This window comes from Corapipo altera, unplaced genomic scaffold (genome assembly GCF_003945725.1).
Source record: "Corapipo altera isolate COAL_440 unplaced genomic scaffold, ASM394572v1 0, whole genome shotgun sequence".
NCBI lineage: Eukaryota > Metazoa > Chordata > Aves > Passeriformes > Pipridae > Corapipo > Corapipo altera.
In genome coordinates, this window is record NW_020884872.1 from 80,696,487 (window position 1) to 80,805,893 (window position 109,407).

The window sequence follows — 109,407 nt, forward strand, 5'->3', positions numbered from 1 at the left end:
CTTTCAAAGCCTCCCTAAATTTCATACCACTAAAAATGCTCGGCTTTGTGTGAAGAGAGGAAAATGGCAAATACACAATTACTGTAGCTCTCCTGAATGTTTACCATTTTCCATCCTTTTATGACTCCCTCCTCAGAACATCCTCCATCAAGCTTAAAAAGAAAACATTAATCAAGGTCAGACAAAGTTTTGAAAGCAATTAGCTGCAAGTAAAATAAATATAAAAGTAATTCTAGCCTATACTTAATGACCAAATGCCTAGTTGTTCCAGTCCAGCACACCCAAAGTCCTTGAGGTGTTGGATGGGGGAAAACAGCCCAGCTCCCAGGAAAGTCTTCTTCTCATAGGAACTGCCTCCAGTTCAGTATTCCTTTATTTTTCTTTCTCCCTCTTTATAAAAAATTCATTTGGTCACTGGAGGGCCTCAGTTTACTTTTCCACATATGGATTTATCTCCTTTGACCCTTAGATGTGTCCATGCCAATGACTCTGTTCAGTTTCAGTTTTCATAAACTTTCCTCAGCCTAGACAGCTGCTACCTGGTTTTGGCATTTTTGATGTTTTCTGACTTTAATAATACCCTATCTGTCATGTTTAACTAAAAAAAAAAACCAAACCAAAACAAACAAAAAAACCCCAACAACCAAAAACCAACCAAACAAACCCAACCAAACCAAACCAAAAACCAACCCAAAACCAAAAAACCAACCCAGCCTGCAATTTGGGAAGCATTTGGTTTACTATGAGTTCCTGGTATCTCATCAGATCCTCACCAGGCATCTTCAGATGTCTCATTTATGTAGACAAGAAAATCAGGAAGACAACGCTACTGAAGGGAAATCTGCATCTCTTTCCTTTTTCACTTATTAATTTTTAGGATTTCCTAAATGTGTCCTCAATGGAATAACAATTGCATTCAGCAAGAAAGCAAACGAACACACGCAGGTTTGCCAGACATTTCTAGCACTGCCAGGAAGATACTTCCAGGTGAACTATGAGCTGCATGGGGCCAGGATGAACCTCTCATTGTTTCCAAATTCTGTGCTCTCTGGCTTTTCCCCACATGCCACACACCAGTCTCGCCTTGCAGTTCTTAGACTTTGCTACAACCTCTGCTGCAGAAAACATCACCTCAGTTATCAAAGCTTTTTAGTCTTCTAATAACTTTTCCTGCTCTAGACTACCACTGAGTTTTGTGCTCTTCTAAGAAAAGAAGAATTGAAAGGCATTAATCTCCCACAGCAAAGCAATTGTAAATATGTTTAAAAAACAGATTTCTTTGCTGATCCTTAAAACGTCAAGATGATTCATCATCCCCAGGGATGGGAATGCTGTTGCATGGCTTTCTCTGCCTCCAAGTAGGGACAGGATCACCTTTGTGTCTAGAATTTGGGCTGTCCGGAATAACCAAAAGAAGTAGAATAACATGAACTAGAGTAAGGTTTATACTATCAGACACAAAAGCACGAACATCCCAAAAGATGTACAGATAAATTTTTTTCAAATTCTGCTGGGAAATGTCTTTCTTCAACATTAAACAACCTCAGAAACAAACAGTCTCGATTCTTCGGCCAAAAGGGCAAATGGTTGTGTTTTTTTAAAAAATCTTTTGGCAGGTCTCTTGCAGTACCTGTCTTGGCAGAGGTGTCCATTTTCCTCCTTCCCTCCTCAGTTTTCCTCCACCAGCTGTCTTACCTGACCCTGAGGTACTGTTGCACGAGTTTGACTTCGCAGATCTCCTTTAAGCAACACACTTGACTGACTCGTGCTTTGCTTACCCAGTCCCTTGAAGAGGGACAGCATTTTAATTCATTCTGAGAAGGATTTTGAGATCTTTGGAAGAATGCTCTGCTACATACAGTGAACAGTCTTTTTGCATCATGTGAGAATTTCTGCCCACAGCTGGAGGGCAGTTTTCCCCGTCAGTTTAATTCCCATGCTGGACTAGTAGAAGTTATTTATCTTTACTTTAGCAAGACTTTTAACACTGTCTCTAACAAAATCTTCAAAGGTAAGCTGATAAATTACAGGTTAGATAAGTGGACAGTAAGATGGACTGAAAAGTGGCTGAACTGCCAGGCTCTGTGATCTACAGCAATGGTTTTGGATGCCAAAACCTAGTGTGACCCAGGGTTTAATGCTGGGCCCACTGCTGTTTAGCATCCTCACCAACGGCCTCAGTGTTGGGGCACAGCAGATTCAGTGAGTTTGCAGACCATACAAAACAAGGATGAGTGGCTGATACAAGAGATGGATGTGCTGCCATCCACAGGAACCTGGACAGGCTGGAGAAACTGATTGACAGGAACCTCATGAATTGCAGCAAAGTTAAGTGCCAAGTTCTGCAACTGGGGAGGAACCAACCAGGCACTAAGGCTGGGAGCCAATGTGTTCTAGTGAGATAAAACACCAACAGCCTCCTGGGCTACACAAGGCAGAGCACGGCCAGCAGGAGATGACTCTTCCCCTCTGCTCAGCCCTGGTGAGAGAGTTGAGTGAAGGACTACAGAGGTCATCAAGGATTTGGACCATATGTCACACAATGAGAGGCTGAGAGAGCTGGGACTGCTCAGCCTGGAGAAGAAAAGGCTCAGGCAGATCTTACCAATGCATTTAAATTTTGGGGGGGTGGAGGGAGGCAGGGCTGGGGGAAGAAAAGCCAGACTGTTCTCTTTGGTGCCCAGTGAGAGGACAAGAGGCAATGGGCACAAACTGAAAACCAGGATAATCCATAAGAAATGCCTTTTTCACTCTAAGTGTGGTCAGGCACTGGAAGAGGTCACTCAGAGAGGCTGAGCTGTCTCCACCCTTGGAGATATCCAAAGTCAACTGGACACAGGTCTGAGCAACCTACTTTCACTGACCCTGCTCTGAACAGAAGGTTGGACTAAAGAATCTCCACAGATGCTGTCTCACCTCAGTCTTTGTGTGATTTTGTGACCCTGGAAGAATACAATGATAGTCTCATGGCACAATGTAAATGCCTTCAGTGGCAGCATCGCTTTGGTGGGCTGGGACTCCTTTTAGACATGTTCTCACTTTAGCCACTGGCAATAACAAACAGTTCCATCTTTGAAAGGTTTTATTTAAAGTTATCATAAAGCTTTTTTTTTATTTTTATTGTCATACAGTGGTCTGGACCTAAAATTGTCCACAATAACACAAGTCTAGCTTAGCTGGATGTAGGAAAAACTAACAAAAGCTGGGATAAAAAGGCCAGAAAGGTCTGGATCATTTCTGTGGATATGGGTGTGATAAGAACTCTTCAATGCTTCTAGTGCCATTGTAGTTTATGCATGACAATGAGGAGAAAGATTCCAAAAATGTGGAAAAAGTGCTTCCAGACTAAAAGAGTGTTTGGACTGGATTTTACTCTGCTACCTCAAACAAGATGAAAAGCCTCTTGAACACTGCTCGGACAGGGTCACTCCATGAAGCAGGGAGAGGACCCAGTGGACTCAAAGGTTATGTCTACATGACTAAATGCTTCTGCATAGAGCAGCCCTGGTCCTAAGCCAAACTGTAGAGTTAATGTAATCAGGTGGGGATGCAAAGTCTGGTGGAATAGAAGTGGAAGATTGTAGAAGCTGGAGGAGCCAAATCTTGTCCAATCTCTGTTCTCTGGAGTCATATAAGGTGAACTGTCTCCAGAATAGCAGTTGAGTTTTCATTTCAAGTAAACCAGTTGGTTCACTCAAAAAAGGTCCAGAGAAGGCACTAATATTCACACAAAATGGACAGTGAATGGTCTGGGACCTGGGACTGAACTGAAAGGATGAAATATTTGCAGTAGACAGACTTAAAGCAGCAAACACCAGCATCTGTGCAGCATTCTGTTGTTGCCTGGGCTGGCAGGAGCCACCGAGTTACCCTGAGGCTTCCATTGTCTTGGTTTTCCTTGACATTTTTATAGTTCATCTGCGGAGCATCTGAGATGGTATCAGACAGAAATTTGATTATGAAAGAAAAACAATACCAAATCAATGCCATGTACATTAGGTAGATTAACAACTGGCTGACAGATTTGAAATGTAATTACAAGTAGGAAATCATCATCCAGTATCTGAACCTCTAGCGAGGTTGGTTCTTGGCATCGTGTAATTTTACTGCACTAACCAGTGACTGGGTAAGCAATGAGGACCAGTCCACACCATGTGCTCAGCTGGTCAAATGAGCTGCAGGTCAGTATGGGCTCACGGACAATCTAATGCAGGTGTCTATAGACAGATCAGGTGTATCACAGTCTAAACCCAGCTATTGGCTGTGTTGTTCTAAAAAGAAGGTTCAAGTGACTCTGTGTACTGTAATGTGAAGATTCAAAGGAGATCAATCTTACACAGAGCATGCTTCTGCTATTCTATCTTTTTTTTTTTTTTTTCTCACAGGCAGGGCTTATGACAACATCCAGTGCCTGGATGTTAAAACTAGACAAATTCAGACTACAAACAAGGCTCAGCATCCTAAATGTAAGATCCATTAAATGTTAGAACAATTTGCCAAGGACTGAGCTAGATTCTTCATCACTGAAAACCCCTGGCACAACTTACTGGGCAATGCAAAAACCTGGGCAATGCAAAACCCTGATTTACATGACAAGAAAGGAGAAAGAAGTTTCTTGGGAAGTTGGAAGAAATAGGACTAGCGGGAGACATACGGGAAATAGGACAGAGGCTGAGCTCACTGCTCCCCCAGTTACGTTTTATAGGCAAGAGAATGCATAAGCCACTGTTCGGTTTGTGCATTTTTATTTGGATTGTATCATTCTAAATATCGCTGTGGTGAAAACATATCCAGAATTATAGTGGATAAAACCTGAGGGTCTACTGTCCTTCAAATTGAGTTTTGAGAAAGTACTAAACTGCTAAGAGAATTTAAATTGGTTTTTCCTTAATCACTGCTCCCTGGCACATACCATGAGACGTGCCTTGTTGGGACGTATTGAGTCCGCCTGATCACCATTCTTCACACGATTTTCTAGGGACAAATGTTGCTGAACTCGCCACCCAGATACCCAAATTGCAGAGATGTTTTAAATATTTACACTCTAGCACTGCATAAGCTCAGTCCCCAGTAACACAAACCAGCACTTCCCTTGCAGAGCATGCCCTTCCCCACACCCTGAGTGGGGCCCTCCCAGTATCACCAGAAATGTCCGTACCAGGAGACACAGATTACCACCAAGCACCATTGCCTGCCACTTCCCAGTCAGATACACACTTCCCCAAGTGGCCAGTGGCCTTTGGGCCCTGGAAAGACACCTGCAGCCCGTCACAGCTCACTACCCGCAGCGTGACACTGTTGAAATTGTTGGGAGGTCTTCTGGTGTCAGCGATGGTGCTGTGTGACCTCCTCCAGAAGCCACCTTCCCACATTGTACTCCGGCAAGTTAGAGGTGAAATATCAATGAAGTTTCCATCTCTGATATGTTTGGAGTAGTTCCTAAATCCTCCACACACACAGGCTGAGGTGGGGCATAAGGCCAAGGCTGTAATTGACGTTGTGACGTCTGTGGTGCTCCAGGAGGAAACCAACCATGATGTGCGTGCAAAGGTCTGAGCTGTGACTGCCTTGAGTTACCCATACTTGTTTCCATGGGAGGCACCATAATTATACCGCCATTGCTGTGGTGGTTTGGGCTAGGCCTTCCTTGGTGACCAGTTTGTAACCAAGGAAGGGTCCAGATTTACCCAGTATTCCCTACGATTTTTACGTAAGCCAGATTATAAGAAGAAAGGAGGAGAGGCCTTCGTTCTCTTTCCTTCCGGCGGCTTGGAGGTGCAGGTTCCCTGCTGTTGAGTCTGCCGTGTTGGGGAGCGAGGCCTGGTAAGGCCTTGTCGACCTTGGGAGGCGGAGGTTGCCGGCGATTGTCCCGGAGCAACTCTCGGTTGTCCCAAGGAGAGTGGTGGGATATTTTCTTTACTAACCCTTTAGTTGCTAGATCTCGGGCTACTGATTGGGATATATATATATATATATATATATATAATTTTGGTTTTGTTCCCTTTCCCTTCCCCCTTCCCCTTCCCTTGTGAAATTGTATATATTTTAAATTGTATATATATATTTCAATTGTAACATAAGTGTAAATATATTTTTATATATCACTTTAGCTGTCTCTCTCGTTTCGGGTTTTCTTAGTTGGTTGTTTTTCTCCCTCTTCTCCCTGAGGTCTGGGGCGGGGGGGACGACTTCTGGTGGTAAGGTTTGGAGACTTGGCAGGGAGCCAGCTTCAAACCATATCAATTGCTCAATCATAGTTATTATTTGAAAGGCCACATGCCTAACATGCTTCACCAGTCATTCTGCAGGGCCAGACGAGCTGAGCTTGACTCAATTTGCTTCAGTGCTCCATATTCCCAGCTGCCTTGCAGGCATTGTTCAGACACAGGAACCAACAGAGACAATAAGCCAAAACAGCCTGTAGTGAGGAGCATCAAGCCCTGCTCTCTAGAGAGACCCTGTGGCAGCCTCAGCTCAGTGCTTCAGCAAAACCAGAGTGAGCCTAATCAGTGGTACAAAAAGAGAGTTTTGGTTTTGGCAGCTCAGTTAGACCCTGTGAGGACACTGTTGTGCTGACAGGGTAGGTCAAAGTAAATTCTTTGCACCAAATTTATGTCAAATGAATTGGAGAGGTGTTCATGTGATCCATATAAAAGTGCGGTTGAGACTAAAGTGTGAATATTTAAATTATAGTTGATTTCAACTATACCAGTTTAATCATGTCTAATCATTGCTTTGCTTAATTATTACTCATGCTTAATTTTATTTAATTTCTCACTCCATCTGTACACATCACTACTCCTGCATCTTAGGAAGTGACCAAATTGGACATAGAAGACAGGCTTGAGCACCTGGGGCATCCCAAGATTTGAGATGATGGAAGCTTGTGCTATTCTGGTCATGGAGAGGACATCATTGAAACTCACAGGAAAAAAGGGAAAACACAAGAGACCCTTTTTCATTTGCCCCTTTTTGAGATTGTTTTCATTCTGCACATAGTGGATAGACATGTCATTCGCTTTGCTGAATTCTGCAATTGAAAATATTCATGCCACTAATGATCAACAATGAAAATTACCATGGGCCAGCAAAGTAGAACTAGAGTACCTTGGAAAATGGTCAGATGAATCTTATATGTGATAAAGGCTCCTCTTATATATTCTTTGTACAGTGTAACACTAACCAAGCCCTTTTCTAGGCAATAGACAATAACTTCAGACATTGATGTGAGGTGAAGGGTTATATGAATGTGCCAAACTAGAACATAATTATTTTTATTTAATTGGAAGGGCATTACTTTTACCACAATGTGAGTTGAGTTAATCAGTGACATCAAGACTGGAGGCAGCTTGGGCTGCAGTGATAATGTGCTGGTGGAGTTTACAGTCCTGAGGAATACAGATCAGGCGAAGAGTAAAATCAGAACCCTGAATTTTAGGAAAGAAAAATTCCAGCCATTCAAGGAGTTAGTCAACAGGACTAAATGCCCTCAGGGACAAGGGAGTGGAAGAGAGTTGGGAGATCTTTAAGGGCATTTTCCATAGAGCAAAAGAGCTCTTGATCCCCAGTTGTAAGAAATCAAAAAAGGAAGGCAAGAGAGCAGCATGGCTGAGTTGAGACCTACTGGCCAAACTAAAGAGCAAGAAGGAAACACACAGGCAGTGGAAGCACGGATAGGTATCCCCAGAAGAGTACAGGGACACTGCCCAGGTGTGTAACTATGGGGTGAGGAAGGCCAAGGCACTGCTAGAACTGTAGTGATAGGAAAAGGGGTAATGGTTTTAATCTGAAAGAGAGATTAGATTTAGATTAGATATAAGGAAGAAATTTTTATAGTGAGGGTGATGAAACATTGGAACAGGTTGCCCAGAGAGGTGGGATAAAGACCTCCTCAGAGACTCAGGACAGTGAGGATTTATTTTCTCTGTTTTGGCACAAACTTCCTAGAAAAAAAAAGTAATTTTGTGCTTTAGTTTCCCATTGAAGGAACACGGGAAACCTATTACACTCCCTATAAAAACAGAAGGAGGATGATCTTGGAAGAGTTTTAATGCTGCAGCAGTACCTCACGGACGAATGCAATCACCCAGCTCAAAGGTGTGCTTTAAGTACCTCCAATTTGATAACAGCTGTTTCCAAATGTCTCCCTTCTACTAAGTATCTGTGCATTCTCAGATACACATTTCTGCACTATCATTTGATTTTTTTCCCCTGTTTTCCTAACCTGTAAACCCACAGACCAAATTCAAAAGGAGACTCAGGTAGTCCAGATAGCTTAAAAAGTGGAGGAATGCTGACAGACCAGAATAGCCCATGGCCTCTCCTCTTACAGCTACTGATTGATTAGGGGTAAGAGAAGGGCTTTTCATACTGTGCCTCTGCCAAAAAAATAAAAGGTAAAAAGAAACCACTGACACGCAAAGTGCAGATTTGGCCAGGTTCTACTTCAGATGATGAAAAAGCCTTTTTTTCATCTTATACAAGTGGAATTAATGTTTTTTATACACCAAGACCTCACGATGAATGTTCTTTTCCCTTAGAGAAGACCAGAATAAGTTAAGCCTGGACCACCAACTCCATGTGAAAGAGGAGGGGCCAGCAGGATGTTACTCATTTTTTGACTACTCCTGTGCCTGGTGTACATTTCTGTTGCTGATTCAGAAACCTGTAGCTCTTTCCTGCTCTCTGTCAGCTGTTTGCCAGCTCACTGCATCAATCAAAAGCATCTCAAGGCAATGGTGAGCAGCCTCTGGAGCCCTCTGACCCTGCAGATGCAATGACCTGCAGCCCCTGCTAACATTTCTTTGCTCAGTTTTTTCCCATGGTTTCCTGCAGGATGAAATTACCTCTAAAGGGCTATTTCCTGGCTGTAATCTCTTTGATTTTTTAACTCTGGTGTTTTTTATATTTTCTTCAGACATAGGTCAAGCAGACAAAGACAAGGTCAAGCATTTTGTCAAGTAGAAAAAAGATATCAATGCAAAAGGGTGAGGGGAAAAAAAAGCAAGCCCTCTGTATAAAGCACTTCAGACTACTTATGCAGCATATTAGAGAGCAAAAGGAGCTTTCTGGCTCCTATCTGGCTGTTGTTGCAATTGTTAATGTGGTTTTGTTCCATTATTAATGACACCAGAAAAAGAAATCAGGCTTTCCACACAAAGTTGAGAGACTGTCATCTGACATCTTCCAGCAAGAAGGAAGGAAAAAATGCTTAAAATAATGGAAATAAGCAAAGGGAAGGGGAAAGGAAACTTAAAATACTGAGCATATAGCAATAAAATCTGCAGATATCTATAGCAGCACAGGGATTGTGAGCCAAATCTCTTACAAGCCTTGTAAATCATTGCCAGAGCCTGCTAGTTTAAGGCCACTTGGTAATAAACAAATTAAAACTCATCTGTTACAGTCTATATTGTATTGCATGATATGTCCTTGTTTCCTAGAACTGCTGTTTGACAAGCAGAGAAAAGTAAAACCAGTAGAGCAGCACTAATGGATGAAACATCTATAACCTGGAGTGGCATATCATTAGCCTCATCTGGGTGTGGTTGGACAGGACTTTAATAAAAAGCTTCGTTAGGAAAATACATCATGAATATGCTAAGGTAAGTAAAATCAGGAATAACACTCCAATCTGGCCTTCCTGTAAAGTTACCCTGAGTTAGATACCAAATTAGCAATCCCGCAGAAGAGTCAGATGGGATGCATACCTTTGCTCTCACCTGGCAGAAACAGCTCCATTGCTGAAGCCTTGCACTGATGCCCAAGCACCAAAGCCCACGACCTACACACCAGCTTATCCACAGCACATCCTCTTCATATTCCATCCCAACAGCAGGAGATACTTGCTGAGGCTCATCACCCATTGCATTGGGGGTGCTGAGAGGCAGGCAGAGGCTGAGGGAACTCAGAGGGGTCAAGCATCAAACTCAGATTTGGCTGCTAATCAATTATACAGCTATCATCAGCACAAGACAAAATGACCTCAGGTTGTGCCAGGGGAAGCCTAAGATAGATATTAGTAAAAATTGCTTCACTGAAAGGGTTGTCAAGCTTTGGAACAGGCTGCCCAGGAAAATGGTGGAGTCACCATCTCTGCAGGTATTTAAAAGACTGTAGATGTGGTGTTTAGGGACATGTTTGGTTTAGTGGTGGACTTGGCAGTGCTGGGATAACAATCAAGCTCAATGAACTCAGAGATTTCTTCCAACCTAAATGATTCTGATTCCTTGAAGCCAAGTGGTTCTCTCTGTAGTCACTTGTTGATGGGGTTGCACCTCATGGTCCCCAGCACCAGCCCCCACAGTGCAGCTTGCTATGGCCACACTCCTCCACAGGCTGCTAGCAAGAAGCCTGCCCTGAAAATCCCCCTGCCCTCCACTGCTCCGCTTCCCCGCCACCGGGCTCACACCCTGCCCAAAGCACTCACCCATTGCCACCATTTCACAGGGTGAAACGGTGTATTTCTGTTTAAGAGAAGCCTTCTCTCTTTCAGAGGGAATGTTTGCACCACAGAGGGAAGGAGCACTGTTTCCAATGGACTGTCAAGGAGAAAGGAACCAGCTAGCTTTCAAATAAATATGGTTTATCATAGCTTGATTAAATGCTTTCTTAATGCTGGGCATTTTGTAATGTCACTGTATTTCCTGATGTGCAGTTTATATTGGAAAAAACCAACCTCTAGATATTTTATAGTTTTCCCTTTAAAAAGAAGGAATCTAAAAGCTCTTTGCTGTTAATTATTGATGCCAAACACAAACACTCATTTCTTATCCCAGGACTGAACATTTGACCTATACTGCAGAGCCAAAATTCAATATTTGAGAAGAACTCCAGATGCAGATTTCAATTTCATGACTCACATCTGTCTTTCCAATAGGGTGGATTAAATCCATGCAACCAGTGTGATACATTTCAAATAGGTGAAGTTCAATTCGTTTTATATGAGCAGATGCCTCATATGTTGTGCTGCCAAAATAGGTCACTGGGCCAAAAGCTCAAAAATAATTTAACTAGAATTTGAAAGAAATGAAAAAGGAAAATCACATTAAGTCACATCACCATGAGACCTTATTTAATGCTTTGAAGCACTTCCATAAAGTGATGGGATCAGGAAGAAGCTTTGCCAGTGGGAATCTCTTCCAGGGGAAAGGCTACACACTTTCTAATGTAATTTCATTTTCAGCAGTGACACCTGGGCACAGTGTTGGCCTGATGAAGCAAAGGGGATTTGGCAGAGCACAGGAGCAGCTCAGACAGATCACAGAAGCTTCTTCAAACGCTTCTTGGGCTCTGGCGGGCTTGGTGCTGTGACCACTTCCTCAGGGAGCCTATTCCAGCACCCAAACACTCTCTGGGTGAAGAACCTTTCTTTAATATCCAAACTAAACCTCTCCTGACAGAACTTCAAGCCATTCCCTCAGGTCTTGCTATTGGTCACCACAGAGAAGAGATCAGTGTCTGCCCTTCTTCACCCCCTCACAAGTCGTAGACTGCAATGAGGTCTCCCTTCACTCTCCTCCAGGCTGAACAGAGCAAGCGCCCTCAGGTGCTCCCCACACAGCTTCCCCTCAAGGCCCTTCACCATCTTCGCTGCCCTCCTTTGGACACTCTCCAATAGCTTGATGTCTTTCTTATATTGCAGTGACTAAAACTGCACACCATATTCAAGGCAAGGCCACACCAGTGTAGAGCAGAGCGGGACAATCACCTCCTTCAACTGGCTGGCGATGCTTTGCTTGATGCCAGATGGGGTGGAACGTAAGCAATTCATAGCCTGCCTCCGAAGATTAAGTGCAAATGCACTTTCGTGCAACCCCAGCACCATGGCAGGCTGAAAAACCTATGTGAGATTATATACTTGAGCAGTACATCCTCACTGGCCTCTCTCCCCCCGTCCCTTTATCTGACTCGCATTGCTGAAGCTCCAAGGGAGACACCAAAATTTGGGGAAGCTGGAGATTTTATTGCACCTGATTAAACTCTGGGCCCTGGAGGCCATGCAGATTGCACCCTCTCTTATCAAAGCCTGACACTTAAGTCCTAGAAGTCCCCTCTAAGGTGTGCAAGAAGGAAGCTGTAATGCCATAGGGAGGTTTTCACCTGGCTGCACATGACAGCATCACACTTGGAAAGCCCCCGTGGGAGCAGGTCCCCCACAGCTGATCCCTGTGCAAGCCCAGCCCTACTCCTGCTCAGCCCCCTGCCGAGAGCTGTGCTTCAGCCACCCAGACCCCCATGGGATTCACCTGTCATCCTCATAGACAACCAGTACCAGGGAAACCTAAACTAGTCCATACAGTGCAGTGGGAGATGTGACTGCCCAGCACAGAGGGCTCTGGCAGATCCTAGCTGTAACTCTTCACCTGGGGGATTGATCTTTTGTCCCACCCACCCTGAGGAGCCATTGCTGACCAGCACACTGAAGTGTGTCTCTTTTACCCACAATCTAAGAAAGAGAACTTGAGGAAAAGGAAATGTGAGGAAGAGGAGGATGGAAGACCTGCAAAAGGGCCGTTCTGGTGTGTAACTCTTTCCCTGGTCAGAGGAGCGGCTCTCCTGGGGATGTATATGGCTTCTGGCAGCCATATATAAGGCTGCCTCTGAGCAAGGATGAATTTCAGGATTGGGACACTCACGTTTTCTAATCACGCTTCCCACTAACTCACACTGTCTTGTGCTTTTCTGAAAGAAGGACAAGGGTGTCTGGGAACCTTCGCCTGAGGACAGAGAGAGAGAGAGCACCCTGCGCATGTGCTGGGTACGATGGGATGGGAACGAGTCTTATTTTCCAGCGTGGTCATCAAAGATGACTCCTGGAGGCAGAGATGCTGATGCCCAGTCCCACCGTCTTCCCTGCAAGATCACCAGGCTCTTCAGGGCAATAAAGTTAGTTTTAACACCTCGAAGAGAAATTTCCCGCGCAGATGCACAGTCATACCTAAAAGCAGCCTCCTCGGCCGGGTGTCCCGACCGCGGGTTCGGCTCTCGGCTCCCAGCTCCGGCGGGTAGCGTCAGGGCCGGGCAGGGCTGCGCGGCTCCGCGGCCGCCCATCTCATTTCCCGGCTGGGCGACGGCCGGCGGCCGGGCAGCGCCTTCCCTTCCTCAACCAATTGCATCTCCAGCGCGATTCGGAGGATCGCGGGGCGTGAGGCGGGGGAGCGCCCTGGGGCCGGTGCGGGGGGGAGCTGGGAGCAGCCCCGGCGCCGCGGCGGGAGGGGGAGGAAGAAGTGGAAGGGAAGCGAGGGAGAGGCCTGGGGCAGGCAACCCCCGGGGGCGGGCCGCGCCGGCCGGCCCAGACACTTAAATGCCACCCCTGGGGCATCGGCTTCTCGCTGATGAGACCGCTGCAGGGCTGCCGCGGACGGGGCGTCGTCGTGGGGACCGTCACCCTCTGCCTGGCCGCCGGGTGGGCTCTGCAGAGTAAGTGTCCGACTCCGTCTCTGTCTCCCCCCGCTTCCTCCCCCACTCCTTTCCTCCTCCTCCTCGCCGCGATACCCTAGCTCAGCCCCAGCGCCCGGCACCTGCTCGGGGCGGTGCAGAGCGCCCGCCGCCCCCCGCCCGCGGCCAGCGCTGTTCCCAACCCGGCCGTGCTCCCGGGAGCTGCTGGGGACGGGACATACCGGGACTCAGGCAGGCATCGCTACTCTCTGCGGGCTGTACAAGGTCTGGGGAGGCTCGTCCCCGCTCCTGCTGCCCGGAGGGAGCTGGGGAGCCGAGCGGGGCCGGCCCGGAGGTGCAGGCCGGCCGCCCGGGCGGGAGCCGCGGCCGCGGGGGGGACGCGCCCCCCGCTCGCTCCCGGCGGGGGCGGCCCCGGCAGCCGCTCTTCGCCCCCTGCTTTTCCAGCAACCGAGGGGACAAGGCACGGAGGGGGAATCAAGCCCGGTTAACCAGTCCGAAGGGCGTCGGGTCACGCTGGGAAACGCGGCGGTGAAGAGAGAAGGTGGGTTCCAACCCAGCACCCCAGGATGGTTGAGTGGGGATGGGACAACTTGCAGAGAACCATCCTCGCTCTTCCAGCTAGGGCTGGAGGAGACTGCTGCCAACCCCACCCACCCCTGGGGACTGGGATGTCCGTGCCACCAGAGTTTGGTTTGGACATGGCCACAACACTCCATCATCAGATGTGATGCACAAACAAGACACCAAAGGGTGGAGGAACTGTCCCAAGGGTTTCAGAGCTTTGTTTTAGAGCTGTCCCCCCAGTTTAGAGCTCCTGCATGGAGGCCCCTCACTGCCAGCCCTTTCCCACCCACTCCCCAGCTATGGCCAGTCTGGTACACAGAGCCACACTTGCCACTTTGACACTCGGCCAGGCGAATAATTCGGAGCAGAGCAGCATGCCAGGACAGCAAACTCACTGTGCTCTGAGCAGCACCGGTGCCCTCTTCTCCTGGGTGCGTGTTTTACTGGGCGTGAAGGGTCTGGTTTTGCAAGCAGCAGAGCAGAGTGGCATGCAAAGGGCCCTGCAGGTGGGTGTGATGTTTGCTCTCCAGCCTGGTGCAGCTGTGCTGGGATTAGACCGGTTCAGGTGATCTAGGCACAATGCCTGTTAAAAATATTTTTGAATGCTTAAATATTGCACTGCCTTTTGGAGCTTTGCATGCTGGATACGGACAGAATACGTTTGCAAATAATTCAATGGAAAGATGCCTCTATCAAAACAAAAGAGTCACTGAGGGCAGACACGCAGCTCCTGTCTGGTCAGAAACAGTGGGAAAGGCCTTTAAATAAACACATGGAGCAGAAAACAATTGGAACAATTTGCAGCGATTACCAGAGGTTCCTGGCTGTTCTGTGTCTGTAGCTGGCACAAACCCCATTTTCACAGCTCTGGTTAGTCTCTCCTGCACACAGGCTGAACGGCAGACTGCAGCTCCACTGAGGATGCACTGGGCTGCCCAGAAAGTGTGATGATGTTCCTGCAGAGCGACTGGGCAGCATGATCATGACAAAGCCCAGGAAGGGAGAATCCCAAAAGTGTTATCTTGGGAAAAGCCTAGATCTTATCTGGTCCCATAGGTGAGGGCCTGGGAATCGAACTGGCTTCTCAAGCTTCCTTGCCTTACCTTGACCAGAAGAGTTAGTGAATTTTGCTACATATCCCAAATACAGTGAAGCCAGCTTGTAATTAATTTACCCATGTCTTCCATTTCTGGTTGCTCATGGAGGGTTCTTAATTTAAGATTTTAAAATATATTTCTTTCCCTTGGAGATTTTTTTTCTTTGCTTTTTTAAATCATTCTTATCTCTGAGGACTCTGCAGAACCTCCAGGATCATCCCCAGGGGTCCTGCTTTGCACTCCTGCAGTGTAGCTAAGGGTCTCATTCTCACTCCTCACTGGTTTACAGACATTTGCAGGTCAGCATTACTTTTTCATTCTGCTCTTGCAGTCAGGCTGTTCCCACAGCAAGAGAGGAGAGTAGGTGAGCTGCTCCAAGCCAAATCAGGAAAAGGCTTTCAGCCTTACTCTGTGCTTTATCTGCCTTTTGTCTGCTTTGATTTTTGTGGAGAGATAACAGGATTTCAGCCTCTAGCCAAATGTCTCAAACGTGCCACTAATAAAAAGAAAAAATGTGTGCCAGTTGAAACTCAGATGTTGGTGTTCATCCAAATCTTCATGCAGAAACACCCACATGCAAGCAGAAATTATTGCTGTTACACATTAAACTAAGTGGTCAGTTCAGTTTCACAGATATGAACAGCTCTGTAATCACATCAGGAGGAACTAGATGAGAATTAAATATTCTTTAACGTGCATTTTTGCCCGGACATCATCAGGAACATGAAGTCCCTGGCTTCTCATGGAACTGCGTACCTTTGATTACATGCAATTTATCTGTGCTGGCATATAACTGGCTGCCTGTAAGAAGCTCATATCTCAAATGTTGATTACACATCCTGAAAAGAAGACCAAGTCCTTGCTGAGTCTTCACATACTTATGCCTACTACAGGTCTTGCTTTTGGGGGATGGTAATTAATTAAAAGGTTACCTTGGACATAACAATTAAACTTTCCATCTAAATGCAGGATTTTAAAAGAAAGCCAGTTACTGATGAATACAAAAGTGTTGCTCAGTTTTCAGAAAATGTTATGCTCCCTTATCCGAAAAGACCCTTCCAAAGTTTCTTTCAGTTTGGGTATGAAAACATTTAAACACACACAATTACTTATCCTCTATAGTAGAAACATTTTTGCTATCACCAATTGTGAATGTGTATATAGTGTTTAAGGATGTATGTTACTTTTACGGACAGCAGAAAGAGATACTACAAAGCATAATCCATCCTCTCTTAAAACAGACCTCTGAGACAGGTAGGATGAATCACACCCAGAGGTCCCAACCTGCCCTGGATGGTTGGTGCAGCATCACCTTCACACTCATCACCCTCCTTTGTCTTTCAGCTCCCGGAGGAGTATCGTTAGTTGTCCCACAACCCAACATCAATGCAACAGTGGCACAAAACATCCTCCTCTCAGTTGAATACTCTTGCAGAGGCATCGCCACCATAGAGTGGAAGCATGTGTCAAGCTGGGGCACCACCAGCATTGTTGAGTGGAAAATTGGGAATTATGTCAACATATCCACAGTCTACAAGGACAGAGTGACTACTTTTGAAAATGGCTCTATACAGCTTCACAACGTGGGCATGCGAGATGCCGGCTACTATTTTGTCACTGTAACAGAGGAGTATGGAAACAACGCCTACGGCACCATCATAGTCAATGTTTACGGTACAAACTAGATGGGACTTCTTGGCTTTACCCTGTGTTTAAATACCAATCTGTTTGTAATCAATTTTATAATACTATTTTTTTTCCATTCTCCCTACAGAAATTATCTATGAAGATTTACATTTTGTAGCAGTTCTCTTTGCCTTTCTCGCTGCAGTGTCTGCCATTCTGATCTGCTTCATGTGGCTGTGTAACAAATCTCTGCATCTGTTTCAGAAGACGACACACAAACTCACAGGTATCTCTCTAAGAATGCAGTCAAGGTATAGGGGTTTCAAGTCTGAAGTCTGAGCCTACAATTTGTGCCATAAGGGTGCTAAACAGGGACACTGAGAAACAAGACTGAAGGGCTCAAAATCAGTTATCCTGTTCTCTTTACTAGCTAAGGCAACTGAATAACAGGTGTTTAGTTGCAGAACAAGGCACAGGACATCTACCTCATACACTTCACATCAGAAATAATAAAACACCAATATTGCTGATTGCAAAACCTGGGGAGAAAAGGCAAGAGCTGCAATAACCCCCCATCAGAGGGCAGGAGACAAAGTCAAGAGCATCAGCAATTCTTTCAGAGTTCACACCAGAAACAGGGGAAAATAATCAAACAGCCCTTCAGTTCATGAAGGACTGCACCTCTCCCACTCCTCTCAACTCCCCCCCTTCATCTGTCCTCACCTTTGATCCAGTTGCAGACTGCAACAAACACTGACTAATATCAAAACCAGACTCCTGACACACACTGAAGACAACAGTCATGAAAAGCAGGTCAAGGGAACATGACGGAACATTCACATATTAGAGAAGAAATTTCCAAGCCAACGCCAGGGATATTTGGCCTAGGCAGCAAGACAAGGTGCCACTCTATGGACCTGGGATCAAGCTCTTTAGGTGCATCCTTGGAATGGGAGGTTTCTTTTACAACTTCAAAACATTCCAGATGTTTACCTCCATACTTTGTAAGTGCAGATCCACTAGTGGTTTCTTGCCCTGTAGGTAATAGGTCTGTATTTCTTCTATAATGAGTGCTGCTTAAGCTTTTACATTACAACAAGCAGCACAGCTATCAGGATTTTACTAGACCAACAGATACTCGAGCATCCTAAGCGTCATGACCCAGACTTTCTGTCAACTCTGCAAAACCTGATAAAAGAAGAAATTAATTTGGCTTGAGCTGCCTATTCCTTTCTGTCACTCACATACAGCTCTTAAGTGCTGTTGCTGTTTTCATGGTACACACACCATTCACAAGGTTCTGTAGCTACTGAAAATTTTCCTATCATGCCAGAAAATATAGGTTTTTGTTGGGATAAAGCCTCTTCCTCCAGTTAAAACTCATCTTTCTACAGAGCTGAATTGAATACAGTTATTCGGCAGAGTTCAGGAAAACCCCAGTTCCAAAAACTTGTCGTGTCATCTCCGAGAACATGATCCAAAGCAAGGACCTAACTTCTGCCCCAATTCCACCTTAGAAGAGCCCTCCTTTCAGAAGTTATGAAGAGAGGTATAAGGATGGGCCCTGTGGACTTAGGTTTTCATAGTGCCTTTAGCCTTGTACTGGAAGAAACCGGTGTCACTTTAAAGATTGTGAGGGCCCCTTTATGCAGTTAAATATTTTGAAAAGATGTATTTAAAACCTAACTGTAGATGAGCAGGCTTGAGCTAATATTAAAAATTTCAAAATATCTCAGCTATTAGCACAACACATGTAATTTTGGAACATTGGCCTTCCAATCCATTCGCCAATCAATAATAATATGCTTTTATTTACAGCAAGTACAACGGAAGAGATTGAATTGGAAACCATTGAGTGTTAGCCAAGGACTGTATCATAGCAAAAATAATGATTCTACCTCAGGAGAAAATATTGACCAAGAAAGCAAGAACAAACCTAGAAGGTAAAATGTTTGTGACTACTGCAGAAACATCCTGACTTGCAATTAAATCAGCAGTGTCTGATGGAGCTGTTTTGACCTGTTAAGTTTTCGGTTCTGCTAGTCAAGGTCACATTAAAAAAGAGAATGCTTTCATGCTAAGCATGAACACGTTTTTGTGGCTAACTAATAAAATCTACAGCCTCTACCACTCTTAAAAACAACCAGCCAACCAAGCAACCAAGCCTCTAAGACCAACCCATGAAGGAAATTATCATGGTCTTGAAGGACACCTGTATTTTGGATACAGCAAGTCTCCTATTAAGACAGAGTGGTCATTAGCATTCTTCAACATAATAAATTTAATATCTAATTACAGTATTACATTAAAAATTAATTGCAAGCATTGAATCCTGTTTATTGCAGCTATGCTGCTACTTTCAGGCATAAGGAACTTCCTGAAGCTCTGAAGACAAACTGTAGTTTTTCATGAGACAAAACTGACTTGGAAAGAATGCTGAGCTGGTCAAAGTTCTCCCGCTTATGTTTGCAATTGTTTACACTGCCCCAGAATGGATATTAACACACATTTTATGACATTACTAGAGCAGGTGGTTATACAAGGAAGCCTGTGCAGGCACTAAAGAGGATGCTGTCTACAAAGATATGAGGGGTCACAAAATACTGATACACCACACCAGTGAGGTGGCAAAGTACTAAACAGTTTTGTTGTGAAAGATGTCCAGTCCTTTAGAAACTTAGCCCAGTGACAAACAGTCTGAGAAGAAAAGTTAGAACAGCATTACTTTGAAATTTAGTATTTACAAATACAGTTCTGAAATTGCTCGTTTAGAAGCCACCTTTGCTTTCCTTACGTTCAAAGAAAACATGAAGTGATCCAACTAATGCTTTCTTGAATCTGCATATTGCACTGAATGCAATCTTCCACCTGCAGATCTGTTGCAGGTGGCATAACATTTATGTTTGTCAGTGAGAAAGCAGTAAACTGACCAAGCTTCAAGTTATTTTGTTTTGCTTTTGTAATGAGAATTTTGCAGTGTGAAATAAACTTTGAAAATGTAAGAGACCATGGACTAGTCTGTGCCTGTAGATTGCCACGCAGCTGTTTGAGTCAAACTGCTCCTACTACCTCTCTCACTCTTTGTCTGACTTGTTTGCAAAAACCTTTTACAGGACAGACTGACAGAGCTTCCCCTCTGGTCAGGGACTAGGATGACCAGGTGCAGAGGTACTATGGGTTCCATTTGGAAAAACTCTCAGAGAATTTCTCACCAAGTGAAAAATGATGCAGGTAGGTGTCAAACAAGCTTTTTTCCAAAGCACCCTGTACACAATACCTTTAAGTCATCCCCAGATTGAACTGGCCATTTGTGGTACAAGGGCCTCTCTCCCACTCATAAATTCAGGTGCTAGATTCAGCTGTTTGTTCCTTCCTGCATTTAGGAGAACAGGTCAGAAAAAGGAAGAAATTAAATTTTAAAGATCTCAGATACAGCACAGATGACTGACAGTTTGTTCTAATTTTCTGTTTTAAATGTGTATTACCAATCTAACGTATCTTTGAGTGCACTAAGCTTTGACAACAGAGAAACTCTTAAGTGCATCTGTTTCAATCACCAAGCTTGAAGTACTTGGTGAAGTATACTTATAGCATATGGAAAACATTATTGGGGTTTTTCTGTTTACCTATTCCATATTTTTTATTCCCTAAATCTTAGAATTTGAATGTGAAGTTATTAGGCTGAACTGAATATGTAGTAGGTGCTCTGCCAGACTTATTTAGTAAGTACAAAAAGTGCAGCGTGCACTTAACACCATTATTATCTGCTAACATTGCCCTGAACACTCCAATTGCCGAAGGAAGTCAGGAAACACATCCAGACATGAATGACCATTCAAGTGTATTGCTGTGATTGTAGAGATCACGCACACTTGTAAACTACAATATTTGAAAGCTAGGATGAAAGTAGGAAATGACCACTTAAAATTCTTCAGTTTAAGATGTACTACAACAGCAGTAACAAGTTTCCACCTGGCACAGTTGTTCTACCTCTCTTAGCTTGGCCAAAGTCACTGCAACTTCAGGCACCTATTTTTGGCTGTTGACCGTGGTGCCAACCTCACTTTTAGGCTGTAATATCCCAGATGAACAACAGGGACTCAACATTCACTGATGACATCCAGTACAGTTAACCTATGTACAGCTTTCCTTATAGACAATTCCTCACTCACAAATTTTACCCAGAATTTAACATGCTTACTTGTACACACGTAGGGTCTTTTATAAAATATTAACATTTTTCTGAAAATTATGTTTTTCAATATGCATTATTAATGCCAGTATTATTTTATGTACAGAAGGTGAGACTAAGCTGTCTATAGCAGTTTCTGTAACTGGGGCAGTTTCTGTTACAGTGGAAGTTCAGAAACTAATAGCTATTGTTACTCCTCTTGTAAACTCCCTGCAGAACACCAGTGAATTTAATATTTAGAGCATTCTAGATGATCAAACGGGTTAAGGCATTTTACTTTTAAACTAATTAGAGAGATGTTCAAGTTCACAAGATTGCTTTGGCAATCAGTAGTAAAGGTCCTAATCATTCTCTGTCTTCATCTCATATTCAAAGATGCACTACCAAGGACTGTCCCTCTGTTAGAGGCCTAATCAGTCTGTTTTCCATTAAAATTAGGAATCCCTGTATATTCAACACTAAAATACAGATGCTCCAGGTCTCTAAGAATTCTTTTGTTGTTGTTGTTATTATTTTTTCAGCTAGACGTGGAAGTCTTGACAAATGTTTTCACTGCTAACATGCAGTGCTTGCACTTCCACAACACATTAGATGTCCTCTTGCATCTGTTATTTCTTTTCAGGAGACAAGTCCTGCAACCATGAGATTCTAATAGCTCCATAGTGATCTGATTACATGGTAATGAAGAACTTACCTACTGAAAAGGCTATCACTACATGCAGACCTGTCAATTTAGGTTAACAACAGTGAAGTGTAAAGACATGTTCAAGTTTCATAGACTCATCTTCTAATTATTAGTAAGGAAAGATTTGTTCTGTTGTCAGGAGTCAAAACAGCCTCATACAGTTGGATGCATCAGGCTGTTGGCTGAACTGTTCACCAAGAAACAAAAGTCCTCCCTGTCTGTAGTGGTACAGTGTCTATTAGCCCAGCAATACAGGACATGACATGATGGGTGTTAAATAAGATTCACCCACTTTTCAAGAAGATCAGGAGACTATTTTCTACTAGTATTTTTCATTTTCATCAGTTGTCTTGGGCAACTCATCAGAACCTGAAAGGAAAACCCTTTCTCTCTCACAGATTAGTTACACAGAAGCCAGTACATTCAGGAACTGAAACAAGATGCTCCATGCTGGCAAACATCAAGAGAACTACAAGAGCTGCTTTGGATACACACTGAGCAGCAGCTTGCCACAAGCAGTTGCTTAATATGTATTTCCCAAAACTATTCTTTATTACTTGAGAGTACACCAAAATAATAAGTGTCATCATAGAAGTACGATGTTCAATTCAAACATGTTTACGTGCAAGAAGTTCTCATATATATATATACATATATACACACACCTCATAACACAACATGGACATGAATCTGAACCAGTTCATAAAGACAGGTTTCAAAAAGACTTTTAGCAATTAAGTACCAAAAAAAATAAAAGCTTTGTTAACACCTTACTAGAAGCTTCAAGGCTACAACTACCAAGCCAAACCCATCAAAACCATGACTTTTTTTATTTTGAAAGAACTCAAAAGAGCCAATATTCAGGAGGATATTATTGTTTCCCTGGACGATAATCATTGAGAGAGCAGGATAAAAACCCAGCAGCATGTGTGGAGATCCAAGGTTTACTGCACGAGAGTTACCACCTTCTATCCAGACATTAATTTATACAAATCACTCACAAACTCAAATTGTCAGAATTTTGCAAGCAGAGTAAGACCTTTCCTCTATATTCTTGCAAAAAAGAGAGACAGAAAACACAAGCTGTGACTCTGTAACACTCTCAACTTAAACAAACTGCCAAGTAAATATATTTCTCAAAAATAAATGGGTCACCCAGAATCCCCATCGATGTACAAACAATCCAACTGAAGAATGCCACACAGTGAAGACGTTACCTTGATCTTAAGTATTGTTTAGCTTCAATTCTTGACACAGGAGCTCTGCTTCTACTGTTGTCCCACTTCTCATCAAACAAGGCCATTAGCATCCACAGGGATAGCCAGATTCTGTGGTATAAACCACTAAAAGGCCCACTGAGAGCCCAATTCAGTTCTAATATTTTTAATCTTTCAGAAATACTTGCAAAATCTATTGAAAAAAATAAGGGCATGAGAGGAAAGGGAATGATTCCAAGCAGACACCTTTCATGTAGTAAAAAGAATACTGAATTTAATTTTATAAACAAAAAAATACGTTAGTTACTCAGTTATGTTACTCTGGACAGAGCAATCAGCAAAGATACAGCTGAGCGGAACTTTTTCAAAAAATTATATGTATTTTATATGCCATTGAAAAAAGTTTTATTACAAACTCCACAATGGACATATCCGTACAGGAAATAAATTTGGTTTTGCTTTCTTGTATTGGCCCATAGCTTCCATTTCCCTTTGCTGCAGGGGCAGTGATTGTTGCACAGAGACTATTCAAAGCCCCCACAGAGAGGCCGACGCATCATCAGCAGGGAGTTAGAGCAGCCATGAGCAGTTCCATTTTATACACAAAGTTACGCCCTTCCATTTTATTCCACTGAACCTCCTTGAATGGCCCTCGGAGATGATTCCACTTGCTGTCTTGCAGTACATCACCTTTTGGGAGATCCTTGCACTGACTCCGTGGGAACTGAACCATAACTTTGCTGCCACTTTCCGGACCGTTACGTACTGCAGTGAACAGAGATTTTAATGAGCATTTTTACACTGTATGAATTCCTCCTATGAAATATTCTTTCTTGTGTATACTATACATTACTCCTACTCAATTCCAAGCATGCTGAGAGCAAACAAGGGAAATTCTTTTTTTTTTTTTAAAAAGCTTTTTCTTTTAATTTTCTCTCTCTCATCTTCCAGTTCTCTACGATTTTGTTGCTTTAGCACTAACTGTTTAACTGGATCTAATTCTGGTTAGATTAAACCAGAGATACATTTGATAAAACCCCCACACATACACCTTATAAACACATTTCTTCTTTCCTAATGATGCCAGGAAGGGCAAAGGTTATTATGCTCATTCTTTCCTTGCATGTATTTCCAACTATTCTTTGAAAAATGTGAGCAAAAATGTATTGTTTCTAGTGCATTTATCTCAAATGGACAGGGACAAAGTCACTAGCATAGTTGTTGTTTTTAATCTCAAAATTCTGCAAGACTGGTGGAGGGGGGGTGGTGTTTTGTTGGTTGGATGCATTTCTGTGTTTTGATGCTAGGTAGTGGTGTGTGTTGGCTTTTTAAATAGCAGTTAGGGAGGCAACACTTAGCTTTCCCCTCATTTACCAAGCCAGCCTTCTACAGATGAGTGTAACGCTGATTGAACATAATTTCTCCTTCATAAATTGATGCCAATTACTCTCAGTCACCACCTTCTATGGAATATGTTTGGAAACTTCTTCTGGGCCCGGTTTTTCCCCCCTTATCTTCCCAGTAATGCAATGAAACTGATCAGACTGGAGTTCCCCCACATTCTCCTTCTTGAATACAGGATGCGACCATCTACGTTCTTCCAGTCCTCAGGAATCCTTCCTGATCGCCACGGCCTTTTAATGATCAAGAGTGGCCTTTCAAATGACATCAATCAGCTCCCTCAGCACTCATGGATATATCCCACCTGGTCTCGTGAATTTGTCAATGTCTAAGTTTGTTCAAAGGTTCTCTAGCTTGCTCCTCTGCTACTGAGGCTGTCTTTGCTCCAAAATTTCCCATGGGTCTCATGGACCCATTCCTAAAGGCCAGTCTTAAGATCAAAGTAAAGAAGGTACAGAGTACCTTGGCCTTCTTCATGTCCCGTGCCACCAGGTCCTCTGGCCATTTGAAAGGAGTCCCACGTTTTCCCTAATCTTCCCTTTGCTGCTGTCATACCTGCTCAAACTCTTCTTGTTGCCCTGCACACCCCTCAGGACCTTAGCTTTCCTATCCTTGTCAATGCCTGCTTGGACAGCCTCTCTCTCTCTCTCTCTCCCAGGTCAACTGGTCAGGCTTATAATCTCTTGCAGCTTCTTTTCTATTGTCATGAGTTCAGTCATGAGCTCCCTGTTCATACAAACAGATTTTCTGTCACCTTTGCAAAACTGCCAGAACATAGGTATGACCATTCTTGAGCTTGAAAGAAGTGATCCTTGAAAAAAATAAACAACTAGCTCTCTTGAACTCCTTTCCATCCCACAGGATCATATCCTGTAAGATTCTTTCACAAAGATCCCTGAAGAGACCAAACTCTCTTCTCCTTAAGTCCAGAGTTGTGATCTTGTTGTTTACCTTTTCCCCTTCCTTCAGGATCATGATGGTTTCTGTAATCTCCTGTTTTTATGCTGTCAGAAATATTTTCAAACTTGTGTAAATTAAATCAAGTTTATATTTAGTGGATTCCTGAAGAAAGTATTGATTCTATTCAGATGTCAATTCCATACACAAAAGAAATAGTCTCTACACTTGTATAGAATAGTATCAATTTATAGCAAAATGCTCCACAAAAAAAATCTCAGGAAGAGACTTGTAAAGCCTGTAGATCTCACTTAAGAATTGTATGACTTGGCATGCATTTACAATAGAAATACTACCTGAAATGGCATAGTCTCCATTTGGTGATGCTACAGTTATTGCTGATGCATTGCCAATACTCTCCACTGGCCCCAGACCAACATGATTACTGAAACTCAGCACGTGCCATCCCATAACTTTTGCAAGCTGCTGAACTGCATGTACTTGGTGCTGTGACATCTGAAAGATAACAAGAGGTTCACCTTCTGTTCAGTATTTGCACTCCACAGGAAGAATTGCTTACTGGGTTTACCAAGCCTTTTTTCTTCTATACAAGTTATTTATAAAAGTGACTTTGTATTTTAAGTTCTCTACTTTAGAGGAACTTTTTTATTTTTTATATGCATGCAGGTAGAGCTTTGTGTTATTTGAATTTAGACTACTTCCTCTGCAGACAGAGGAGACCACTGTATTATTCAATTAGATGAATTTTTCATAGGTATATGGGTTTATGCAATTTATTTAAATATTGCTTTCAATTTAAAAATACTCGAAAACTAATTCAAGGGATTCAAACGGGATTTTTAAACAATCCTGTCTGTGAATAAAAACAAGACTTCTGCTGTAAAATATATAAAAATCTTGAAAGTATCAAAAGAAACAATTCAAAAAAAAAGTTGAGGTTCTCATATCCATGATTATCTCCATTAATGCTCGAGTGTAATCACTGAGCTTTAACAGCTTAGGAGTTTAAATGCTACTGTTTTTCTGTATTATGACTTAACACTTGTAACAAGGAACTATCTAGCGCTGTTCAGCAGTTCTTTGTGAACAAGTCTGACAACACTTGACCAAAAAGACATGCCCTCAGCAGAATCTGTTTCAACCTGTTTTCTGTGTCGTGGAGTTTTATATAACTGCAACAGGCCAACCACTATTATTAAAGACCTGTATTTTGACTATTTATAATGCATAGTAGGGAGATTGTTGCTTCTGAATAAAACCAGCAGCTTGTTCTAAGCAATTAAGTAAATACAGTTCATTCAAATATCAGCTGATTTAGTAATGACTGATGCAAAGTGAGCACTAACAGACAATGTTGAAATGACAGTAATTGTGGGCTCATTAAGAACTTGGTTACAGTAAGTTTCACATATAGGATACTTTACTGTTTGTTATGAGTCTCACTGACTTGCTTCTACCATAATGAGCAGCATAAAGAAATGTATTTTAAATGGGAGGGAAAAATCATTATTACTACTGATCTTAGTAAAAACTAGCATTATATTTTAGTAACAGTTGCTGAAGTCACTATACAAACATAGTGAAAATTCAGTAATCCACCTTCCCATTTTCACTATCTTTATTTGAAGTTTTTAAATATTTTCTATACAGATAAAGGTGAGATTCTTCTGTTTTTCAAACAGTACAAGAAAGGGAAGAATAATGTGTATGAGTCTACCTGAGATAAAAGGAAATCCTGCAGTTCTTGCTCTTGATGGGACAATGTAATAACTCTTCCATCTCTATGCACAACTCTGATTTGTTCAACTCCAATGTTCAGCTGTAGTTGAATGGATCTTTGAAGATAAGAGGCATATTTATTCAAAATGCACTACAACACTAAAGAAAACAGGAAACTAAGAACACAGAATCCCCCCAGTCATTGACAAGAACTCTTAAGATGGATGGTGTAAAGCCTACAGAATGTGACAGCAACTCCAACCATTTCAGTTTCATCACTCACCACAACAACTCCCTCTATACTGCAGGGGACATATTCTGTGGTATGTTCCCAGACCTGGTTCACTGCTTGTTCAGGTCAAGGAAGCCTCACAGTTCCCTGTCTGCCACTGTTGCCCAAGTTTCCTTCCAGAGGTGCAGGGAAAATGGTGTGTTCTATACTACAGCCAAGATTTGGGCAGCATATGCATTCTGGAACCAAGACTGGCAATGACAATGGCACCAATGACAGCAGTTTGCCCCACACTGTGCACACAGAACACTGCTCCAAATGTAAAAAACCACTGTCAATGCATTAAATAATTTACTGCTGGTCAGCATCCAGACATTTGTTTCTGGAACATGACATTACTTATTTTGATACCAATGTGCATAACTAATTGCACGAATTACATGAATTCCACATTTCAGTACCTATACAACCAAGCTAGGACTGAGGACTGATTAGCTTTCCATAAGGAGCCTGGAAGTTTAGAATCCAACATATCAAATGATACTTTGTATTCAGTCATCTCTACCAAAAGTAAATCCCCCCCCTTAAATGGCCACTCTCATTTCTATTTTCTTCTTTGAAAGGAAACTGTGCTAATTAAAGATGTAATACATTTCTTCATTAAAGTGGGTGAAGTTTTCTTAGGGTGGCTGCTCACCCCCCAACTCAGACAAACACACACAAATAATGGACTCCTACTTGTCTGTCTGAGAAGAATCTAAACCTTTAAAGCACAACTTGGATACACATTCTCTGCTGCATGCTTCTACCAGTAAAAAGAGACATGCATTCTCATACTTACTTGCAAATCTGCTCGTATCCTTGAGAAGTTATTAGAACTTTAACACTGGATTCATAAACGTCATTTATATTGGACCAGTGAGCCTGAATCTGAGGATCCTCAATTCGACTCGCCAGACTGTCAATGGTTCGAGCAGTTCTAGAAGATAAAGCCATATCCCACACACAATGATCTAGGCAGTTTGTGCTGTTCTCTTGTTTAAAGGAACTGAGCAGGTTATTCCATTTAAGGGAACCATGTGGACCAAAGCTCTATTTCAGCACCATTCTGGTGCTAATGAAGGCCACTTGTTTATTATGTACATCTCTCAAGCATTCAGCAGCCATATTAAAGTGGTATTACTCAGTATCAGCTATTGCATTGCAAAGAATATGGAAAAAGATATTTTATGCAGTTTAAGATAAGTAGGGACAATTATCAGCAGCGTATGTCCTAACTATCACAGCAATCTCAAAAAAATCTGACTTTTTTTTTTTACTAGCTGAGTGTTGTTTGCTTGTATTTTATCACATATTATTGTTTCTTAGTACTTGCAAATAAACACTATTTTAACTGTGAAGGAAACAGTGCCTAATTTTAAGAACACTTAAAAAAGATCAATTGCATTCTACTTAATGGTACGTTTTATTGTAACTTTAAACAAGAAGAGCATATGACATACCTGCGTCTCAGAAAGATATGTTTTGCCTGTTTTATTATCTTTTCCAGAAGTCCTTCATTCGACTGTAGACAACTGATATCATTTTTATCAAAAGCCTGAGGTCCTGCAAGTCTCATTCTCTTGTGGCCAAAAGGTGCACTAGCTGGATGTGGCATTACTGTCGAGCTCAGGGTTTGCTTGTGACACTGAAACAAACAACAGATGTTATAAAATGAAGTGACCAAATAACATATCTGCAAGAAATACTACATATACAATATGCTGCTTCACATCAGGTTTTTTAAGTTTACATACTTTCAACAGTGCAACATTTTAACTTTAGAAACCTGACAGCATTTTAAAGCCAACTTTATGTGTGTCTTTCAAAACTTATGGAAAGTGATTTTTTTTTCTTTTTAAAAGTGCTAGCTAACCAAAATTTGGAACCATGCCTTTAATACATCTCTGGAGACAGAAAGAATGGTCAAATAAAAACAAAGGAAGCATTGTAGAGGAAAAAAACCTGAGGTACAAAAAGTTTTAGCAACCTGTCCAAAGTAAAGAAAGGAAATTCACAGCAGAGCTGGGCACTGAGCCAAAGCTCCATGAAACTTAAATCAGCATTTAAAACACTGGACTATTCCACATGGCTGTGTGACTTGCACAGCCATGCTCTAAGAGATGAACACTCACTGGAATATGGTTTCAACTCTGCTCAGACATGCAAAATTGCGTTCCTTTCCTGAACAGACGCAACCTCAACCTTCTACCCCAGGTCATTCTGCTAGATTATACAAGAATATTAAACACTGAAGCAGAGAAGTGGATCTGAAAAGAAGCAAAGCTATTACAATAATTGATTGTTCTTCCTTCATGGGGATACAGTCTGACTAGATGCTCCCTTACAGTGCTTGCCAAGCATTAATCAGACACAATGCAAAAAGGGAGACTGATGAGCTCTAGTGGAAAAGCTTTGCATGACTATTCTGAAGTGAGCAGCCAGGCCTGAGGTTAAGTAAAGAACTAGCATTCCATGAAAGCATGAAGTGGAACTCCTGAAACACCCATACCCATTGAAACCGAGCAATAGGCTGCCTTATACAAATGGATGGGAAGAGACTGGCCTCTAGCGGCACTCGGCTGTTACATCAGTGCCACACACCAGGCAAAAGACTGAACAAAAGCCCAAAAACTGTTCAGTGTTTGACCATAAATGCATTTATTACCTCTCTGATAAGTTGATGCAAATTATGTTCCAGAACATAGAGATGATCCTCTGGATTCTGTTTCTCAGAAGCAGCCTTTTGTGACTTTTTGTCATTGGAAGAGTGGCACAGAGAGATAGACAACTGCAAACCTGTACAAAACAGATGGGAAGAAAAAAACAAAAGAGAGCACTGACAATTGTCAAGGTTGCTACTGAGAACTACTTTTCTTCACGCTTTATAGGAGTAGTTTAACAACGAGAATTCACTGTATCAGAGAAAAAATCAAAGAATGATGGTGGAGAGCACAGCACCAAAGGCAAGTAAGACTTGCTACTTACTGAAGTGTTGACAGGCCAGCTATGAACTCACTAGCTGCATTTCTCACCAATTTCTATGACTCAATCCCACACAAAAAGAAAAGTCCTCAGGACCCCATTCCCTCCCCAAAGAAGGAATGATTTACCATCATGCACATTTTAAGCAATCCAGAAATATATTCTTCACATGATACAATCAGTTGTGTACCCCCTGTAAGAACAGAGGATTCAGCAGCTGACTCAGAGCCACCCTCATGCTGTTTAATTATCCTCATTGAAGAGCTTTAGCTTTTGTTCTTCTGAAGACCCATTAACTCAAGCCTTAAATTTCACTTGTGTGCAATCCAGGAGCAATGACCTATGCACAGCTCCAAACTGGCATGTGCACATGGCATTACAGTGGACAGTTTTAAGTGCTGCTGACAAAAAGCATAACCACAAAGGAAAACAGAGTAAATTAGAAACTAAAGCACATTAGTTGAATGTTTCTAGAATTAGTAAGCAAAATTCTAACTGTGAAATTCTCTTTTTCAAAACCTCTGAAAACCAAGGAGTCTGTTTTTTAAGAACAGAGCATTAAAAAAGGTCACATCAATCAGGAATTTCAATTCATGTTTAAGCAAATAATTGCTAAAAAGTCTTGGAAAGTTTCCTACCTGGGAAAGGCTGGGAGATTATCTGATTTTTCACAACAATGTGAGGAATCTGTGATTTAATTTGAACAGCTTCTCGCGACAGCTGGGCAAAAATTTCTTTACACAAAAGAACATTCTGCGCAGTCTCCAACTTTGTCTGCCAGTGTGGAGAACCTGAAAAATACAAATCAATGCTTCCAGAAGAAAAGAGTAAAGAGAAGCCACCTTTTTGTTCAGATACCAGACACTGTGCAGTAGGCTAGGCACAATTGCTAAGATAAAGCAGTCAGTACCTTATAACCAAACTGAGTATTATCAGAATTTTATCTCAATTAAGCAAGCACTTTAAGGTAACACTAATGCATTTTCATTCAGTTTAACATATGTGTATGTTTCAAAGTGAAAGGCCCTTCTGGAACCACGTATTACGCTCCCAAGCCTCTTGTGAACTCTGCTTAGGAACCTCTGCTTCCTAAGTTGCAATTTACTTTCAATGATACTTCCAGCTTTATTAAATTCACTCTACAATGAACTATCAAATAATATTCAGTTTGTGTATGTGCTTTCACAGGATTTATAGGCCCAAAATTCTAGGGAGATTCTGGTGTAAGTACACAAGCTCTATAATGTATCCTGAATACCAGATGAAACACTTCCATAGTACAGCACTCTGTCTATGTTCCGGACAGCATGAGCATCTGTGTCACAGACCACTGTGAAATGAAATCCTGCCAGTTTATTTTTAACCCTAAAGAGTAAAGGATGAATTTTTAATCCCAATAGTTTACAACTTCAAATACCAGCACATATCAAATGGATCAATCTACTCTCTGCCAGGTGGGTTGTCAGTAATTAACACACAGACTGCCATCACAGTTTCAGATCCAGATAAAACATATGAGCCATAGACACAATGCCTTTTGGGCAAAGTTAAGAGTGAACAGTCATACAGTTCAGCTGAACTATGGGATGTAACTGGCTGAAACACAATACCTTGGATTGATTTTGGTGATGTGCTCAAACTTTTAATGACTAAGAGAAGGTGCTACAGAATACTTGAAATACAACTCCCATACTTTTGTTTCAGAACTGAATAAACATCTGAAAAACTGAAGGAGCGTGCTCTGAAAGCATCACGTTTTCAAAGCCCAAGCAGCACCTAAACAGAAAATTTCAGTTTAAATAAGGATATTCTTGTTCACTCTTCTTCTAAGCTATATGCTATGATTTTCAAACAAGCATCAAACTCAAACCCAGTTCTTGAGAACATGCTCACAAAACAACATACCTGGTTTTGATTTTGGCAAGGGTCTTTTAAAGAGATTGACTGTCCCGAGGTCACCAATGTCTGGAGCTTGTTTCTGAATAGAAACCTAGGCAAGAAAGAACATTATTTGGTGTTTGTTCTGTTGCAAGCATACACATATCAAAACAAAACTCATGCTGCGTTATTACAGTTTCTCTGACAGACCTTGATATACGCTGATCCCTCTAAATCACTTGGAATTTGAACGTCCAAAGGACAGTAATCCTCAGGTATCTTTTTATCCAGGTCAATGTCAGTGTTCTTTATCACCTCAAATGTGCCATGATGAAGAAAAAGAGAGCCTGAGAAAAGAAGGGCAAAGACATACATACTAAACATAAAGCACCTTCTGCAAATAAAAAAAAGCTCATTCCTTTATTTTGGAAGAATATGTATTTCCAAGTCTCCAAACCTCCAGAGGTGCACTTGACTCATATTTCTCAATGACTTCTTAAAAAAACCCAGATAAATTAGAAAGCTAATTTCAGCACATCAGTATCTCAGTCCTCCAGTATGCGACATGTAATGTTTTACAGTAAATTAGCACGGAGTATTTAATAATTACGAGGGAAAACCAACTGTTTCAAAATGGTGTCAATAGATGCAAGGAAAGAGAAAAAAATAAAAGAAACATGAACCCCAAATTTGTCCTTCCCCTCCTTCACTGATGACAAGAAGAACCCAACACACCCAGTTCTGATGCCTGTTTTGTAGCTATGTCTTAAATTCCGTGGGATTCTGTGTTCACTTCGTCACTCCATCATGGCCTTTAAAACCCTAGTCTCTCTGGTCACCCTCTCTTACTGTCTTATCCATGAAATAAGGCATATTCTCAGTATCATGTCTCTCAAGTGTAGGAATAATAGATATAATAAATCTATCTTTGATGACAACCTTTAGTCACTTGGTTTAGTTTTATTTAGTCTGAATTCTGAGGAGCAGGGAGTTAAGACTTGATAATCCCTTCCAACTTGAGATATTCTATGATCTTCACTCAGAAGAAAATGTAACACACTTCTCATCTTTTTTTAAATGCTTTAGAGACCAAATGTAGATAAAAGCCAAAGACTTAACAAGGTCTCCTTGTCAACTGATCAACTACATTGTCAACGCCAAATTGTTTCCGTAAAGAAATCCTTACTAAAATCCTACACAGTTGTAGCACTAAACCTGCATTATATAGGGAAACTGTTGTTTAAACATGTCTCAAAATGGCTTTTGGTGGTCCTCTTTGCAAACACATGCTTCTTCCTCCCAGCACCCCCCAGTGTTATCCATGCAGGAAAGTCCTGGGAAGGTGTCCTGAGGTGTTTCCCCATTGGCCTTTGTTAACCCCTTCCTGTGATTGGGTGTTCCTGTAAGCCCCTTGAGACTTCTGATTGGTTACTCTGTGAATCCTCCTAAACCCTATAAATGTAACATCCCCCACAATAAACTCTCTCTTGCCTCCTCTCCACGCCCGGTGTCCTGTGACCTGTCTCTGTGCCGGCCATGGGGCCACGTGCGGGGGGGGAGGGGGGAGCACCTCTCCCCTCCAGGCTCAGGGCCTGAAAAAGCCCTGGGATACCCCTGGAGTTTCCCTTTCCCCATCCCTCAAAGCGTCGCAATGGTTCTTCAGATGGAAATGGAACTAGAACTGGGCCAGCCCCACACCGTGGATGGGGAAAGGGATCCAGACACAGTGAGCCTTTAAAAGTACTTTCTAGGTTGAGGATGGCAATATATTTTTCCTGATAATAAAACAGGAGCTTTATAATCCTGTCTCAAAATTAATAAACTTATATTGAAATAATCTGTTATTAGATATTCTGGTTTTTTCAGTTACAAAAAGCAAATTTCATAATATATACATTCTTGTGAAAAAGACCCTACTATTTACCTGCACTTCTGTAGCTCAGATCACCAAGAATTTTGTCTCCCACTTTTCTCAGCTTCCAGTGTTGTCTCAGTCTCAGCAGTTCAGAGTTGAAGTCTCTTTGTCGCTTGTTTTCCTGGTTTTCTGCAACCGATTTGGATAATCTTTCTGCACCTTTCAATAGGATTTGAGCTGCTCCAGCTAATGACTTCTTTTTTGAAATCAACTGTAGAAACTGAGGATTCTGGTAACAACACCAAAAAAAAAAAGATACAGAGATACTTGCACCTGAATTCTCAAAAAAATCATTCTTTATTATTATTAATGGAAACTAACTGACAGCAATTGATAAGTTGTTACTGCTGGATATCCACTAACTGATTTGGAATTACTTTCATATCAGCATTATACAGTCACAGGTAGCATTTTGATTTAGAACTTCAGCAAAGAGGCCTCTGAAATTGGCCTCACCTCCCATTCCCAGCCTTACCCTGACCCACAAAGCACTGTCCTAGCACAAGGAAAGTTTTACAAAGTCTTATACACATCACACGTGAAAGAATCCACCAAAATAAAATCTTTAGCATCAAGCTACACGAGGTGTATAACTTAGGTACAACATACCTGCTTTGGGGGAAGGGGATCCTGCACGACTGGATCTAGAGTCATGAACTTTTTATCCTTCACAATGCTAAGAACGTCATACAACACACACATCTCAGTCAGGGCACTTCTTAAGTTGTTCCTCACTGAATCCCAAGGCCAGAGGGATGGCTGAAACTTTACCAACCCTAAAAATAAGACAAAGAAAGGGAAAACAAAGGACTTTAAAAAGATATGGTTTAAGACTCATTCTTAAACCACGAAGAGACCATGAAATATAACATGACGTATCTGGAGCTATTCTTTCCCACTACAACTTGCAGGGACTCGGTCATGACTATCCTAACCTGATCCACAGCCAACCGTGGGAATCCCGGGGGAAGGCAGGCCAGGCCCAAGCACCGGCGGGGCTGCAGGCCGGGCACCGCCACACCTGGGCGGGCCTACACTAGCTCCATCCCGGTGGGAGAGCACGGGCCGTGGGCCCCGCCGCCCCTCCTCACCTTCTTCATCCTCCGCCTCGCCCGGTTCAGTCCAGGCGCGGCCCGCCGAGCCCGGCTCGTCCTCCTCGGAGCCAGAGCCCTGGCTGAAGTCGATGCGCTGCGCCAGGCGCGCCAGGTTCTGGGACATGGAAAGCGGCTGGAGGTAGGTTTCGCTGCCATCCAGCCCCACCTCCTGCACTTGCTTCTCGCACGCTGACTCGATGCTGATGCGCACGGCCGGCACTCCCGCCATCTTGGATCGACCCCCGCCCGCAGGGGCGGGGCCAGCGCCGCGAAGGAGCGGAGGGGTGGGGGCAGCGCCGGGAGGTCTCGGCCCTTTCCGGACATGCTCGGGAAGGGGCGGTGCCAGCGCCGTGAGGGGACGGTATTGGACACTGGTGCGCTGAGCTGCTGAAGCTTTTGTTTCGCAGCGTTATTTTTGACCAGAAGTTGGTTTAATGACCCGTTCTAAACATAATTTCACCTCTGGTTCCCCCTCGTTAGCTATGACCACGCAGGAAGCTCAACCAAACATCAGGAAAATATACAATAACGTTGCAATGAAATTACAGTTTGAATTGGGTCATAACTCCAATAACACGTACACTCCGAGTTCCTCCCTTTAACACACTTAAGAAGTCGGCAGTTTACTGCTCTCATATTTATTCTTAAATCTGATAAGTGTGCATAATTAAAAGCGTTACAAAAATCAGCATTTGTACTTCGGGAAGATTAAACTGCCCAGCAGGAGGCTCAATCTCTCCCGACCAGGTGTGTCTCCTGAGGCCTGTCAATGCGGAAGAGCAGCTCGGCAGGCTGGAAGTACCCCAGGTACTGCACACTGTCCGGGCTGGTGTCCTGGTGGTAGTGCCCTCCTTCTCCGTGGTGGCTGAAACAGTGGGTGTGCTCCACACGCAGATCAAAGCCCTGTCACCAGAGAAAGAAAGGTCGATCAACAAGGCATGCATGTGAACAGCATTTAAAAGTCTTTCAATTTTAAACTCTTGCCCCTTCTCCTGTCAGCAGATGCCCTGCTAAAAAGTTTTTCTCCATCTTTCCTAAAAGTCTCCTTTTAAGTACTGGAAGGCTGCAATAAGGTCTTCCTGGAGCCTTCTCTTCTCCACGGTAACCCCCAGCTCTCTCGGTCTGTCTTCATAGGAGAGGTGCTCCAGCCCTTTGATCATTTCCATGACCCTCCTCTGGACCCACGCCAACAGGTCCACATCTTTCTTGGGGCCTCTGAGCTGGATGCAGCGGTCCAGACAGGGTCTCATAAGGGAGAGAATCACATCCCTTGACCTGGCCATGCTTTGATGCGGTCCAGGAATTTTCTGGGCTACAAGAAGATACTGATGAACAGCACACATCAGTTTATTCTGGGAAGATGCACACAATTTATCTGTAAGCCAAAGACTGCCCCGTAATGACACAATAAACTCACACCCTTGAACATATTTAAGCCTTCAATGTGTCTCATTTAACTCTGGAAAAATGTTTTTTTTATATTACTTATGACTGCACTGTTATTTATAAAATAGTAATTTTCATCTATGGTTTTCTGCTTACCTTTAAATAAATAGTTTTCCTCATGATAAGCATCTTCATGGGTTTTGAAACTAGATTAGTTTTATTACTGAATTATTTGCTGTTGAATTTAGTGCTTATGAAAGATGCTAGATAACTTTCCAGCATAAGGCTTTGCAGACTTGAATTTCCATCAGCAACAAGACACATGCTTTCATGTATTTCAACACAGCATTAGCAGAGAGAGTTCTTATGAAAGTGAACTACGTAAACACACACAGCTCAACCAGCTTCCATGCTCTTGGCATTTCTTCCAGCGTGGCCGGCAGTGAATGCAAACACTTGCACACTTGCAATTGGAACTGAACCATTAAGTTCCACCACTATGAACAACTAGGTTTCAGAACAGATTGACCTAGATTCAATTCAAACAAGTCTCAGAAACAAGAAACTTCTATTTCATTACACCACCTCTGGAAGAGTCTAACACAATACTTACACATTCCTGTTCTTAAAAGGAAGATCACAGCCAAGACAAAATTCATTACAAGTCTCAGTTTACACTTAAAAATGAAAAAGGAGACTCACCGGATCTCTGGAAACTATTACTGGCTGACAAATCAGTGGAGCCTTCATTTCAAAGAATTTGAGCCAGTTATTCACATCCTCATCAGTATTCAGGGGACAGGTAGAAAATTCTGGAGGCTACAGCAAAAAAGAAAGCTTTATAAGTAAAGGAAGACACTTGCATCAAGATACTTTTTCTTTAGCAACTTTCTTTCACTTTTCCCCTTCCCACTATTCTGTTCATTTTACTTCTCGATGAAAAGAAGCTCACCAGTGCCCATCACTGTGTTTCTGCCAGAAACAGAAGTGACCAGAATATTGCTTCTTTCATAGCACAGGTAGTGGAAGAACTACTGAAGTGAAGATTCTCCTGCTCCTGGTACATTTTAGAAGCTCAGTTATTTTCCAAAGAGTCTAATGCTTCTTGTAAATATCTCAGTTCACATATTTCATTTCAATTCATTTTACAATAGCTCTCCAATTCTTTAGCTGCCCAAGGATTTCAAGAGATGATGGTATTAAGGCCAAGTAAAACAGCATCACCAGTTTTGTAACACCGATTTTGTAATGTCAGCTCCTTGCTTTAATACAGTGCTTATCCTAATAGTTTATGCATACATTTAACAATACAAAACAAAGTCAAGGCACTAAGATGTTACACCCTGATTTATAATTCTGTTTTCAGGAGGACAAAGAAAGTTACATGAATTGAGAACAACATACCATAATGTGAATCTTTGCTTTCCCCTTCTGAATGATAAATGTACCACCCATCCCAACTGGCTTTTCTCCATAGTGTTTCTCTAAAGTTTGTCTCAGGCAGGAAACAAAGTTAAGTTCCCCAGTTCTTCCATTGGCTTTCACTTCAATGACCTGGAAAATAAAGTTAATTGGTCACTGCTGTCTCCTGCTGCAACAGTCTGCAAAGGTCTGTAAAAGCTGTTCTGAAATTCTCTCAAGCTGATAATTGCTGAAAATGCAATTCCCTGCGAGTGCTGCTCTTTTTAGTACCTGACCAACTCTCTTTTCCTGACTTCTGTTCAGTGCTAGCTTTGCCTGTGAAGGGTGCTGGGCAGCAAGAGATTTACTCAATACATGAGACAGTGATATGAGCAACCCCTTTCTGTCTATCAGCTGGCTTCCACTCTGTTATCAAGAAACTACTGGTACCAGAGAAGACTTTTCGGTTTCCATGCAATAGTCACGTCTTTGTGCTGGCTGTGTCAGGGGCAGTACTTCTACAAAAAGCTAGACAAGTGCCCGCATCTGATTTACACAAGTACATTGCACAACCATTACCTTAAATCACTGCTAGTTTGGAGTGGATTTGGGTGAATGATTTATGATGATGGAAAGGTTTTATTAAGCTAATACTTATGCCTCAAAAATTCAAATGCCTCTCGGTCTCCACCAATTCTTCCCCTTGTTCATTGGCATCAGTTCCTTACGGTTGCATGTTTCTCTCATGGAATTACAACTTTACTATTACCACAGAAAACATATAGTAGAACATTAAATCATGAGTTTCCCTTCAGTCACAAAGCTCTGCAAACAAGTCACCTTTGATCCAAGTACACACCTTACCAGGTTTGCCCTCACTGGCATAAAGATTGGCCAACAGTCCAAACTCACAGTCAGTATATTTACTGCTGTACTTCTCAAGCAGGCACCCTTTGTCTGCAGGATTTATCTGAGCAACGTAGCTCCCATTTACAGCAGGCTTTTTTTCACTCTTAGTTTGAACAATAGGGATAAGCTGAGAAAAAGAACATTTAAGAGTTAAGTGAGTCAATTAGAACACGTAAGAGTGAGTTAAATGAACTGAATTCACTTAAACACTGTTTAAGCTTTGGATCATGAACCCGAGAAATAATCCTCTTCATCACATAGCTCTGTGTCTCAGGATAAAAAATAAACAAAAAAAAAAAGAGGAAAAAAAGTGTCTGAGGTCCAATTCAAGTACTGAAATTCTATGTAATACTTTGACAGTGTACAGTAACAACCACTATAATAGTGGCCCAAATTTAACGTTGAGATGGGCTATCTCACCTGCCAATAAATCCATTAAAAGGAGATGGCAAGACCAGAGGTTTATGCCTGAAATAACTCTGATTATCCAGTCTCCACAGGCAGTAGGTTTTATCTCCTGCCTCTCTTGCAGTTCACCATGTTGTATGTGGCATTTTTAAAATTTACAGTGGTAAAGTCATCCAAGAGGGCAAAATACAGGGAGTATTTTAAAGGCATTTACCAGTAAGTTTTAAAAGCTTTTCTAAATCTTGGAGTTAAAACCTCTGGTCAGGTCTTTGTCAATTAGTTTCAAAAAAATCATGTTTCTTGCATGCTCCAAGGCAACCACATGCTTCCTGAAGAATTACAAGTTAAAAATTAATCTTTATTATCTCAGTAGTATGCACCTCAGTGGATGGCCCTCATCTGAATTCCTTCTAATGTGTTTTATGTGCTTGTGACATGAAAAGTGTTTATTAAGTATTTTGTGATAAATGGGAAATACCCTGTATGACACTGCTCTATTATTATGATAATCCCACGAATTCATGGAGAACCATTGCACTTATTTACTGACCTCAGCATTTACTCCAAGAATCTTAGATGAAACAGCTCCAGCTCCAAGAATGAATGCTCCAGGCAGCTCTATGTCTTTTGCAACTGTATTTAGATCGTAAACCTGCAAAATAGAAACAACCCTTCCATCCCTGGAAGTGTCCAAGGCTAGGCTGGATGGGGCCCTAAGCAACCTGATCTAGTGGGTGACATTCCTGCCCATAGCAGGGGAGGTTGGAATTAGATGATCTTTAAGGTTCCTTCCAACCCAAGCCTTTCTATGATTCTATGATTTTAGTGTGGTGCTCTGAGCTGGAATTGTCATTCTGTTCAGTGTAATCTCTGGATGCATTTAATTCACAACACCCTCATTAATATTATGGATGATTAGGCTGAACACAGTTTCTGAACACAACAAACCATTTGGTAATAATAAATTTGGTAGATGTCCATTTGTCTTCTGACAGGTGAATTTTGCCTGTATGTTCCCCCGTCATTATACTCAAAAACTGAATTATTGTTCTTGTTGAAATTTCCTTGGAAAAAATGGAAGGAAATATCATATAGAGACAGATTGAATGAAGTGTCAGCAAGAAGGCATGATATTCTTGGAAAAGGAGGATAATACAAATCCAGTGTTGGCCTGAAAACACAAATACAGCCAGTTTTTACAAAGAAGCGTGGCTGTCACTTGAAATTGCAGGCATGAAACAAGCCATATACAAATATGCAGACGTGTCCCTTGTTCAGTAGTTCCTTCCATGGTTCCTGTCACAGATGGTATGTTTCTAAAACTAACTTGTATTTGAGAACAGAAGATGAACCATCAACCACTATACGCTATTTTTGCTACAATGTGTAAGATGTTGTCACATAGTCTATGTTTAACACACATCAGAATCAATCTCGTAAAACACTGAAAAGTCCCTTTCACAAGAGGAATCTTATAGTATCTCTTAGTTGTTAGTTTTGTTTATATTTCAACAAGATACTGCTTTTATTTTGACATTAAACCCCACAGTTACAGGAAAAACTCACTTTTTCTTTCTGTACGAGAGGTATGAGATAAGGAACACCTCCCACATCTGCTATCCTAGGCTTTCCACAGATTCCTGGAAGAATACAGCCAGTTAGCTTGGTAAAATACTTTTTCCTACTAATGCTAAATGAGCATGCAGTCTAACTCACCAAAGAACTGGTTCCTCAAACTTCTAAATACTTAAAGTGTTGCACTATTAAGAAGTCCAAGCCCTAAAACGATTCACAGTAGGATTCAGTGCCATGCAACCTATTGTAAAATTAACATTCTCTAAGTACAAAGGAATTAGTAGAGTGGGCAACACCTTCCATTTGCCAGTTCTCCACTACACAGTGGATATCTCTGCTGGGGTTCCCTTTGCAAAGCTGGAAGCTGTCTGAGTTTCAGGACAATTCATCCCACTTACTTGGCCATGTATTTTAAGAAGGGATGAATCACCTTCTGGAAGTGTTTCTTTCACTACATTGATGCCAGAGGGAACTCAGATGAGTAGCACAGATGACATGCCTGTCTTCCAGACAGCTAATTCAAAGAAGATGAATCCCATTCAGAGTAATAGTTTCACTTCACTGACATACATTCCTGCCTGATATGGCAGGAATTTAAAAATTAATGGAAGCACAACACCTTAGGTTCAGATAGTGATTGGCATGGATCTAAAAAATTTCCCCACCTGGAAGAAAACAACTTAATTTCAAAACCTTTTCAGTACACTAAATAAATCTTATGAAATAAGTGGGTATTGCCGTGATAGATTAAGAAAAAAATTATGACAAGTACTTAGCAATGACTTGTCCTTGTTCATACTACAAAGCAAATCGAGAGATATAAAATTTAGCTTTCCTCTCATGTATATTCTTTATCTGAAAAACAATTTAAACTCTCCCAACGTCTTCAGAAGATCAAAACCAAGCAGAATTAGGTAGAAAGAACGGGAGATGACTTAGTGGAAGAAGGGAATGCTAGGTTACCTTTAGCAGGAAATTTGAAGGGCTCCTGAGTTAGATCAGGACAGTCTACAACAGAGACTTGAGCATCGGCAAAGTTCTCTTTAAGCCCTTTCTGCAAAACTGTAATAGAGAATAATGGCAAAGTTATTGACGATGAAGAATTACCAAGAGTTTGTTTGATAAGTTTCTAACAACTATAAATATGTCTGTTTAGATTTATTTCAGCAAGATACATTACTTCTGTTTACCCTAAGTAACTTCATTGATTTAATTGTCTGTAGGCACTTGTTTCATGCATCAGAGCTTCGGAGAAGAGCAAAAGTTTGTTCAGATAATTGTTGTCTGCCACATCAATTAATTTAAAGTATTTTAAAAACATTTTCATTGAAATATAATAACTGAATGCTCCTAGTAGCACTAGGAGCAACACAGTGTGAAGTAACATGGGTAAACTTAAATCACATTCAGCAGTGGGTTTGTTTCAAAGAGCAGACAATTATGATCACAGTCAAATATGATGCAAGAGCAAAGGAGGAAGCAAGTTTTAGATGAAATGACAATCAGTTCTTCAAATACATTAATCAGACTGTTTGCAATAGCTTGATTTTAAGCTCAAACCATCTCTGCTGTCTGGAAATTTCTGCTGCCACAGCATACTGCCTATCGTGTTTATGCTCTTGTGGAGATTTTCTGGCAAGTGCCACTGTCAGTACAAGACAGATAATGAATGGTGCTGGTGATATTGAACCAAATCTGAAATTTTGGTTTTGCTTCATATCAATGGTTTTTAGGCTCAGAACCTGCAAAGTCACTCAAACAATAGGGAGGATTAGGTGAGTGCACTGTTTGGAAACAACTTCCAAACCTAAATTGAGTGTGGGATTCTCTTCACATACACTGCTTCAAATATTATGTCAAAAGGTCTAGGTTCTTTCATGCCTGGGGATCTGCTTTGACAGATTTCTCAAACTAAAGAACACAAGATCAAGTCTGTTCTCAAATCACGCAGTTCCTTATTTGCTCAGAAGACTTTCCTGAGCCTTTGTTTCCTCCAATTAGGATTTCAGCCATACCTTACTTCTGAAGAGCAGATTTACAAAGCTGTTGACCAAAAGGGTCAGTAGAAGTACCTGGCACATTTCTAAATACATCTCAGTACCTTCTGGTAGGTAGACAAGGACAATAAACGGGCACTCCTCAAATTATACCCAACAGCTGAACAGCAACAAAATTCACAGCTTAGAGGAGGTCCTCAGGGGGGAAAAATGGAAAATTTTGCTTTATGATGAAATTTTTCTGCTACTCTTTTGAGCTGTTCTACTGCAAGTACATGGTGTTTTCTACAGAGCTCACAGGTCTACAGCAGCTGTGTCCTACTGCCCTAGTCTGACTGAGTGAGAAAAAGTGAGAACCACCCAGGATAATCCTGAGATCACACTTTCTGAATGTATGAAAACGTCAAACTGACACAGATTTGGGGAAGTGGCAAACTGAACTTGAGGGTCAATCTGAAAGATAAAAACCTTTAGTAGACCTGCTGCAGGGGAGAGACTACCTTTCTACTAGTGCAAGGAAAGAAGCTCATGAGCAACTGGGTTGGACCCTTCCAACTTCAACCATTCTGTTACTCAGAGCACATTTTGGGAAGGCTTTGGAAAGAAAGAGTACATTATAAGTTTGTAAAAAAGTACACACTGCATAACTTACCCCCAGCAAGCTCCTCCAGACTTGGAACGTGAAAAGCAAACCTTTCGACTTTGGCCATTTCTTAACTGGTGCTGATTTCTTGAGGTAAGAAATTACAGTACAGCACACTGTAGGAGCAACTGATCTGCCAACAAGGATAATAGTTTAACAATTAAAACAGTCTCCTTTCAACAGAGGAATTATTTTTCAATTTCACTCAAGAATGCAAAGACAACAGCAGAACTGTAGTTCTGCCATCAGGAAAGACTAATGGCTTCAATAGTAACATTAAAGTTTTTATAGATTTTGAAAGACATGTCTGTCAGATCTATAGCTGGCTCAGAACATTACACATGCTAGTCCCCAAGCTTGCAATTGGGTGTAGGCGACACATCCTATGCTGAATTCAGTTCAAGAGACAGGTTAGGAGATCTGTGTGTCCTTTGTAAGCCTGGAATCACAATTTGGTTTTGAAAGAAAACTGGGCTTTTCTGACACATTAGCTGCCTCCTCAGGCCTTCCCAACCTTAATATTTACTTTGCCAGCGTTGGCTGCAGTGGACTTTCAACCCCAGCTATGATATGGTCTCCAATTGATTCTGGGCATGTGTTTTCCCTTCCAGGGGGAAAAGACAAGAATCAAAACAGAAAACAACAGCAACAAGTTCTGTGGTATGAGCCTCTGTATGGGTACTGAGCTTGTAACAAAAAGTTTTGTTTGAACATAAGTTTAAGAATGCTTTCACAAATGAACTGTACTTCAGTCAGCCTTGCAACAGCAAAGTGAGTAACTAGGGCAAACCACCAGCTGAGGGCAGAAACAGCTAATTGTACACTACCTAAAAATCAGCTATAGCAATTATTAACTCCTTAGGCACATGCTTGTTGTGCACAGCAAAAAAAACCCCAAAACAACAAAATGAATTCCACTTATCCAAATGTCAGGTATTGGAGGAAAATACCAAAATCCTAACTACATTCCCAGACATGGCAGAACCAAAGTAACAAAGAATAAAGGCTGGATTTGGTGTCTCTGGTAAAAGCCTACCCTCAGATGGAGCGAATCACACCCCAAGGCTTTTAGTGTGCACCAAGAAAGGGAGTAATTAGCCAGAGAAAGAAAGTGACAAGATGGCTTTGGCAGCATTGTTTTAGATGATCCTCATCCCCTCAGGAACCTCTTGCCACATCCAGAAGGAGGCTGTGCCAGCACTCAACACACTGGTTGCCCTGAGACTGAGAAGACAACCTAGAACTGTTGTTGTGCAAAAGGCAGAGGCAAGACTTGGACACAATTCAAATAAATAGGCTCGGATATAACACTTAGACCATCACCTGCTGTGTAATGGACAGTAGTGAGCTCCCTGCAATCAAGAAAGGAAGGAAAGACTGTGAAAAAGCTCAATGTACCGTAGTCAAACCCGATCTGATTGCTAGAAAGTAGTCCTTACCACGAAAGACACAAAAGGCTAGATCCGTGACCCAGCACTGCAAGAATTCACAGGGGAGTGAATTGTGTGGTGTGGGACGGGGTGAACCTGAAAGGAGACAACAGCAGACAATTAAGATCCATCACAGAGGGGTGCACTGTTATTGAATTGCTACAGAAGACTTTCAAAGAAAGTGCAACAAGAACGGAGAGAACAAGCATGTAAAGACTGAAAGTTTACCTTTGAAGCAGGAAGAAAGCATCAGAGGAAGTAGTTAAGTGTCTGGAGACTGCAGATGGAATGTGAACCATTATATTAATGATGTGGGGGGTCTGTCATTAAAACCTGAATTAAAAGTAGTTTGGAAGGTTGAAGTCAAAAGGGAGAGGTTATAGGCAGGCTAGAGAAGAGTCAGGGAGGGGGACTGGTGGGGGCAGAAAGAGAAAAAATTGAAGATGGCAGTCAGTGAGAGAGGAGAAATTCAGCATGACACCAAGAGGAGCAAAATATCTATAGATGCAGAGGCCGTATTGCTCGGCTGGAGCGATGCGAGGAGACCCCGTACGGGACAGAGGAAGGCTGCGGGACAGCAGAGGGCTGCTTGAGCGGCTGGGATTTGGGGAAGGGACGGGACACGGCGGGACAGGAACAGGCGTGGAAGGCGAGGCTGGGGTCCTTAGGGAGAGAGAGCATCCCGGCAGGCAGAGGCAGCTCGGAGCTCTGGAGCGAGGAAGCACTAAAGCTGGCAGCAGGCTTGGCACGGTTGCGAGAGGAAGTAAAGGGTTGCTCAGGCTGGGGCCGCCAGCTCAGAGAGAAACCGGACAGAAGTAACGACAGCCTCTCACCGAGCGGGAAGCCGGGACGTCCCGGGCGAGCCGGGTGGAAGGACCCGGGAACTGCCCGATCCCTACTCCGCAGACACAGCACGTACCTGCCCCACCGTCCGGGCTCGGCTGGCTCGGCTAGCACGCCCCACCCCGGTCCGGGGACCGCCCACCCTGCTGCCACCCCCGGCATCCCTCCCTTCGCCCCTCCTTCGCTTCCCGCCCCTCCTTCGCTTCCCGCCCCTCCTCCCTCCCGTCGGCCCGCGCGCCTCTCGCGAGCTCCCGGCGCTATTTAAGCCGCGGGGCGGCCATTTTGCGCCCTTTGCGGTGGGGCAGCGGCGGAGCGGGAGGTGCGTTGTGCAGCGATGCATCCGCCGCCATCCGCGGTGCCGGGACCCGGGCACCCGGGGAACCGGGGGCGAGGTCACAGTCCCGGCGGTGTTCAGCCGTCCTCCGAGAACTGGGGCGTGTGGCGGCAGTGTGCGAGGGGCTGCGGGGTGTCCTCGGCCGTGGCGACCTGGTGGGGGCCCGCATTCAAAATGCCTTCCCGCAGCCCCGACCCTGGCGCGATGCCGGCGGCCGAGCCTGGCGAGGGGCCGAGCGGTGTGCCTGGCGCCTTTCAGCCTGAGGTTCTTCTGGGAGGAGATACTGTGACTCTGTGAAACAGTCAGTAAGTTTAGATGTTGGTTGTTTTTCTCCCTAGGGGCTCTGCGTGCTCTGCCACCTGTCCACGACGGAGCTGCAGGAGAGGCCGCAAAGGATGCTGAGCTGCGATCTGTGAGTACCAGCCACAACCTGTGTGGTCAGAGTGACATTTCTACCTGTGTCCTGGCTCTGGTATTGGGCTGATCTGTCTCTGTGTTGTGTTTGTCAGGCCTATTAGCAGTATGCCCTCATAAGGCATAGTGTGGCTGGGGCATAGGTGCAGGTTGCTGTCCATAATTACCTTTCATAGCATTAAAGAGTCGTTTAGGTTTGAAAAGATGTTTAAAATCATCTAGGCATTAATCTAGTATTGACGAGTCCAGGACAAAACCTTAGTTTCAAAGCACTGGATTTACACGTGTATGTTTACACCATTCCACTTCGGGGATGGTGACTCAACCACTTCCCCGGGTGGCCTGTTCCAGTGATATAAACCTCTCCAGTGCAACCTGATGCCATTTTCTCTTGTCCTGTCATTTGTAACTACTTAAGAGACCAACCCCCACCTGGCTGCAGCCTCCGTTCAGGCAGTTGTAGAGTGAGAAGGTCCCCCCGAGCCTTCTTTTCTCCAGGCTAACATCTCCAGCTCCTTCAGCTGCTCCTCATAAGACTTGTGCTTCAGATCCTTCAGCTCTGTTGCCCTTCTCTGGACACATACCAGCATCTTAGTGTCTGTCTTGCAGTGAGGGGCACAGAACTGGACAGGGGATTCAAGGTGCAGCTTCACCAGTGCCAAATACCGTGAGACAATCGCTGCCCCGGTCCTGCTGGCTATGCTGTTGCTGATTCAGGCCAGGATGCCATTGGCCACCTGGGCACACTGCTGGCTCACGTTCAGCTGCTGTTGACAGCGCCCCCAGGTCCTTTTCTGTGGGGCAGTTTTCCAGCACTTCCTGGGGTGGTTGTGACCCAAAATAAGGACCTAGCACTTAGCCTTGTTGAACCTCATACAGTTGGCCTCAGCCCATAGATGGCAGCCTGTCTAGATCCTTTGGAAATCCTTCCTGCCCAACTTGGTGTCATCTGCAAACTGACTGAGGGTGCACTTGATCCCCAGTCTTGAGCCTTGGGAAACTCCACTGGTGACCAAAAGAGCTGTAAAAATTCTTTCTGACCTAAATGCTATGAATATCCTGAAATAAGTGGCTGTGATTTAACTATTACTCTTTAATCTATTTGCTCCTGGTTCATAGGAAAATCTATGTTGAAGTTTGCTCAGCATTGATCTTTTAAGTTTACCCTGTGAGACTAGAGTAGTGGAAAGCTTGTTACCTCATTAACATATAATTTTCTTCACTTTCTTTAACTCTCATTGATTCTTAGGGCAAATTGAGACATGACTGATCGAGATGAGCCTCAGGCTTCTGGCTCTGATTACCATGGTGCCCAAGATCTGATACATGGTCATGAGGAGCCATCCAAGGAGTATGCATGGCAGACAAATACAAGAAAGGAGTGTTCACAGTCAAGGCAGAAGAATGCTGCTCCTGGGGAGTTTTCGAATCATCTTAACAGTATATGTGAATCATCAGCTGCTTCAGCTGAGGTTTTACTTATCAGCAGCGATTCAGAAATGTGAGTTTTTACCTCTAGTTTAGAATTTTTTACTGTGAAGAACCTGTCTCAGATATCATAGAAGTAATCATTCTTTTGAAAGTTAAATACTCTTTTCTTCTTCAGTGATGTCTCTGTTGCTCGTGGCAGTGAGTGCCGTCCTGAGTGCTCCATTGCACCTTCAAAGCAAAAAAGGAGGTGTCAATCTTCAAGGCAACAAGCTGAATCTGTTGCAGAAGTGCCTGACAATGAAAGCTCGTCAGATTCTTCTCTGTCTCCCCAAAGTCCAATGAAATCATCATCATCGGAAGTTTCCAAGCAGCAGAAGTCAAAACTCAATTTGAAAGCCATTTTTGCCTATCACTTCAGGGGAAAGAAGTTTAAAGCTGCCGCACACCGAAAATACAAAGCTGGCTCAGGGAAGAAAAGGAAGAAAAAGAAAAAATGTGAGGGCACAAGGATGCCCACAGGGAGGCCACCACTGACAGCCTCACCTCAGGAGCAAAAGAGGAGGCTGCTGGACAGAGGTTTTCAGTTCCCTTTTGTGGAAAAACATTATGGGGAGAAACATATTCCCTTAAAGATGGTTCTTGGCTATGAGGTAAGTCTTCTGATTTAAGAGATAAGTATTACTATTTTAGTAAGTTGGCTGTGTTGTGCTTCTACCTGATGTGCTTGAATAGAACAATTAAAAAACCAGATTTTATTTCTATTAAACAGGACATCTGATGTTGTCTAATACCCTTTAAGGCAAACAGAGAAAGAACATATATCAGTGTCAGTGTAATATTACAAATTCAGTTCATAATATAATGCTTTTAGTGGTGTTTATAAGATCTTACCTGATAAATTTTTATTTTCAGCAAGCAGCTGCAAAGGGATATTTCAAGTACATTGAAGTGCTTAAATATGAAGAACATCTTAAAAAAGCTTTGAAAGCCCTTCAGGCTGGTGAAGACTTAGAAAAAGAATGTGTGGTGTTACGGAAACACAAATACCTAGATGATGAAGGCCCCATTTCTCCTATTCAGGAGACAAAGTAAGTTGATCTTTATATTTTTAGATGTTATAAGACTTTTATTTTTAACTATAATATAAGTGTGTGTGTACAGGTAGGTGCATGACCCCCCACGCTGCCCTCAGCCAGTTTGCTGGTACGGGTAGGGTTTCAACACTTAGTCACAAATCCGAAAAAAGCACGGCACAGGGTGCTGTGAAGAGAGCTGACTGACTCCAGACCAGTACAGCCTGCCACTCTTCACAGTTCAGGAATTCAGGAGGTAGTACAGTTGCTTGTAGTAGCATGTGATTTTTGTGTGATTTTAGGGAGTCCTTTCTATCTTTAGAGAAAATCTGTGGAAGAGAGTGGAATTAAGTTCATAACTGGTGTTTCATGGAGAAACTTCAGTTACAATATTGGGAAGAAAGCTGTGTACCCTTATTAGCTGAGGCTTATCCTCTTATGTTCTTGCTTGTGATTATATTCTACTTCCTTTCCAACTTGCTGGCTTTCTAACCTGTGGCAGTGTAATCCAAATTATCTTAATACTGCTGTTGATATCTGCTACTAAATCTTTGTTCTGCTCCTAAGCACTCCTTCTGTCCAACTAGTGTCACTAGTTAGGATGTCATTCTGCTGTCAAAAACTATCATTTGAGAATGACCTTATGTAGAAGTATCTTTAACCTACAAGCTGTAGGACTTTAGAAGACACTAAGAGAAAACAGGGCTTGTAGTAGGAAAATAGTTTACACATTTTGAGCTACTATAAAAGTACAGAGTTTGATTTGAATTTTTTATATTTCAGTGATGATGAGGACAGCTTGAATTCTGATAATAAAGAGCAATATGATGCCAGAATAGTGGTAAGTAATACTTAACTTCAGATACTCTCTAACCTTTTTCTGCTAAACCTAAGGAATTAGTAGATAATAATGTTTTCAGTACTTAGTTCTTGAGCTTAGATCCGGAGTTAACAGTGTGATACCTGTGAATCTCGATCTGTAATGGAGAAGGAGGTTATTTTGAGAGTCCACACTCTCCTAAATAACATGCTGAAATGTATAGGAATTCTGCAGTTCTCAAGAGTTACTGAAGTTTGTAAATTTACTATTTACTTGTATTTTAAGAATCTCAAAACCCAACTTGTCTTCCATTTTCTTAGGAGAACAGCTCTTTCATTATAAGCAGCACAATTCCCAGTAAGAAAAAATCAAAGCCAGAAACAAAACGTGCAAAATCAACTGAAGTGATTGAAATAGAGGATGACGAAGACAGTGCTGAGGAGAGCTCCTTGCCTGTGCAAGGTTCACCTCTGTGAACAGCAGATGGGACAAATGAGGTGTCAGTGGTTGTTTTTCATGGCCTGCTTCGTTTAAAGCATTGGTCTGAAGGCAGTGTTGAGGTATCCACCGAGCTACCCAGTCACATCTGGTGTAATGTGAGTATATTGGGCTTGTGTCTGATGCAGTTATAAAGCAAGTATAATCTGTTGTTTGTTAAGCTTTTAAGTATGTTCTGTGCTGTTCTCTATCAGAACTATAATATCCTTGGTTCAATGGCTGATAATCTTGCTGAAGTTCTGGCTTCTGCAACTTGACCTCTGTTAACCAGTGGATCATAGAATTTATGTAATTAAACAGGCAAACAAGGTTCAAATACTGTAACATAGCAGCAGCACAGTATAGAATAGTATGCAGTTGCTTGCATACACCTATATGCTCAAGTTAAAAGGGCAGTTTAAATGCCTTTCTTCAGTTTTCGTAGCTGACTTCTTTGTGAGTGGTCTGTGGATTAGAGGTGCAGATTTGAAATACTTAGAGTTGAAAGGCTGAAGACAGAATTGAAGCTTAATGCAAATAAGTACCAACAACAAAAATGCAGAAGTGGTTGGTCAACTTCAACAGAAGTCTATTGCAAAATATGGTTAATGCATTCAAATAATCATAAAATCGATTTTTTATGATTGAGGTTGTCTATTCCATGTGGAGTAACTTTTCAGGAAACTAATTCTCTGCTCCTGAACTAATTAAATAATCTGAATTTGTAAGTTATCTTAAAAGTAACTGTAGCAGTGTAGTGAATCTTGGGTTAAAAATTCTTTTTCCCCTCTTGCCCTCTGCTATCCAGAATGGGTTCTGATGTGAACATGACTTAGCAGAAGATAAAAGCTCTTCATAATGACAGTTCTTAACAGGCATTGCCCCAGCGGAAAATAACTTTCTCTGAGGTGTTTTAGTCAGTAGGAAACCTGACCAGTAAGTGTTTAGAAATGGTCTGAATACAGCCAAGTCCTACTGTGTGTCATGGTAGCTGAAAATATAAAAAAAAAAGTTTAAAAAGTTTCCTTGTCAATAAACAAGATTTAGAGACCAAACAGTTATCTGCCTGCCTCAGATGCTCTTAACCAAATTGCTGTCAGCAACTAACAGCTGTTCAGCGGGTAGAAGTCTGTGCTGAACAAGGATGTTGTCCAGGAAAGGTTTTATCTACTGGTTTAATGGTAGTCTGAGGTGATTGGCAGTAGGTGCTCAGTATTGAGAGCAAGTCAAGCTGCATTATTTACATGCTTGAACTAAGGTACCAAACCTTTGTGAAGGAAGTTTCCCAATCACAACTTGGTGGTTCTAGGACTGAAAAATTACTCTTCAGTATTTGAAGATCACATTTAATAATAGTCCATAATTAATGGCCAGGTGTAACTGCTTTAGGCATCTACCTGAGAAATACTCAAAGGCTTGAAAGACTCAATCCTGGATCTAGGAGTGGGGTTCTTGCTTGGTAAGGCATAGTGAAGAGGGTATGTGGAGTCCTGCTCATTCTGCAGTTCATGTGATGAATTTTGTTGTTCAACTGCTGAGTGACTCAGAAATGAACTAAATTTCAATTCTGATTAGAACTGGATAAGTACACGTGCAAGTCAACTTATTACAACTGTTACATTGATTGCTGAAACCTAGCTTTGACTTGACTTGACTGTATATGACAGTTCTTAATACTTTGCTTTTTCTTCTAGTTTATATTGCTTTTGGAGGATGAAATACCACTCAGTTTTCTTGCTGCACAAGGTAAGCTGTTGGTTTCAGTTTTGTTTCCTTCAGGTAGCTTTTTTTGCTGTACTTCACAAGAGGTTTTGAAAAAACAGTGCTCTGTACTTGAAGCGGATGCATTACAGTGCTTCACAGCTGCGCAGCTTTTGTGTGTGAAGGTTCCAAGGTCTAGAGTTCAGTCCCACATCTCTTTCAACAGTCTGACCATAATTCACCTATAACCTCTTTGAATAAAAACAAAAACTTGAGTTCTTGAATATCTGTTAAGTGCAGTTTTTGTTAGAAGTTTTGTATTGAAATACTTTGTTTTTACCTGATGTTGCGTGCTGCAGGGCAACTTTGTCTGGTTTGGACAATGCTACCTGGGATTTTCTCTGCTGAAGATGTTGAGGAACTACTGTACACTTAGTCTCATCGTGGTGCCTCACGCACACTTTCTGTACCAGGGCGTATCATACAGTTGCAGCTTCTGATGGCTTCCCCGTGGTAAAATTCCATCTTAAATCATGTCCCATGCAAGAACAGGAGGGACAGCAGAGAGGAGCTGGTATTCTTGTATGTACATAGCTGTGAAAGCTTCTTACTGTAGGATGTTATCAAGTTTGTGCGGCTTCAGGACAGCGTATGAAATAGCATGGAAGAAAGCACCATGTAAGGTTACTGCATAGGAAAACACCTGTAACGTGGGAAGCGCTGAGCTAAAGGTGATCCAGTAATGAAACCGTACAAGAACATTCTTCAGGAAGAGGATAAAGAGGATAGGAACAGGGTGTCTTACTTGGCCAGTGATGTAGTTAGGAGTACTGCGCTGTTTAACACAGTATAGGTTGTTCTTAGGATGGCATGTCTGATGCTGAACTCCTTGCCACAGTTACTTTTTGGTTCAACCTACCCGTCTCTAGAATGAGAAAACACAGTAGTAGTGGAAGGCGACAGTTTTTAACAGTAACTACAGTGAATTGGGAAATAGCTTCAAATGCTGTTTCAAAGATAGTAAAAGATGAATGCATTCAGTCTGTTCTAGCACTTGATCAGGTTTTGTCTGTTTCTGTAGACAAAAACCTGGAACCTAGTGCTTAGAAAAAACCCTTCTTTTGCAACCCACAGCTGATGAACATATTAGTTGTGTTACTTATATGAAGGGACAATATTTGCATGAACTCCACTGATCAGTCTCAGGCATGAGTTTAATGTACCAGATTTGTAGAAGTGTAGGTAGCTCAGTTGTATCTCTTTCTTTGCAGATGAGAACACCAATGCTGCACCACTGGGCAGATTTAATTTTTTGGGGAGCATTTGATTTATTATGGGTGTTTGCTGGCCCACTGATTCACAAATCTGTCAGTTCAGTGAATTTCTGTTCAACATGGGAGTGAAAGAGGTAAGCTTTGAATTTCATTTGAGCTTCAGCGTATGAGTATTGGACTTCTTCAGACGTGCTGTTTCCACAGCAAGTTAATCACGCTAATTTGTGCACTGTATGGTATCTGCACCCAGCAGTGTCTTCCTGATGGAGTGTTCAAAAAGCAGTGCTACAGTATTTCAACAGCTGGCATCGTTGGTTTTCATGCAGATGTGCTTGTTAAACTTGGTATTTCTGTTGAAACAAGTAGATTTAGTGTTTCCAAACTGGGAGGCTTGTCAAATACATTCAAAAACTGTTAAACTGTTACGGGATGAATGTATAGTTAAAAAAGTGACGTTTTTCCAAACTGTTTCTTCTTTAAGGGGCATTCCTGTGATGTCTGGAATGAAGTGGAAGGCCTCTACTTAAGCGTAAGTATTAAGGAAATAGTTGGCTTTTTCCTTGGTGGAGGTAGTTGGATGAGGATCATAAAAGCTCAAGTCTTAGGTTTTTGGCTGCCTTCTTCTGAAGAAAAAAAAAAGAGGCATTTTATTTTGAGACATAAATCCAAGTAGCAGGTGACCACTAAACAGGTTTCTTTCGAAGTTATCTGTCTAGGCTTAAGAAACAGTCTGTTCCACAGGCATTGTGGAGTTGTTATGCCTCGTTCTTCAGCAAATAGGCACAACCTGCTGTGTGTCTGAATTGAAAAACGTGGCTAGAAGAGTGACAGGTTATGCTTTCCTCACTGTAAAGTTAATTGCAGTGGTGACAATGAGACCTGTAACAGTTTACTTTGTGGGACAGTTCTGCAAACATACTTAATGCAGCTACTGTAAAATCTAACAATTCACTTGTTTCGATGTGCTTGAATTCTGCATCCTACCTGCTAAAGGAAGTAGAATTAGCAGGTAGAGGAAAAATACTTGCAGTGAAGAATTCTTGTACGTGGTTTATTAGAGTGTATTTTTAACATGTCTTAAAATGGTGTACGTGTTTTCTTTGTGAGGTAACTCCCTTAGTTGTACCTTCTGTGCCACAGTGCTCCAGTTTCTTAAATTGCAGATAGACCTTGTTGGTAGTTGTGTGGTATACTGGACCATGGCTTTGATTTCAATTGAAATGCTTTGTTTTGTCATTAGCATTCAGGCAGTGTAACAGGACCACAGTCTACCTGCTTCATATTGAGTATAAGAGTACTTAAGTCCTAATAAATTACTGAAATACTGAAGAATCTTGGCCATGTTGATCAGATGCAACAATTTACTTTGTTTTAGGAAGTCCACGTGGTAGTCCGGTCTGAACTACCATCTTGGTAAGTGTGTGTGACTGTTTTTTAACACTTGCCTGTTGCAGGTCAGCTGCCTGTCTTTCACTTGGTAAGCTGGTTGTAGTGCTGTTCTTTTCTTACTGAGAAAATGCAGTGTTTTAGAAAATATGAGTTTATCTAACCCCAAACTTGAGAATGGTGTGAGAAAATTGTTGTGATGATTGGCAAAATGTTCAACTGCTCTGAAGAGAGTGAGTGAGAATGGCCTTTCTGAACAAATTACTACATGAATGTCCTTTTCAAGTCACTTTATTTTTACATGAAAATGTCTCAGTGAGAAAAGATCGTGACTGTGACTTTCTTTTAAAAATAAACAGGAAATTAAAAGGAGCTGTGAAATAGCATAATATTCAGACAGTTGCTTCCAAACAGAAACTCTCAGTAATGCTTGTGGTAGTTAGAACCACTTAAGTACTAAGTGCTGTTGTAGGTTCTGCTGATTTGTAGGAACATCATGCTGGTTTGTAACATTACTTTGCTTTTTTAGGAGGCATGTATTTAGAGGAGATAACAGAAGAAATGCAGGATGCCATTTCACAGCAATCTGAAGCTCTGTCTAGGGTTAGTATGACATTTGAAGTTTTGCATATACCTTAATGACTTAAGAACTCTGGTGGCTGGAAGTCCTATCAAACCTAGTTTACTGTTTTGTGAGGGTTTCAGGAACTGGTTTCAACACTGCATTACTGTAGCATTCACTCTCTTAGGGGAACAATTTATTGTAACTTTGATTTGCCTAAAAAGCATTCATACAAATTTCTCATTCAGAAAGGAGGTGATCAGGTTAACTGCTTAAACTGACAGTTTTGCTTGGACAAGCGAGTTGCACTTTACAGTAAATTTATAAGGAGGATTCTGTACATATTTGTAGTTAACTGCCTTTGATGTTTGCTTTTCAGGTAACTCTTAGTGTTAAAACTTGCTAATATGAAGGAGTTACTTCATCTTCTCCAGGTGCCAGCTGTTGAAATCATTTACTCTCCTTCTTCTCCAAAATATCTTGAAACGACTTAAAAAAGACACTTAGCAGGATATATACCAGATACATTTCCAATCTGCTTGATTTTTATCTGTCATGTTAATATGCAGTACAAGGAATGCTGAGGTCTATCCCGATAGGATCTTCTCTGTAGGTTCGTGTCGTTGGAAACGCCTCACAGAATAAACTTGTGGTTTCGCTTTACCCATTGAACTACCTGTTAGCTCTGTGGGATTAAACTGCAAGACATCTTCATGTAGCATCCTAGGAACTGTAATAATGCACCGTGTTCTCCTTTGGGTGTACTGTGACATGCTTTGATAGAAATGAAAAAAATTATTCAAGTGGAAAAGCTTGGTAAGAGTCAAAATACAGAGTGTTCTGGGACTTCAGGTGCAACTAACATACTAAATTACACAGGCTGAACTTATTCTTCACCTAGGTTTTAGTGTAGATACCCGACTTTTAACACTTTTTTGCTGCTTGAGTGTTCTGGATGGCTTGAAACAGTCAATTCCCCCTTCAGTTATAGAGTAATTATTCTTGTGGTGGCTGTAGGCAAGAAGAGACAGCACTGTAGTGTCTGTCTTGAAGTAACTTACTGCATTTGTTTAGTGTCAAGAGATGCTCCACAGTTTCACAGCTGCTGTTCAGGTGAAAGGAGCATTAGGTGAAATTCATGGAGTCTGTTTTCCCTCTCCAGTTGCATGGCAGCTTTTGTGAAATGACAAGTACCTCTTATTCCCAGACACTAACTGGTGCGTGGAAGAAGGCTGAATGTTAAAATGAGCTGTTCATGGATGGAGAACTGCAGCTGTTACTCTGTATGGCACTTCCACCCAGCTGCATTCTCCTGATGAGGTGTGCAAAAAGCTGTGCTACAGCAGTGCAGTGTTTGGCATCACTGGTTTTCGTTCAGCTGTGTCTGTTAAACCTGGTATTTTTTCTGAAACACTCTTTGACCTCTTCTGTGATTTGAGTGTACTTGCTTTCTATTTTCATGTTCCAGTGTGAGAGCTGAGTATTGGCCTCTGAAACTCAGCAAGTGCATTCAGTTTCTTCTTTCTAACAGGTGCTTTAGGATACTGAACACAGTGAACCTCCCTGTATTAAAAAGATGAGCTGTGGAAGATAAAAGCAACCTGTTTTATAGGTAAGCAGTGAGTTAATACTCTCACACTACACAGTTTGTGTGCTAAATTAGTATGAATCTAGGACATTTAAACTTAAGTAAACTGTTTTAGAAAAAAGTATAAAAACGGTTGTCTAGTAGCAGAGATTACTGGATGGTGATCACTCCAGATTTTGGCAGTATCTGAGCAGGTCACTTGTCTGTGAGTCATTATTGTGTGTGTATATAATGGCTGTCACAGTTGTGCAGTGGTTTGTAGTACTAGTGTCTTAGACTGATGTTGGTTGTGAGGAATCATGTACATCTCCTCTGTACTTTAAGATTTTAAAAGATTTTAGGCTTGTTGGTACACAACTTGGCTTTAATGTTGGCAGGATCAATTGGTCCATCCCTGGAAAGGATGGGCAGAGTGAAGTCCTGTTACAGGCAATGAGAGGAGTGTCTGGTCATTACCAAGGCTGCTGGGATGTTACTGTTTCTGGTGAGCTGTGGACATGACCGTAAAGCAAGTCCATCAGTCTCTTGTATTGCCATAGGATGTGGCACCAAGGCTGCTGGGAATAAAGCTTCAATGTAGGTCACAATGTTCCCTCTGCTGTTAGGAGGAAGTTGCTGCTGAGGTGTGGGTATGTTGTTGGTATCCTTGGGTGCCTCCGAAGTTCTAGCTGGAACTTTTGTAGATTGGACTCCAGAGCTGCTCTTGAGAAGGTAGTGCTTTTGAACAGAAGCAAAAAAGGGAGACTAAGGCTGCTCCATGCAATTTATATCCAACTTGTGTGTTGTTAACTCTTCCCTTACACTAACCAAACCTGACTCTTTAACTTCCAGTGTCTGCTACCAAGTTGCTGCATGTCAGAGGGATGAGAAACTCCACCTGACTGCTACCAAAGTGAGTGTGAAGGTAAGAGCACTTACCAAAATGGTTGGTACTATAAAGAGATTCAAGGTCACTTCAAAGAGGGTTTGCATGGCTGAAAAACCAGCAGCTCTTAACGCGGTGACCGCAAATTGAAATCCTCTGCAGGATGCCGTGGACACGTAGTGTGTGCTATGGTCTATTTATGAGGAGATACACCTTATGTCCTTAAGCCTTTTGAGGTGAAAAAGGATGTTAATCTTCTGCCCTTAGGTTTTTGTGATGCTGATGTAGAGGAAAGGCTGCTCAGTTTCAATTCTGAAACCAGCTGATATTTGTAGCATGGAAAGTTAAAGCTGCAGAACAAAAGGTTGTGGTATGAGCAGTCTTGTAGCCCAGCTGCTGCTTGTGTGTCAAGAGGAGGGCAACTGAGCTGGTGAAGGGTCTAGAGTTCATTTTGGAGCAGCTGAGGGAGCTGGAGAAGAAGTGGTTCAGGGAGGGCCTTGTTGGTCTTACCTGTAGTGTGGTGGGGGTCAGTCTGCCATTTAAGAAGCTGTGGGATGAGAAGAAATGGCCTTAAGTTGTGCTGGGGACATTTAGATTGGATAGTGGGAAAATGGCTTTTTTTTGGAGTAAAAGTGCTAATAGACTTTTTTTTTCCTCTCTCAGGCTCTGGTGATACTGCTGAAAGTCTGCTGCAGTGAGCTACACAGCTGTTCCAAATGGAGAAAGATCTTACCTAAAGTGTTAATTGCAGTTAATTGCATTAAAAGTAGTGCATATTGTGACTTGCCTCTTGCCCTCCTGTGAGATATGAAGGTGCCTTTGTGTGATGTTAGAAAAGACCCAGCTGAGTATATTGTGTTGTAATTTGACTGAAAATAACTAGATCGGGTGTTTTCCCTAACTTCCCTGTCACTGAATTCTCACTGTACTGAAGCCCTGGATAGGTATTTATTCTGTACAGAATGTTACAGCATTTAAATAAAACTGTCTCTGAGCTGCAGCCTGGGATTATTTCCTATTGCTACACTGTGGCTTTCAAAGAAGGGTGAGAAAATCCTCACAGCTGATCTCCTGAGCCTTGGTCTCTTCCCTTCTGATCATATTCTCAGAAAGGAGCTAGAATATTGCAGAACTGCCCTGGTGAAGCTGAGACCATATACCTGCTCGTTATTTGCCCTGCAAACAGCCTCCACTTACCTCCGTGGCGTAACAAACTGATTCTGGCTTAGGCTTTTTACTTATGCAGGAGGTAACAATTGTTTAGCTACTCCAGTACATGCAGCCGCACCAGACTCAAAAAAATCAGTGAAAGGACCTGTACAGTGTAATTAATTGTACATCTAAACGAAGCTAAGCTCCCTGGTGGAACAGGTCCAGAGGAGTCCATGAAAGTCACTGGATGGGAGCATCTCTCCTGTTAAAACAGGCTGAGAGAATTGGGGTTCAGCCTGGAGAACAGAAGTCTCCAGGGAGACCTTTATAGCACCTTCATCATTGCCAGGGGCTTGGACTAGATGACCTTTAAAGGTGCCAACCCCACCTATTCTGTGATTTACTGGTATGTTTTAACCCTGATCAGATTTAACAAAACATCTCTGCTATTGCACCTGCTGCTAACCAAGTTCAAATTTTAAAGCACAATTTTTGCTATAATTTGCCCTGGTGCTTTAACTACTTAGCTATGAATTGGAGTTCATCAAACATGGGCAGAAAAATATGGAAGTAGCAACAGTAAGATTTTTATTCTCTTCAGGTGCTTGAAAGACGTACTGCATGTGTACAGGAACCCACACTTCTTAAATCATAGTGCAAAGAACTTATAAAAACTGCAGCTTTACAGAAATGTCTTGCCTCAAAATGATTCAAGTCATCTTTAAAATGCAACTTTATTTGAAAATGTTTTATACATGTATATTACAAAAGTTAGTATCTCCCTTTAAAACATAAATGCATATCTAGAAAGGCCTTTCATTCCTGTGTACTGAGACAAACCATGTTGAAAGCAGCAGGCCATCTGCTTCTGTAGTGATTTCCCCAAACAGGAGGGTAGTACAGGGGGTTTGGGTTAATCACTGTTTTCCTACAGCTTAAAGCTGAGGATTCCTAATGGCTTTGCAATTAAACATTGTCTGGGTTGTACCAATACCATAGCAAGGCTTTTGCTCAAAGTCTGCTGCCTGTCACAGTGCTTTCCAAGACTTCTTGGCTCGTAGTTTTTCCAGCATTTTCTGCAAATAAAACAAACCATGAGACTAGTGCAGCTTAAGTGACTACACTAAAAACCAGCATAGCTAGAGGGGCACAACTGAGGTACTGCCCCATCTGTTTGAACTGAACATCAGATAGTGATGAGTTCAGTGACTGTCCAGGCTTCAAAAAGGCCACAGATTGCAGGGTGGGAGAGGTGTGCTTATTTATTTTAATTATGGAATCTGTAAAGCAATGCAACGAGAGCACCAATTTATTCCACCAAAAAGTGCTAAAGGCAGGATTTGGGCCTGGAGCCCCCTGGAGTAGTCACAGCCTCAGGATCATCAAGCATTTCCTTCCTTCCAGTTGTCCAAGGCCCAGCAAGAGAACAGGGAATTAATGACTCCAGTCCTCTAGTTCAAGCCCTCTTCTACAGCAACTGGAGGAAAACCCAGACAAGATTCTTGCAACCTGAACTTCAGGCATGCTCAGAATGTTACCCCTAACCTCAAGCAGCCAAAGCAGCCCCAAACCCACCAAACCTAATTCAGTCTAGTTTGAACTACTGAAAACCCTGCCATTCTTTCACCATGTAGATTTTCTAACAGCTGGAGCCTTTTTGCTCAAGCTCAAATCACCAGAAAAATTCAGCCTGAGGCAGCCATGCATTTTAGATGAAGTTTCAGCTCAGTCATAGTGTTGACAAGGAAATTCTTATGTGGATGTACCAATGCCCTCACTTAAAATCCAGACTGGTTGGATGGTCTCCATTTCAACTGCACTCAAACTACGCTTCAGTGACTGATGAGAAGCTCAATGAAGTCATGAGACTCACCACCCAGGAGGACAGTGTAACAAACTATTACCTTTTGAAACTCTTTAGCTTTTTCTCTGTTTTTAGCATAAGTTTCTTGCCTTTTTTTTTCTTCCTTTCTGATTTTTACTTCTTCAAGTTGATTATAAAGTCTGTGGGAACAGTAGGAAGAAAATTGAGTCCTGGCAGAAAGGAAGTGGCAAAGCTAGAGTAAGTTAACAAGCTTAAGGGTTTACACTGGCTCACTTGCTAGCAATTAGGAAAATTTGACACATCTCTCCAATAATCTAGAATCACTTCAAATTCTTCAGCTGTATCAAACAAACACCCTTCATGTTCAGGAGCTGCACGTGGTTCATGTTACTGCTCATAAGTGCCCAAGTGCAACGATGAACTTTGCTTCAAATTTTATCTAGTGTCAGGCATTAAGTGGCACAGCAGCCTCAGCCTGGTGAAACCAGCAGGCTGACCTTGTGTTCCTCACTGCCACCCATGCAAGGGCCTTTCCCAGCAGGTACCTGGATCAAACACTCGGCTCCTCTCTCCCAACTGTTCTGTGTTAAGCAGCACTGGGTTCAACTGGAAGATCACAAACTGTTTTGTCTGACCAAGAGCTTTCATAAGACACAGATTAACTACTCCTGTTGGTTTTAATTCAAACTTCTCCCACTTGTGTTCATGCATTACCTGGATGTACGCTGGTGCATTTCAATTTCTCCAGCCTTCCTGTCCTCTGGAGAAGATACTCTCACTTCTCCTACTTTTTTCAACTGACTGGCAACTGCACCATTTTTTCCTAGGGAGAAAAAAAATAAAAAGCCAAACATATCTTAAATTTGACTCTCTAGTTTAGCTAACTCAAAAGCATAACAGGTTTTCAAAGATTTTTAAATGACATGACAAAAAAAAAGAAACAAGCTAGCACAGTGGACACAATGGAGATGATGTCTTGTGTTAAAATAAATCCTCACAGTCTCACTCTTTAGGCTGCTGCCTGTGCTTTAAGCCAGCCATGGCTCTCAACAGCCGACCTCCAAGTCCCCAGTAACAGGCATTAGAGATGCACCAGTTCAAGTAATGTGGTTGTTCTCTGATAAACAGCCATTGCTTGCAAAGATACCTATAACAACAAACGTGGGCTGATTGTGAAAGAGCACCCATAAAAGCCTTTACAACACTGAAGACGCAGCAGGGCAGTGGAGGGGAGGAAGCTCCCTGCATCCCCAAGAAAACAAAGAATATCCCAGTTTGCAATAGCAAACACATAACAAATATAAACTCTGTTCTTTGATATACAACAGCAATTAAAAGGTACATAATGGTGTGTCTTGTCCCCAGGTAAACCTACCAGAGAGAAGACAAAACTCCTTTTGTCTGCTTCTTAACTCCTTAGACTTTCCTCCTCGAAGCTTTCTGGCTTCCAGCTTTTCATTTTCTCTCTCTCTATTTTTTATTTCTTCTACTCTTTTCAGAGATTCCTGGATGAAGTTCTGCTTTCTTTCTAAAAAGGATTTTTGCAAACTTCCAGATGTAGCTGCAAACTCCAGCAGCATCACTGTGAAGGAAAGTCTCAACATTTCTCACTGTTAACAACGAGCAGTCAGTCATGCATTTCAATGTACTTCTCCTAATATACTGAAGTTGACCACTTTTGTAAATGGCACTAGGAGAATGGCATTGTGAGTGACAAGGCATCTTGCAAAACAGGCAGCAATTCAGACCTATGAAATCCAGTCATGGTCAGCAGGTCTGCTGAGACAAATACTGCATCAAAAGCATCTTGATGCCTCAAAACATATCAAAGACCTAATAAGTCCCTAACACAGTTAAGTTCTGTCAACTCCTGTCTTTTATGTTACTGTGGTTCATTTTAGACAAAAAATATTTCAGTATTTTACTGCTGTTCCACACTATTATCAGAATAGGGAAAAAACAACAAAAAACCCCATTCTTTGGCTACAGGGCTTGGGAGACTAACAGGAAATGAGAAATAAGTGAATGTGCAACTATGAAAACAAATCACAAAACAACACAGAATTTTTCTAAGTTAAGCTGTTACAATACAAAAACAAGTGTAGTGTAGAACTTTCATAACTTGGGAGAGGATGAGACAAGCAATACGACACACGCTAAACCTGGGTCAAACGCACAACAAATCAAGCCTGAGCAGCAAGATGCACTCGCCTAAGTAAAAGCAGCTCTAAAAAAATTTTCCAAATGAGAGGTGTATTTTACTGATTATTATAATAATAAAAAAAAATTACTATGTCTATCTCAGCTTCAGTATACTTAAGTTACACATAATTACCTGCAGTCCGATGTGACGGACAGTGACTGTTGTTGGGACTCTGGGCTTTGGGAGAGTTGTCAGGCCTTGTGAACGCCGAACAATCTGCACCTGGAGCTAGTGGTAAAAGTTCTCTCTCCTGTTTCAAAAGGAATCAGTGGCTGGAAATGTTTAAAATACACCACTAATTTGAGTGGAGTGGTACTACTGTACCACTAGCTTAGACCCAATGCAAATAAAATACATTCTTTTGCCCTTATAGCAGATGCAAAGAAAAATCAGAAATGGATCTTTGTAATAATTATGAAAAATCTACTTTCTAAAAACATTTTAAAACTTAAAAAAACCCCAATCCATTGAAGACTTTTTTGCCCACCAGACTCAATTGCTTGTTCTTAATACAGGGCAGCATAATTCCATCTGCTTTCATTTCCTACTGTTCTCTCTAGTTCTCCCCCATTACTCTCATCCCATTTGACTCTTCCTCTCTTTCTCAGTGGCAGGTGACACCCACTGCAGCAGTACAGCCTCCAGCTGTCAACCTTCACTTCTCCCTTGTATCAATTACTTTATAAAGACCCATCCTTGGACACTTTTAGGATCTTCTGTAGATGCCTCCTGCAATTAAAGCATGATTTCATCTAAACTGTTCATCTAACTGACACAGATTACTTGGTTCTACATTATTGCTTCAGCACCCAAATTATTGTCTCATTAAAACTCAGCCCCTCTGCAATTTACAGCCTTTGCTTTATATAAGCAAACAGCAAAAAGCACACCATGGGCTAACTAAGCATGGCAGAATGACAAGCTGGTTATTTTTTCCCCATAAACCTCAAACTGCTGTGTGAGCCTGCTATGGCTCCATCTGGTAGGTAGGGGATTTTTCCTTTTCCTTTAGTCCTACATTCTCATCTCATTCAAGTTTTCAACTAGTGGGATACAATTTAATCTTGCAAACATCAGCAAAACGGTTTGTTTCTTGCAGCAAGTCTTCCAAACTCTGTCTGCACCAATATGACAAGGTAGTAATTTTAAAGAATAGCCCAAATTTAAGATCTATTAGATCTCTCCAGAAAACCTAATGTCAAACTGGGATGATCCAAACAATTACTAAGCTCGGATAACCCAGCATTCTCTTGTTTTGCAACAGTGGATTAACTGCTACAGTGGGGCCTCTCTTTATTATGATCAATACTAAGTTAGAATTACATTAGATAATGCTCACCTCAGTAAAAACATTACATTCAGACTGACCCACACAGGTTGAGTTATCGATTTTATCCTCAATTTTCTGTTGGTTAATATGTTCGATGTCCGATTCTGCAGTACTGATGTCATTTGAGCTTATCAGAGTGAGTTCTGGTTCTTCCATAATACCACGCCCTGACTCAGTCTCCTAGAAAAGAAAATACACAAGTCATCAATATAAAAATAGAAAAACAACAAAAAAAAAAATATTTCCAGCAATAGCAACAGCTGTTGTTAAAAAGAAGAGGCTCATTCAAGAGGAAGAAGAAAACCTGCCCCAAGCAATCCATGAAATACAGAAAGAGAATACGTATATCAGAGTTCAAAAAACTGAAATAAATAACGCAAAGCAGGCAAACAAAAAAACCTCCACCTCTCCTTCACTCTCCTCAAGTTTAAGTTACTTAGTTCTAGGGCAAATTTCTTTTAATGCTACATCAAAGCTATTTCCTGAAGTTTGCTTATGCTTTGGTTAATTTATTTACCTCCTTCAGGCTTCTAAATGGGGACAGTGAGGTAACAGTGACATGAAACCCAGCTGCATGTGCTCTACCAACCGATAGTAAGAGAGGGAACTCAGCTCATTTTAGCTACTGCTAATTATTTCAGTGCTATGATCTGAAAGTAGTAGGGCAGAAGTCCAGAAAATAGGAACCAGAACTGTAAAATCAACATTTGCCAAGCTTTCAGATATTAAAGGTCTAAAATAACTTGGTGCAACAACAAAAACCCCTGTTTTTGGAAATCTGTTTTACTCACCCAGACTGGAATACAAAATGAGCTTCTGGGCACAGAACGAGAATGTTTCTCATGTCTTTCCAGGAAAAAACTGTTTTGTTGTACAACAGCATGCAAATGGATGTCTGAGTCTTCCAAGCTGGTTTCTCTGAAAACCCTCAAACATTCCTGTCCTTCTGGAAAGCTTTGCTCTGGCTCCTTTATATTCATATTGCACTGAGAATCCAGCTCCACAGCATTATTTACTTCATGCACAGGAACTGATTTTTCAGGAAGCTTCACATGCTTCTTATCAAATTCCTCCAAAGGTAATTTTTCTGAAGACACAGTCTCTTTTAATAAGTGTGGAGAATAAGTTTCATCCACTGTAACTGGTGTGGTATCTACTTGATAAAATGATTTTTGCTCTTCCAGTGGAATCAGACTTCCATTTCGCAGACCATCCACTGAACACTGGAGGCTAATACCTTCCATACTTCTTGACAGTTCTTCATATTCTCTTGCAGATGAAATACAGTTCTCATGGCCCCCATCTTCAGTTCCAGGGGCTTGCTCAAAAGATCTCTGTAATGCAGCCCTACAATCCACTGGCTGATCAGCATTCTGAGAGATATCACTCAGTGCAGATTCTAATTGAAGGGGGTGAAAAGATTCTTCAGATCCTGTTTCAAAAATTGTCAGAAGTCAAACTGCTTGCTAACAAAATTTTCACTTTAAAAGTCTCCCCATAATAAGACTTTTCAGTAATGTATAACAAAAAGTCTAGTAAATAGGAAGAAACATTTTGTTTAAAAAAGTCTGCTTAAGTTTCCTCAAACATAGTACCATTAACATTAGAGAAAATGATTCCATCACTGTACACAAAATTTTGAGAAACAATACTTTTTGTTGCTTCTTAGAATATGTTTAGGGATGGACTTTGTGATGGTGGTGACATAATGACATCCATACATTTTACAACTTATACTCTGTAAATGGAAGTCCTCTGAGTCCCTTTTGCACCTCTAACAAAGTCTCTAAACCACAAAGAAAATAATCCAAAACACCATTACAGAAACTTTCAAAGTAGAAGAGAACATTCAAATTGGAATAAGGACTGCTGTTCCTACAAGTTACAGCACTGCACCCTAAATTACCTTCCTTGAACTGACAACCCAAAATGCTTTTTACTTGCTTAGCCTGTTGCTTATGTTATTTTTTTCCATTCTTCTAAAGCACAACAGTAATTAGTTTGGGACTATAAAAACACGTAAGAGATGGGGAGATATTGCAGTTAAGACTCAAAGCACAAAGAGTGTTTCTATAAGCAATTTAGAAATAGAGTGTTTTGAAGTTAGAAGGGAGCTTCCTAAATCCTAGTTACTGTGACCACAGTCACAAAGTCTTTAAGTGTAAACCTCTTTTAGCATCTTTTATTACTTTCCTTTTTTCTTGTACCAGCAACTGCCAGCTAGAGAGAAAGAAAAGCATAATAGCCACTGAGTACTTGCTTGCAGCTTTAAACATGAATAATGTGTGTCCAAAAATTTTAAGTGTATATATATGCAAATCACAAACATAATTGACCAGGAATGTTTACATTGTAAATACATCTATTTATTACTTAAGATATTGTGCTGCATTTCCTGTTACTTTAAGGTGTTCCAACAGAAAGCTGAAAAACACTGAAAATACCTGATTCTTGGCAAATAATGTTTTATGAAATATTTAGTTTGCTACTAGTTGCCTTTGGAATTTCAGATTGGTCCTTTTCTTTAGAATACATGAAATACCAAGTTAAATTCAACTGCAAAACATTAAAAAATATTTTTCCTGCTATGAGCTACAGTTAATGTAATGCTGCTCTGCAATCATAAACTTTTAATCTACTAAGTTAATTACAACATTATCACTTAAAAGTTCCTTTCTTCTTCTCTTGTCCCTCCCCCTTACTTTGTAGAGAGATAAAGCAATTCTATAATCAGAGCAAGAATCAGTGTATAGAACATTGCTGTGACTTAACAGTGGGAAAAGAAAATTAAATTGTTCCTTGAAGAACGTAATGTATACAAAAGACAAATGACTGAGTTCAGAGACTAGCACATGCACCTCATAAAATTTTTATCAATTTTTGGAACTTCCTTAACTTCCCCAAACTTAAAAAGTAATGGATATGCATGAACAAATATCTGGAAAAGGACTTAAACTGACAGTTTCAGCCAGAGTTGATATTTCTTCACTAACATAATTACTGCAGAAGGAATAAGTAACATAATATCCATTACAGGGACTTAAATAAGCAGGTCTGCTTTTGTACCAAAGTCGTAACTGCTGAGGAAATAAACTTCACAGAATTTAGGAGTTCTACCCATTAAAGGTAGTGGAAGAGACTGTGTGAGAGAGCAGCAGCAGAGTTAAGACATTTCAAAGCAGGACTGAGAGCAGCAAAGAGATCTGTGCCTGTTTCAACATGGCAAACCCATCCTAAGGGTTGGTATTTATAATTACCAACAGGCTGAATCTGAAAGCACTGATCTGACTACACTGTACATACCTGGAGTAAGATTTTCTGTAATGGACTCTTCTGATGGAATGTTGTTTTGCCTGTTTGTTTCAAGATAAGAAAGCAGACTGCTTCTTTGCACATTCAGACCAGCATTTCCCACTTCTAGAAATGTAAGCATGTCTGGACTTTCTGTTGAAAATTTTGAAGTCTAGTGGCATTAAAAAAAAAAAAAAAATTCTCAGAAATGTGAAGAATAAAAAGTTGAAGGTGGTATTTGATTTTTGGATCACATTTCTGCTACAACCAGCAAAACCACTTCCAAGCTTTACGCATATCAAATAATACTCCTGTGTTTCTTCTAGATAAAACACAGCGTGGAGATTATATATTTAAATCTTACAAAAACCTTATGCTAAAGTATTTCCTCCACCAGTTTTTGTGTAGTACCTTGCTAAATTCTCTGCCGTCTTGTGAAATTCCATATTGAGAACACGATGATGACGTATCAAAGTCAACACTTGGTTCCAAAGGCTGAAAGAGATGGTGGTGGAAGTTTGGAAAAGGTTTCTCTCTTTCTGGAAAACAAAGCTCAGCTGCTAGAGCTGTAAGAAAAAAAGGTTATTTTAAAAACAAATACGCATCACCCACACCCCCAAAACAACCCCCCCTCAAAAAAAAAGAAAAAACCCCCAAACAACAGTTGTATCTTTATGCAGTAAATAAAGCATATTCTGCAGGTATACAATTAGTAGCTTGTAAAACCAAAACCTTTACAGCATTCAATTCTTCCACTCTGACACAATTCAAGTATAAAAAGCAGTAAGAAAGTGATACACTGATTAAATTTTTTTTTTTGATGAAAAGATTAAGTCCTTAAGTTCTCTGTTCAGCACTTGTGAGACTGCATCAGAAGTAGTGTGGGCTTTTCAGTACAAAAATCAGTGACACAGCAGAGGAAGACCAATGAAGAGTCACATGATGTTCAAAGAAAAGCTGAATAACTGAGTTTGTTCAATCTTAAGAAAAGAATTCGGGGAAATGGCACAAAAATATCTGCTGCCTACTACCTCCTACGAAACAGTACAGAGAATCCTAGAATTGTTTGGGCTGTATCACCTAGTTCCAATTCCCCTGCCGTGGGCAAGGACACCTTCCACTACGCAGGTTGCTCAGGGTCCCATCCAACCTGGCCCTGAACACTTCCAGGGATGGGGCATCCACAACTTCTCTGGGCAACCAGTTCCAGTGCCTCATGACCCTCAGAGTGATGAATTTCGTCCTAATACCTAAATAAATTTAACCTCCTTCAGTTTAAGGAAAATGCAGTCAGTGTGCTTGAACATGTTCAGTGAAAGAAAAAGAGACACAGAAAATTTTGGTTGGATGCAATAAAAAAATTTAAAAAAAAGAGGAAAAGAACAGTTATTAAAATGTTGCCCAGGGGTGTGTAGAATCTCTGTCCTTGGCAATATTCAGAACTTGCCTGGACAAGGCCTTAAGCAACCTAAGCTGGTTCTGCTATGAGCAAGAAGGAGAAGTTGGGTCACATAAACATAAGTCCTTCTGGTCTAGATTAATCTATAATTCTATGATTCCAGGTTTTCAAACATTCCAGGAGGAAGCAATTTGAATTAAAACACTAACATTATCGTCATGATAGCTAACAATGATGTTCTTAATTTTGATGAAGTGTTACATTTTTCTAGAGAGCACAGAACCCCCACCAATCTGTTAATCAGTGAGTGTTTCATCAACTATATGACCCCATGTGAATAATGAAGTATTATATATTATTTCTCTACCTTCCCAAAGTAAAAGTTGTGCATAAACAAGTAATAAAAATGGCACAGTTAGCAAAAAGCCAAGCCATGGTAGCAGGGGCTGCACAGAACTGAGAGACACCTGATCAGACTATCTTGCTTTTCTGCACCAGATAATGCTTCATTAACATATATCTAACACAAAGGATGAAGAATATCAGAGTATTAAATTCTTGCACATAGAATCCTTATTAACTTTAAAATGTAAGCCAAACATAAACAACAGAGACCAACATGTAACATCGACTTAACTCCTCATTCTGTATAATGAGAGCACAGCACATAAATGCTATAAAATAGCAAATACCTTGGAAACATGTATTGTCCTCTGAGTTCAAGTTCCCAGTATGTTTCCCCAAGACCTGCTGTGTCTGACTTTCTTTATAAAGGTGCATGTCTTCTTCAGACAGCCGAGTTTCAGATGTTCCAGACAAATTCTCTTGCCTCTGTTGCAAGGTAAAAGACATCAAGGAGTTCCAAGGATGGCTTGTTGTTTCTCTCAAAATTCCACCTTCTGTACCATCAGAAGAAAATCCTGAAATAATAAGTTAGATGTTCAAAATTTTGCATATAAATCACTTACATGACATCATCTGAAAAGACTCTGCTTAATATCCTGAAATATTCATAAAGAGTTCTGGGGTTTTGGTTTTTTAATCGTCTCCTGTCAATGCTCCTATAAATCTTACCACGCACTTTCACAAATACAAGTTGATCTAATTAGGTAGCAGCTGGTACAGCTTAGCGCTTTTACAGAATGTAGATTTAGGAAATACTGAAATTATAAAATCAGAAAAGAATTAATACTGTCATTTTATGCTAGCTAGCATTATGTAACCTCCTACTGCATATAAACATGTCAATCCTTCAATGTGATCTTGAATATCTTTATGACACCGTGCAAGAGTTTTATTCATGATTAAAGAGAAATTGCTTAATACCAACACAAGAAATCTGAGGGATCAAGGCAACCAAAATCATGTTCCTAGTTACTGCACCAACCCTTCTTTGCCTGTGTGCTTACAGACGAATTGCACAAAGCTATCAGAAAAGGTCATCACTAAGCACTGAGTGTATGGTGAAGACACAGCTAGACTTGAAAAATTTATTCATGCAGCCAAATGACCAAAACTTCTGGTATTTTTCTTCCACAACTAAGAAACAATAGATAAGACAAGCTACAAGAAAATGATCCTAGAATTTTGCTTTCTTACATCAATAAAACACAGATTTGTCAAGTGACTTATGAAGTTTATGTAATATCATTAGGGTTAAAATAAGACACTGAAATCTCAGGCTGTAAAAACTGTAGTCTTCAAATCTGATTTATAAACATAGAATAACTCATATACACACAAGTTGCTTAAGAAATCAGATGTCAGACTAACACAATATTAAGCCTTAAAGTAAATAAATCTACAGGTCACTATCTAATCACTTTCAAGCCCACTTCCATGTCCACAAGTAATAATGTCAGGAGCAATTATATATTTATTATAAAGGAATTATTTTTGATCTTACAACAAGCTAACAAGATCAAGAGGCAGACTGCAAAAATAAAAAAAAAAGGGATAAGATCATGTATTTTTCAGAAAACTATTAAATGTCAATACGGCATTCAAATGACATTTTCACAAAAAAGTGATTAAGAATTACTATAGTGACAAGCAGATACTGGAACAATTCTCTTAACAGCAAGACAGAAGTCATAGCTCTGTAAGAACCCATGATATGTATTGATTAGTAAACTTCTATCAGTGTATCATTTGAAGATCATTTTAAAATAAAAACTGCCACTAGAAAGCTGTTAGTGTTACAGTTGCTTAATAAAACTCAAAATATCCTTTGCTAAAGCAGATGTATTATCATATTAAATTATAATAAAAGTAAAAAATCATAAGCACTTAAAGCATTCTGGTTATGCTCAACTCTGTAGGATGCATTAATAAACCTTAAATGAAGTTTGACACTAGCATATTTCAGAAGAACTTGCAGTGAGTTAGACCCATTCTGCCATAAAATCAATAGAAAACACAATTTTCCTTTTACAAGAACAACAACAAACCCCAAACACTTACCAGGGCCAACAGGGCTTGCATCCAACGTTTCACTAGCTGAAAAGCTCCCAGTGGAAATTGTTGAAGTTAAATCACAGGGTATTCCTTGCATGAAAGCCTCTGAAACTAGTACTTCCTAGGATGACATAACACACCGATTACAAAGTACTCAGATGTCCAGAATTAAAGCTTTAAACCCACACATTTTATTCTGAGCTCAGTTCAAGTGTAGAAGCCTTCATGTTTTGCACAGTCAGGCAAATAAAGATTCATCCTTGCTCAGTACAACACATTCACACCCCATGTCCCAGACACATCACTCCCAACAGCCCCCTCCCCTCAACACACAACACACACCCACACACACACAGTTATAAAGCCTCTCAGGACGGCATACAAATCATGACACCTGGAAGACTGTTTTATCTTCTGGTGATCAGATTTGGCTATTTCTCATCACAGACCCACTTCAGTAGAATTGTAGATCTCAGAGGAACATATAAGCAAAACATCAAAAACTCAGGAATTTTACAAGAACTTGCAACACTGAGCCTTTTGCATAAAAGTTACTGAGTTAAAATTTAATTCTATGAAATTACACCAAAAATATACCAAATACCCTAAAACATCATCTTCCTTAATTTTAAGGCAAGCTTTACAAAGTCACAAAGCAGAGAATGAGAGTTCTTGTATTTAAAAATTTTGAAGAATTAGATATGAACAGTTCTTCTGAAATTCTGACTTCAAATGTGCACTAAGAAAATAAAAAAAAAAATCTAAGAAACCCTTTTCCTACATTTTTCATTATATACTACCTTATACAAAATATATTACATTTAAAACATCTACATTTTAACGTACTTCTATATACACATGTAACACATAGCAGTTTTAAATACTGTTTTTATTTCCTGACAAAATGACAGGAGCTTTGGGTGAGGAAACAGGAGACTGGTGTTGATTTTGGCAAGGCTTTTAACACTCACAATATTCTTTGGTCCCAGTTTGGATGTGGCAACCTGAATGGACAGACAGTAACAACTGGCTGGATAATCAGGCTCGGAGGTCAGCGATTAAAGGGTTACACTTTACGTAGAGGTGGGGAACAAGTGGAATACACAGGGCTCTGTCCTAGGACCTGTACCCTTTAACACCCTTGGCAGTGACCCAGAGGAGACAACACCATACTTTAATCAGGTCTCCAGATACGCTAAGGTGGGAGGACCAAGTCATACACTGAACAGCAGGGCTGGCATCTAGGACCACCTCGTGAGGCTGGACCTACAGGAATAGTGTGAAACTCAGCAAGGGCAAATGCAAAGTCCATCACCTGGAAGGAAGAAGCTCATGGACCAGTCCCAGTTGCGGCCTATGTAAGGAGCAGCCTTATGAAAAAGGGCCCAGGAGCCTCATCAGACAGCAAGCTGAGTGTAAGCCCACGGTGTGCTGACAGCAGAGGGGTAACAGACAGCATCTTGTGCTGTATGAGCAGGAACAGAGCCAGCAGATCCATCCCAGTAGTTACCCTTCTTTACTTGGTGTCTGTTATGCTGCTGCACCTAGAATAGTGCGCCTAATCTTATCCCCCCCAATATGAGAAAGAAAGATTACATCACAAAATAAAGAGTGGGTTATGTTATATGATTACACTGATATGACCAACCGTATTATCAAGTGTGAATGATGGTCCAGAATATGTTGTAACTCTCTCTCCAACTTCAGCAGCAAGCACTGGTGAATCTTGAGACACTTGAGAATCCTGGGACTGGGCTGAACACAAATGTAACAGAAGCAATAAGGAACAAAAAGAGCTTTTGAGTTCATAGTGAGCAATGGTTTGTGGCACACCAGAGGGCAGTAACGCTCCACTGCTGCTTGCCTCACCCTTCGGGCCATCATTAACCACTTTCTTCTCACCTACAACACACTTTTTGCTCCACTGTACAATCAATTTCAGCAGAAATCTGTGGTTCTCCTTGATGAGCCTTCCTAAAATTTCTAACTACTTGGACTGTTCTCTGAAGAGCAGGCAAGAAGAGCTCAAAATTTATGCTCTGGCTTTGCAGAATGAAACATGGCTTTGCTCCTGTTACTGTAATAATTTCATTAGGGTGGGGCAATCTTTTACAATCTACCATTACAGTGATTACAAAAAAAAGCAGACATTCCAAGTAGATCAGTGAAATCAGAAACACCAAATTACTGAAGTACAGCATGACTATTACCACGGAACTGAATCACCTTCGCCATAATACTCTTACACATAAAAATAAGTAATATGAGTATCTGTGCAAAAAAAGCACCACAGCAGCACCCAAAAAATGCAATTTCTGCATTCAGTGCTGACAAGCACCTCCAAAGTCTGATAATTCTATGACTGTAGATTAATTGTCACAACAACTCTAAAATATGTATTCTTATTTCCAGGAATAATTTTCAAGAAAGAAGTGCTAAGTGTGAAACCGAAATGAAATGAAGTGTTTTCTCCCAACTCTAAGAGGGCTGCTAGTGACAGAGACATGAAGATAATCACATCTGGAACACTACTCACAAGAACCACTAAGGATGAATAAGGAGAGACCAGCATATTGACATGTAATGAAGGAGAACTGTGAAAGAGATGTATGTATCAAATCTAGTCACTAGTTTCAGGCTCACTTACTAAGGAAATTAGGCTTCTGCCATCAAACTGTCCATTTCATCTGCTGGGTTACTCTGTAATTCCCAATTAAAATTTGGATTCTGTTAGCCAGTTCTAACCAAACTGGATTGGAAAGAATATCAAATGTCCAAAGTTCCCAAAAGTAATTTTATCATGCATTAGGGGCATAGTACAAGAGAGCAGTTTGGATCTTAGTCTCACTGGTGTCACTTATGACAACATCACTTTAGCAGTTACCTGCCCTCTCTGGCTGCAACCAGCTGATCATTTTGTGGAGCACTTGTAACCACTCAGTACTGAGCACAGGGATTCATCCTTCCCTAACCACAGAAATACAGAATCACAGAATGCTAAGGGGCTGGAAGGGACCTTGAAGAGCATCTAGTTGCAAATCCCTCTGCCATGAGCAGGGACACCTCCCACTAGACCAGGCTGCTCAAAGCCCCATCCAACCTTGTCTTGAACACTTCCAGGGATGGGGCATCCACAACTCTTCTGGAAAACCTGTTCTAATGTCTCACCATCCTTACAGTAAAGTCCTTAAGACATTTTACATTCAAACATATCTGCATCTAAATTTTAGAGGGTTGAAGCTATCTTTCTTCCTGGAAGACAGAAATACAGCTAATTATAAAAGTTTCTTTAAAAAATACCTGTTATTCAAGGACAATCTCATATCAAAGAAAAGTCACCTGTGCTGATAAAGCATCCAAGAAGATTTACCAAGTTTACCTTTTTATCTTCAATGTTTACTTTGAAAAAACATGTGAGCAGTGATTAATAGGATTTGTGCACATCTATTGGTTCTGTAATCATGAAAGCAGTGCAACTCCTAAGTTGTAGAGCCTTACATTATGTGGTCAAAGGTAGAAACCACCAAGAATACAACTTCAAAGAATAAGGTCAAAGATCACACACACAGAGCACTCATTTGCTCTCACTTTTAGAGACACAATTACACCTTGAAAACATGGGAAAACTGCAAACACATCCTGGTTAGAATCAAGTAGCAAAAAAATGTTCAAAAAACCAAATAAAAAATAATCAAAGTTACTATCATAAACAACAACCTAAAATGCACCTTAAATTCTTCCTTCAGAAACTTTAAAGCACAAGGGACTGTAGATTTTCTTGCTGAAATACCACAACAGTTATTGAAAGTATCACAGGGAGCCTCACAGCCTACAAATTATAAATATATTACTGGCAGTTTGGTTGTTGAACTGCTCAAGAGAACAATCCTCTTACACAAAATCACAGAAAGCTTTGGGGTTTTTCTCTTTTAATATAGATGTTCAAATAAAGTTTCCTAATCCTCTTACATAAACTATTTCACTGGTCATATAATACTCTCTAACGTAAAAAGACACTACACCAAGATATTTTATATTAATTCAAAAACAGCGGCTCTAGCAATGCTTCCACGACTTACTCAGAAAAATACAAGCCTTTTCTTCAAATATTGTTAAAGGACAAAATTCTTCAGTGATAATTTAAGTTTAAATATAGATATACTTCAAAAGGACAATTCTGAGAAACAAAAAAAGCAGCTGAAAGAAAATGAGCTTGGATGGAATTGGAAATGATGTCTCAATACAAACTAAATGAACAGTTAAAGATTAGGGGCAGTGGTGAAATTTCTAGCAAAACCAGATATGTACTACACAGCTGTACTGCTTGTAACGCTGTGCATATAAATGCTGTCAAGTTTCTGAAAACTCCTCTGCAGCTCTAGTAATGTATTAATTCATTTTAAATGGATACTGAAAACTGTCCTGGACCATGCAACACTGTCACTTTGTACTCAGTTTCAAATTCCTTTAGTCAGGGTTTTAGAAATTTTGTCTAACAGTTCCCAGCAAGGCGGGCATAATATTTTTCAATTATAGTGACAAACAACTGCATTTTAATATGCAGTAAACTTGAAGAGAAGCAAGTTGCATTTGAAGAAGCATTGCAATTGAAAGTACTGCAGCCTTTGAGTTAAAAGACTGGAGAGACAAGCTAGATTTGTATAGATTTGTTAGTCCAATCTGTTGACAAACTCAGTAGCCTGTTTTCTTTGTTTACCTAAGACTAGCCATCTTAGTCCCTTTATAAAGCCAGCCAAGTTACCCATAACATGTTTAGTAGGTTTAAACATCCCTGTAACAAAATTATTTTGAACATTCCCAAACCACTTCAACAAAAGCTTTCTTGATAACTGAACAAACTGTTTTATTTCATGGAATCAGACTTTGTCACAGCTGGACAGAGCCTATCCTCAAAGGTGTGATGTCCAATAAGAGCTCTTAATGAACACATGGACAAGAACAGAGTTGAAGTAATCCTTACATTATTGCAGTATTGTTCCTTTTGACATACTCAGTGGAACATGTAAAAAGTGTATAATGACTACTAGAAAAGCCAAAGCAGAATTGACCTGTCTGGAATTCAGGCAGATCAGACCCTTGAAAATTCCAAGTGTCTGGCTCAACTCCAGCACTGTGCTACTTTCACAAGCTGACAGTCAACACTAATGCATTGTAAGTTGGTAGACAGAACTTCCTAATAAAACAAGAATTGCATATATAAAATAATTACCTCTCACTAAGCAGGGCGATAGGACACGAGGAAATGGAATGAAGCTGCATCAGGGCATTCAGACTGGACATTAGGAAAAGGTTTTTCATGCAGAGGGTAGCCAGTCACTAGCACAGGTTCCCCAGGGAAGTGATCCCAGCACTAAGCCCAACAGAGTTCAAGGAGCAGCAGGACAATACTCTTAATCACATGGTTTAATTTTAGGTAATCCTGTGAGGAGCAGGGAATTGGACTCAGTGATCCTTATGGGTCCCTCTCAGCTTGAGATATTCTACAATTCTCAATTTTCAAGTCTGTCACACCTAATAGATTATTCTTTCAAAGTTGTTTTTTGAGCTTGATGATGACCTCAGCCTTCTATTTTTTGTCTCAACTGTATTTTTAAGTAATTTCTTATATGCACTAATCTTTCAGTGGACATCTACATCATCATGTTAACACTCCAGAGTTCTTTTTAAGCTTTAATTTCCTTTTTGTCAATACAGGGAATCACTGGGTACTGAATCAGGAACACCAGTGGTCTTTGTGGTCTGCTCCCACCTGCTAACCTTTACAGACAATTCTACAAGTTGAAGATAAAAAGCACATGCCTTGGATAAGAAACTGTTGACTAGCAATGAACAGTACTGCAGTGCAGACTTGTTACTAGAATGGTAAAAAGTAAATAGTAAAAAAAGATAAAAACCTCAATCGTTCTGAGACATGCTTATTAAAACACCCTTTTTTACACTTAAAATTCAACAGCATTTAAATAGCACCGCATGTCCTTTTAAGTCAGGTCATATTCTACAAATAAACAGCAGTAAAATCAGCACTGCTGAAAGGAATTCATGTAATCCCTCAAAGGAAGAGGATTTCCTCACCTGAATCATATGAAGTTTCAGCTGCCATCATCAGCAACTCTTGTAATAATCTCCCTGATGGTTTAGTTTGCCTTGGACTTCCACTAGAGGTTTGTTCCTCACAGTTTGTTATGCTCAAGGGTAACCTGCTCTCACAAAAAGTGGGACTGTAGCACTTCACATAAGCAAATTCCCCAATGGTTGAAACAGGGGAAGGTTCTCCACCAGCAGAATCTGCTTTATCTGGATTTAAAATATTTGTAATCAGTTTAGGATAGAAAGGAAGTGTTTTGCACTTAATGAGGAACATTAAGATGCACATTCTACGCTACAGAAACAACCGGCTGAATTTGTACAGTCTCCATTTTAACTAAATTAGCCCCACCAGGTCAGTAAACACTTTTGCATCACAGTCTAAGAATTATACAAGCTGAAAGATTATACAGGTCATACACTTATCAAAAAATAATTTCTAGCTCTTCCAAATTATTTCTTCCAAAAAAATTCAAACAAATTTTTCCACACAGCAAATCCACCAAAACCTTCAGTAATTTCTCCAAATCCAGAGGTATTAGCTCTTCTCTGCTCTGGTTTAAAAGATTTCTTTTCTCCCCAGCCTGGACCAAACAACAGCCCTTTTTCTGGCCACCCAATCCAATAAAAATCCCAACTTTTTACTACCTATCATGACTAATGGTTTGATAATATAGGAATTCATCACCTGTAGATTGTGATAATGGGACTATACTGCTAAGTGTAAGTTACTAAACCAAGAGCTCTTAAGAAAATAAATATATTCTTCAATCAAAACCTTCACCAACAAAACTTGCTGTCTAATCAAGATACCAAATTGGTACAACAAGAAATAAATGTTTACATTTAGAAAACATCAGTTTGTTAATTAATGTTCCTTATGAAGAATTACAAAGACTGCATACAGACTGTAACAAATATATTTATAAAATGATAATTGCTTGTGTAGTTGCTCTCCAAATTTTTTATAGTGTTTTGAAATAAAAAAAAAAACAAACACATGCACACACAAAAAAACCCCAAAACCAACCAACCAACTAACCAAAAAAACCCCCAAAACAACAATAACAACAACAACAAAAAAAAAAAATTTCTGTAGAAACTTGATACTAAACTCCTTATTTGAAAAACCTCACAGTCACTTTCTTGGTATGCTCAAAAGCTAAACCTTTAAACACTATCCACCAACTTCAGCTATTATTTCATAATCAATCATCTCACAGATTCTTCAGGAAAGATTAAATTCCTCCAATCTACTTCTTGTAGATTATTACATATTTTATATATTACCTGCAAAAGAAAGGTTGCAACTCTTCGGTGTGTCTATCTCTGGTATAATACTAAGTTCATGTTGTTCCAAACCAAGCCCTAACTTGACTCTTGTCACAGGTGGTTTGGAAGATCTCCATTTCTGTTCTCTACAGAGAATTTTCTCAGATTGTTCTGTAAAACAAAGTTTTGTATGTTGCAATTAGATAGATAGATAGATAGATATATATAAAATTAACTTGGGGAAATTGAAGAAAACTCCATCTGAGCTGCAAAGTGATAAAAATTATAACAGAATATAACATACAGCCTTACCAGTTTGCTCAACTGGACCAATACACTGCGAAATCATTTCACTTCCATGAAATTTACTCCTGCTGCAGTTTTCTTGCTGGTAGTTTTCTGAGACTTTGAAAAAGTCAGTTCTATTAATCCAGTCAGGTTTTTGTGCCGCTGTGTTTTCTTCATTTGAGCATATATGTCTCACCTTAGAAGGGCAGGAGGCAAATGTATGTAAGATTATATTTATACTCATTTATCAAACAAGAATTTTCTTGTGTGTGTATTCCATGCAGAATAATATCGAACATGTTGAGAAAGTAGTTCAAGTATGCAAGATACCAGACAGATTTGCTTAGCTCACAGAATGTATAGGTATTTTACTTAGCTCTACAAACCTAATGCGCTAAAACACAATTATTTACATTTCCAAGACCTTTGTTAGGTTAGATCAGAATACTCAGCATTTAACAGGAACAATTTCTGAAAAGTCTGCTTTTAGTTTTTCAGCTCCTAAATTCATGAATTTTAGCTGCCTGGAGACTGAAAAATCAAAAGACAGGAAGTACAGGGAACAATTATTTTCCTAAAATACTTTCTGCTTTAAAAAAAAACAACACAGCCAAAAGGAGGCTTTCTAGAAGCTCAAAAATAAACTTCGATTTTTCTTCAGTTACTGAGAAAAAACTAAGTCAAGACTGCAGCTGCCAAACCAATTTCCTAGCGAGTACACACAAAGACATGCTTTAAAAATAATTTATTCAAGATGCTTATGATATCCTTTCAGGTATTGCTTAAGTATTTTTAATACAAGAGCTGCTTTTCACACAGCTGCATTTATAGAGATGAAGACTGTACCTGCAGGTATTTCGGACAATCTAACAATTTCAACAGGTGTTATGTTCAGAGACCAAGCACAGGTATTCATAGTATTTGTCAGACTGAACAACTGTGCTCTGGGGGCTTACAGAGAAGAACTACTGATTACAAATCACAAGTCCTAATTAAAATTTTGATTATGGTAAATCACCTAAAACTATCAAGACTCTATGGGATACTTTGCTAATTGCTAGCATTCACTCCTAAGCTTGATCACCTACTGGATGATTCCCCACGCAAAGCATTTATAAAGTTTACCTGCTTGTTCAAAAATTCTTTCAAAGCCTCTTGCTGTCTCTGCATCTGTTCCTTCAATTTATCTTGCTTCTGTAAAAGTACTTGTTCTTGCATTTTCTGTCTAGAAAGAAGAGCTTCTCTTTGTGCATCTAGCTTCTCTTGCAAGTCTTTCAAATACTTTTGCTGAGCTTGGATGCTTTCTGATGAGGCCAACACTCTGTCCCTTAAATTCAGTATACTAGAATAGTTTAACAAAGATGCATCTCCCGATTTTGATATCAAGAACTCCTCAACACTCTGGGCTTTAGATTCTTCATGCACTAAAGTCATGGGTTGAGAAAGACTGAAGGGTTGTTCAGGGCTTGTTTTGCTGGTGCTCTCTACAGATCCCTGCTGATGGGCCAAAGAATCAACTGAGGCTGTCTGAACTATACAAGATCCCTTTGTTGCTGGTATGAGTGGTATCTTAAGTGGAGGCTCTTCTCCAGCTTCTATCTCTGTTTGATGATGAGGTATCTTCTGAGAAGACTCTTTTAAGTGTACTGTTTCTGGAGACTCCAAGGAACCTTCTGCAGGCAACAAAAATCTAACGTGTTGTTGTCGGTGTGCTTCTAGTTGTGTTCTGATTGCACTGACATCTTTTGTGACTGACCCTGGAGGCAACTGGAACTGAGATGGTTCTGTGATGTGATTACTGGAGGTTTTGAACATTCCCACTTGTTCCTGTGAAGGACAGTAACACGGCAAGTGAAACTCTCTGTGCTTCAATTTCGATGCTTCTGGAAACTGCACAGGTTTGCCAGGACGAATATTATGTGTTTTCTCTTCTTGTTTCCGTGAAGATGGTTTTTCCAACACATGCAATGTTCCTGAAAGTGCTGGTAATGACTGCGCATATTCTTGGGCATTAACTTGTTCCAATGCCTGGTATTGTGTTGGTGGCACTCTTTGCCTCTGTAGGAGTGGTTCCGAGACAGGCTTCAAATTAATTGATTTTGTTTCCATTGAGCTCGAAGGTGTTGCAGAAGGAGATGAGTATCTGTGCTTCAGTGTATTCTGATACTCCTGTAGCTGCTTTCTAGCTGCTTCAATAGTCTGTTTGTGCAGCCTCAACAGAAAGACAACATGAATCTTTTCAGAGTGATGTAAAAAGAAGCATCAATTTCAATAATCAAAGAAATTCAAATTACTTTGAAACAGGCTTACATTTCATAATGGCATTTATTTACCTATTTTGCTGTAGAAGACGTTGTTGAAAGTTACGAATCATCTGTAAATGGCTGTCTTCTCTAGGACTCCTAATTTCTGATACAGTAGTATTTCCAGTCTAATCAAAATAAAGTAATTATAATTTTAATTTAATTTTGCACATACACAACTAACTCACAGAAGTCTATTACAGGAACAACCTTAAGCTGTATGTTCTTTCTCCTAAGTTTACAGAAGCCACTCTGTATCATCACTTGAAATCAGTGAGATTTCAGCCTGAGGCAATGAAACTAAAGGAGTTCCTGGAACAGATGGCCTACAGCTACAGTCTCTCTTGGCAAGTCGAGCATACACCATCAAAGCCAATGGTGCTCGAAGCAACTTAGCTCAGAGATAAATGTATCCAGCAAACTCAGGGAGCAACAATCCAATAGAGTTGCACTGCCAAGGCAATCAGGTACTCAGAGGAGTACAGGTTGTGCAAATGATTCAAGCTTTTCTATTAAAAAAATTACCTTCCTTCAGCATCCTCCATAAATTCCTCTCCTATAAGTATCTGCTTGAGATTTAGACAGACAAAAACATACAGATAAATTTTTTTAGTCCTTTTCTTTCATTACGATTTCTTTTTTCCTTCTTGAAAAGGTTATGACTACATGCATAATTATTATGTGACTCTAAAATACCTATTAGTACAATCTAAATAAACACATAGGCTGCCCCTGGGACTATGCATAGGTAATACAGTAGTCAGTCACAGAATCATAGAATATCCTGAGTGGAAGGGACCCACAAGGTCAGCAAAGTCCAACTTCTAGCCCTGCACAGGACAGACAGCCCCAGGAGTCACACCACGTGCCTGAGAGCATTGTCCAAACGCTTCTTAACTCTGTCAGGCTTGGTGCTCTGACCACTTGTCTGGGGAGCCTGTTCCAGTGCCCAACCACCCTCTGGGTGAAGAACATTTTTCATACTATATAACCTAAACCTCCCCTGACGCAGATTCATGCCATTCCCTCAGATCCAGTGATACCATGAGAAATACAAGCCTCTAGGTTAGAAAAAGAAGCTTTAATATGTACAAATTTCTGTTACAGCCTAAGAAATAAAAACTGTCTTAGTTGATATAATTTAAAATTGGCAAATAGCGTTCTTGATTTTTATTATAATAATAATTAAAAACCTACAAACAATTTTCTACAACTCTTCACCTTATGTTCCACTTGGTTTTGCTGATCTGTAGAAGGAAGACTGTGGTTTTGTACCAGCTGACCTTGCTCTTCCTCTTCTTTTTTTTTCCTAGCCTCCTCCAAGCAGGATTGCATTTGGATTTTCAGAAAATCAGCCTCCAGGCGTGCTTTCTCTTCTTCGATTTGTTTAAGCAAGGCCAGCTGCTCCTGTTTCTGTTGCTCTATTTTCTCATGCTATTGAAAAGAAAAACGAGGGTGAATCTCTAGAACAGAATGACAAAGAAATCAGACCCCTCATACACATCATCACGCACAACTTTGTTCCAAATTACAACAGAAATCCTATTGCTTGTGACAGGCATTTCCAAATTGCAAGAGGCCTTTAAAAGTAGTTCCAAAGTTTACAAGAACGATTTTATTTTACTGGTCCAATATTTTTAACAGTCCCTGAATCCTCAAATTACAAGAATGGATAAAATCAGAATCTAACCATTCAAGATATATATGATTTTCCAGAGACTACAAAAGAAGTCCTTTTCTTTAACTGACTTCAGAAATCTATATTGCATTGTACTTAAATGTACACATTTAAGTGCGTTAATTCAAGCCTTACAAAACTTCTGAAATAGCTTTGAGAGCACTCCATAAACCTCTGAAGTAGTTTGTTTATTTTGAATATTGTTTATTCTCTTTCCATGTACCTATCAGCTACAATTCACTTAGATCCACGCAGAGCAACAGCATATATGCTTTTAGAGTGGAAGCAAAGAAAAATTTCAAAGCACTGGCAAAGATGAAACGGACAACAGCCTTTAATGAGCCAGTCTGAACAGGGACATCAGGAAGAGAAATGCAAGAAAAAGCTGGACCGGAGAACAGTTAATGTGGACACAGTAAGACACCTGATCAGGTGCAAAGGGGGAGCAAATGAATGTTAAAGAAAGTAGCCAGTTTCATAGAGGATTTGCGGTTGTGGTTTTTTTCCAAAATATTACTATTTTGTCAAATTTTCATTTCCTTTACTCCTGAACTTAAAACCCTACAATTTAATTCTGCACTAAGACCTAAATTTCAAATTTAATTGATAAACCACCATATAGCAGCTGGTAGGTCTCTAGGGGTACAACAAAAATATGATACATATAATGAAATAGTACCCAAAGTTATTATTTTCTAAATATAATAAATGTATTGTTTCCAGAGACACAAAAAGCTTTCTGCATTTGTCTCCTAGTTAATTTTTAAAAAAATGACTCAAGGTTTGTACGTTTTTGCTGTTTGTATAAACACAACCCCTTAGACTTTCCTGCAGTATTACACAGGGTTAGTAAAGTTTTCAGTTGTCTATTGTTGACTATATCTTCCCTTTATAAAGCAAAGGTATTAATGTACAATTGGGATTCTCATTTAACCACAAGGTTACATATTTTGCCTATAGCACTTGCTAGATTTTAAGAAACTGGGGTTTTCCACTCTATTCTAAATTCCAGCTACAGCTTCATTATTTTTAAAAAGTATAGCAAAAGTTACAGTAAAATTTTAACTGTTAAAAGCACCTATCACTGCTGTATAACCTGAAGCATTTGAAAGTCTTCTGTAAATTATGTTTTTTACACTATAGCTGAGATAGTAATAGGTAGACACACTTACCCACTTCTGTCTCTCCTCTTCCATTCTAATTTTAGCTGCCTCTTCCATTCTGATTTTAGCTGCTTGTTCTTGAGGATGGGTTAGAACCGAATTTTCATCTGCAACTATATTTTCCAACATAGAGTCTAAAACACACATTATTTAACTGTAATGGCAGTCAGAAAGAGCCTTGGATCTTCTTTGCATCTGGCTTCACAGTTACCCAATATCTCTAAAAAAATGCTTAAGCTGCTCTTGAAAATATCTCCATCCCACTACTCTGCCTGTCTCCATAAACTAGAAAATCAGGTTTTTATATTATTTAAGTCTTTAATGGCCCTTTATCACGTGTCTTTGAATATACAGTAATGGCCCATCTACAGTGGGACTGAAGATGACTTCTAACAGATTACTTGGGAGCCCAGGTAGCAAGATCATCCTGAAGAATCAAAAGCCACACATTAACCTCTTAGAACAGAGAGGGTCTAAAACTGGCACTCTCAGGGCAAATTATCTAACATTTGGCTATTGCACAAAAAGCAAGTCTTAATCCTGTATTATTTGCTTCAAATAGCAGCACACTTTCCCCCAAGGCATGTTTTCACTCCTGCTGCACCTTCCAATCCCCAGGCGTTATGCTGGCATATCCATGTACGTGATTGAACTACATTTCTCTAGAGCGTTTTACAAAACAAGCACCCTACAAGAGCAAAAAGACAAAAAAAACTTGCCACAACTTGACCACTTCAGAAATCCCACTTGGCATACAAGATCACCAACCTCAGCACTAGCCTAACCAGAAGAGCACAAAGGATAAAAATGGCAAGTAACTCCAAGATGATTTGGCTGCCAAACAAATTGGAACGTCTAATTGCTACAAATTCCAATTTTACAAAAAGTCATTTCAGAATGGTGTCTAGAAGCAGAAAAAACCCACACACGCTCACGCTTATCTTGTGCATTTCTAGCTGTGACTCTCTCCAAAGAATTTGGCTTTTTTAGTTCAACAGGTACAGAACTTCAATGCCCAGTTTTGCACTTAGAATCCTATTCCTGGAGGCAAGCACCTATTAAAGCAGGGCAACACCAAGTGTGACAACAATTTGGGTGAGTCTTAAAAGACAGAAAGGTATTTTGGACATTTTTCTCCACAAGGTCTTAAAGGGCAAGTTGGACATAAGACCAAAAACCAAAACCTCTCCTATTTGTGGTTTCAACAAATCCACAATGCTTTGTGGGTACAGATAAGAAAACTGTACTTTCAGCAACATGCCAAAACACTAACACTGAAAGTTCATTTAACAGTTTTATCATAGTCCCCCCTTAAGTATGTACTACGTACCTTTGGCTTTACATACTGTATTTTTCTGTTGCTCACTGTCAAGTTCTAAATCATACAACGGTCTCTCTTCACTAGCAATTGTGCCTGATTCAATAGTCTCAAATTCACTTTGACTCTCTTTCTCACATTTTGATGTCCACTCCTCTTTTTGGCTTCTAATCTTGTTCAGCAATTTCTTTAATGCACGTTTTGACCGAGGTTGGCAAGTTTTTTCCTCTTCTTGATCTATAAAGAATATATACTATTAAGAGTTTTAGGTCATGAATATTTTCATTAAAAACCAAACTTTTTTCACAGTGGGACAAATAGTTCAGGTATATTTTTAAAAGCTTACCAATGTTTTCTCTTACCTGCAAGAGGGAAGCAGTAATTTGTCTTTGCAAGCTATAAAAAGAAAGGCTAAGCCAGTTGCAGTGTTTCACAGTCAGACTATTGCAGAAACAAGCAGTACTATCTCCTCACCTGCCTTCATGTTCCTGCCTTCTCCTTTGTAGTAGCACTGGCAACACAATGCACCACAGACCATAAACCAGACTGTGCCAACAAAGGGATATGGCAGAAACACTTGGCCAAGCAGCAAAGTTCAGTAACACACTTCTTGTTCACATCACATTACTCTGCACATGCCACAAGCAAACAGTACACACACATGCATCTCTTGCAGCCTACTCACAATATGGAGCAACTCAATCACAAACCCGAACATAAAGGACAATCAATAAGTAGACTTTCATACAAAGTCAAGCTTAAACTCTGAAATATTTCAAAACACAAAATGGAAAATAGTTATTTAAATTCATACACCAGGATCATTCCATAATTTATACTAATTATATTGGAATAATTATGGCTACTAATAGTGTAGTTCTCAGAACAATTAAAAATTATTCTTAGTATACTAACAAATTGACACATATTAGAAAAAGAAGTCATATTTTCATTGTTAAATTCATAATCATCAGGGTATTATCATCCATGATAAACATCATAAACCACTTGATACTGAAGTATTTCAGACACAGTAAGAAGTTTTACTACTTAAGAATTTTAGTTAATACTATTATCTATTTGATATATTGAACTAAATCTCTTCTGATATAAAAAGTTTAATTTAAATATGAAGTTTAGAAGTTTTACTTTCTGATTCACTAGGGACCTCCTCTTCTGTTACATGTTCTGATTCTAGTTGAATATCACAAGCAGGCTCTGGTTGACTCTGACAAGCAGATTCTTGCTCCAAAGAAATATCAAGATCATTATCTTGAACTCTGTCAGAAGGGGCTGGCAAAGGTTGTGGCTCAAAATGCAAAATCAGGTCTCCTTTCATGTCTAATTAAAAGAACACAAAGACACAGAATGATCAATTGGAATACAAAGCAAACAAGACCGCAACACTACACTCACATACAAATCCCCAAGAAGTTCAAATATCATTATCTTGTTTCACAACAGATTTAATCCACCTTTTTTTTGTTACCCAAAGTAGAAGATTCAAAACTGTTTAGATCATTAGCCATCTATTCATTCAGAAACTCCATAAGGGTTTCCACTGGAATATGCAGTCTTTCAAAATAAAAGTTGATGTGACAAAAGGCTCACCTTTACACAAAAAACAGCTCACAGGAACAACTACACAGGATCCCAGTATCTTTATCAAGGAAAAGACACATCCTGACCTATCTGCTCACAAAGCTGCCACTGGAGAGTTACCAGGTGGCCCAGGTGTGAAATCCCAGAAGAATACACAACAGAAATTCTGCCATGATCACCTTACCAACTAGAGGTGCTACTTCCTACAAGGGATGTGGGATACATGGGAAGATCACCTTAGGATTGTAGGCTTATACATACTTAGGGGAGGAACTAAAGGCAGGGAAAAGAAAGGATCAAGTTAGTCTGGGGAAGAAGAAATGTGTGGAAAAATACAAGAATAAGGAGACAAAATGAGACAGTCAGTGCACCTGTCTGGTCATGCACCATGCCTGACAGTCTGTCCTGTCTTCTCCATAAATTCCACTTCAGGCTGTTATCCTGGGTGAGGAACCCTGTATTTTGTATGCATGTGTGTGCACAGAAGTGTAAAGGCCAGCAACTGGAGTGGGGATCAAAAGTCACAGGCACACCTGCATCCAGAGCACTGCTAAATGCAGAGGCCATAAAGAGGGCATGTTACGTAGGTATGAGTATCAGGATGTAGTGACTAGCAAATCACTAGCCAGACTAGCCAGCAAGAATGGTAAGAGGCTTACAAGCTACATATGGAGTAGCTCGTAAGACTGGGTTGGATATTGGAGAGGCCAGGGGATCTATGAGTTGACAAGTGGAGGGATCAGGAGATCCAAGCATTCAAGCCAGCAACCAGTTAGACTGTGGGATCCTAAGAAACCTGTCAGCAGGTGTGTGTGCATCTCTGAGACAAGATGATCCAGGGTCAGCTACCGGGTAGACCAAGATTTTACTGTCAGTTCCCACAGGGATTCATAGCATGTGCATGTCTGTGCATATGTTCACATGCCCAACTGGGCCTGTGCAGCAACAACTGGAGTGGAGCAGCACACCTTGCGGATTCACATCCCCAGGAGCTGGCAACTTGGGAGACTAAGGATCAAGGGTCAGCTGCTAGGTAGAGGGAGTGTCCAAAGCTACTCACTGAGTGATCCACAGCACGTATTTGAGCATGTGTGCATTTGAGTGCATATGTGGATATGAGAGGTAACTGGGAGGCTACAGGGTCCAGGATGAACTGCTGGATAGACTGGGTGTCTAAGACCTGTTACTGCAGCATCCATAGCGTGGCAGACAGAGATCTGGGATGCAGAGGACAATTACTAGATATACTGAATGTTTAAGACTAAGTGCTAGAGGGATCCATATCGCACATAAAGACATACATCGCACTAACAGTCTTTCATCCTGATCAACCAGAGCAGTAAACAGAAAGAGGCCATTTGTGCTGTTCGTGTTTATTGTGAATGTTGTGTTATCTATGCTGGCCTGCGTGTACTGAAAGCCTGTTTGTGTGTGTACCTGCTGTAATGCACACACTGCCTTGCTGGACCTGGGACCAGGCAGCTGCAGCAGTCTCTCCTCTACTGGGTTACCAGATTCAGCAATCTTCAACAAATTACTTACTCTTGTCTTCACTGCACATTTCTTCAAATGCAAACTCCAGTTCTCTCTGCCATTCTTCTTTTACTTCCAGGCGTTTGTATGCTGGCACTAAAAGCTGAGGTGGCATCTGTGCAACAACCTGCCTTCTGCGCATCCGATCCATACTCTGCATTTGCTCCAGTTCTTCCAGTAGCCTTTCCCTGTCCTTCAAGTATAAAGAAGGGATAACATAAACCTTTAGTGTTCACATTCAGACAGTCATATATCAGGACTGACAAAATGCATCCCTTTGGTTACCATGATGTCTGTTTAATCCTTAATGTTCAAAGTTAATCCTATTCTAGGGAGAAAGTGCTTCCTCAGGAAAAGGCTGTATCTCACCTTTAGACACAGGAGTCATCAACACCTAGAATATCTAATGTTAAATAAAGGATCAGACTGTACACTTGTAGGTCAACTTTCCTCAACAAAATTAAATCTTCTACTTTACAAAGTAAACAAACTTCTTTTGGCAAGTTACTTTTGTTAGTATATACTTCAGCAATTGCTACTTTTTAAGATGTGAACTAAGTATTCTTTGGCACGCTATGACTATATATGAGACCTTTTAAAAAAAAAGTTGAAGTTTGGTGGGTTTTTGTTTTGGGGTTTTTTTCTGTTAACTTCAGGAGCATCATTAATATTTCCATAGTTCCCCATTTTAGTCTGGTTACTCATTCAGGGTCAATCATATTTCAACTGACAAAACAGGAAGTTTTTGCTATTTCTAGCCACCAAAAACACATGTGAAGGTAACAGACAACTTTTGAGTGTTGTTTTCGGTACAAAGACCTTTCCCAATAGTTCAGGTTTTCCCTCTTAAAGAAAACAATCTCACCGTTTCCAGACTTGCATGTTAACAGGCTTTAACTAAAACCTTCGAAAAGTCTTTAAAAAATAAAAAAGCCTGTTACCTCCTTAATAATAAACTATTTTCCCCTTGAAGTACAGAATAACTAACTCCAACTAAAGCTAATGTAGAAAAGTAGAACTCATCAGCTATTAAGAGAGTTTAGCTTGATTATTACCTATTGGTTAATAGCTGGTCAAACATTCGGATAACAAAAATTAGAGTTCTTTCATTCTCACTCCTTCCAGATGCCAAAAGAAGCAAACAGCATTTGATTTTTTTCTAAGACATTCTGCAAACTTCATTTAGTCCTTTAATTTTTCTCCTGTAAATGTATTCCTTTATTACACCTACATACAACTTAACAGTGGTCATTTTGATACTAAACCCAGGCATAACTACTTTTCCTACCTTGGCCAAGTGGACCTTCTTCAAGGCATGACTTCCTCTGAGATGTGCCTTTTCAAGCTGCTCTCTTCTCTCCCTCTCTGCTTCCCTGTGTAGTTCCTCCAAACGTTTCCCTTCTTCCTCAGCAGCTAAATGAGCATCTGGCTGGCAGTCAATCAATAGTTTAGTCCATGAAGTTCTTTGATAGTTTAAAGCATATGTAACAATAAATAAATGAATAATTCTGCAGCAAAAGCACTTTATAAAAGACATACAATGCCATATAAACACCCTTGAATGTTTATAACTCTCATTTGAAAGCAGGACCAAACCAGTTTTTTACCTTTGGAAAAGAAATGTGTATTTCTATATTTCATAAGTTTAGGCGTCCAAGTGTTCCAGTTTCAAGCTATAGTGGGGACGACCATTTGTAGGATTTATTTGTTATAGTAGAGTGGTTATTTTTCCTACATGGTAAATATAAATAATACACAGTAAAATGAATAATACAGTCAATAACACAGACTGAGTACTTCTACCCTCACGGTTTTGTTTTAAACAAGGGGAAAAAAAATCCAAAAGCATTTTCAAACTCTTTTAGGAACCCACAAACAATCTGCAATTTTGAAAGGAGGAAAATTTTACCAACATGAAAATTAAAAAATACTTAAGGAAAAAAAAAAATCATACCATGTAAGCAAGGCTAAAAAATTACCATTTTGGAATTTTTCATGACAAAGCTGAGCAAACTACATTATCCCCTGCTATTGTTTATATCTAGTCCTTCAAATATCAAGAAAACCTAAAAGTTTATGAATTAAAAATTCACGAATGCACTGAATAAAAAAAAAAAAAAAATTGAGACCTTTTCTTGTCTAAAACAGGCTGATCCAGAACAGGAACTCAGAATATGGTCTCACATTGCTAATAAAACAAACTGTTATTTGGTTTACTTTTCAAAAATCACCTCTAAAAACTAAGCTCTTGCTCCATCTCTCATTCTTCCAGGTCCTCCCCTTCATCTGATCAGACTTTGGCCTTTGTCTTTCCTATTTGGCAAAAATCTATTCATTGTTCCTTTTCTCCAGATTAGACTTCTACCTTTTAGGTAAGCTGAAACTGTTGACTGCATGAACAGACGAACACAAATACAAGGTAAAATCTGGAAGGACATTGCTAAGAAGAAGTGAAGAGAGAAGAGCAGGGTAATTGCAACTATTAATTCAGCGTAAGCCAAAAATCTTCCAATTTGGATGTTCAAATGTCATGCCAGTCTTGTGAACTCACCTTCTTATAGAGGTCTGTTTATGAGGAAGTGTCAGGTGTGATCTCCCAAGTGACTGAGCACATAACAGGCTTTACAAGTTTGCCCTAAGATTCTGTTTAGTGAATTGTGTAGCGGCTGCTTTATATAACTTCGTACCTTTAAACAAGTTCTAGAAAACCAAATAGCTGATATCCAGACACTATGCAATGTAGAGAAACTTATAAGGAATCCTGTAGCACAAATACTTGGAGTTAATCACCTGTTCTTCGTCCACTTCTCTGTCCACATAAGGTCCAGTAATATGGTAACGTGTAACAGAAAAGTTGCCAGAACCATAGGGCTTCACCAGAGGAATCTTTTTCACTGTCTAGGAAGAAAAGCACAACTACAGCTGTATCACAGAACAGTATCTCTAGCAAAGCAATTAAACAGAAAATACATGATCTGTAAAGTTAGATTATTATTAAAAGAAATTCACCCCCCCAAATTCTCTCCTGAAAATATTTTTGTTTAAAATTTATACATGTAATAATTAATAAACCACATCAGCACAAGGTAGATATAGAGGGCTTTAACAACTGAGAGCACTTAAAAGTCTTAGGCAAACTCCTCCACACAAATGGACATTCATCAGTGTCATGTTTCAACAGCACTAACTTAAAAGCATTTGAGTTCAACACACTAATAGAAATCCCACTTACAACACCTGTCACACTCACCTAAGAGCAGGGTTACCACTGACCCAAAATGTAATTACATCTAACAGCAAAGTAACAGTTCCCAAGTACAGACTTGCTCTAGGAAACAGAACCATCATGTCCAATTATTAGTTGACCAAAGAGCATTTTCTGTAACTTCACTGCAAAGTGTCAATTGATACAATGCTAAGTTGCTGGGGTTTTTTTTAATATTTTGGGTACACATTTCAACTCTTTTCTGAAAGTCTGAACAATGCGTGAGACCTTCCCTCTTCTTCGGCTTCAGCCTGATGTTCTCAGTACATAGGTAGCTAGGTTAGGTATTCTCAGTATTCTGTAGGACACGTGTTCCAGGGAGAGTTCTGAAGGATGCCGAGATTGAAACCAAACACCATTGAAAGGTCAACAAAAACCAATATTTATCATCAAGAGGTGGTCAACAAAACGAAAAAAACCAGGAGAGAGGAAGAAGGAGAAAAATAAGCCCTCAGTACAACTCCCCCAGTCACCCAGAAGTAGCTTATGAAGTTATCTTACCACCCCCAGAATGCCTAAAACTACCCATAGCAGAAGTTGCACCCTTGGAGTGTCGGCAGGCTCATGAGATGGCGGGTGTCTCCGCAAAAGGCAACATTGTCCTTTGATGTGAAGCTTACTTCTCCCTCCCAGCATGAGCTATCTGCTTTTTATACAATTAATTGGTGACATCTACCTGGGCAGGTGTGGCCAGCACCGCCCAGTTAGAGGCCTTCAGTCCCTCCCAACATCATGTAAGTGGTACCCCTACTGCGCATGCGTGCGTACTTTGGAATTCCCCCCGTGCTTGCGCGCTATACCTCAGGGGGCCTTTTCTAAATGAGTCTAGGGGCTTACTTCATCCTCCTCCTCTTCACTTTCTCCTTCAAATGCCCTTGGGAGGCGGTCAGCCAATAATAAGACACCAATTAACTGTAGTTTGTACCAAGCTCTTCCTCCAAGGAGGAAGTTCCCATTTATCAGTGCTTGTTTTCTCATAACTTGGCAGGAAAAAGATAAACTCTCACAGGTGGCTCAGCCAAACACAGACCAAACGTATCAACATCTAATTAAGCCCTGATGCAGACCTGCCATTGTAATTCTTTAACATCCCCTCCATTAATTTTCTCTCAGTTTCCTCTTCCTCAGATTTTTCCCTAAAAGAGATTCTGGTCCACATTAACTAAAACAGCAAGTTTCATAGCCTCAGTGTTTTAAAACTAACATAATTGCAAACAAATGCATACACACAAACAGTAGCATTAAGTCTCAGGAATATCTTAAACTTATCTCTGCATAAGATCAGGCATACAAATTTTAGTATTGATTATCACTTACTATTTTAAAAAGACTATAGAAAGTGAAGTCTTTAAATTAAAATCAAAGAATCACAGAATCATTGAGGTTGGAATAAACCTTGAAGATCATAAAGTCCAACTAGCACTGCCAAGTCCACCAAACCATGTCCCTGAGCACCACATCTTTTAAATATCTCCAGGAACGGTGACTCTACCACTTGTCTGAGCAGCTTGTTACAGTGGTTGACCACTCTTTCTGTAAAGGAATTTTTCCTAATATTGAGTCTAAACTTCCCCTGGTGCAACTTGAGGCTATTTTCTCTTGTCCTTTCACTTGCTACCTGGGGGAAAAAACCCAACTCCCACCTGGCTACAACCTCCCTTGAGGTAGTTGTAGAGAGCAAGAAGGTCCCCCTGTGACTCCTTTTCTCCAGGCTAAACAATGCCAGCTCCCTCAGCTACTCCTCATCAGACTTGTGCTCCAGACCATTCACCAGCTCCGTTGCCCTTCTCTGAACATGCTCCACCACCTCAATGTCTTTCATGGAGTGAGGGGCCCTCAACTGGTGAAACTAGTTTTAGCCTTCACAACAGAACTTTAGTAATTTTTTTTATGGTCCTTAAGTAAATGTGTGTTATTCTAGCAGGAAAAAAAATAGTTGCTAACTTTCTTAATCAATAAAAGACATAGAATTTTAGCAGTTCTACATTAACCAAAACACTTGTAGATACTGATTACAGCTCTGAAAACAGAGAAGTCCCATGCCTAAACCTCATTAGCCAGATCACCACCTGCTCGCCCTGCACTGTGTTACTTTCAGAACATACAATTAAACCTGCCTCCTGAATTATTTTAAAAATGTAAAATTAACAAATCAATACTTAATAATTACATGTAACCAATCAAATCTTCAGAATTTTATTCAAAAGCTAAGAAGACATGAGAATTATGTTGGAGGCTACAGTTTTCCAGTTAATGTCAAAAGCAACTGAGGCTGAATAAAATACTATACTCTGCATCAAGGTTTTGTAACTCCTCCCTCCTTTCCCTTCTCCCCCTACTGCCCTCAAAAAGCAAGGAATCTCATACTTAAATCTGGCAAAACTGGAGCAGCAATGTATCATGAAATAGGGGGAAAAAACCCCAAAATAAAAGCCACAACCCCAACTCTACAAATGCTATGAATACTCCATAAGAGTATAGTGACACTTCTTAGGGTTTATTTTCATTACATAAAAATCTAGTAGATCATATTAAACAAAATAAGTTTACAAGAACTCTATGACACTTGTTAATAAAATGGTGTTTACAGTTTAACTTCAGTTAAGTAACTCCTCATTTGGTCTAAATAAATATGGCCCCAATTCCTGAAATCCATCTTTCTGAGAACTAAAATTGTTTATGACAATAGAGTAAAAATACTTCTTTTGTAACTGGGCAAAGTAACAATAATAGGAGTATCTTCAGAAAGTGTTTCTTATATTCCCAGTAATCATCCAATGAACAGCTCTATTTTATAAAATTTTAGTCAATTTTCTTGCAACAAAGCATCAGTTTATGATTACAGTTATATTCAATAAGCTCCTTATGCAAATTGATTCAAGAAAGCAAGTGTGGTTATGCAGACGACCCTGTAATTTGCTGCAATTCACAGAATTTTAAAGTTAAGCAATTCAAATTCACTGCCTTTTCAGTAATGCATCTACAAGATAAAGCCCCAGATTTACCTCCCCCCAAACTAACAGTCAATATCTTTTGTTTTCTCTCTCTCAAAAGAGAAACAGGAATAAAATTTCTCATCTTTCAATTACTTAGCATTTTACCCCATGAAGTACATGGCACCCAACAACTCTTTGAAGAAAATAACTTTATTCTTCACCCTGTGCCCTCCCAGCAACACAGGCCTACCACAAAAGGATTAAAATCCATACAGATACAATAACTAGGAAAAAGTCTGACAGTCAGCCAGTCTTTAAATGAAACAAATTGACACACTGTGATATATTGAAACAGAGCAACTTCTTTCCTCAACAAAAACTCAAGATGTCTGCAGAATTACTGATTCAATTTGCCCTTATCAGAGCATGAACTTCATAAAAGAAACAAAACTCACACATCGTAGAAAATCCAGATGTTCGCAAACTCTGCTAAAACCAGTTAAAAATCACATTTGTTGAAAAGGCAAATAAATGACATTTGCTCATGGGTGGAAACGCACTAATTTTTTCACATTGATTTTAGGTAAGGCAGCTATGATTTTGCAATACTTAAACAGAGTACTGACCCAGACCTGTCATCCAACACAATCACAAATTCAATTGTACCAGAACCTGGGGAAACCCTAAAACAAACTCTAATGCTACCCTTGTGAAAAAAGACTAAAGAACGAGGAGAAAATTCTGTGTTTATAAAACAGAAGTAGAGATGCATTACTGATGTTGCTAGATAAAAAGTATTAAATAGTAACCACCATGTCATTTTAGCTGTTACATCATCTACAAATATGGAGGTTAACTGCAGTAACTACCTGCAGGGTTTTTTAAAATAGAATGCAACATAAGACACATCCTAAACTGCAAAAGTTTCTAGAAAGCAATGCTGTAGCACCTCATGCTTTTCCAACAATGCCAAACTGAGCAACAGAAACATCTGAAATGCAGGAAATAAAGACTCAAGATTTGGACTGATACGGATGTCATCTGCACTTCAGCAGATACAACAGGAACAACGTAGAGGAGAATGTTCCTCTACACATGGAACAATGTAGAGGAAAACAGCAGCATTAAGGAGTGTGTGAATTTACCTGAACTGTATTATACAGGTTCTTATTCCAAATGTTCTAAATTTCAGTATTGCATGTACTTAATTCACCAGAAATAACCCCAAACTTTACCACTGCAACACTTGCTTTAATCCTCATTCATATCCAACTTCCATAATATGAAATCCTTGGACAGACAGTGAGAAGACCTACGGAAAGCAAGTACTGAGGGATGCAAATGAAAGTATACAGATACTCCTTCTAAACATTCTGCAAACTGTGAGTATCAAACCTTAATTGGTTTTTCCAGATACAATACCAACCCCCATCATCCCGCACCCTAACCTGTACATAGTGCTGGATGTTGCTGGGAAAAGTTTTGATAACTTCACTGGCTGTGAGAGGCACAAGTATACTTCAATCCTTTCTTTCCTTTCCTTTTCAGTGGTCTGAATATCCCTGAACCCAATGGTCTGAAAATCCCTGAACCCAATGGTCTGAAACGGCACAGCAGCAAAGGCAACGCAACCTAAACTCTGCATTAATGAAGTTCTGTTAAATTAAACTTACTAAAAGAAAAATGTACATAATGTTCCTTCTGCAGCACAGATCTGCAATTCTACAGGAGCTTCTACACCTATGCAGAATCTCTGTAAAATCAAAGCAGCATGATGGAGGTACAAAGTTACCCCTAAAAAGGTTACAGCCTCCTCAATAGCCTTGGGTGCTGGTTTCCTATCAAAATTAAACAGCTTACCCTATATTTACCATTCCCTACAAGAACCAAAGAAATTGGAGACGAAAAAAACAACAAAAACCCCACAGCTAAAAAGGTAGTAATGTCTTTATTACAGAACTAAACAAAAAGCTATTTCTGCATCATTGTGACAGAAAGCTGAGGAGGTGTATACATGCTGAGAAAGATCATTGTAGAGTTTAATACCACTGTGGCTACTAAGTGAAAATGAGATAATGATAAAAGTTTAAAAACATATTAACCACAAAAATAAGATCTCAGATGACAAGAAATAAAAATCACACCTAACAAGAGATCAGAAGTAAAATACAAAGTCTAGTAGTATGAAATCTGCTAATACATAATTCATTAGTTCTCTTGTTTTTTGCTGAACCACTCTCCTTACAGTATGGAAATACCAATTTTAGATATCCTGCTGCGAGGAGTAAGACCAGTAAACAAATCATTACATTACATGGTACCCTGAAATTGTGATCACTAGTGCATCATGGACACATACCTCAAAAGGACGTGGTGGAGGGGGTGGCAGGCTTGCAACTTTGGCTGCTCTTTGTCTTTCCACTTCCAGAGCATGTTTACGTGCATCTGTTCGTCTTGGGGAAAAAATAACAAACATCCCACCAAAACAAAACAAAACAAACAAACAAAAAGAAGCAAAATTATCCAAGCAACAGTGAGAGCACTGTACAAAATAAAAGGCAAACCTAAAACCAAACAGATTTCGATGTACCTGCACTGAATGTTTGAGACATAAGGAAAAGAAAACTGAAAAGTCACGAGAACTTGGCTGGAAGGCACCATTAAAAATTAATTTCAAGTAACGCAAAAATGTTAAAACACATAACCTTCTAAAGAACAGTGCAAAATCCCTGTTTTCCACTTCTGCAGGAAGTACCCATGTCACTTCACCAGATTTTGATTGCTCAAATGTAGACAAAATTAACTATTTAATCAACAGGTCTCAGATCGACTCAAGCACAACTATCCCCAAAAGGACACGGATAATTTTTCATGCCAGCTCAATTTTGGTCCAATCTGCTTAATAAAAAAATCCTAACAAGGAAGACCATGACTAATGCAATAGGTCTTTTTCTTCAAGTGGGTAATTCTTCATCAGGAACTGGCCTGAGAACATTTCACTTCATGTCACTGAACAGCTGTCAGCCAACAAGCTTGACTGAAAATGGCAACACAGGGATGAAAGCTCCCCCACTCGTGGAGAGTCTATAAGGCCAGTTTGTATGCCAGACATTTTTGTCTTGGTTTTATAGCTACAGTTCTTATCAAAATCCACAAGCATTGTCCATGACCATTAATTCTCTAACCCATAAAATTTCAAGTATGAAAAAGCTCCAAGCATCAAAATTTTTGCCTTTCACCTTGTGACACTGTAAAACACATTCTTAATAAAACTAAACAACTATTGCATACCGGGCTTGCTCATGAAGTAATTTTTCTTTCTGGTACTTCTGCTCTTTCAGAGCTTTTCTATGTCTCGTCTCTGCTCTTTGTTTCCTTTCTTCTGCTTGCTTTGCCAGAGCTTCTAAGTCAGGTTCCTTAACAATAAAATATTGTAAGCACTTAATACAAGATTTTACTCACTTCTCATACTGTCAGTGTGATATTTCAAATTACGTATTGCTGGTAAGAAGCACAAGCTACAAACGACTTTCTAACTGTATTAGGGTAAAAATAACTTTTCTTTTTCTGCCATCTTTATTCTCTTCCTCTCTACCACCAACAGCAGCAAACCTGCCACATTCCTCAGCCAATTTAACCAAATATTGATGTAGAAACCTTAGCTTCTCTCTGCATCAGTTTGATAAAGAGGATAATATAAATATAGTTACATATATACACAGCTTAGCAAATGCGGACTGTGTAAAAAAATTGTGTTACTACCTTTCAGTCATTAACTGCAACAGTCATGTATCAACAGAAACATTTCTTTATTGTTAGTTCTCTGTTTTTATGACATTGCTTCCACAGTCTTTCACAAACTCACCCATCCTAGCACTGGAAAGGATTTTACAAAGAAGCTGATTTAAAGACACAGATATGGAAAGGCATAATGCTATTTTACTTGTGTTAAAGATCCTGACCAATTCAGGAAGTAAGCTACTTTGCAAAATTCATGTAAGAAATCTGTGGGACGACTGGCTGATTTCTATAAACCTGGTTCAGAGTCAAATCTATACAAAATTTCTACCCAACAGCCACAATGATCTCTCAAACAGAGCCCACCCAAGTTACAGGATTTTAAAGAAAGTGAAACCAGTTTACAGGTGCAGAATAAAAAGCGACATCATTTTGTAGTCTAGTCAAAGACCTCTGAAGCTCTTACCAAGGCTTTCCATGTCACTTGAGCATAGGTTAGAGAAAAAGCTAGTATATTACTGCCATAATTGAGACAAGGAGTCACCATATGCAATTTAGTCAAGCACAAACATACACTGTAATATATGCACACCTAATGCAAAAAAATAACCTTTAAAGTCTGCATAGCAAAAGCCTTAGCAGATAGGCCTGTAGAGCAGTCTTGTGAAAAGGCATCTGCAGAAAACTACGTAACCATTTCTAAAAAGTTTCCATTCTTAAAAAAGTTGTCTGTTTAGGTATTAGGATTCTAAAACTAAGACTATTAAAAAACCAAAACTAAACAGCAATCTTGCGATTTTAGGAACATAAATTCCTCTGAGAACATGTGCTGGTTTTGGCAGAGGTATGGGGCTGTGTTTTGGATTTGTTATGAACATAGGGTTGATAACAGTGATGTTTTTGTCATTGCTGAGCAGCGCTTGCACAGAGCCAAGACCTTTTCTGCTTTTTGTACTGCCACACTGGCAAGGAATTTGGGAAGAAACACAGCTGGGACAGGTTGACACAAACAGACAAAAGGGATATTCCACACCACAGGACATCATTTCAGTATATAAAGTTCGGGGAAGGAGAAGGAAGATGAGGATAGTTGGAGGGATGGTGTTTGTCTTCCCAAGTCACTGTTACATGTAATGGGGCCCTGCTCTCCTGGAGGTGGCTGAACACCTGCCTGCCCCTGGGAAGCAGTGAATTAATTATTTTTGTTTTACTTTACCTGTATGCACAGCTTTTGCTTTCCCAGTTAAACTGTCTTTATCTCAACCCGCAAGTTTTCGACCCTTTTCCCCTTCCAGTTCTCTCCTGTGCCCCACTGGTGGGGGAGTGAGCTGTGTGATGCTTGGTTACTGGCTGGGGTTAAACCACAACACAATAATTTAATACTGTATTTACTTACATTCTCCTTGGCTTGTCGGTGACCCTCACCAATTGCTCTTAAGTTTGATAAATACAGTTCTTCCAGGGCTTTCATCTTTTGATCCTGTGCTTTCTGCCATTGAGCTCTCAGTGCCTCCTCTAACTGCTGCAATTGTTCTTCTCTCCTCTGCTTTACCTTCTGCCTTATCTGCAAGGCGATATACTTCTGCTGCTCTCTAACCTGTAGAAATAGCATTTATGTTTTGTTAGCAACTCAAAAAAACCCCAATACTTTTTGCAGCAAGACTTCCCACAACGTAAGTCCACCCTCCGTCCAGTTTTCCATCTCATCTACTATTCCATCAACCATCTGGCCAGAAAATACTTTAAAGTTTCTGTTCTCTTTTTCAAAAATTAATATATCATATAATAAAGGTAATCTTAGTTAAATGCTTCAGTTAAAATCCAAAGAGCAACACACAACTGATAAATAAATTGCAAAATCCTTCCCTCCAAAAATACAACACAGTAATTTACAAAAGACTCCTATTACAATGCAACACGATTTAAAGAAAATCAACAACTACGCTGATAAATGAAAGTCTGTCTACTAAGTTTTTATTTTCCACTTTGACAGTAAAATTTCTCTTCACTAAAGACAAGAGCATATAGGAAAACAGCCCAAGAGGGGTGAAAGATTAGTACATAATAAATGTTTTGGAGACAGGTATATTTTGAAGATGTGAAAGACCTTAACGGATTGTGTAGGACTAAGCAGAGGAAGGTTAAGAAAAACATAAGAAAAAAAACCCTGGAGAAATAGCCCTGTGGAATAATTGCAGGATAGGAGAGAAATGGAAGAAAAACAAAACAATCAACAGACATGTTCTGAACCATGCAAAGGTACTCATTCTGCTCAGGTACTCTTCAAAAAGAAACAGGACCTAAAGCATTTAGAGTTTTCCTACATATTGTAGGAATTCAGTTTGTCTAGTAGAAAGCTGTGAAGTTCTATATTAATAGCAGTTATCTTATTTCTTCTGCATAGCCACTGAGAAAACACCTGGAACACTCTAAGAGGTAGGAATCCTTAACACAAATGACACATCAGGAGAAGAGAGACAACTGTGTGGTCACAACCAAATAAAAATGGTAGGGAAAAAGGTTCTGAAACAGGTAACAAACAGAGAAGGTATCCCCAGCAAAATATGCACTTAGTGGTAAATAAACATGAGAAAATTAAAATCATTCACAAACTGAATTATTAAGTTTTGGGGGCCTTGGGAAAGTGTCTGAAAAGCTGTCAAGTGAAAAAAGACCTGGAGTACTGGTCCACAGTGGCTGAACATGAGCCAGCAGTGTGCCCAGGTGGCCCAGAAGGCCAGTGGCATCCTGGCTTGTATCAGCAATAGTATGGCCAGCAGGACCAGGGCAGTGATTATCTCCCTGTACTCAGCAGTGGTGAGGTCACACCTCAAGTCCTGTTTTCAGTTTTGGGCCCCTCACTCCAAGACACTGATGTGCTGGAGCACATCCAGAGCAGGGCAACAGAGCTGGGGAAGGATCTGGAGCACAAGTCTGATGAGGAGTGCCTGAGGGAGCTGGGGGTGTTTAGTCTGGAGAAAAGAAGCTCAGGAGAACCCTATTGATTTCTACAACCTCCCAAAAGGAGGCTGTAGCCAGGTGGGGGTTGGCCTGTTTTCCAAAATAACAAGAAACAGGATGAAAGGAAATCGCTTCAAGTTGTGCCAGCAGAAGTCAAGATCGGATTTTAGGCAAATTTTTTTCACAGGAAGGGTTGTCAAGCACTGGGACAGCCTGGACAGGGAAGCTGCAGAGTCACCATCCCCAGAGGTATTTAACAGACGTGTAGATGTGGCACTTACTGACATGTTTTAGTGGTGGACTTGGCAGTGCTGGGTTAATGGTTGGCTTGATGATCCGGAAGGTCTTTCCCAACCTAAACAATTCCATGATTCTACAATACTATTACCCTGAATTTTAGCTTACATTAAATTATTTTTTCAGTTGATTTTTTCTGAAATATTTGTTACAGCATCACATGAAATACACACCATGGAAAAATACAGACATACTTGTTGTAGCCTCAGTTTTCTTCTTCTTTCATATTCTTCTTTCAGAAGCATGGCTTCTTCATTAGGACTATGCCTCAATTTCCCAGCTGTTGTAAATTTCCTCTTCATCTTTGGATATTGTGAATAATCAACTTCTATGAGAACAACTCAAAGAGAAACAGAAATTGTGCATAAGTTACATAGATAAACCAGCTATAAAAAACAGGCATTGCCATAATGTTGCCAAATCTATTGTGGTATCTAAGTGTGTGAGCTACAACTGTTCACATCTGTTCCAACTCGCAGTTGGACTTGATGATCTTGGAGGTCTTTTCCAACTTTAACAATTCTATGATTCTAATTATAATCAACAACACCGGCACTGTCTTTGTCACAGTCACAAAAGGTATTGTTTCTGAGCTATTTTGAGCTATGTACCAGACTCTGCAATAGTATCACATTCTACTTTGTGGATCAGCCATGCACATTTGCAAAGTGAACAGAGAACACCATACCCGTTCCTGGGAAGATTTAAAAAACAAACCCACTAACTACTGAAAAGCACATCACACAGTAAAGCAGACTGGTCACCTAGGTGATTTGTATTGAAATACTCTCATAGCCCTTGTACAGAGCTCGTTAATGTTTTTGGCTGCAGTCCAAGGTTTTCTGCTTTGAAGACTGTGAAACTCTAACAGTTTGCATGCCAAGCATTTCACTGGAAAGCTGAAATTGCTTACTGACAATTTTTTTATTCAAGCTGTCTTACGCAGCCATTTCAAATTCTGTTTCCCTGTAGATTTCACTGTGAAACCGGAATCTGCTGGTTCTAGGGATTGCTTTCCATTTTCCCTGCTATTATAATTTTCATCTGCACAACAACAAAAAAAAGGACTTCTTCATCTGATATGCAGCCTACTCCAAAATTTCACACCCCCTCCCCAATACTTCATTGTATCTTTAAATATTTATAACCCTGAAAATACTCTCACAAAACAAACCAAAGACTTTTGAAAGTCCACCCTCTTTGGTTGTGACAACGACTTTCAAAAGCCACTGTTTAATTCTAAAAAAACAAAAGTTTTTTACTAATGAACAATTCACACCGCTCTAACGATTTAACCAACATGTGACACCTGGAAAGATTTATTTTAAGTATCATGTATCATATTGTATCTATGTCTAAATACACTAAGATAAGTATATATATTTAGATATATATACTAAGATAAGTATATATACTTAGTATATTTAGACATAGATTCAATATCACAGATAAAAGAGCAAAACTGAAGAAATCAGGTGAGGTGTAAAGCCGAAGTAATTATCCATAAGATACTCTTGGTACAAGGTTATTAAAGCAATGAATCCCAAGCTTGTTACAGCATCAACAGGGACAGAAGTACCATGGCTCCCGCCAGCCCCCCCTTACTCAGCGCCTGAGCCACAAAGCAGAAGTTTATCCACGTAACTAAGGAGTAAGCTAGATTCTCACACACACACTCCCAAAGAGAGGAAAAATGTAGAGGATGACCAAGCCGAGATCTAAAACCGAAAGGACAAGAGCCAAAGCAGAGCGCAAACACCGCGCTCGCTCCGGCTCAGCCGCAGTACAACGCGGGGGACGGAGCATGCGAGAGGCTCGGAGTCCCCTCGGTCACCGGGAGCCAGCGCTGGGTCCGCAGCTGGGTCCGCCAGAGTTGAGGGGGCACAGCGCGAAAGGAGGAGAAAGGAGAGCGGCCGCGAGAAGGCGGGAGCGGGCGAGGAGAGTGAGAGAGGGAGCGGAGCCGCGCGCACGTACCCGCCGCCGCCTGGGCCCTCCCGGCCGCCGTGGCGCCAACGGCCGCCGCTCCCGCCGCGTGACCCCGAGCCTGCCGCCAGGAGCAAAGAGCGCATGCGCACCTGCCCGCCCCACCTACCCGAGCCCCGCCCCCTCCCCCCGGTGGCCAATGGGGTCTCGTGGCGGCGGCGGGGCCGCGCGCGCTGAATATAAAATGTATGTTATGGGCGAGGGAGGCACTTGACCCTTGTTACCTCCCACTGGCGCAGTTTGTTTCCTGTCAGCCCCTTCCCGGGACAGATATAAGTCAGGGCAATGCCTCGCTCCCCTAATCGTGCAATCTCAATACGTACGTGAAAGGGTTTGTCACCCCGGCTGTCTCACAGCAGTGCACCAGCAGCCCGCAGTCGGAGTTTCTAAGTGTTCGCGTGGGAGGGGCACTGGCTACGCTTGAAGTGCTGAGGGAGCATAATAATACTGAATCCCGCTAGTTCTGTCTCACTGATGTTACCGCCGTGTAGCTTCCCTGTTCAGCACTCTTTTTCGATGCATTGCATCAGTAGAAGGAGTATCATGGTTTTATAGAGTGGTTTGGAAGGTTGGAAGTGGACCTTGAAGATCACCTGGTTCCAACCCTGTTTAGGTCATGGCAGTGCCCCTGGACTTGCAGTGCTGCTCTGCCCATCTTCTAGGCTTGCATATGACTTCTACAATCAGCAGATTTTTGCTACTGCGTCAGCCTTGTAACTAGTGCTGATATTTCCATTATAAACCTAACTTTAACTGTCTGCTCCCTGTAAGTCTGATGCAATACTTGTTTGCTTTTGTGCTTACTTCTTTGCTTTAGAGAGGGACATTTTACAAGAGCATATAGTGACAGGACAAGTGGGAATGGATTCAAACAGAGAGAGTAGGTTTAGATCAGATAGTAATAGGAGGAAGTTCTTTGCTGTGAGAGTGGTGAGGCACTGGAACAGACTGCCCAGAGAAGTTGTGGATGCCCCATCCCTGGAATTGTTCAAGGCCAAGTTGGATGGGGCTTTGAGCAACCTAGTCTAGTGGAAGGTGTCCCTGCCTGTGGCAGGGCGTTTGGAACTAGACAGTCTTTAAGGCCCTTTCCAGCCCAAACTATTCTATGATTCTATGAATCTATGATTCTTCCTCACATTTTACTTTTCGTGCTAGAAGAGACCATTTATCATACGTGTGAGACTTGCAGCAGTTGGGATTTGAAAGTGGAGTTGTGTGATATCCTTGATTTATGAAGAATGTGAATGTTATTCACACTGAGAGAAATAATTCTGCCACACATATAGATGAAGCAAGAGAGGCTGTGCTAGACTGTTTCTTTGCATAGAGCACCTTCCCAGGCTCTGAGCTGCTGCTGCAAAAATAGAAGAAATGTTTGTTAATCATAACCAACCTTGCACAAAGGAGAAAATTGGTTGTCTCATGCTGAAACTTGAGTGCAAAATGTAGCTACTTTCTATGGCAGTTTCTTATAGAAAAAGGAAAAAACAAACTTTGTATTAGGAGCTAACTCTCCTAGTAACCTACTTAATTGTGCCCTGCAGGATTGAAACCAGTAGACTGAGATTACTTGGTAAAACTTAGTGGTTTGATGCATGCAGATGCATGGCCACACAGGAAATAGGCTAAAAAAATACAGAATTATAAAAGAAAAGACATCAGCATAGGAAGAAGAGGTAACACAGCAGCTTTATATCCTTTCTTCCTCACCTTTTGCATTTCACTGCTAAACTGCCTTCTTGTTCACAGACTTTTACTTTCTGACAAGTGCTTGCAACTTGCTGCAACCTCCTGACTGTAATAGCTGATACCACGTTAATACCTGATTAGACACCCAGATGTTTCACAGTATGCATATTGAATAAATTAAACTTGAGAAGTGCACTTTCAAATTGTTTTCCAGTCTCCTTATTGGATTTTTTTGTCCTTCAGCATTTTCATTATGGCAGCGCTTTCCACAATAACATCTCTTCTAAATAGCTTTATCCTGCAGGTCAACGGATAATAAAAAAAATTGAAGATAGTCTATTAAGGGAGTAATTGAGATTATGGATTTTAGAATCCTCTACTTATAAAATGTGAAAGAGGTCAAATATGTGCTCCTTAATTATACTATTGGATAAAAGGGATATTATGAAACCTACATGTGCTGGGTAAGAATTTTGTTTCAAGGGTGTTTTCTGTCATTGTCTTGCAGAATTATTTCTGCTACCACTTAATTTACATACATATATTGAAAAACAGTGATTTTAATACTGTAATGTTTTCTACTTTTTACTACACTCATTTCTATTACAGTATTACAGGCCTGCATTAATTCCTTCCCCTTGTGAAGTAGATGGTGTTCCTTTTATAAAAGGTGAATACTGATGCAGCAGTATCGGTGCATCTAGTCAGGCATATATAAAACTGGAGATACTGGCTCCCCTGAGCTTCAGTTACTGGTCACATTTCTCCTGGGGAAAAAAAATTATACTTCCAGCAGTTATCTACACAGTCCCAAGATAGCTGGTGGAAAATTTGAATTTCTTTTCAGGAACAGAATGCTTTCCATACATAAAAAATGTCTCACAGAGTGAATCTACATGAATACACAGATTTGGAAGAAATAATTTTAGTTTCATGCATTTGAAGTTGAAGAGGGGTCGTATGACTGTGAAGCCTGCTGCTGAATTGGCCTGCAGTGTGCAGCCAGGAGCTCAAATCACAGTATGGGGCTTGTGCTATTCTAGAAAGCAGCTTTTTGGAGCAGTCCTGTCTGTACTATCCTATCACAGGATGTTTATTCCATCAGCAGATGAACCATGGCAAGAGATTTTGGCACAGGAGCGTTGCCTTGGTGTGCTCTGTGGGACCATTTAGTCTGAATATGAGATTAGTGAGGCTGGAGTTGCTTTTGTGTGGCCTGAGAGAAAAGATTTCCTGTCTCATGGGCAGGTCTAGCATATGCAACCTGTACCTCCTACTGCCACATAGAAGCACTTGCTCCTTTCTTCATTAGAAATTCTTCACTGTCCACTCATGTCTCTTACTTGTACAAGGGAAGGATGACCTTGTAGGCTTTTCTGCATCTTCAGCAGGGAGGCACTGGTTTTATAGGTTTTCTGAGATCTAGTAATGGAACAGTACAAACACCTGACAGCTCACCCTTGTGCAGGACTTGGCATCCTGCATGAATCAAGTATTCTCCTTGAAAACCCCTGAAGGAAGAGCTTTAGAGAAAGTGTCATATTCAGACACTAAACCTCCCCACCCTGACTGCTCTAACACCTCATTAGAAAGTACTGCAGTTTTCTGCTTCTTGTCTCCTTCTTGCTCATAACTGAAGTATCAGAATGAAATGAGAACTTCTCTCAGCTTGAATTGGCCTTTCTCTGCGTTCAGTATTCCTCAGTGTCACATACCATGCTGTCATATAGTTTTAAATGTTTCCCTGTGGTTCATTTTGTTTTGATCTGTGATTACTTTTCCCATGCTGTTCTCTCTTTTTTAGTACCTGACACCTGATGTCTAGTTATCATCACTGCCAGGAACTAACAGGATGTGGTTTTACAAATGTTTGTGATCCTTCAGCTTATACATTTTCAAAACTGCAAAGTGCTTTTGTTAAAGAGTTTGCATTAAGTGTGTTTATGTGTAAGCTTTGCAAAAATAGATGGAGTTTCCTAAGAAGGAAAAAGGGTTAATATTTCTCTTTGAGACTGACTAATCTATGGTCAGCCTGTGCAAGCACAGCCTGTAATAAACTCTGCCTGAGACTGATTTGGAGATAAATTTTCTTGACAGATGTGGAAGGCTAGCTTTTGTTATTATATTCTGTGTCATGTAATAAAAAGCTGCTAAGCTACGCTTTCCAGTACCAAACAACTGTATTCAGAACTGTGCCTGTATAAATTCTCAACGTGCAGATTCTATTAATAAAAAAAGATGTTACAGCTAAAAAAAAAAAAAAGGAAGTAAAATATGAGGCATAAAAATGTAGCTGGAAAAAGGATAATTATGTGTAATTAAATTTAATACAACGGACGTCCTAAAATTATTGTCCTGGAAAGACAAAGAAATAGCTGTAAATTCAGATATGGTTTTAGATATAAATGGTGTTGTCTTACAGAAAAAAACCCATGCTGTCCTATGACATTGATCCAGAAGCTCTTATTAGGGAACAAACAGCAACCTTAAGCAATGCCCATTCTCTGTCACAAATGCTCCTGGGACTTCTCCCAGCATCCTTAGCCCAGCTTAATGGTTTGAGTCTCTGGAAAACAACCAGCCTTGAGGTGGTAAGAGCAGCAACAAGTGATTAAGAACTTATTATTCATGCATGAACCATGGTGCTGCCTAAGGTCATTTTGATTGGGCTCCCAAACTCTCAAAAAAATGAACTCTCCCAAAGCTTGAAGCCAACAGAACTGAACTGGATTCAGGTTTTTACAGACAAAAAGGAGCTTTATGTAGCTGTTTTATGTCCTCAGAACTGGTCTGCCTAATTACTCAGTGATGCCAGTGTATCTAGAATTCTACAACACAAACTTGGTGTCTGCACATTAATTTGGTAAAATTCTTGTAACCTGCTTTCAGCCTTCTAAAATATATGGGAACTACACACAGAATTTTCTCCAATTGTTAAAAGATATGCATAGTAGCTATGTGCACTAATAGGCCAATTATGCTCAGTCCAGTGAGTTTACAGCTGGGCTTTGCCAGCTTTTCTCAACTACTGTGCCATATCTTGTTTGGCTAACCTTCCTGTGTTTCTTCTTGTAATAACTACTTTTATTCAATTTCAGAAACTATATTGAACATTCTTTATTGCAGGTAGTTTCAAGCAGAAAATAGATCAGTGCTGTGTTTTCTGACATTTCCTTTAAATAACAGATTCTACTCCAGTAAGATCTCTTAATGGCTTCAAATGGCTTCAAATTTTACCTTGTAGAAAAAGGCCTCCTTTTGTGATTAAAAATGCTTTTTTAGTTAAGTCCTGCATTAGTAGAAAGCATTGTATTTTCAGCATGTAGTACAGACAAAAGGAGAAAACTAATTTCTTTTTAATTTTAAAATGATTACTTTTTCTCCAGTATGATTTGGCTTGTTTGGTATTGTTTGCCTCCTCCATTTGATGGCTTATGTTTATCACGTTTAATACAAGAGGCACTGGAGTTTTCACAAGTTTTAGTTTTTCTCAGATGTGCATCCGAATACCATGCCATAAGCAATAAAATTAATGCAAAAACATCTTGAAGAATAGCTTAAGGCTTTAAGTCTATAGGTCTCCAAAGAAGAGGTTTAAGGTTCTGGATGAAATCATAAAGAAGTAAATGTTCAGGTCCTGCCAACTTAATGACCAGTTCAGTCACAGAATCTCAGAATCCTTTTTGCTGCCCTAATAATCATTTATATATAAAGCAACTAAAAATGTATCTTAGATGCTCCCTTTCCTCAATCCTGGCTTCTGCTGTCTCTCTGACAACTTACCTCCACAATGGGTGACATACAGGATAAGATACAGCATGTGGGTCTCTTGTTGGGAAAATACATGTCTTTATTCTTGGATAACTGTTATAATATCTTAATATAGTTTATGGAATACCAGCAAAAATGTTCACAGTGTAAAAGAGTGGATCCTGGTTTGATCAAGACCTTCACAGTCTAAATCAAAGAGACTATATGATCAGACAGATCATATGATATACCAGATTACAATTATACTGCAAATTTACTTTGATGTTTTCTTTAGTAGAAAGAAACTGATTATACAAATGAAGTCATTAAAAGGCTTTATGGATGAAATATGTTTCAAAGAGAACCTTACAAAAGGAGTGGGGGGGTAA

The 109,407-nt window shown here is 40.5% G+C and overlaps 5 protein-coding genes and 9 non-coding genes across 24 annotated transcripts; 10 read left to right on the forward strand and 4 right to left on the reverse strand.

The window, feature by feature from the left end:
• The first annotated feature begins 13,305 nt into the window (after positions 1 to 13,305).
• Positions 13,306 to 26,890, forward strand: VSTM5 (V-set and transmembrane domain containing 5). Of its 2 annotated transcripts, none has more exons than XM_027644715.1 (6): positions 13,306 to 13,422; positions 16,407 to 16,736; positions 16,837 to 16,974; positions 18,507 to 18,631; positions 19,802 to 19,919; positions 26,784 to 26,890. In XM_027644715.1, the coding sequence occupies exons 1-4, from the start codon at positions 13,338 to 13,340 to the stop codon at positions 18,548 to 18,550; spliced, it is 597 nt and encodes a 198-aa protein (XP_027500516.1). In that variant the 5' UTR covers positions 13,306 to 13,337; the 3' UTR covers positions 18,551 to 18,631; positions 19,802 to 19,919; positions 26,784 to 26,890. The 2 variants fall into 2 exon arrangements, with proteins under 2 accessions (XP_027500516.1, XP_027500605.1); XM_027644804.1 differs by lacking the exon at positions 26,784 to 26,890 and adding an exon at positions 21,964 to 21,975.
• MED17 (mediator complex subunit 17) lies at positions 22,164 to 35,228 on the reverse strand. Its single transcript, XM_027644401.1, has 12 exons — positions 34,961 to 35,228; positions 34,479 to 34,645; positions 33,879 to 34,098; positions 32,165 to 32,301; positions 31,982 to 32,066; positions 30,715 to 30,867; positions 29,760 to 29,890; positions 28,555 to 28,739; positions 27,894 to 28,031; positions 26,819 to 26,936; positions 25,437 to 25,596; positions 22,164 to 23,547 (listed from the first exon to the last, which is right to left on the reverse strand). The coding sequence occupies exons 1-12, from the start codon at positions 35,190 to 35,192 to the stop codon at positions 23,342 to 23,344; spliced, it is 1,932 nt and encodes a 643-aa protein (XP_027500202.1). The 5' UTR covers positions 35,193 to 35,228; the 3' UTR covers positions 22,164 to 23,341.
• A 357-nt stretch (positions 35,229 to 35,585) lies between these two features.
• CUNH11orf54 (chromosome unknown C11orf54 homolog) lies at positions 35,586 to 45,729 on the reverse strand. 2 transcript variants are annotated; one of them, XM_027644612.1, is made up of 10 exons: positions 45,632 to 45,729; positions 44,722 to 44,808; positions 43,292 to 43,415; positions 41,606 to 41,704; positions 40,634 to 40,707; positions 39,618 to 39,719; positions 38,610 to 38,786; positions 37,754 to 37,903; positions 37,052 to 37,168; positions 35,586 to 35,866 (listed from the first exon to the last, which is right to left on the reverse strand). In XM_027644612.1, the coding sequence occupies exons 3-10, from the start codon at positions 43,347 to 43,349 to the stop codon at positions 35,693 to 35,695; spliced, it is 951 nt and encodes a 316-aa protein (XP_027500413.1). In that variant the 5' UTR covers positions 43,350 to 43,415; positions 44,722 to 44,808; positions 45,632 to 45,729; the 3' UTR covers positions 35,586 to 35,692. The 2 variants fall into 2 exon arrangements, with proteins under 2 accessions (XP_027500413.1, XP_027500331.1); XM_027644530.1 differs by having other exon boundaries at positions 45,546 to 45,672.
• A 97-nt stretch (positions 45,730 to 45,826) lies between these two features.
• TAF1D (TATA-box binding protein associated factor, RNA polymerase I subunit D) lies at positions 45,827 to 58,480 on the forward strand. Of its 3 annotated transcripts, none has more exons than XM_027645106.1 (15): positions 45,827 to 45,874; positions 46,228 to 46,301; positions 47,553 to 47,804; positions 47,910 to 48,384; positions 48,647 to 48,822; positions 49,591 to 49,648; positions 49,948 to 50,223; positions 51,799 to 51,850; positions 53,077 to 53,213; positions 53,561 to 53,608; positions 54,320 to 54,492; positions 54,995 to 55,068; positions 56,559 to 56,639; positions 57,447 to 57,519; positions 58,144 to 58,480. In XM_027645106.1, exons 3-7 carry the CDS (start codon positions 47,566 to 47,568, stop codon positions 50,101 to 50,103), a joined length of 1,104 nt encoding a protein of 367 aa, XP_027500907.1. In that variant the 5' UTR covers positions 45,827 to 45,874; positions 46,228 to 46,301; positions 47,553 to 47,565; the 3' UTR covers positions 50,104 to 50,223; positions 51,799 to 51,850; positions 53,077 to 53,213; positions 53,561 to 53,608; positions 54,320 to 54,492; positions 54,995 to 55,068; positions 56,559 to 56,639; positions 57,447 to 57,519; positions 58,144 to 58,480. The 3 variants fall into 3 exon arrangements, with proteins under 3 accessions (XP_027500907.1, XP_027500749.1, XP_027500840.1); XM_027644948.1 differs by having other exon boundaries at positions 54,455 to 54,492; XM_027645039.1 differs by having other exon boundaries at positions 54,320 to 55,068.
• On the forward strand, positions 51,609 to 51,680 carry LOC113951856. Its single transcript, XR_003529299.1, has one exon. It is a non-coding gene; the product is annotated as a small nucleolar RNA SNORD5 (small nucleolar RNA).
• LOC113951850 lies at positions 52,855 to 52,981 on the forward strand. Its single transcript, XR_003529296.1, has one exon. It is a non-coding gene; the product is annotated as a small nucleolar RNA SNORA40 (small nucleolar RNA).
• On the forward strand, positions 53,305 to 53,443 carry LOC113951815. Its single transcript, XR_003529284.1, has one exon. It is a non-coding gene; the product is annotated as a small nucleolar RNA SNORA8 (small nucleolar RNA).
• LOC113951821 lies at positions 53,838 to 53,969 on the forward strand. Its single transcript, XR_003529287.1, has one exon. It is a non-coding gene; the product is annotated as a small nucleolar RNA SNORA1 (small nucleolar RNA).
• Positions 54,655 to 54,727, forward strand: LOC113951814. The gene has a single exon (XR_003529283.1). It is a non-coding gene; the product is annotated as a small nucleolar RNA Z40 (small nucleolar RNA).
• On the forward strand, positions 55,607 to 55,738 carry LOC113951835. Its single transcript, XR_003529292.1, has one exon. It is a non-coding gene; the product is annotated as a small nucleolar RNA SNORA18 (small nucleolar RNA).
• Positions 56,305 to 56,443, forward strand: LOC113951819. The gene has a single exon (XR_003529285.1). It is a non-coding gene; the product is annotated as a small nucleolar RNA SNORA8 (small nucleolar RNA).
• LOC113951820 lies at positions 57,563 to 57,692 on the forward strand. The gene has a single exon (XR_003529286.1). It is a non-coding gene; the product is annotated as a small nucleolar RNA SNORA25 (small nucleolar RNA).
• Positions 58,481 to 59,197: 717 nt separating the features above from the next.
• CEP295 (centrosomal protein 295) lies at positions 59,198 to 103,611 on the reverse strand. 7 transcript variants are annotated; one of them, XM_027645392.1, is made up of 29 exons: positions 103,571 to 103,611; positions 101,791 to 101,924; positions 99,735 to 99,935; positions 97,892 to 98,016; positions 96,960 to 97,053; positions 91,190 to 91,297; positions 89,688 to 89,828; positions 88,409 to 88,592; positions 86,414 to 86,605; positions 85,277 to 85,501; positions 83,956 to 84,059; positions 82,327 to 82,539; positions 81,136 to 81,233; positions 79,928 to 81,014; positions 78,827 to 78,998; positions 78,533 to 78,685; positions 77,231 to 77,452; positions 72,786 to 72,892; positions 71,144 to 71,258; positions 69,373 to 69,600; positions 67,693 to 67,847; positions 67,294 to 67,453; positions 64,782 to 65,422; positions 64,000 to 64,170; positions 62,793 to 62,910; positions 61,833 to 62,039; positions 61,172 to 61,280; positions 60,537 to 60,636; positions 59,198 to 59,708 (listed from the first exon to the last, which is right to left on the reverse strand). In XM_027645392.1, the coding sequence occupies exons 2-29, from the start codon at positions 101,896 to 101,898 to the stop codon at positions 59,661 to 59,663; spliced, it is 5,586 nt and encodes a 1,861-aa protein (XP_027501193.1). In that variant the 5' UTR covers positions 101,899 to 101,924; positions 103,571 to 103,611; the 3' UTR covers positions 59,198 to 59,660. The 7 variants fall into 7 exon arrangements, with proteins under 7 accessions (XP_027501193.1, XP_027501027.1, XP_027501109.1 ...); XM_027645226.1 differs by having other exon boundaries at positions 83,956 to 84,080; XM_027645308.1 differs by lacking the exon at positions 103,571 to 103,611 and adding an exon at positions 103,302 to 103,537 and having other exon boundaries at positions 83,956 to 84,080.
• LOC113951846 lies at positions 71,504 to 71,587 on the reverse strand. Its single transcript, XR_003529295.1, has one exon. It is a non-coding gene; the product is annotated as a small nucleolar RNA U2-19 (small nucleolar RNA).
• Positions 103,612 to 109,407: the final 5,796 nt, after the last annotated feature.

Bases quoted from the DNA above. Each gene is read 5' to 3' on its own strand.
- MED17 (XM_027644401.1), bottom strand. From the start codon at position 35,192: ATGGCGGGAGTGCCGGCCGTGCGCATCAGCATCGAGTCAGCGTGCGAG. The intron at 34,099-34,478 runs GTATGTTGTACC...TGTTGTTACCAG, and splicing joins ATCCCCTTCCCCCAAAGCAG to AATCCTCAGTTTCTACAGTT. The intron at 23,548-25,436 runs GTAGTATTTCTA...TGTTCACTGCAG, and splicing joins TGGAGACTATGCCATTTCAG to TACGTAACGGTCCGGAAAGT.
- CEP295 (XM_027645226.1), bottom strand. From the start codon at position 101,898: ATGAAGAGGAAATTTACAACAGCTGGGAAATTGAGGCATAGTCCTAAT. The intron at 78,999-79,927 runs GTAAACTTTATA...TGCCCTTCTAAG, and splicing joins AAGAATTTTTGAACAAGCAG to GTGAGACATATATGCTCAAA. The intron at 59,709-60,536 runs GTAATAGTTTGT...TTTTATTTGCAG, and splicing joins AAGCTAAAGAGTTTCAAAAG to AAAATGCTGGAAAAACTACG.
- VSTM5 (XM_027644715.1), top strand. From the start codon at position 13,338: ATGAGACCGCTGCAGGGCTGCCGCGGACGGGGCGTCGTCGTGGGGACC. The intron at 13,423-16,406 runs GTAAGTGTCCGA...TTTGTCTTTCAG, and splicing joins CGCCGGGTGGGCTCTGCAGA to CTCCCGGAGGAGTATCGTTA. The intron at 16,975-18,506 runs GTATCTCTCTAA...TTTTATTTACAG, and splicing joins GACGACACACAAACTCACAG to CAAGTACAACGGAAGAGATT.
- TAF1D (XM_027645039.1), top strand. From the start codon at position 47,566: ATGACTGATCGAGATGAGCCTCAGGCTTCTGGCTCTGATTACCATGGT. The intron at 48,385-48,646 runs GTAAGTCTTCTG...TTTTATTTTCAG, and splicing joins AGATGGTTCTTGGCTATGAG to CAAGCAGCTGCAAAGGGATA. The intron at 49,649-49,947 runs GTAAGTAATACT...CCATTTTCTTAG, and splicing joins AATATGATGCCAGAATAGTG to GAGAACAGCTCTTTCATTAT.
- CUNH11orf54 (XM_027644612.1), bottom strand. From the start codon at position 43,349: ATGGCCAAAGTCGAAAGGTTTGCTTTTCACGTTCCAAGTCTGGAGGAG. The intron at 39,720-40,633 runs GTGAGTTTTTCC...TCTATTTTGCAG, and splicing joins CTCTCGTACAGAAAGAAAAA to GTTTACGATCTAAATACAGT. The intron at 37,904-38,609 runs GTGTGTACTTGG...TTTATTTTCCAG, and splicing joins GTGAGGGCAAACCTGGTAAG to GTCATTGAAGTGAAAGCCAA.